At 43.0% G+C, this 144,179-nt stretch overlaps 3 protein-coding genes and 1 long non-coding RNA gene across 4 annotated transcripts in view; 1 reads left to right on the top strand and 3 right to left on the bottom strand.

Moving 5' to 3' along the window:
* The window catches only part of necab3 (N-terminal EF-hand calcium binding protein 3), a 10,691-nt gene extending 1,313 nt beyond the window's left edge, over positions 1–9,378 (bottom strand). Inside the window, exons 1-9 of the mRNA XM_061291717.1 lie at positions 9,210–9,378; positions 7,896–7,920; positions 3,869–3,977; positions 3,361–3,386; positions 2,737–2,834; positions 2,014–2,150; positions 508–584; positions 311–378; positions 174–218 (exon numbers count right to left, since the gene is read on the bottom strand). Coding sequence (XP_061147701.1) covers positions 174–218; positions 311–378; positions 508–584; positions 2,014–2,150; positions 2,737–2,834; positions 3,361–3,386; positions 3,869–3,977; positions 7,896–7,920; positions 9,210–9,329 — 705 coding nt within the window. The 5' untranslated portion in view covers positions 9,330–9,378. The remainder of the gene's footprint in view (positions 1–173; positions 219–310; positions 379–507; positions 585–2,013; positions 2,151–2,736; positions 2,835–3,360; positions 3,387–3,868; positions 3,978–7,895; positions 7,921–9,209) is intronic.
* A 443-nt stretch (positions 9,379–9,821) lies between these two features.
* On the bottom strand, positions 9,822–13,427 carry tbc1d20 (TBC1 domain family, member 20). Its single transcript, XM_061291884.1, has 8 exons — positions 13,284–13,427; positions 12,685–12,861; positions 12,522–12,602; positions 12,258–12,444; positions 12,032–12,133; positions 11,628–11,769; positions 11,283–11,461; positions 9,822–11,135 (listed from the first exon to the last, which is right to left on the bottom strand). Exons 1-8 carry the CDS (start codon positions 13,321–13,323, stop codon positions 10,859–10,861), a joined length of 1,185 nt encoding a protein of 394 aa, XP_061147868.1. The 5' UTR covers positions 13,324–13,427; the 3' UTR covers positions 9,822–10,858.
* An 8,296-nt stretch (positions 13,428–21,723) lies between these two features.
* LOC133162589 (uncharacterized) lies at positions 21,724–26,900 on the bottom strand. Its single transcript, XR_009716245.1, has 4 exons — positions 26,327–26,900; positions 24,486–24,623; positions 22,776–22,824; positions 21,724–22,709 (listed from the first exon to the last, which is right to left on the bottom strand). It is a non-coding gene; the product is annotated as an uncharacterized LOC133162589 (long non-coding RNA).
* Positions 26,901–45,813: 18,913 nt separating this feature from the next.
* LOC133162804 (cadherin-22) lies at positions 45,814–132,217 on the top strand. The gene is made up of 14 exons (XM_061292242.1): positions 45,814–45,977; positions 71,472–71,542; positions 95,541–96,249; positions 100,031–100,325; positions 106,816–106,935; positions 109,596–109,763; positions 110,908–111,089; positions 111,671–111,927; positions 113,754–113,890; positions 118,632–118,753; positions 123,297–123,414; positions 125,551–125,700; positions 125,891–125,992; positions 130,671–132,217. Exons 3-14 carry the CDS (start codon positions 96,043–96,045, stop codon positions 131,198–131,200), a joined length of 2,388 nt encoding a protein of 795 aa, XP_061148226.1. The 5' UTR covers positions 45,814–45,977; positions 71,472–71,542; positions 95,541–96,042; the 3' UTR covers positions 131,201–132,217.
* The last annotated feature ends 11,962 nt before the right edge of the window (positions 132,218–144,179 follow it).

Raw genomic sequence — 144,179 nt, 5'->3', positions numbered from 1 at the left:
TCCTGCGTTCATAAGCGACAGACATCCACTTGTGTATTCCGCTTGTAATTACTTTCTGTCGCCATGGTTACCCATGATGACAACGAACTCACTCATCTGCGTGACTCTTTGCTTATTTCCTTTTCTAATGTTGCTTCTCCAGCGGACTGCAGCCCCGCTGACAGTCGACTTACCTCTGTGGACACGATCGTGTCTTTCAGGGGCTCCAACTTGGGACTCTGATAAAAGAGACAACAATAAATGACAAAAGTACAAGACGAACGGGGCATGTCAAGTCTTGCAACCGGGACACGATCTGAATGTTCCACACCTGACACTCCAGTTTATCGAGCAGCTGCTGGAGCCTGCCAAGCTGAGCGTTCCATTCGGCGTCCTCGTCTACACAAAGACAGTGACTGCAAATCGTTGGATGTTCATGACTAATAATGTTTCTATTTGTGTTCATTTTGAATGTGCATGAATGGAAGATTGATTGTGAAAAGCCCTCCTGAATCAAATTGTGCTTACCCGTGTTTTGGGAGACTGGGGGGACATTGTTGGGGACCAGCAGAGCGGAGCTCCGCCTACTCGCCTCCACCTCTCCTCTGTCACGATGGAAGAAATGTGATGAGAAGGCAATGACCAATGATAAGTTGAAATGTAGAAACCGGAAAAAGTTGGTCTTTCCAAAAATGACTTCTACCCTTATTTTTAAGGAAAACTCTTAATTTGCAATATTCAAATTTTCCCATCTTGACTTCCCATAAAAATGTACCAAATACTTTCCAGAAATGTTTTGAAAATCCGAGTGTGCGGAAAGTCCCAATCGGTATTTGAACTTGGTCACAGTGCGTCAAATAATTGTCAATGCACTGTGACATCCGTAATATCACAATGGCCTCGATGAATCATTAGCAAAGAGATTTTTAATGAGACCTTCCAATGTTAAAACGCAGCAGAAATGACTTATACAAGTCACTCACACACGTACACTATATGCACACACACACATTCATGCAACCTATGTACTGTCGGGCCTATTAGCGAGATATCTGTTTGAACCGGAATTTTCCACCTTCCACCATTAAATTGAAAGAAAAGCAGTCGTAGGTGGCAATCATTAGCCGAGGCTCCTCGCCGCTTGCTCCCAACGTCATCTTCAATGACTTCTTTGGAACAGCAGGGCTAGGTTTCTTTTCTCTTCAGTTTGACACAATTAAACAGGAACCTTTTCGACTGGATACTCTTTGACCTCCGTGTTCATTATTCCGCCTACGTTCTATAGATACTAAAGATATAGACACCAATTGGACGATACATTCAGAATTATATGGGGGGCCGGCAAAATGTAGGAAAGGCACCCAAAATCAAAAAAAGCTGCCCTGTAATGACATTATAAACTTTGTCAATATATATTTTTAGTAGAGACGATTCGCCATGTGTCAATCTTCCACGGGTTTGCGGAAACTCTTACCAAGGATGATGTGGGTTTTTTTGGGTGGCCGGTATTAGCCCAATACCTGGTATGGGTACTCACCCAGCCCTAATGTTTATGATGGGTAGGTTGAACATTGAGGCCACACTGCACATTACAATTGGGTGCAAGGCCATGCCGTTCTCCCATAGCACAGGTGTCAAACTCAAGGCCCGGGGGCCAGATAGGGCCCGCCACATCATTTTATGTGGCCCGAGAAGACAAATTGTGCATCAAATTCGTGTGTCATTACTAGAATTGCAAATTGTCTTCACTTTTATTTATTTTTTTGAAATATTTGACCAGTTTTTACTCGTCTGATATGAAAACGAGTTATTTACCAGTTTGTTTTGTAGCTTTTACTTTGTATAATATGAGGTGCTCATACATCGATTTGGGTTGACAGTCATAATGGCCCTCCGAAAGAAGCTATGACTACAATGCGGCCCGCGAAAAAAATGAGTTTGACACCCCTGTTCTATAGTATGGTAGTTTTGAACAGGTAGAATAAAAATATAACAACAATTGCGATGGCTAAAAGTGTTAGCGCTGGTACTGACAGACTGCAGGTGCTCTCCTCATCCACAGCCTCCATGGCGCATTGCAGCGACCTCAGTAGGGACAGCAGCTGAGCGGACGTCTCTCGCAAAAGTAAACGAGTCACAAACTGGTCCAGGACGCTGGAGTCCTTGTACTCCTGAAAATAGACATGTTGTTGTTTGCACAAAAAGCTTGTGGAATGACTAAAAGTGCATTTAAGTTTCTATTGTTTTATTTCTACTTAAATACAGCAGTTAAAACTACTTTACAAACTATATAAGCACCTCTGCGACGCTACACTTCATTGTCTTGTCACACCAATGACTCATAAACTCCTCCGATGTAGCCGGGCTTTTAATAGACATGATAATTGCCGCTCCTGTCCCTCAACGTAAATGCCCTTGCAGCCTGGTTGCTGACAGGTAGCGCAACAGTGCGGGGGCCCCTTGTCAAAGCACACGCGAGACACGCACCGAGCGGTTTGCAATTTTCTCGCAACTCGGCCCCCTTTAAAAGAAGGAAGGTGAGCTCATTAAAACAGCTTAGGTAATCATGCAGCACATATTCTCCCTCCAGTTGTCTCCTCTAATGAGCACACTTGACTCACGGTTCACGGCTCAAGCTATCCTCAGGTCGTTGTGTGGGGCCATGAATTTGGCGAGGATCTGGATAAAGTTTCCTGAGAAGTGTGTGCTCCAATATGTTAAAGATTGCCCATCGCGACAGCCACAATGAAATCTTACCTCTTTAGTTTTATACATGGCCTTTAAAATAGCCACATTGAGCTTCTCCAGAGCTGAGAGGACGTTCAGGTACTCGCCAAGGTGGTGAGAAAAATAATCTGCGCACAGGAAACAAGTGTTTCACGTGTTTTTGCATTGGAACTCATCAGTATTGTGTCTATTCGACTCTGTCGGAGTATGAGGCAACTAAAGGATGGATTTCGCAATCGACATGACAAGATGAGGTTCAGCCCTTAATCCTAATCTTCTGCATAAAATATGTTCTGATTTAAAAATCCAAGACAGTTTCTAAACCTGCCATCAACAGGGATTGGTTTGTCATTAGAGTCATTTGGAAAAGCTAAATTCCTCTTCCTCGCATATCCGAGGAAAAACTTGACAGACATAAAACGGATGAATTATAGCTGGTGGGAAAAAAAACGTGCACTGCAGTTCCAATGCACATGACACACAACTCTTTGATGGAGCAGTTGGAATGCAGAATTATATGAACAAAACAGTCCGAATAAAATGGCTGCCATGAATAAAGCTACGGATGCTTTCATAGCTCCGCCCTACTTTAGCAGGCTTTATTCAGAACACCGTATATCGCTAATAAATTCTGCCAAAACAAAGAGCACCAACCTGATAGCTTGTCAGTGTCCAGATTGCTACACAGGACAGAGTAGGAAAGGAAATCAGTTACAAAAAATAAATGAACATATATAATATTTATAATTAATTTGAAAGGTTTGGGCCTTAAAAAACGTTGGCATGCTATTAAATACAAAAGCTATAGCCGTACAACACCCTATCGAATTGTAATCCCACTGAATCAAACAAAATGGTTCATTCCTTGAATCATATTGCACACTGTGATCGAGATATATATTGTCTCTTACAATGCGTATACCGTAATTTTCGGACTATAAGTCACAGTTTTTTTTTTCATAGTTTGGGTGGGGGGGCGACTTATACTCAGGAGCGACCTATAGTCCGAAAATTACGGTATATGTGACCTTGTCTAAAGGTATCATTGTTAGAGTGTCTTTTAAGGCTGTATCCTTGTAATATTAGGTCTTCGTTAGAAGACTACTTGACAGGTTGGATCCTGGTGTTCGTACGAGTGCATCAAGGGTCAAATCCGACTCACTTATTCTGCCGCCCGTCGATGGAGTGAAAAAGCTCCTGCAGCTGGGCCGTTGTCAGAACACCATCGGCAAAGTAAGCGCTGAACTCCTCAAATGACAGCTTGCCGTCATCTGACAAGACAACAGACAGCTGCTGTCAAGATTTTAGAACATCATGGCGTATCATCGCGTATCCTGAATTCTGTACTTTTCATGCCTGCTGCCAGCTGGTTGCTGGTTGAGGAATAGCTGATAGGATGAGAATAAACGCAAGATGACAAAATGCCGTATCATTGTTTTTCTGTCCTGCGAGTCCAATATTTTGCCAATAATTGACAAGCCGATGTTGGTTTGCTCGTTGCTGAACAGGAACGCTCCCAATTATCCAGTGATGGTCTGGATGGTGTGACAGAAATTGAGCCAATGCTTCAGAAGTAAAAAAATAAAAAGTCATATTGTCATCTGCAAAGAAGCATCACCAACCACCGGTGTCCGTCCGCACATGAGACATAAGACGCTGACAGTTTCAAGCAATTTCAATTATTTTTAATAAAGGGATGTGATTTCAAAATATATATTTTACAAGTGGTATAGTGAGATATAGATGGAGTGTGTCGGGCGAAAAGCAATGAAAAGCAGTCAGGTGCATCTCCCAACCCGATGAGAGATCCGAAAACGATCCTGTCATGAAGTTCCACTGGGCAGACAGAAGGCTGAAGGGCGCCATCTGTTCAGCTGAAGACGCTTGTAATGACCTCAGCCCTGAAGCGATGCCTCGACGTGCCGCTTTGCCCCCTTAGTTCCTTTAAATCAGCTCCTCCTTACGTAGCTATAGCGATTCCAAGCGGATGAAGAAAGTCAGCGCACACTGCAACATTAGCATTAGCATTGCTAAACAAAGCATGGACCTGTCTGTCCCACCAGATACCAGAGACACTGCAACTGCAGCTGTCTACGTGTCAAGTTCATTTGTCAGTATTATGCCAACTGGTGGCCAAGGCGTGCACGGTAGAGGGAGTAGCACAAGCTCCATTGAACTGAAGCAAAAAAATGTGGCAAAACTGATTTATTCTTTACATTCTACTCTCATAACACGCCAAAAGCTCACACCTTCATGAACACCTTCTATACTGCCATCATCCAGTCTATCCTCTGCACCTCCATCACTGTCTGGTTTGGATCGGCCACTAAACAAGACAAGCACAGACTGCAACCCACTGCAGGAAAGATAATCGGAGCCAACCGCCCATCTATTCAGGACTTGTACCTGTCCAGGACCAGGAAACGTGCAAGTAACATCTCTACGGACCCTTCTCACCCATTCTGCAGGCTGTCGCTCTGATGAACTCACACCACTCATAGAGTCTCCGAGACATTACTGTGCGATAACATCCTGCTCTCGATGCTTTACCTTTGGATTGTCCGTATTATATGTACTATGTGTTCTCTCTGCATCCATTGCAGTCTGGTCATCCTGGAAGAGGGATCCTCCCATCTGTGGTCTCTTCTCAAGGTTTCTCATTTCCCCGAATGTTGTTAGCTACCTAAATGTTGTACAGAGGCCGAGATCTACCGGAATCAAATTCCTTGTGTGGCATGCTCAGACTTAGCAAATAAAAGATTGTTGATTGATTGTTGTTGATGTTAAAATGTGCCTCAGTTCAATTATTTCTAAAGATACATGGAGCTGTTGATTAATGCAAAAAGTGGATTGAGACGACTCTCATTGCAGTACTTTAGAAGCAAGTGTTAATTGTTTTGTTGAGGTCTTCACCAGTTCATGATTGCGACACGACTTTGGGATACTTGCACTTCCGATTTGCATCGGAACGCGCCATGATTCATTACGGCCTGCAAAACATCACACTGGCGTGAAAGAATTATTGCAAAAACACACGCCAGAGGTCACAATGTCATCGCCAGCAGGCTAGAGTGACTCAGCTCTTCGAACCTCTAAATTGCATGCCGAAACACCTTACGTAAGAAAATGGAAAAAAAATGACCATTTTCTGGCAGTTCCTTTTGTAATGCACATTTTTCTGACATTAGAAGCAACGTTGTAATTAATAAAACAACAATTTGCAGCAAAGGACGGGCGCTCTTGATCCCACCGCATGGTGTGACGGACACGGCCAGATGGTATCAGACGCAAGCGGAGGCGACATTCAGATGCACGGCCAGGTGGAGGATTAGCTTGTTTGATAGCAGCTGAGGCACACTTCAATGCTGCGTCTTTCCTTTGTTTGTTCGATTTTCATCGGCTTTCTCGGCTTTCCGGCTGGGGGACGGTGCCGCTTCTCCATTTCATCTCCCAGCTCTGCAGTGCTCACTATGGCTTTTATTTCACCAAGACAAATGGTCTGAGCTCACTCATTACGCTGAGGGAGAATTTGGCACCGAAACATCCCAGTGGTAATCAGAAAAGAAAAAAAAACCTGAACACCAATAACAAAGAAGTAAAGCTCCTCATTGTGTTGCAATCTAGTTCGAAAATGAATCATGCATGAGAAAAGCGCCCGTGCTGAGCGGATGAAGACAGCGCAAATAACTCTTCTTCTTCTTCTCCCTTACGCTAAAAGGAAAGTTTCAAAGGAATCAATATAAACAAGAGTGTGATTGAGCTTTGGAAATAGGATGGACACACTTTGTAAAAGGTTATTCCCTTTGCAGATGTGGCTTATACATTCTCATTATTTCTTTATTGTAAAATTACAACGCAACAGGCAAGAAACCAGCGCAGATTCTTCTCTTTTTTTTTCTTTTAATTATCTTTCTGACAAATAAACACGCTGCGCATGTCAGAAAATAGATCTTTGCAACCATTTGTACTTCACTCAGCGGCCCCCTGACCTCACACAAAGACTGAACAGGAAGTTGGCCGTTTTGGTTGGAAACTGCCATTTTGGAAATCTACTTTGAACAAAACGCGACTACGAAATTTGCCAAATGGGAAGAAAGATGAGATTCTGTTGTTGTAATTTTATTTTGTTTTGTACCATCAACCAATCAGTTTCTTCCAGTCTTGTCTCATCACTTTGTATTTAGTTTCCAGTTTCCTTCAGTCATCTTTGTTTTTGTCATGTGAATAATTAATAATGCTGTGGTTTCTTTTGTTGTGAGTTTATTCCTTGTCTTGGAAGGTGGGGGTTGATTCCGCTTTGCATTTATATCCTTTTGAAATCATGATTCTCCTTTGCATATGATAAAAATCTGGTCCCAATTTGTTTCAGTGTGCAGTTTTCACCCAATACAAAGCTGTTATGTTGCATAAATGGTGACTGGTGAATTGCTCCTTGTATCAAGCAGCTGAAGCACATTTAATTGCTAAGCCTTTCTCTGCACGTCAATGCAGGCAGAGATGGATGAACAAAAAGATTGTTGTTTTGCTTCTGCTACGTCTTTGCATCGACCACAACACGAGGGTGTGGTGACACTCTCCCCGGCCGACCGTATTATAATAAAATCATCTTCACGAGTACACAATGGACTCGATGCTCCCCCTTGTAACAATCCCTTACAGTCGTGGCAGTAATTGCAAATTTGGAAGCATACAGATCACATAGGCTGTAAATGTAACTACGTCCCCGTTGACGCCTGCTGCTTCTTGATTTGTTTTGGCACCTTATTTCAGCCAGACAGAAAATAAATAGAGCAGGGCGTGTGCGGCGGCGCATACGGAAGAGGAAAGCAGGTCGTTTCCAGTTATTACATCACACGCAGGATTATTTTCAACAGTATGTTATGGATGAGGCTGACACAAAACTGGGTTGGTGGAAGCTTGTGGGTCTGCTCATGTCATTTAAAAAGCTGTGTGTTTTCTGGCCGTTTTCACATCAGTGGGTGTCCAAACTGTGGCCTGGGGGCCATTTAGTTTTTGATACTGTAGGAAAGGCCAAGAAAACAAACAACAAAAGACGGTAAAAACATTCTTATGATGGACAGCGGAAACTAGCCTGGCTGTTGGAGGAGTGACCCATAAAAATAAAGCAAAATTGTGGGGGATGAACACAAAACCAGAGCAGATTGTTACAACGCCGACTGTACACTCACCATTTTTGTCCGCTCGACGGAAAATCTAAAGGCGAGACAGAAAACAGAATTACAGGCAAACATCACTTTAGCAGTCGATTGAGTGGGTGAATATTACAAAATCTTTTTTTTTTTTAACCAAAACATTGGTTGAATCACATTAAAAAATTGGCATTAAAAGTTTTTTCCCCCAAGAGAAAGAGGACAACGTCTCCATGACCAAGGTCGGAACAGCTTTGGGTCTTTTGCAGGAAATTTTCTTGGACCTCCGCACACAGCAATGACTCATATTCAGAAAAATATTGTTGCTTTCACTGACTCCTACGTCACAGTCCCCACCAAATTTCATCCATGGATGAATGGCAGCCTTTGGTTTATAAACAACATACAGATAAATTGAGTTCAGAGCACTTTTAACCTTTGTCGAAAACTGCCTACAAAAAGAGACTTGTATGGACACCACGAATGAGCCTTGCGAGGCAACGCTAGCTCATTTTGACTCCAACTGTGGCTTTTGCCTTCTTGGGAGATGTCACGTCTGTCAGGGAATTAATAACACGAGATGCTGCTTTCATTTTCTGTTTCAACAATGTCAAGGTTGGCCTTTCCCGCCCTCTCGTCATCTTGCAAAGGTGCTTCTTGACAGCCGGTATCAAATGAACCCTCCGCTTTTTAGCCGGTGGAACAAAATTCACGTTTCGGATGTTCTGGCTCGTCGGCAACAATGTCAGAGGCTGCTAATGCAGCTTTTTACAGGAGGATACGAAAAGGTCAGCGCTGCACCCCAGAGTGCCGCATGCCCCATCGTATCATGGCGGCAGATGTCGACTGCGGGCGTCGTAGACTTCTTGTTTTGTATTCTGACTGGCTGAGACCATGCATGTCTTTGACACGTCAAACCTTTTCCACTCTCTGGAAAGGATTTTGAAAATTCCGTCGCTATGGACACCAGATGTTAAAAACCCTCAATTGACTCTTCACAAATTCACCTACAGTATTAAGATGCACTTCATTGCACTTTTACAAATGAAATCATCTGGAAACCCTCAGGGCAAAATGAAGACAATAACATAGTCGTGCAATGGTGGCAGCTGCAACTCTTCATGATGCCCTTTTACAGAACCCCCACATACATGCACACACTTACAGCGCACCACATGAGTGGCAGGCATCACACACATAAATTGTCCTCGAGCCTCTTTGTTATTTGCATGATCACAAAAGCAAATCCACTAAGAGCAACACGTCTATTACCACATCACCTAAGCAGGCATCTTGCTTCCCACCCCAGGAGGACCACAAAAAAGTAACAATTGTGATGGATGAAGCACTCACATCATGAAGGATGCTGAGCCCTCGTTCGCTGCTGTGCTGCTTCTGCTGCTGTTGAGGCCGAACATGTTTGCGCTTGGCTGACTGCAGACACATTGTGATCATCTCCGTGCACGCCAACATGTTTTTAAAGAAAGAATCTTCTCGTACTCGGGAGGCTGGGGATGCGGGCGACGTGTTGAGAGGTTTTGTGTCAGGCGTGCAGGTGAGACGCTACTTTTAAAGGCGAGCGGCCCCTGCTGGACGCACTGCGATTGGCCGCTTTGAGTTGTGCGTAAAAGCGCTGCATTAAAAAAAAAAAAAAAAAGTGTGCATTTAAAAAAGAATACCATAAACTACTAATGTAAAACTAATGTGATAAAAATATGAGTACAAGTAAAATAACTAAAAACAAATCGATTATGTATCTTTGTAAGGAGCTGCGTTCACTGGCAGTACGTAACCTGTAAACGCTGTAAAACAAAGGTGGAACAGAATAAAAATATTCGCAAGGATTTGTAGAAAATTTTGGAAAGGTAATCTTATTTCCCTGAGCGACGCATTCACCGTAAGTGAAACGCAGTGAGATAACTTTTGTTTAACACGGCCACCTCCAGGACCAAAAAAGAAGTACAGTCGCACTTTAATGGTTTATTAGTAGTTTCCGGTACAGTACAACATTGCATAAAATTATATGGGTTAAAAAACGCACAAAAAAGTAGTGCAACATGAATGAATGGCAAAAACCTCAGAGCTTTTTAGCAAAAACCATAATGACAAATATTTCCTCCCCCAAATATTAACAATATTTTTAGTTAGGTGGCTGGCGGTGTCAAAAATAAAGCTTTGTGTGAAATCAATTTTAAAAAGCTACAGCAAGTACAGGGTTGGAAAAAAGATGTGTTCATAAGTGAAGGTGAGCAAGAGTTTACTTGCATGCTAACAACCCGTACTTCTTCCAGCAGTGGTGACAAAAAGTGCTTATTCAATTTTAGAACCTACAACATTTGAATGGAGTTGACTGGCTGTGACGTGACACAACAAATTGCACAAAAAAAAAAATACCGTCTCAAAACGGTAGGCATCACCCAGTCTTTTTCTTCTTTGAGGCAGCTTAAACTGACCCAACTTTTAACCATACCAAACTGAAAGCAAATGACCTAGTTACTGCTCGTTGGAGGAATGTGCCAAGTGCAGCTGTAAAGAAGCGGCGGACGGTGGCGTAGTGGGAATAAGTTTGAAATAACTCAAGTGCCATTTCTGTACAGCTTAATACAAGAAATTATTGAATAGACGAGGACTCTAACAATTCTTCGTTTGGTCTTTGTCCTGATATCAAATACCTTACAAATGTAAATATACACACTTCGTGTCGAATTGGCAGCAAAGGCCACATTATATTTCTACTAGAATAACTAGGTCATTGTAACTACCAATAACGAGTACAAAATTGTCAGTTGTGCTGTACAGTAATCCGCAAATATTTGTGGTTTACTATTCACAAACTAATCTAATAAATATATCTGTATGCTCCACAGAAAAAAATCCTTTCTGTAGGACTAACCCTCTGAAAACAAAACTAGACATTTTTGTGCTCTTTGTGAAACACCTTAAAGAGCCACAAGATGGCAGCAGTTCTTCAAGCGGTCCTTCATTTTTTTTCCAGACAAGGCTCATGGAAAGAGGTCCAGCTTGGGGGCCCACTCCAGGGCGGTGTTGACAACAGCAAGCGCCGCAGCCCCCAAGGCTACCGTCAGGCCCATCACCGCCAAGCGGACAAAGCGGCGCGTCACAGAGGGCCGGGCCACCTTCGAGCGCTCTGCCACCTCCCGCTGCTGCTGTTGCTGCTGCTGCTGTTGCAGTTGCCTCCGCCGGCGGTGGTGGAGCACCGAGTCAGGCCGCTGCTGCGTCGAGGCCAAGTCAAAGTCTTTAAACGTGGTGGTCGCCATGCTTGGGAAGGGGAAAAGGTTGCAATTTTAAGCCTGCCTTGTTAGCTTCCCAGTGGTGTCACTCCTTTGTAGTCAATTACACTTCAATTTCTGGACCTGATTGTAAGGCTGACACCACGTCGGGAAACAGTGGGTGACGGTAACTTACCAGTCGCGCCAGGCGGCCTCTCTGGCCAGTTCGGATGGCGGGAACTGGACAAACAGGTCTCCCGCTCGGCTGATGAGCGTCTCGTAGGGCAGATCCTGAGGAATCTGTGACAGCAGGTGATGGACCATGGCCATGTCGCATTCGCACTCCAGCACCTCCTCCTCTCGGTGCAGGACTATCTGTAGCACACGCGCACGTCACCTTTCAAACGGGACTCTTGACGCTTTGGCTCTTGTTCGGTTGTGCAATTGGAGTCACTCTAAATCACACTATGAAATCTCAATCTCTCCTTGAATACAGTATCCGGCATCGTTCGTTGAAGTAACGACAGCGAAACCGACTCACCACGGCCGCAAAGTAGATGGGCATCAGCGGATGGCAGGCGAGGAAGAAGTCGTACAACCGCACCACGTGGCGGAAGTCTGCCAGGACGTGGCCGAACCAGGTGATCAGCCAGCTGAGAGCAAAGACGGTGCCCACCTCCGCCCTGGCAAGGACAGACATGCGTCGCTCGAGTGTCCTTTACCACCACAAAAACACCCACTGTGGGTTGGTTGTTTAATGTTACCGCTATGTCAGATAACACAAATAACAACTGAGCCAATTTTGCCAAGACAACGTTGGTTAACATTACCAGACGTTGTATGGACTTCCTCTCCCTTGTGGAAGCAGCGCCTCATCACCGAGCCGCTCGATTACACTCGGTCAATTTAGCGGGGAAGATTTGAGTGGATGAAAGTTGGCCTTACTGTTGCATGAAATCATGCACCTCGGGCTTGACCCTCTCGATGATGGGCATTAAGTAGTTGAGGATGTGTTTGGTGTTGTCCATGGTGGGGTCCATGAAGTCCCTAGCCAAAATCACAAAGCAGAGAATTCTAATTTTAGAAACAAAAATACAGAGGGACTTTCATAATACCCATACACACACACACACACACATTTGTCAGAGGGACACTGTTGTCAAAACGTTACCTGAGGTGATGCGTGGAGAGTTTTTCCACAAGGGCCGTTGCCAAGCGCTCGCCCACAACCAGGAGGAAGGTGACGACGATATCGTGGTAACCTTGGTAGTAGTGCAATTGAGGATTACGCTTGAGGACTCGGAGGATGATGTCAATCAGCTCCTCCTGGAGACCCTCCCGCTGCTCATCCGGCATACCTGGACACGTAGGCGAGCATCATCCATGTTAACCTTTGGGAACATCACCAAGTACTTTGTGTTTCTGGGGTACTCACCAGGAGGGAACCTCCGTAGTGAGCGTTGAACGTCCAGTAGCACTTGGTTGTAATCCTTGTTGTTGTCCCGCTCCACCGTTTCTACGTGGAAAGAGTGGGCGATAAATGTGGCAAAAAGATCCACCGTTAAGAACGAGCGTGTTATGGAAGACATGCACATTACCTGGCTCCTGCTCCAAGATATTGGGCGGGACGTTGAGGAGTCGCGGCCACACCTGACAGCGCATCTCGTCCGTCAGCAGGCCGCCCTCGCTGATGGCCATCCTCCTGAGGGCCGCTACGTCGGCCGGACTGGCCTGCAGGGCCTGGGCGATGTCGGCCATCTTTCTTTGCCGCCGGTCTGACAAAACAGAGTATGCAATCACTCACTATGACAAAGTCACTGTAAATTCCAGTGACAAAGATTGTCTCCCAGTGGAAGATATACAACTTCAACATACTTTAATTATTTTAATTAATTTAATGTACTACGTTCCTACATAGGCAGCAATTGAGTGTCATCCTGTAACATCTTGGAATGCTTTTGTAAAGTATAAAAACAAAAACTTATTTGCCGGCGCATGATGATGACGTCACATACAATGGCACTGAATGAACATGTCACCTGATCAAAGATACTGATATTATATATATCTTTGATCGTACAAGCGCAATTAGCAATCGGGTACTCACTTAATACTTTCTATATTTGGAGTTAAAAAATAAAGCTAAGCAACAACGCTGCCCACAATGAATGTCGCCGAATGGGTGCAGGGTTGTTACCGTCATTTATCAGTGACGAGCCAGTGCCGGATGTCTTCATGTTTCCTTCGCTTTATGTAACTGTTGCCAGCTTTTTCGTCTTCAGACTGACATATCTGTCCACGGTGACTTTTGAGGCCAAGCGTTAGAATTAATTTCCCACCGATGCCATCAGCGCAGTTAGCACGGCAAGCCTATTAGGCTAGCACGGGCCGGCCCTGGTTCGTCCTTCGCTGGCGCGCTACGCTAGTCTTCTCCGGGGCGCCTCCGACGTGAACGTCTCCCCCAAAGTGGACATCATGAGTCGGAGAGCTGAGCCGAGGTGGCGTCATGAAACCGGTGACGTTACATGTTTGTATGGACGACCGGCGGCGTACTGGAACGTCACAGCCAAACGCGAGGTAAGCGCATGCGCAGTCTGCGGTATAAAAAAAACTTTATTTATACAATACTGTACACGTAGAGAATAAATTCGTTCAGACTTGAATACATAAGAGGTAAAAAAATAAAAACAAACAAACAAAATTATGCTGTCCGTTATATACAAATTTTAAAATCGTGTAGCGCAGTCATGCGATGAAGTGCAAAAACCAGAAGATGGCAATGTTGATCAAATTACAACCACCGGTAGTTGGCTGACACCTTGGGGAATAAATGCAGATTTTTATCAGTCACTGTAATTTCAATGTTTAATTTCAAAATAAAAAAGAAGAGCGAAAAAATAGCACCAATGACTAATCGCCAACCAATCACAGAGCACATAAAGTCAGCCAGCCATTCATGCCTATGGGCAATTTAAATTCTTCAATGTAGTAAGAAGCCTCAACCTGAGATTTGAACCAAGAACTTCAGACGTATTGAGGCAGATGTGCTGAGGACATTTCTAAATTTAGGCATGGATTAATTTGCCAGGTTATTTAACTCACATGCAGCAAGAGTTAGTACAATGCTTTACAATGTTCATCTGCAGTATGTTGCTTATAATAAACGGTGTCCCCAATCACAAAGCAAAATAAACAATGGTGAAATAACCACCTACTCACTGACTTGCATTTTTCCTTCCTTTTTTTCCCTTCCCACTTTACCCTATGATGGATGTGGCCCTGTCATAAAAAGCAGCTTGAATGCAAAAATGGTGGCATTTGCAGAAGGAATGGTGGGGGAAGCACAATTTGCTGTCACAGGACAAGTGTTGAAATTGAGCAAACGTTAAAGGGGGTGTCACTCTCTTCAGTATTTATAGCTTTTAAGCGGCGGCCCGAGAGACGGCAGCATGGAGGGAGCCTGCGTGGAAAAAATGGCAATATCCTACGAGGTGGACGCTCTCGTCGATCATGTCGGATGGCCTTAATGCGTATTATTGGTGGAGCTGCAGGTAGTTATGCAGTAACACAGTCAGTATACCATTATGGGATGGAAATCCTTATCTGGAGTGCGTGACAGCACGCACCGACTGCAAAATGAAAAAAAAAAGTAATTTTTGGCGTCTGCCTATTTCCAAAATGGTAAGGTGTTATGAATTTTGCTAAACTGTGATGTCACAAGTTACCAATCTTTTTATCAATCTTATCCACTATCCATTGTGCTCTTGATGAAATTCCCTGATAGGCCACAGGATGGCACCAAAGTCCCATCTAATTGGAAAGTAATACATTGATGTCAAGGAAGCACGTTGAAGTGATACAACCTCAAACTTTTTGTTTGTCGGGGGAGAGTTCACTTTAGCCTGGCTTGTTAGCGGAAGAAGTTAGGCTGACATCATCCAGTGCATTTTTTTTAAATCATGACATTTGCAGGCTGTTTATTTCAAAGGGTAACATTGTAAAAATAATTTGAAGAGACATTAAACTCTGCCAGATCATAGTTTGTATGCTTTGAGCCATTAATCTAGGAAATTATGGAAATTTTTAGGGCGAACACATTTTTTCCCCCCATAATTCACAGCAGAGCCAAGCCCCTATTTCTATAGGTACACTGAAATTGAAGAACTTTTTTCACAAATTGACTTGGATGTTCCTTGGCTTCGGCCTCTCCTAGATTCCCATCCGTGTAATCTTATTTTCAGCGCTTGACTCTCAGCTCATTTGAATATATGTGTGAAATGTTCTTTTGCTCCCATGAACACCTGCAACTTGATTAGCGGCTGACATTAAGTTGTTTTGGTGCAGTGGGCCGCCAAGCGGTGTTCCTGCTTCATAACTCTGGATTCAGCATCCCGCCCCCTGCGCCCGCCCCTCCAACCCTCAATTTTTTTCTTTCTAATACGACACCATATGCGTTTTTATGCATACTAGGCAACCGGCTTTGGCTCAGAGTGAAATACGGCAAGCAAAGGGGGAAATAACACTCCAGGCTAATCCATTTTACTCTACCCCTGCCTGGTTGCTTTGACAAAGGTGGTTTATTCCCATTAGCATCCAGGTATGATGATAATAAATATGTATTACGGCATCCCTCTATCAAACAAAGCCCAAATGGACTATGGGAGTCGCTTCAAACAAACAACGCTCAGACGCACTAGCAGCCCAATGTGTGCAAGTACCGACCTCAGACAAGGCCTTAGTCGGCCATTTCTTTTGTCGTCTTGTTTTATTTAGGTGTTGCAAAAGTCATCAATCCTTTGACCACGAGGAGGTGGGGCCAGTTTGAGCTGAGTGTCGAGCTTCTGCCTTTCAGAAGCCTTAATTAAAATTACTGTCATACTATTTGGACAGATGATAGCTGATGGCTACATAATTGCACGTCATTTGATAATACATAGCTGCATCTTATCCACGGTAGAATGTTCTCTTGGGAATTAGGCACAGCTGTATTTCCAATGCAAAAGTAAAGTGCTGTTATGAACACAAAGTTATTTGATTGATTAATGAATATTATAAAAACAATGTGGTATAAACATAGAAACCCATCCATCCATTACCTACAATCTATCCATGGATGGACATCCATCCATGAAGCTATCTCACTACACTTTTAGACGTCTACCTAAGGTTATATTATTTAGAGAGTTTTGCTGACCCAGCACATGGTCCCAGCGAGGCATTACAAAAGAGACAGAAAAAGAAAATCCCATGGCTAGCGTCGGTTGAGTGGAACTTTTTCATTTCATTTTTCATTTTCATTATCTGTCAGCTGAAAGTATAAATGCCAGAAGGATTAGAGAAATCAGAAATTACATGGGCTCTCGGCTTTCCCCCGGCTGACCGGGTGCTTATCCTCTCCTCGGTTCCTCTCTCCCTCCCCTGCCTCCCCCTACCTGCTTCCCACGCGGCTCGTCCGCGCGCCATCTTCTACCTATCGCGGAAAGTCTCTTTGGCCCTCTTTTTTTTTTTACTCCAGCTTTTCTCCCACTCCTGAGCCGCATTGTGGCCTTTTCTAATATCCCGCTCTTGCCGTCCCGTCGGCACGGCCCCGGTTCCGCGTGACCGGCACCCCGCTGGTCTTCAGCGATGAGAGGGAAGTGTCTCCAGAAGGGAGCCCTTAATCCCCCATGATCTATTACAGATAGCAAAGCTGGCCCAGGGGACGAAGATTAGGAGAGCCAAGATACTGGCAACATCGATTGTCTCTCTCATCCCGGGGGCGGCCCGCCAGTTTCCTCCTGTAATGACATTCAACCAGCGGAAAATACTTCTAAATGCAGGTGTGTTGCCAACAGGGAAAAAGCCTTATTCGCAGATATACAACTACCGTAATTTTCGGACTATAAGTCGCGTTTTTTTTCATAGTTTGGGTGGGGGGGCGACTTATACTCAGGAGCGACTTCTATACATATACCTATATGTTTTTTTTCACTTTTTTGGGCATTTTATGGCTGGTGCGACTTATACTCCGGTGCGACTTATAGTCCGAAAATTACGGTATATACAATACGGGCGAGATTCTTTGCCGTGCCTGTTGAGAAACTTGACGTCAGTGGCTGCGAACGTGTAGATCTCAAATGACAAATTTAAAAGCACGGCTGTGATTGAGTTGATTAAATACATACAATTAAAGGTAATTTAATTTGTTTCGCAAGTGTGCATCAAGTTTGTAGCCCTTCACAGTATTCAAGTCACACTCACTTTTAAAAAGGTCATTGACCCCTACTGTCTCTCTGCATGTATCTCACGCACAAAGGAAGGAGCAACATTCTCTCTCTCCTGGGCCTACTTGGATCGTACAAGCTACAAAGGATTGCCAACAACAGTCTGCAGCTACAAGGTCTCCGCTAATCACGCTATTGATCCTGTAATTCCGCCCATTTGAAGCTCTTTACCACAGTGGGCGGTATCGATGAATAAAGTCCAAGCCTCTTCTTCTCCTCGCACTTGCAGATGCGAGCGGCGTCTCCAGGGAGGTGACAGAGACCGCCGCTGGCACCTGGCTTTGATTTTAGCCTTCTGCCAGCGTCACGGGAAAGGCTGTCATATCCGCCGAGTGACGCATAGGAAAGAAGGCTCATTTGGAAACCTCCCCTGGCCTCGTGTTGTACAGGACCAAAAGCGAGATAATGGAGGACAATGCTTTTGTTATGTGCACTGATTTTGAGGAATTCATGTGAGTGATATCTAACTTTGGAACTACAAATGCACCTTTAAGAATTTACAGTTGAAATGATGTAATGGTAGGCCAGGAAGTGCAAGGCAGAAACAGGAAGTGAGGGAGGTTTTATATGTGACACGCAGTGATGTGCAAGTGACAGCAAGTGTCATGTCAATTAGTTACATTTAAAACTAAGGAAATGTTTGTTTGGCTTTCTGATTAAAAAGTTAACAGGTAAAACACTTGATTTTTTTTCTTTTGCTGTAACAGTCAAATTCCCTGAAATAGCTCAACACACATGAACACCAAACAGTTTGGGAGCTGGTGGAAAAACTCATCATCTGGTCATGCTTGTAAGTGTTACAACTTTATGCATTTACTGTTTTTTGCTAGGATGAAATTGTCTGTCTAAATTTAAGAGCATCAATTTAAGATCTTGCAGCTATGGCAGCTGTTATGAAAATACGAGATTAATTAACAGCATTTTTAATTGTTGGTCTTTTTTTTTTTTTTTAAACAGATACATGTTGGGTTCATCTTTTCACTCCCATTTAAATACCAAGCACAAGTTGTTGCCTGCTTAAGTGTTAGAATGAGTGCAAACTGTTGATGTAATTAAAAATCAAGCTGTGCATCTCAATGTCCTGATGCTTGTCAGCCATTCCAGTTTTTTTTTTTTTTGGTCTCATTTACAGATAGGGCGCGAGAGGAACTTTAACATGCATCCTTGACAATAATTACGCGGCGCCATGACAGAAATAAACTCTGCAATCAGCTTCTAATTTACGACCCACTGCAAGATGACACGACACCGTTGATTGTATCTTTAATTATTCGCCGCACTTTGCATCGCATAATTGAAGTGCCTGACGTTTCTGACTCCTAACGTGGCTTTGTTTAATGAGACACAAAAAGAGTGAAGGTGCAATGGGAGGAATATAGTGTGAGGCGGCACTTAATGCTCTGATGTTACCTTGACGTTGGGCGAAGGTTGCCCATAAAAGGCAAACAGTGAAGAAAACAATGTTCAACTCTTGAGTCACCACAATAGGCGAATACAGAGATGTCTGAATTGTAATAAGAGTCAGGGCAGCCATTATGATACAATATTGAAGCTGCAGAGAATTCTGAGTGTCACATAGCATTCACCAACCCGATGATATAATTGTTCATTGCATGCTCTTTCACAATGGTTGTGCAAGTTTTTCTTTTTTTTTTTATGGATCTACCTACCTGAAAGACCAGCTTTCTTGACAAAATGAAATTCCACAGCTAGATGTTTAATCGCATTTTCCTATTTTTTTTTTTTTAAGCTTGGTCCTTGTTATCCTGGCGATTAAGCACACGTGGACTTGTAGAGTGGCCGATGCTTGATGAGCGTAATTCTACTCCGTGTGTCCCTGGCCTGAATGATGGCGTGTGGGCCACCAGACCTTTTAAAAGCAACTTGCGCTTAATTGTCCGCTGCCTTTTGTCTGTGGATTTATAATGCACTTTGGAGCCGCTTTGCAATTCTGAGGGCGGTGGCCTTTTGTGGGATGGAGTTTATAGGATGATGTTTTGTTGATGTGGAATTAGGACATGATCCAGTTAAAGGCTAAAGCAGCACGTTCTGTATAAACACTCATGTTTTGCTTTTTAGTTCATCCTTTTTTTTTGAACAATAGTTCAACACCCCCTTGGTTCTTTGAGATTTCAAGTGTAAACAGATGTATTTTTCCCAACACCCACGAGCAATGTCCAATTAGCTTTAGCCTCAATGCAATTAGTTGTACTTGAATGGTTCTTGTTATGCAAACGGTAAATTGATACAACACACGGTGACCCGGTTGCTCGATTTCTTCATGGTTGTCCTGATTACTGCCCGCAGAACCCAGTCAATGCCACCATCTTATGTCCAAATGAAAACGTGCACTGAGAGATAAATAAATAAAAAAGTGAGTCAGGTAGTGAGATGCAGGTGAAAGGTCCAAACTGCTTTTGAATGGAAGTATAATTTATTATTGACGCCTCTACAAGGGTAGGCTTGAGTGAATTTTCATAAGGATGATTTCTCTTTACCTTCTCTGCCTTCCTCTCAACTTGAAGTCATTTTTTTTAGCACTTTGGATGCATTTGAGTGTAATTGACTCATAAAATTAACAAGAGCTTCGCTTCAGAAAGAGTTGACAAAATCGACTTGTTCCCTGGCGCTTTGCAACGTGAAAGATAATACGCCGCTTGCTTATTCCAATTGGGATTTCTTTTGTTTTGTTTATGTCTGTTCTTTGCAGCGCTTGTAAAAAGAGTCCAAAACGGCTATATTTAATGATGTTTATTTTAAGATGTGATGTTGTGAAAGCGAGCTGCACTGAGAGAAACAAAACAAATTGTCAACTCTTCTAGTAAAGCCATCAGCCTTTTTTGGGGGGGAACCAGTGATATATCCAGCAACGATGGATGCCAGAACATGCCATTAACGTCTGACAGTATGTCATCCTTACATACCCAGCATCCTGTCGACGGGCTCCCACGTCATGATAACGTTACACGTCCCAGATGTATTGGAAATGCTTTTTCAGTTCAAGCCCACTAAACTTGCGATTCCATTCTGAAATTAGCCAACAAGGAAACACCGGGGAAAATGTTGGAATGAGGAAAGAAGATATTCAGGCAAGACAGGCTTGTTATCTTTGACTCTGTAAAGTTTCCCAATATTGCTGTGGAGCTGAGGACACGCTTTATCTGGGGGGATGAGAGGAAGAAAGTTCAGCACGGGCCCTTCGGAGCTCCGCGCGAGTCTGCTTCTTATCCTCCCAGGGAGAACTCGGGCAATTTGGATTCTGATTGGAAGCCAAGCGGACCGAAGGGCTCAATGAACGAAAACCCTTTCATCTCCATACCAGATGATTTACATTTGCACATGAGTGAGGCCTAATCTGCACATTTTTAAACAGGCACCAAAAAAAATGTCCAGGAGTCACTGATGACCGATGTCGTTTCGTCCTTATGTAACTTTCTTTCTGTCTTTCTTTTTTTTTTTTTTTTTTTTTGTGTTTGCTCTGCAGGTTCATGAAAAGCCCATTTAGGCGGACGGATGCGGTGAGATGATGTTCATGTAAAAACATTTCTAATTCCGTGGAATTCCTCCCGCACACTTATTATTACAAGACTTGACATCATGACAAAGCTCCATGCTGTCTTTGGATTCGACATCAAACGCTTTTTTTCCGCTTAGCTGAATCTATTCACAACTGCTTAAAAGTATTAGACATCCCCGGTGTATGTGTACCTCAGGAGAGGTTGCATGCTTGTGTAAAAAATCCATTTGGAACTTCTGATGTTCTCTGCATGATTAAAATGGTGGCAGCTAATTTCCTTGGTTTGATTCCCCGCGTATTTACAGTTCGCTATTCGGAAAGTGGCCTTTTTGGTCTGTGGGGCCATTTTCAATTCATGTTCCACAAACGACAATACTGAGAATACCGTGTGCCGTATACTTTTTGGGCTGCATAGAACACATTTATTGTTTGACTTAAAAATGGTGATTGGACTGAATCGTAAACTTCATCAATGGCTCGGCCATCTGGGAAGTGTAACATTACCGTGATGTGGGAGCCTGTCGACAGGATGTTGGGTATGTAAGGATGAGCTACTGTCAGACGTTAATGGCATGTTCTGGCATCCGGCTTTGCTAGATATATCATTGGCTGACTGGCGGGCAAATCTAGTTGTAACTCTGCTCTCACCGTTGAACACGACTGTCGTGACTGACCACATTGCTGACACGGCGTCGTAATGGATGTCTCCTCACGTTCACATCATATTTACTAACTTGAAATTGGATCCTGATTCAAAATCTTTTTTACCGACTCTAAATTCAGATTCACTTCATATATTTCCAATTTGAAAGTAAGTCTTGGTGGGGAAACCTTCGCCAATCCAACTACTTCTCAGTTAAATATTTTTTTGTTTCCAGATTAGCTTAATTGCAAGTTGACAAAGCAGGCTTTTTTTAATTTAAAATTGTGATGGCTTGGATTATATTTGCAATAATGACGATTGTTTCTTTTGACTGTCAGTGTATCAGCGTTTTATGTCGGAATTGTTGCTGATGTGTTGCAACGTTTTTAGTTTTCGTTAGTTGTTCAGGTTTGTTGTTGATTTAAAATGAATAGTCAGAGTGATGGATCCGTTATGGACAAATATGCTTTTAGCCCGAGTCGTGCTCAGAGGCACAAATACAACGCTCGTAATGTTAAGTCAATAACCCGCGCGCCATGGATGGATGGCGAGCTGGTGTGGCTATAAAACAAAGAGTCACTTGTATTGACACAGCCATCCATAGTGCTCTGCTAACTCTCTGCTGACTAGACAGAGAGACTGTTTTTCTACCTTTTTACATTCAGACGGTGTTCCCGCTCCAACGGACTCTTCCTGAAAATAACCGCCTCTCCTTGTTGCGGATCTCCAATGCACATGTCATTCCGCACTGCACCTCAGAGGACATTTGGAGTTCTTATCAAAGTAACACGGAAGCAAATTTGGGTGTTGAAATTGGATGTGACCGGCTCGGCATCCTTGAAAGCCGAGGGCCCGAGGACAGAGTACTGACAGCCTGTCCCCAATTGCCTCATACATCAAGGTGTATCCGCTCAGATAGAATAGTATATAATCACACTTTGATATGATATACTTTCCGCGGCTCATATCCGTTCAGCCTTCCACGGCTTTGTAAACCAGCCCGTGTTGGCATCCTGCCCGCAGCTGTCACGAACAGCAGCGGAAAAAATATAGACGTGGGTCCAAAACAGAGGCAACAACTTTTAATTTGCCACTGATAGGCTGTGGCGTCCTTGGCTGATGGCAGCTGATTTACACTGCGTAACTTTGCGGAGGTGCTTAGCAGGCTTTAGATAGCCTGGTGTTTAACTTGAATACGAGCTGTAAATATAACACACAAATATCACAGGCGAGTTAAAGCCCTGTTAAAATGGTCCTTGAATTTACCTGTTTCGGAAGCGGCAGTGAAAGCCATGCAGCGAGAGAACGTGACGAGCTTGGGAGGGACACCACAAAAGCAAATAAATAAACATCAATGTGCGCATTTAGAATTCAGGCTAAAATTCCATTTACCGTACTTTTCGGACTATAAGTCGCACCGGAGTATAAGTCGCACCAGCCATAAAATGCCCCAAAAAGGGAAAAAAAAACATATACCGTTTTTTTCCGTGTATAGTGCGCCCCCATGTATAGTACGCACCCCTAACAATGGCATGCTGATGCTGGAAAAAAGCTTGTACCCATGTATAATACGCACCCAATTTTTATGATTTTTTTTTAATTTTTTTTTTAATTTTTTTTTTTTTTTTTTTTTTTAAGTCCCAAAGATCGTCACACACGCAGGGAGGCAATGGGTCCCATTTTTAAAGTCTTTGGTATGGTCTTAACTAGGCTGGATGTCATTTTTTTTGTTGGCGTTGATTTCTCCGACTGCCCCTAAACGCACCACCGCGCTCCGTGCGCACACGGCGGCTCTGTATGGGAGAGACGTTGAAGAGGAATAAAAACACCCTTGGAAACCAAAACTTGCCCCTCGTCGTGACTCGGAGCCGCAACAAATGTTTCGGATTTGTGTAGGGTACATTGTGACAGACGGCAAACTAGCAGGTGATCGAGCGAGCGTCTGATACAAGAGCATTGCGGTCGTATGGAGCGTGTTTGAAATGAACAGCAGAGACGAAAGGAACAAGGCAAAGTGTTGTGAAATAAAATATTACCTGTAATACGCATTTTGTTATTTGCTGATTGAAACTGCTAATTAAACTGTGAATTGAAACTAATAGGTGGAGAACTGAACTCTCGCTCTTTATATAGCTGACGTGTCTTGCGCAACCGTTCTGCGCATCTGTAATGGCGGCCTCCGTATGACGTCCGGTCCGCGATGGAGATTAAAAAACAAACAATATTTGACAATAACACACCATCGAGGATTGCACCATCGCATCAAACGATGTGTCGTCAATTATGAATTTTACTAAGTGTGTTGGGCAGGATGGCTGAATGCGATGCGCGATTGACAACAAACAAGAAGAAAGGTGAGTTTTATTTCGGGGGAGATTTGTCATGTCTCGTCCCCAGTTTTGCTATGTGTCTAGGTTGCCATAGTTTCTGTTCGTGTCACCCCGCTCTTCCTGTGTCACCTCAATCGATGTAACGTGTTTTGTATTTAAGTCCTGTCTGCCCCTCGCTCACCGTTGGATCATTGCATGTGTTACTGTCATTCTGTTCCTGTCTTTGGTAATGTCACCCTGTCTTTTTGTTCCACGACTTTGTCGGTCAGTCCTGTTGTTGGTTTTGTTGTACCATGACTTTATTTAAAAAAAAAAAAAAAAAAAAAAAAAATTAAAAAAAAAAAATTTAAAATTTTTTTTCTTTGTACCCATGTATAATACGCACCCCAGATTTTAGGACAATAAATTAGTAAAATATTGCGCACTATACACGGAAAAAAACGGTATATGTATATAAGTCGCTCCTGAGTATAAGTCACCCCCCTAAACTATGAAAAAAATACGCGACTTATAGTCCGAAAATTACGGTATAGGCTGAATTTGTGAGAAAGTATTGGAAGTCATAAGACTGTGCCAGTGTCATTTTGAGGTTCGGTTTTTAAGGTGTCTTTTCTCAACTCAAATATGCCACAAACAGCTTGCTGACCTGCTTTTTGGAATACACAACCCAAAACAATTGCAGGACTTGTTTTTCTCCCATCTTGACCGCACGCTGTTTCTGGAGTAAGAGCTCTGGCGGCGTTGTGGAGACACGCACTCAATCGTCTTTCAAGCCCCACGAGAGCTGTGCAAAGTAGAAAGGATTGACTTTGGCTTCATTCTCTGACAATGGAATAAGAGCGAGCCTGAAGAAAAGGGGGTCCAAAAGACACAAGTTAATCAAAAGCTGACAGCTTGAAAGAACAAGGCGCTTCTTTTTGGCTGGACCTCCTTCCTCTTGGGGATCACGGCTGACTTGAGGAGGTTAATTGTCCGACAGATGACAATAAAACTGATGTCGCTTATCCAAATGCCGCTTGACAACACGGCGTGAGCAAATATTTACTTGCCTGTAAGCTCATGTTTCATTTCATGACTGCAAACTACAACATAATGCGGTTTGGTTTCATTAATTAACATTTTGTGTGTGTGTGTGTTTTTTTTTTTTGCGTGCTGTACTGTCCTCACGGGCGCTATCTGGGGCATGCAGCCATGCTTGATGAATAAAAACCCTTCTGGAAGAGTCTAAAAACTGCAGGCAGCTCTTACTGCAGGCCTCTGAATGAGCCCTGTGTCTTTCAGGAACAGTTAAAGTAAATTATTCTGTACTTGTCAATGACAGCCAAGGGAATGGGTTTAGGCAAGGTCTGATGTGGATGCGTAGCTTGGCAACAGTGTTCCTACACTCATTTATTATTATTTTTTTTAATTCTTCTTTCACCAGTCAGACTTTTTGGATAAACCTGATTTCAAGACATTCATGCTTTCTTTTGACTTTGGTCACCACCATTTCTTTTAAATGTTATCGTAGAAAAAGATGCATGCCCAACCTTATAAATGGGTACATCCTATTGGATATACAGTGATCCCTCGCTACTTCGCGTTTCGTTTATCGCGGCTTCACTTCATCGCGGATTTTTTTTTTCCAAATTAAAAAAACATTTAGAAGTCAAAATAAAACTTCTAAATTGAGGAAACGTGTCTAACCTTTAGGACAATGTAGTTTTGTTCGTTTACATTCCTTGAGAAGTCCGTTTTCGCGAATTAGCATCTTTCCCCTAACTCATTAGCCTCCCCAGTACTTCTTATTGGTGATCGTACTTCGCGGATTTTACTTATCGCGGGTAGTTTTTGGAACCAATTATCCGGGATATACGAGGGATTACTATACTCCTATGGTTGCCTCTTTTCCAATAGACACCCTGCCCCAATTTGCCAACTGAAATCCAACCATTTATTGCCACGGACGTATATATTCGTCAAGATTAGGGGTGATTCTTGGCTTGTCTTGTATTGTCAATATGTATGAATGTATCATGTCAATTGTTGCCTGGAGAAGAAAACAGAATGTCTTATTAAGATTTGCATATCTGTGTGCCATTTGTTTATTTGTCTGGCTTCGAGGTCTCACTCGTGGGGCCAAGAAATATGCATTCAAGAGGGTCCTTAGTGAGCGCACATTTGCGCTAATTAGCTACAGAGGAATAACAGCAAAGTCTTAAACTGCCAATGAGTTTACATTCTAAAAAACAACTTGATAAATAAGGCATATATTATAGACCATGCGTGCAAGTGACTTTGTCAGTTCTAAGACGATAATGAAGACATAGCGTTGCCTTCATAAGCATTTGGACGCCAAATACATCATCCATTATAGCAGATGGTGCTACAGCGTTGCAGTTAAAGGCTGATAGATGTGGAAATGGGCTGTATGACGCTTATGTGCTACGGGAGGCCATCCGTATCTAATCACGAAGTAAAGAACACCAAAGTAAGTAAAAATCTCACCTTGCATCACCACTGCCACTTTTCCTAATAAATGGTTGGCCTGCATGCAAGTCCGAATGGCACTTGCCGATTCCCGTGGCCCATTTTCCTGTGTAGCGGTGAAAAAAAATAAGACTTGACGGATTGGTTTCCAGCACGTTGACAGAGGCAAGAAAATCCCCAAATGGCTGCTCTTCTAGCACTCCAAACCACCATGTACCAATCATCCCCGCAGGCAGTTGGTTGCCATGCCCATGTCATGTTTTGTTGGGGTCAATTTGAGCTGGTTGGGGTTCTTGGCCTACCCTCGCTGAGGGACGGAAATTTATCTGCTGCAGATGAGGCCGATTATAGCCAAAGGAAAAAAGCCAAAGAAGAAGGCAGATAGAGGCAGTCAGGGTGTGTGTGTGTGTGTGTGTGTTAGATAAAAGCTGAAAAAATACGAGCATGAGTGCTCCACTCTCCTGTCTGCCATTTTTATATGCAATCGTATTGCTGCCTCATTTTTAAATAACAGATCTCCCTCCTTCGCTCGCCATTAATGGCTTGAGAAATATTGATTGGCCATCTGGTCTTCTGGAGACTAAGGCTAATATCTGCCGTCTACCACATATAAATCCCCAGTCTCCGCTGCCTAAATAATGCAGAAGCAAACAGGCAAAGTAGCAGCCAGAGTAAAAGAGAGAGAACCAGCAGCAGCAGCACAGATGGCAAAAAAAAAAAAAGTGTTCCAGATCTGCCAGTGATCAAACTAAAGATTTGTCCCTGTTGCTTGCGTCTGGCTGCAGCCCGCTTTGGGACTCTTAAACTCGGGCTGACACGAGGCTGTCCAGGAACAGATGATGGCCCTTTTGTAAGCAATGAGAAGTGATCAGGGTGCGGAGGATCCTGAAGTTGTTTTTGTCATTTTGTTTTTTATGTCCCACATCACTCCAAGTAGGACGCGTTCAAAGCGCGCAGTCACGTCGATATAAAGTATCGGAAGCATCGCATGCTGTACCTTTAATGATTTAAGCGCTCTGTTTTTTAGTTTTATAGCATCAAACGATCTGTGAAGATGCAAAGATTTGCTGCAAAAATACATAAAGACAAGCTGAGCATTCATAGTGAAAAGGAAAACTGACAAGTGCAAGTTGCTCAAATTGCACACTATTGAATTTGTGGCCTGTGGTGCAGACAAAACACATTTGACTAACATGACAAAATATTCTTTAGCGTCTCGCGTTCACAGCCAGCCACAAGGGGGGTCGAAAGTTCACGCCATGCCTCTGCTGTAATCAGAAATTCCACATCCCGCTATATAAACAAACGATATCTAAACTTCCAAGTGTTGCCAGAAGGTCACCTTTGCGTCTCGCTGCGTTTTTGTTAGGGTGACCCATCATGCATCGCAAAAGAACAAAACGGTACAAGAACGAGACACCCGTAGATACAATTGAATTTATTCAATTTATTCTGCGACCAATCTCAGGATCTACAAGTACGTAAGCATATCAAATCTCTCAAGCTAGTTCTCTGGCAGCCTAGCCCCTCACGCACGTCTACACTCTCAAATCGAATATTTATTTTTTTGTTACTGTTAACCCTTTCTAGCCTTCCTAACCAATCATCATTTCTCCCATTTTGAGGGACTTCCAGTTCTTTGTCATTGTATTAGCAGTTGCACCATCACGTCGTTCCATCGGATATGTCTGAACATGGCCACCTGCCCAGTTACAAGAACTTGTGCGACTATTGTTTCCTTCCCGTTTTGAAAATCTTCCCCCACCCCAAAACATATTACAAGTTAAAATTGCCATTAATGTTTTGATTTTTTTGTCAATTCTTTTTATTTTATGTAGAAACCACACCACCAGGGTACAATGAAAGCAAAAGCAAACACAGTTATTAGAAACCTGTTTGTCAAAGACGATGAAAAGCAACTGTGAGCTGCTGCGTGGCCCCCTTGTGCCGTTTGCATAATATGCGGTGTTTAATGGGGTCAAAAGGTGCAAAATGACGCTCCGCCGAGACCTCCACCATCACGCCAGAAAATGACTGTATCTAAACAGCAGCCTCTGGCAAAAGACGCACCTGCTTAGAGCTCCGCTTGCGTGCTCAGAATGCCAATGAAAAGGATTTGAAACTGTGCACTCTGTTCCCGAGCCTAATCTCTCTTAATATTCTCCTCAATCCTTGAGTTGCCTGATACGTCGTCTTCTAGATCCCCCCCTCGAGGTGGGCTAATGAACCCCTTCAATATTGCTCCCCTGTAGGTTCGAACACATCGAATGATGGCGGACATTTACATAGACCCATTACATGAGTGGAAAGTTTAAATATGTTTTCCCAATCGTTGCGTCCATATTGTAGATTTAAAAACGCATTAGGGAATCCTGTTTGAGACGTCACTGGATATGATGGTGGTAAGAAGTAACAGAAGGCAGGCGGCACAAAACAAGCCATTACGTTTTTTGCTCACGCTGTTAAACCTCGGCTGGCTGTGTAGAGCTGAATGATGGCTTTTGAAAACATTACAGAAAAAGCAACAAGGTCCCCTACCTGATGAGGAAAGTGTCAGCTGCTATATTTTGTTGCAATGCAACCACTCTGTCTCTCTGACTACCTCTAATTTTGCTGTCCGGTGGCAGGAACATAGAAAAGATGCAGTTTTAGTTTTGCTTTCTCTTTTTCTTATAAGAAATAATAACACCAAAAAGAAGTAGAATGGTTTGCATGAAAGAAAAAACCCCAATGCAATCGATGCACAAATGTTGATACCTGGACTTTTTACCACCCTTAAACTCCTTTTTGTTTTTTGTGTGTGCCATCCACTCGGCTAACGGTGCATGCAGTGTTATACTTCTTAAGTTGGAGCGAAGAAGAGGAAGGTCGAGTCCAGTGAAGCCGTCAGACTATCAGGCAGGAAGCAGCCCTCCCTGCTGTGCATTGACTGGCATGGCTACACACGGCCAGGGCCGTCAGCCTGTGTGCGTGTCGTGTGGCACGGTCACAGCGCGAAAATTACTTTGGAGTGGCAGTGCGTCGGCCCCTGGAGCCTGCATGTGTATGTGTGTGTGGTGTGTCTGTACATACAAGGACTCTGCAGAGACAAGAGCAAGCAGAAGCAGCTTGCATGTGTTAAACTCTTCTCCAATTGAGTTTTCAGCAGGCGCCATGAATTTCCAGGTCCCTAGGAAGGTTACCGTTCGAAAACCGCTTGAAGCCAACATGACTAATCCCTGTCTAGACAAAACCGTGACATGATAAGAGCATTCTCCCTGTTTTCAATTTGACGAGAGAACTCTCACAGGATCGTCCAACCTTTGAACCCTCCCAACGGCCTCGTGGCCTCCTGAGGGAGTCCCTCAGATCCAGTCTGCTAACTGTAACAAGACCCTCTTGGGACTTTAGTGCGTCTGACGATTGGAGGCTTTTCATGAGGCTGTGTTGGATTACGCCGTCCATCGCTATCCCCCTTCTGGGAGCCCGCTCCGGAATGTCACCTGGAACGGAGAGGATTGCACTTAGTGTGAAATCAATTGCCTTTACAGGCTCGGGTTCATTGGGTTTTGGAGAAATGCTGAGATACGGTACTTGTGTTCCTCTGAGAGAGCATGATGGAAAGTTGCAAGGAAAACATTTCAAGCTGTTGGGTGCACTCACAATACTTTTTCAGTTACATCTGGTGGCATAAGCAAATGACAGTTTTGTCATTTGTAATCACTTTCCACCACCCACGTGTACCCTGGTGCGCATTTTGTTTCTTTTTCACAAGCATTACAAAAAGCCTAAAACTTTCTTCGACGTCAAGCTTCGACATAAGTCCCGCAAATTGTTATTGGCCGAATGGCCCTTCGCGACGGTATGTCGGCTCTTTTGTGGCGCTCGCAGTTGCAGCGTTCAAAGACGTCAATCACCATCACTCCCACGAACATTGAGGGAAAGAAGTAAATTACCGCTGCAAATGAAATGGCTCTGACTAGCTCCCCAACAGGGCTTGAATTCTGATAATACAAAGCCTTTGAAATGTGTCGATTTGAGCCTGCTTGAACAAAAAAAAAAAAAGCCAGTCCTCTCTTTTCGTTCCTTGCACTGATTTTGAGCGTGCAACTACAAGAGAAAAGGTCGCCCAAAGAAAACGAAGCTAAGATAATTCCCCTGTTGAAATATATATCCATCCATTTTCTCTACCGCTTTGTCCCCACGGGAGTCGCGGGTGTGCTAGAGCCAATCCCAGCTGTTATGGAGCAGTAGGTGGGGGACACCCTGAACTGAGACCAACAACCATTCGCACTCACACCAAGGGGCAATTTGGAGTGCTCAATCGGCCTACCAAACAATGTGGGAGGAAACCATAGTGCCCGGAGAAAACCCATGCGGACACAGGGAGAAGATGCAAACTCCACACAGGGAAGGTCGGAGGTGGAATAGAACCCGCGCCCTCCTAACTGTGGGGTGGACGTGCTAACCAGTGCGCCACCGAGCCGCCCTGAACTAATATCTGAAAGAAAAATCAGTGTGCTCTGAGGTCTCAAATGTTTTGCTTTTGAAGGTTTTAACACTTCACTCGAGAAAAGGAACCGTTCAAGGTCAACTGGGCTGTGACACTGTCGTAAAAGATGACAATTACGGCTGTCAATGACGGGAAAATACTCATAAAAAAAAAACTGCGGTGTCCTTGAGCAGACCAGACTGGACTTTATCTGTTAACACGAGAGAATCCACTCTTGGAGAGGGTGGACCGCAATTTGGATTTGTAGAAAATGGAAATGAGATGTTATTCGGGTTGGCTGTCTGACCTTTTCTTCCCCACGATGCCGCGCATGTTTATCAGCCTCGCCTCTGGCAAGCACAACACTCCTGTTGCGGACAAAAGTCATTGAGGCATTCTAAAGATGGAGCTTTGTCCTTAGAGCCAGATGCACTATCATCCTCCATTATGCCACCGGAACATTCTGTACATAGGGTGACCATTTTGTAATCATCCTTCGCCTTTGTAAACACGTACTGTCTTATGTTGCTTTAGCGAGGAAGCTTCTCTTGTTTGGCATCGCTGTTTATTGATCGTCCTCATCTTCCCTTCCTCAGGAGCTTTTGTCAAGAGAATTTCATATCATGGTTATAACAATGGGCTTTAATCGATACCGCATGTTTGACTTCATTGTCAGTGCTAATAGTGGTTGAGAATAACTCTGAGGACTGAGATACTAAAACACCACAAAGAGTGTTTGGAAGGATTGCCTGTGTAAAATAACTCGTTCGGGTTATTTTTCAATTTGCCGTCATGTTCCTCCATGTTCTTGATTGTATGTCTGAAATGAAATATTTTCCAAAGCAGTTTTCTCAGTCTTGTTTCTGCTGTTTTCGAGTTTGAGTCATAGTTCAATGTGAACACTGCAGATATATTTTTAAGAGGTGGAGGTCAATGTTCCTTCCAAAATTGAAAACATTTCTCTCCTTTTATTATGCGTGTGTGTGCGTGTGTGTGTGTGTGTGTGCATATTACGCCACTTGTCGCTGTTGCTGATGATGACAATGCTGAGAGGGCAAACAAACCAGCGACTTGGGTGCCAAAATTTGATTAATGACCTTTAGAAAGTGCTGGCTAGCTAATTTTGTGGCCTTTGGACTGATTTTGATTCAAATTAATTCTGTTTGTATAACCTCAAAAAAAGAGGTGGGGGGTTATCTCAAGTCAGCCATCTTTGTATCTTGTTAAAAAAGTCCAACACAGATACATTCTGAGTTATACAGGAAACAAGTGTGCACACTTACGCGAGCATTTTCCTTCCATTCTTCTTTTATTACTTCCTCCTTCATAGAAGGTTATTTTCTCTGTTAAATCAGTTGAACAGAAGAGAGAGGTCACATCGGTGCAAAAAGTTTTGAAATGATTTATTCTTTAATGTACCAAAATCCTGGAATTGTCACAGAGGTGTGTGTTCATCTTTTCATATCCGCTGTGTCGTCAAAAGCATATTCTCAGAATCTGGCACCAGCAGCCCCCAAAAGGATCAAAAACATCAAGTCATTAACGCTGGACGTCTTTTTGATGATTCGAGCCGAGGCTGGCTGTTTGCCTTGGTGTCGAAAGTTTTATACGGAGTGACTCGCTGCCGCCACGGGGGCAAACGTTGCAGATAATGTACGGTCTTCATTCCCACACTTATGGCGCTGCTTTGAAGAGGGATGGCGGAGAGCGAGAGAGTGGGGGGAAGGATAGGGGGCCCCTCCAAAGTCGTTGGGAAAAGATCTAAATTTAAAAAAAATGCATTTTGGGCTATTTGAAGTGAGCTGACACGACGGCACCCATCTCGACTTGATGGTGGGCGATGAACTACAAAGACAATCTTGTCACTTCAAAAAAACGGACTGACTTTAAATGGATCTTCACCCAGCCTAGCCCTTAGGTCAATGTGGTAGTAGGTATGTAAATTAGCTCTACCTTTATACTACAATCTGGCAAAATTACTAATAGCAAGCTAACAGACACATTTACAATAATGGACAAGAAATATTTTGTTGTTTATGAAGGGCAGGCGTGAGGGGGCATACTAAAGACCAAGCAATCTGTTCAAAAAGTACATTTTTCCATGATGTGTCTCCTTGAAACATGTCCAGTTTCCTTGACTTCCAAATCATCATCACTTATATCAGGGGTGTCAAACTCATTTTTTTCGTAGTCATAGCTTCTTTCGGAGGGCCATTATGACTGTCAACCCCAAAAAAGGTATAAGCACCTCATATTATATACAGTAAAAGCTACAAAAAAACCTGACAAATAACTGGTTTTCAAAGCAGATGAGTAAAAACTGGTCAAATATTAAAAAAAAAATGAAATAAAAGTGAAGACAATTTGCAATTCTAGTAATGACACACGAATTTGATGCACAATTTGTCTTCACGGGCCACATAAAATGATGTGGCGGGCCGTATCTGGCCCCCGGGCCTTGAGTTTGACACCTGTGACTTAAAGACACAAAGAATGCAAAAGTCGGAAGTCCTGGAAGGGCAACGTAAAATGACCATTCTGCTTTTCTAAGTACGATATCAACAAGGCCATCACGGTGGTGTGATCTCGAAGCAATCCTGGTGAACGAGCACTCCGGGCAACGTTGTCCACGCTAGCAATCCTGGCAATTGATTCTCTAGCGTCTCCTGAGAGTCAACCCCGATCTTTGCCGGCTCTGCAACTGCTTGCGCGTATGAGCGATGCGGGAATTTATTAAGCATGTTCACGAGTTGTGTCAAGCGTGCAGGAAAGGTCAAGCAAGGTGACTCAAACAGATGGCCACCACAACGCGATCTATATAATCCCTACACAAGCCGGAGCACATATTATATGATTTAGTGTCGGCTATATTGAAATTGCCTACAGGAGAAGTGTCTCAGGAAATTGGCCATCTGCCGCTATTTGAATTTACGTCGGCGCTCAGTTACGCTTCCTGATGCGCTGTTTAATATCTGTTTATGTTAGACTGGGCGGTAAATGTTGGTTCATATTATGGTTTTACATTCTATTAGTTTTGTGACTCTTATTGCATTACATTTTCTTTGTTATGCTCAGGGAGCCAGTTGCTGGGTGTTTTTATGAATGAAACCCAAGTCGGTGGGAATGTCCACTTTTGGAATTGTTTGAACATTTTTTCCGTGCTAAATCTTTGATTCTCGTTTTGTCTGACCTCTTTTGACCACTTTAAGAAATCCACCCACATCAGGTTTTTGAGAGTTTCTTTTGTTTTCAGTCCGACCAATAAAACCTTGCGCAACACAGATTTTATTCTGTGTTGTAATTTTCAGGTAAGACGTTCACCTGTTGCTCAGCCGAACCCTCCATTTGTAAATATAAAACATATTTCATATTATTATTTCTATGACTGCTATTACTCTTATTATTATTATTATTATTATTATTATTATTATTATTATTATTATTATTATTATTATTATTATTATTATTATTATTATTATTATTATTATTATTATTACTATTATTATTATTATTATTATTATTATTACTATTATTATTATTATTATTATTATTATTATCAACATATCACTATTATAATAATTATTATTTTAATAACATAGAGATTGTACTAGTCTCCACTATTTCATTTATATTCCGATTGGCTAAAATGGCCCTTTGGTGACCACCTGTTGCTTCAACGCACACATTTCAACGGCGCAAATATTTAGAGCACAATGGGCACGATGAGATATTTTGCAGCAGGAAGGACGGTGGGGACAAATATTTAAAAATAGCTGTGCGCATATGGACATAGCCTTCGATGCCGTTCCAGTATGCTGTGCACTGCGTCGGGACGAAGTAGAACACGCTGCTCTGAAGGGCTTGCGAAGGAATTCAACACAACAGATGTGAATAAATTGTAAATCACCACGGTGGTGTTCCAGGAGGCCCCGAGAAATGGATGATGTCGTTAGGGCTGCAACCAGCGCCGGGTCCCGCGGCGGGCTCTCAGGTGGAATCTACTACAGTATTCCCTTGTCGAAAAAGGTAATGTAGAGTCCAATATCTTCTCACGGGGAGGATGAGGATAGGGGGGGGGGGCTGCTTTCTTCTTGAATAATTGAGACCTAGATAAAAGACCTGTGCGTTTGCATGAGACAACAGCACGTTGTTGAAATTTAGCTTCCCCCACTTTTGCTTTCTTTCTGACCGCCCATCTCTGAAAGCGTTGCAGGATCATTTAGCCATCTTCTGATAAAAAGATCCTTGCTCGTTGTCATTGTGGCTTGTAATTTGACCGATTTGGTGCGAAGGACAAAGGTGACGTCCAGGTTGAGGCAAGGGCGAGAGAAAGCGCTGCTATGGCATTAAACGCTCCAATTCCCAGGGCCAGCGGATCTTATCGGTCAGCTAACGTTGACCCCGCCATGTTATGGCTTAATAGTCCCTCGGCTTTCCTTCTCGTAACAGCAAGCGGGTCAATGCCTCGACATCCTGCACAATTCTTCTCTGTCTCGGCCTCAGCCGACGCCTTTAATGTTCTTCGAACCTCCTGATTACGGACAACATATTTCCAGCCAATGCTTATTCAAATTGTCAAAATGTACATTTGGTTTTGGTGATGGTTGGAGTATTGTACTGCAGCACTGGCATCATTTTGGGCTTAGGGAAATCTTTTGGAGCCAACTGTGTTGTGCACAATGGTGCCAAACAGGCTTTCATGTTTTGAAAGAATAAAACCTCTGACAGCATCAATCAAAGAGCCTTCTCCTTTTGTAATGGCAGTTTGTTGTACAGCTCTCTCGAGTATTGAATTTAATCAACCTAAGCCAAAGATGTAAGCAGGCATAGTGTCGAGTGTGCGTCATCGAAGCCGTCGTGCTTTCCCGGTTGGCCGCGGTCTGATCCCAGCTTCCCACTCTGAGCTCCTGCCTGTCAGAGGAGCATAAGGAAGCTTTCTTATGGCTGACTCACTGCCTGAGAAACAGCGTCATGTTGTGGCTTCCAAAGACCATTATTATTATTTTATATATTTTTTTAAAGCTCTGGGGCTTGATGTCAGCGGTGGCAGCAGCAAGACTCCTTTTGTCCACTCAAGTTCACACTGTTGTGGTTGTACTGCAGCCAAACAAAACGACTCTCCGGACCTGCTGTTGGCAAAGTATTTTGGTCTCCCTGCAATAAGTCTTCTAAGTCTAAATCCTCTTATTAATTTATACAAACATAGTTGCTCCATCAGAGCACACACAACTTGGTAACTTTACTCCACATCTTTGTTTTTCTTGCTCAAGGACGGACATCTTGAACAAACGCAACACAAGACAACCAAGTTTTGACTCATGGACATTTGCTGTAGGTGAAATTCCACCTCTTTGAATGAAGAAGACCTCCCACAACCTGGTTGATGTGAATTGAAAGATAAATCCAGTATATGATGGATGATGTGGCTTCTAGCTCTCAGAGGAGCCATGAATGATTAAGCAAGAGTCCAATTATGATAGTCGCCTTTTAAAGTTAAGGCTGGGGGCTTCATGTCCTTTCATCCATCTCCATCACCTTCTTTCTATCTGAACTACTGCTGACTGTTGGACAAATGCCCATGAGAAGGGTGAGATACTACTTTTCTCCATCTGCACGCGTTTACCTTCAGCTTATAACCACCAGTAGATGAAAAGTCTTCCTTTTGAAAATCTTAAATTAATAATATCTACAAGTATGATAGAACTTCATTTGGATCATTTTGATTCTCACCTTTATCAATATGCAGTTGGAGGTTGGGCTTATTCTTTTGAGCGCTTGTACAGGAATGAGCAAGGTTAATATTTCACTCTTGAACATGTCTGTCCTTATGACAGTTATGATTTTTTTTTTCGTGGCTTTCAGAATGTACCTCTTCAGCATCTGTGCCTTGTTCGACTGTATTGAACATGAGGATAACTGCTGCTTTGTTTTTGCTGTACCGAGAATGATATAAATGCAAACTTTTTTGTGTGTTGGTCTTGAACTTTTCTGGCACGAGAATTGTTATCGTTTGTTATCTCCTTTCTATAACGTGCAGTCATGTTGTGAAACGTGCAGAATTTTTCCATTAATGCAACATCTCTGTTGCCTTCCCACTTTTAAAAGCAGCACACCCACGCAATACCGCCTTTACTTGCCAGACGAGCAGCAGCACGGGAGTAGAAAAATTCACCACTGTACAAAGAAAACCGCATGGAATATGAATTCATACGTTGGAAGTCTAAAAAGTGTCACCACAAAAGAGATCGTGTTGAAAATACATTGTTTTTTTAAAAATATTCACTCAAGGACAATCTGATCTTCTCTGAAGATATTGCTTAAAATGATCGGGCTCGATTTCGAATGATGCTGTCAGATAAAAGAAGTGAATTAAATGCGGTTGCAATTTGCCGGACATGTAATACTTTAAACACATTGCGACATAACCAAATGAAATGTGATTTTTTTTTTTCTTTCTGTACATTCGTTTTGATCTGAGACACATAGAAAGGTCACAAATGAATCATGGTCTGCGTTTCTGCCATAAGGTAACCCCCGACATTGACCCCCCCCCCCCCAGCTAGGTTGACATGCTCCTAGCCAAGCTTTTGCTCACACTCCTCCTTCCACCCGGTGTGGATGAGAGATTCTCTATGCTGCTGATTGGCTGAGTTTGACTCCAATTGGCATCCATCCAGTCATTAAGCTTTAATAAGACTTACTCATTAATAGCTGCCGACAGTGTAGACTCAGGATCGGTGCATTAAACAGAAAAGAAAAAGGAGTGACACTTTCATATGGCTCTCTGGGGAAGGAATATTGATAAAGCGTGTTCTCAGAAACAAGCCAGACATATTCAGGCAAAGCAAATTCAAATAAAAACCAATTAGTCCAATTCAACGTGTTGGAGACTTGCGGTCTAAATATTTGAGCTAAGGAAGCGCAAACAAGAGTTCGGGGAGTAAACAACCTCCAAGCACGCTTGAAAATGTCATAGATGTGTCATACTTGCACAGGACTTCCAAACGGCTCCAAACAGAATCAAAGGGATTGCTTCAGATAGTCGCCGACTGCTGAAGTCCGCAAAGCACCAGCGCACCCGCTCTGCTCTGGCAGCAAAATAGTTTTTGGTTGTTTTTACTCAATATTGGTTACTACAAACAAACAAACAAACAGTGGGCCCAAATGCATAAGCGAAATTGAATTAAGTACCGGCAAATCCAACACAGAGTGAACGTAAAAAGGTAAAAACGTTACGACGGTACAGTAATCCTTTGTTTATCGTGGATAATTAATTAAATAAAGGAATGTAAACGAACATTTGGAGCAATACTACATTGTCCCTAAAGGTTAGACACGTTTCCTCAGTTTAGAAGTTTTGTTTTGACTTTTAAATATTTTTTTAATTTGAAAAAAAAGTCCGCGATGTAGTGAAGCCGCGGTAAACAAAACGCAAAGTAGCGAGGGATCACTGTAATTGATAGTGGATGGATGACGTTGATGCTTCCGTTCATGTGTGTTGCGTTGTAACTTTAATTTAAGTCTCTATTATTTTAGTATTTTATTTTTATTGTATTATTTTGTATTTTTCAACAGCATCTTCTCTTCTCCTGGGTTGTTTTTTACATATCGGCTGTGTCTCATGCTTCGTCAGCCAATTGGCTCCGTGCCTGCCACCTGGCTCTTGTTTTGGGATTTAATTCTCTGTCACGTCGGTAAACCTCGCTAGCTGCTTTGTCAGCTATTTTACCCTAGTTTTTTTTTTTTTTTTCCTGTGCTTTATTTGCATCCGGTTATTGACTTTTCTGTTTTTGTTGGCTTTAATAAACGTCATTGTTATCATCTTGTGCTCAGGTCCAACCGCCTGCAATGACCCCTTCGTGAGAGATAAAACAGCATTACATTCAGAAACTAAATATATATTTACAGTGGCTGGAAGTAATGAGGAATAGATTCTTTATTATTCAGGTGTTTGTACCTGACTGGAGTATTTTTTCTTTTTGAAGCGGGGCTTTTTTCAAGACTGGTCGAGTGTGTGGCGTGTCGGCTGTATGACAAAGCACGATGGCGCCTGCCGGGAAATTGTGCCCTCCATCTCGTAGTGCAATCCAGCGCACGGTGCCAGTCCTGCTCTCAACATGCAGGCATCATGTTGCTGTGCGGTAAAATGTCACAGCCATAGTTCAGCACAAAAGGACAACATGGTTTCATTGCCCTTTTGCTTCCATTCATTTAGATCAGACATTGTATTTAGTGTAGCGGACCGAGAGATGTGAAGTGTTTGTCCCGATAATATACTTGAAATATAGGAAAAGTGCAAATCCTATTCAAAGCTGTGATGAATGTAAACCTTTCATGCATCTCCATTATCCTGCATTTTAACGGGGTTCACTCTTGACTAGAGCTTCTTTAACAATCGGGTAGTCACAGAGGTAACCAGAGAGAAGTTTGCGACGGTGTGATCAACTCTGATAACGCATTCAAATCCATCTTTGACCATACAGTGACGAGCCCTCGATCGATATTTTTGTCTCTCCCGGTTCCGGCCGAGCGAGCGAGCGAGGCTGCGGCATATGAGTAGGCTATTACAAAAGCAAATTGGTCAGCAGAATTCATTTTCTTTAAGAATGCGAGTCTGGCTGACGGAGAACTAATAACGCTTGTAGGCTGACGAGCTGTTGAATTTTCATCGTTTTTTTTTTTAACGCGTCGGCTGAAATCCATCCTGCTTTAATGACTTGCTGTTTTTACTTTGGAATGTTTATCTTCTGTGGAAGAGAATCATATGTAGTGGCCATTAGAGCCTTCGTGTTTATCAAGATTGATCAAGATGGTCTTTTTCTGTCCGCTGCAACCTTTAAGACTTGAGAAAGTACAAATCAAACACAGAAAGAACATGAAACCAAACCGTGATCTCTTTCTGGCACGTGCTGTGAGCGCTGCAAGTGACGATTAAGTTCTATCAAAAATCTGCCTTTGAAAATATTTCTAATTTTCAAAGAAGCTGCATCCACTAATTGCAAAGTCAAATAGAGGGGATTCTGGGAAAAAAAAATCAGGAAGGAATAATTGGAAGGTGGCATGGTGAGGCACAGGTTAGCACATCTGCCTCACAGTTCTACGTGTGCGGGTTCAATTCCATCTCCGGCTTTTCCTGTGTGGAGTTTGCATGTTCTCCCCATACCTGCGTGGGTTTTCTTCGGGCACTCCGGTTTCCTCCCACATCCTAAAAACATGCATGGTAGGCCGCCTAATGCCCGCCAACTGTCCAGCATGCCCGCTACCCCCATGAGGACAAGCGGTATAGAAAATGGATGGATGGAGGAATAATTGGGCTTTTTTTTTTTTTTTTGCTGGTGGCCCCTGCCCACAGTTGAGAAGTATTATTTTAAGTTGAAAGAGCCAAACAGTGAACTAACCTACATTTCACTTTGGACATTTTTTTTAACTAACATTTCAAAAGTTGAATCCCCAGTGAATACGGTCGCATGGTGTCCTGAAAACAATTGGCTTGAGTTTTAGAAGCTGCCGCTGCCATCTGCACCATTCAGTCCGCCCACGCGTTCTCCGCCGATTCCAATTTATCGCAGATGAAGATGAGGAGTCGCTAAGAATGCAAAACCGCACTCTTGCCGAAGGTGGAAGAAGGAAAGCTTATATGTGCAGCTTCACTGCGCCACCTCTGCCGACTCATGCAAAAATGAACCTTCAAACGAGCAGAGGTGGCACAAGTATTCACTCTATAAGTAGGGGGAGAAATACTTTAGATTAAAAAAATATATATATACTATATATAGACAATTGTTGCTGCAATTGCAGATCCCAGTCACCAAAGTGGAGCGAGATTTAATGACTGCATTTCCTGACACGACATGCATTCCCTATTGATCTGCACTCTTTCACGCCCAGTCAGCAGGTTCCGAATCACCTCCATCAACATTACCATCGAAGGAGAGGGACCCTTAATGTTGCTACAAACAACGCTAATAACTTGGCTTACAATTCCTAGTCTGCCTAAGCATTTGTATGTATGGTTACTTGTTTACCGTAATTTCTGGACTATAAGTCGCATTTTTTTTCATAGTTAGGGTGTGTGTGTGTGGGGGGGGGGTTGACTTATACTCAGGAGCGACTTATATACATATATATGTTTTTTTTCACTTTTTTGGGCATTTTATGGCTGGTGCGACTTATACTCCGGTGCGACTTATAGTCCGAAAATTACGGTACATGTGCTTGTATTTGTGCTAAAGTGTTTTTTTTTCTTTATCAACTGCGCAAACGCTCTATTCAAACCTGATTCACATGATATTCATATGATATATATGAAAAAGAAAATAAAGAGGCCATTACTTTGCATGCTTCGAGGTCTTTTTTTAAATACGGTATGGAGCCGAGTCTTGTCTTAAAGCTTCCGGAAAATCAAATGAATCACCACGTTGTGAGAATTACAGTTAAGAGCCAAGCCAGAAGAGGCGAGCCATGTCTATAATTGCTCTATAATACAGAAGCAGGATGCATCACCGGTGAGATGTAAAAAGAGCATCGCCATCACTATACAACCCCTCTGGTATGTGATTTAATGCAAATGTTCCAGCGAAAAAGTAATGTCTCACTTTCTATGCTACTTTTTATAGCTGGGATAGGAGCATTGTCAAAGCTAAACAATCTAACAGGCCGAAATTGTGCACGACATTGGGAGTAGATTTGCCAACAGGCCAAAATTGTGCTCTACATTGGGAGTAGATTTGCCAACTCTGATATGTACCAAATGTATTTTTCTCAACTTGACTGCATGTTGTCCACTTGCGCCTCTTCAATTCTCTTTTCCATAGTTACGGCTGTTGACAGGCTCACTCTTAACCCAAGTTGACGAATATAGAAAACGCTGTCGTAGAGCCGGTGGCCGACAAATGGACATGCTTGTTGGAATTTGACTAGGACTGAATTACAGGCAACCATCAGGAGAAAAAGCCCAAGCGCCACCAACGTGTTGCTGCTGACATTTCTGCAGTGTATTGGTTGAGTCGGTACGCTGCATTATTTTTAATAAAAAGCGCTCCATCTCGCCTTCAGTCAATCCATCACTGTTTGCCCGCTTCTGTCAGAACGGGGTGCAGCGGCAAACTTAGGAATGACTGATTGCCGTCTGAGCTGCGTCAAGGTGCAGATCCAGCGGGCTTGACAATCTTGCTCTCTTTGTGACCTTGCGTCCAATCGTTGGCGAGGGGTGTCGCATGGCCGCGCGACATTCAGCGTGAGGTCCGATTATTCCCGGCAGCTGCACTTGCTATTTAAAGAGCAAGAAAAAAAGGATGGCTCCAAAGTTAACGTAGATCTCACTCAATTATCGCGTGCTTATTTTTCACATTCCCGCACACACTGAATGCAAAATTGGTGCTTTTTAAAAGTGTTGGCTGAGCCAATTTAAATTACTGACGTGAACAGAAAAGTATCAGGGTCAACGTGATATGCTAGTTGAGCGCTTCTTTTGTTGGGTTCGACGCAGCAGTGATTCAGCAACATTTTGCAGATTGAAGCCCAAAAGCCGAGACCTTTTGCCGTTGGTAGGTGACCTTGCAAATATACAAAAAAAAAAAGCCAATGATCCCTTCAAGTTCATAGCACTGCTCACCATTGTAATTACACGGTGGATCAAAACATGTTAACTGTGCCCATCTTACTTTTTGAATCACTACTAAGGGTCATAGCTTGGAAATAAGGCACTTTTTGTAATAAAAACCCAGCCTTATTATAATCTATTTTTAAAATGAATTTTTTTTTTTTTTTTTACATTTTGGATGTGGTTGGCATTGCATATCAGAGCCAAGTCTGAGACAGACTATGGCATTAGAATATACAGAAGGACTAAAACAAAGAGATAAAAATATAAATAAACGGTGTATAAATAATAAATAGATGCAATGCTAAATGGCTTAAAAAGGATAAATGAACAAGATAAGTGTTCGGAGTCAGAAATGCAAAGCTAACCACAATCGACCTATTTTGACCTTAGGCTGTTCCACGAAAAAGGGAGGTCAACCTCACTGGTGGACTTTGGTCTGAATGCACTCGGCAGATTACAAAAAAGGACTCAAGGGTCCTCAAGTGTTGTGAATACTGCTCTGTAAGTGGAGCATAGGCAGCAAAGGCTTTAACAAATATCTAAATGAACCATAAAAACAATGCTGAAACAAACAGGAAGCTGACACACGGCCTCCAAAACCTTTTTAGGGAGATGAAAAGGAGTCTTGGGCCTGGAGATAAAGCACACGGATGTGTTCTCGAAACAGATGCGTTGGAGGACAAGAAGGATGGGGATGTGTTGATGGATTTTCTCAGATCGATTGATGGATGGATGCTTGACTTGATAGATGTGCACATGCAGTTTTGGGGGTGAAGCGATTCACAAAATCTGTGCTCACGGTTTTCAGTTTGGATGGATGGATGGATGGATGGATGGATGGATGGATGGGTGGATGGGTGGATGGGTGGATGGGTGGATGGGTGGATGGGTGGATGGGTGGATGGATGGATGGATGGATGGATGGATGGATGGATGGATGGATGGATGGATGGATGGATGGATGGATGGATAGATGGATAGATGGATAGATGGATAGATGGATAGATGGATAGATGGATAGATGGATAGATGGATAGATGGATAGATGGATAGATGGATAGATGGATAGATGGATAGATGGATGGATTGGGGATTGATTTGACGGCTAAGTGGTTAGAAGAATTGATGGGTTGTTAGCCAAGAAGCAAAAAAACTGGTGATAGGTGTGTTGCTGGATAAAATGGCCGTTTTTGGGCTTATCCTCACCAGCCAACAAGTGAGATCTGAGAATCGTGCTGAAAAATCCATTCTCTATTATAGCAAACACCCAATTCCCAAAGTTTGACCAAATGATATTAAATCCATTGAGGCAACTTTGGCTTCGCATCTCTCATTTATGTTATGCCATGTATTTTTTTTTCTTTGTTTTTTTTCTCAAAACAGCTTCACAAGCTCCTCTGATCTCCTCTCGCTAGGAGACCAGACATAGTTTTCGATCCAGGGTGTTGTAATGAATGAATAGATGTGCGGTGGCAGGGAGTCTTTGCCTTCTTTCCACCGACTGCTCGTCTTTGAAGGAGATGGCGAGCGCTTTGAAAGAAGATGGCGTCGCATCAGTGGAGATTAGCAAGTCGCCTACTAGGAGGGGGACTATGATCCAGCTCCAGGCTACGGCACTCCTGTGATATCTTGAAGTTTCTTGCCACCGTGTGCTGCGGCATGATGAACGTGCTGATGCCGAGAGACCGAAAATACTTGAGAAATGAAAACGTGCTGGTTTCATTGATGAGCGGCTGCTACTCTCACTTGAAATCGTCTTTTCCCAAACTTTGTATGCCGTGCAAACCATTCGACATCCTGAAAGTTTTTTATGGAAGAGATTTGATAAAGTTTCGTGATACGTATTGTAGTCAATATAGTAAATGGATTCATGAGCTGCTCCATCTAAAATGTGGGCGGCTCCCTTGGAACGGAGGAAGAAATTACTGGCCCACCGAGAATCTGCCCTGTACACCAGCCCGAGTCCTCTAGTCCAGCCCTGCTTGCCAGTTTTATTTATTTTATCGCACCAATTTCTCTTTTTTTAATGATAAATCTTTGGAATGATCATCAAATCTTGCTGGTTTTTCCGAGAATCAGGCTGAAAATGAGCAACCATTCGCAACTTGCAGTTGCCTGATTTAGCATCTGACATTACCACTTGGCAATTTACAGATAAAACATCCTGGTGGCTGATTGAAGATCAGCTGTTTCTTTTTATGGTCTGGACTTGCTGGGACTGGCTGCGCTTAGCGATTGCGGGCCCCCGGCCACAATACTGTCGCCATCATTAGGCCGCAATCACAAGACGTTGTGACAGTTGGTTTGATGGTCATGCAATTTAGGCTACAATGTTCTCTTTGAGCCAAGGTGGTGCCAAAGGTCTGTGTAAATAGGAAAGTAGTACTGGAAGTATTGATATAGTACGTCTTGATTAGGAGGCAAAAGGGATGGGTCTCATCTGGGTTGACTTTTTTAAATTAGAATCATCAAGCCAATTGGCTCATTTTTATCCATATATGCATTTTCGGAACCTTTCTTTGAATTTCTTTCATGAGAATGCATTTCCAACTTGGGCGAGTTCAAATGTACAGCCAGTTTAAGGTCATGGGGTGCTGGTGCCCTTCCAGAATTTCTGAAGTGATCTTTATTCAAACTGTATTGTACACATAATGCATCACCCTTTGAAATTTTGATTACGACATTACTTTTTTCTGCAGCTTTCAACCATCTGACTGATGCATCAGGAAGATGCTTGTGATGGCGTTGCACAAACCACTCTGTCTTTTGTCATCCTCACCTTCCAACGCTTTGTCCTCCTGTACACAAAGACACACACAGACACACACACAGAGCAACACATTCTGATTAACTTCAAAGCAGCAGGCGCACTCGACACTTTCACCTTCTCCCACACTCAAAGGGGGAAAAAAGAACCATGTGGAATATCAATATTGCATCCAGTTCACTCGTATGTGTGTTACTGAAGAGCCATTGTGGTGCCCGCTGTGCAAATGTCCCTGCCGCTTTGAAAAATGGCCGAGTTGGCTGACTCATACATTTACATTCGCTTTGAGGTAGGACTCAAGTGAAATTGGGAACATAGGGGAATTGGTCTTGAATTTAACTTTCGAATCTAATTAAACAGTCTTAAATTGAAATAATTTGCCTTCAATTGTATGAACCGAGTAGGCCAGCTGAGACAAGAATTTCAATTGTCCCACTTTGTGACATTTTTTGTTTGTTGCTGTGCTATGGCATTTTTCGAACGTAAAATGGATGACTTGGCTCAATAAAGGTTAGGAGACACGTACTGCTGTGTGACACTGCACGCCTGCAAAAATAATAATAATACCCCCCCTCTCTCGCTCTCCTGCTCTCTCGCTCTCTTTTTTGTACCTTCCCTCCATCACCACCAGGGGTTTTCTGTATCATCTCGCTGTGCCGAAAGCAGCTTGCCTCGTCCTGCGCCAGACGCGCGGCGTGGATGCAAGGACAGGAGGGAAGACGCGCGGAGTCTCTGAAGACCACCAACACACGGGATATCGTACACGTTTGCCGCCTCCTGGCAGGAGAGGGACGCACACAGTCCTCGTTTCGAGTCGGACGCATCGGTAAGCGAGCGCTTTTGGCATGCATGTGCGCATCATTTGGTTTGCTTGAGAACGACCCATGCTTAGAACTTGTTGCCACTTGGACTTAACTGCAGATTGTGTGCGTTGAGATGTTGCGAAGTGAGACTTGCAGTGTCAAGGATGACAAATACGCGCACGGCTACACAAGCCTGACATTTGCACTAGAAGGCTGCGCAAAGCTCCCGTCTTGTCGGTTTCTCGCTCACACTCAACGAGAGCGTGCTTTTTGCAGCCACTTGATGCGCCAAGTCGGGCTGCGTTTTGCTCGGGCAACTTGGCCGCTCGCCACCGAGCGCTACTCGGCAGCCAAAAGCCGCGCAACAAATAGCGAGAGAGTGGCAAAGTAGGCGCATTAGCGTGCAACTGGCTGCTGTTTCATCAAAAATCGCCCTTGCGGTAAAATAAACAGGAAAGCTGTCACGTTGCTGGACGTATTAGCAATCCTAATTAGTCACATTTAATGCCTAACGGCATGCTTGATTAGAATGGGAAATGTTTTGGCAGCAGACCTGACTGGATTTCCACATTTTACATGGAGCGCATTCTTGAGTTGTCGCTTCTCTGTGCTGGATGATATCTCCATTGACCCATTCCTTCGGGTGACTTGCTCCTAATGATGACTTGTGACCTTGACAGAGGTTGCAAATGTTCAAATACTCCTTAGTGATGTGTATGTTCTGTATAGTATTGTGGGGGAAAAGCGGGTGTGTGCGTGCGCTCTAGCGCGTCTCTGTGCGTGTGTGCGCGCGTGCGTGCGCGAGCTCTTTACTTAAGCTGAGCTAAGTGCTATTCAGGCAAAAAGTGAGAGAAATATCCCCACATGGAGCCAATCGATGGCTGTGACTCCAATTAGGTGAGGCGAATCTTTCAAAGAAGGCTGATACGGAGAAAAGACCATGACCTTTTATTGAACCTTGCTTCATTGGTGACTTGGAGAGTTAGGCGCAGCAAAAGTGAGCCCCCCCCCCCCCCCCAACCCCCACGCACACACACAAAAACATACCCACATTGAAAAGACAGTAAACTATGCTATTTTATGTGATAGCGTCATTTTTAATACATCAGATCTTCTGTCTCATGTCTCCAACTAAGACCCTCCCTTCGATTTTTCCCCTACTAAATATTAAAGGTGACATTGGTACAAACTGGCGTGAATTATAATCTAATTATTATAATGGCTTACAGTTGCTATTGTTTGCACGCATTGTGTGGTCTGATAGCCTACTACCGTAATTTTCGGACTATAAATCGCATTTTTTTTCATAGTTTGGGTGGGGGGGGGTTTCTGACTTATACTCAGGAGCGACTTATATACATATATATGTTTCTTTTTACTTTTTTGGGCATTTTATGGCTGATGCGACTTATACTCCGGTGCGACTTATAGTCCGAAAATTACGGTAAATGTGGTCTTATCGATGTGGCATTTTTCTGACATTCTTGTAAATGTCTGCATAAAAGGGTCGTTTCAGCTTAGAGAAATAAATGCACTTCCTGACTGAATCTTGTTTTATCGGGCTGCTGGTTTAAATAGTGTGTACATTACAGTGGAGGCCATGGAGCAGTAACCCAAATGGCAAAAAGGGCTGATTGTAATTTATGTCGCGAAAAAAAAAAAAACTGCACAAGACTGCCAATTCTGAGGCTGGCGGTTTCACATTAGCCTACAAATCAAAGACACGCAGCAGGAATCTCACTTTCCTACAGCACTTATGATAGTATTAAGCTACCGGTCCTAAGTTTAAGTCAATGTACTTTGCGAGTCTGCACACAGCAAGCCGACGCATTTACGTCTTCGCCAGTAATACAAGCAGACGCGTGTCTCCTGAGAGAGCAATGGCGGGAGGGAGGGGGAAAAAAAAAATCATTTAAAGCAGCCCACAGTTGTGAAGACATTGATTACCGTTTACCAAGCTGCAACATCAATGCACGTTGAATGAGAGGCGGTGGGGGGTAGAGCCGGAGAGAGCGGACAGGATAGACGGGCGGAATAGACGACAGCGGCGTGGCGATAAAGATGACGGACTCGGCTCTAAAACAGGTGGGACGCCGCAAGACCCCCACCCACCCACACAATTAAGCTGCTAATTGATCCGACGGACTGGCAGTAGGCCGGTTCATGCTCGGGGGAGCACTCTCGTAGAAGTCTTCACGTGGCTTGTTGGCGGTCAGGGATGGTCAGCCCTCAGTCACTTCATTAGCCCCTCAACACCCTCCCTCAGGGTGGCCCTATTAACTCTCAGGCCCTGGGAGATGGACGGCTGAGGGCTGGCTGCCCACTGACGCCAAGCTCCGTCCCCCTCCATTGAATCCAAGAGTCAAGTGGCAGGTGATTCCAGAGCCTCTTTTACGCTGCTCTGTCTGACATTGATTGGGGGGGGATGAAAGGCATCCAGACATTTTTTAATAGCGCTTGTCCGCATTTAGGTCATTGGTGAGCTGGAGCCCACCTAATCTAAGGAAACAAATTTGGAAGACTATCAAAAAAAAATGTCATGAGTTGTGAACAAAAACCTGTTTCAACAACTGAACGTCTTTAAAAAATAGCCCAAATTCTTGCTTCAGGCTGTTTATTGCCATTTGGTTCACTTTCACTTTATAATGAAACATGAAACAAACAGGATTACACTTTTGTATCGCCTATAGGTAAGTAGAACTTAAGATCGTCGAGGCTCTCAGTTATCCCCATCATGTCCGCACGTAGAGATGCTTCAAACACTTTAAGCGACGGGCCTTCACGTCGAGCCGAGGTTACACGCATCAAGCTACCCGTGCAGATTTCCCACCATATGTCTCGTGCTCATCACTGGCACTGCAATAATGCTGTGACATCATGATAATGGCATCATGATACATTAGCGTTTACAAAGCAGCTTTAAGCCATGGCCATAATGCATTTAAAATATTAAAAGACATGCGGGCCACCTGCCCTGGTGGGCACCGTGCGAGCGAGACTTGTCGCGTAATCGCAACTCGTGTGTGCCAACGACAACGAGAAAAGAACAACAAGACGCGGCAGCGGCAAGGATGAGGCAGCTGCTGTGTCCATCTGTCGTACGCGAAATCTGTTGCTAAGCGCTCGCTCATGTCAGGCTTCGAACTTTCCGACACGCCATCCGAGTCCACACTTGGAGCCGTCCATTAAGGCCCACCATCTGATTTCTTCTGTCTTCTTTGTATGACAGAATGACCTGGTGGAGTTCTGTGGGTCGAACCTATCGTCGTTCATGGAGATAAACATCTGAATAATTTCAATCATTTGTCCAAGAGATTTTGAAGAATTACTCAGCAGAGCATCACTTAGCTTATTGATTGCCGCTGTAACTAATTTAAGGCTTGGTTTGGATTTCTTTCCTTCATCTGCATTCCCGCGAATGTACATTTCCTCGAGGCAGGAAGCGCTCTGTCTCTGGGGATGAGCTCCCATATCAGGCCTCTGCTTCTTGGTTGACTTCACTTTCGACCTCTCCGCAATGGACACGGAAGAGCAACTGCTTTGTAAACAGCCACTTGTTCAGCCGGACGTCACGCTTGAGTCTTCTCATCCTCCCGGGAGGAGGTCCGCCGTAACTTTAGCGGAGAGCTCTTGTTGTGGCGCGCCGCCTTTCTGCATGGCTGCCATCTCGGAACGGTGTGGAGGTTGCCAAGTTGGGCCATGTCATCCATTTCCTAAAGCAACAGCCAGGGTTACTTTTTCAAACTGTAATTTCAAATTGACTATTTAATGACGTGTATGCAAAGAGTGGATTCGCTGGACTGCTTGTCAGCTCATCAAATGTGAAATTAAACATAACTTGCATCCTGTAATGATCATTCTGCAGAGTTTTCCAACTATGACGTGTTCAGCCAGGCTGGACAAAGATTTTGAGCCTATTTCCGGCAACTGCCAGGCTCCAGCAACACATAATTTGCTCGGGGAAGTTGTCAACTCAATATTGTTTGGTGAAGTGCTCCCTCCATGAATAAAAATGCTCTTACTATCTTTATGGGCACTTGACTGACAGAGTGACCGACAAACTACCAAGCCCAAGTCATCATGGTAATAGTACAGGGGACGGGGTACCCGCTTGCTCACTTTCACTGGAAGAATTCCCTTGACCTATTTGTTTGAATAATTCTGTGACAAACCCAGTGAACACATACTTTTTAATTGCGCATTAGTGTTTCATTCATGAATTATTTAGTCAATAGCTCAAGCCGGATGAATATGTAACATCAAACTCGCAATAAGATGAAGAACCTGAAAGTGACGAGCACGGCCAGATGCCAGCCATGCGAATTCAGCGATTCATTAATTCAATGCGTGGAATATGATTTGAATGTGTGGCAATGTATTTGCAAATCACGACACACAACTGGGATTGCTAGTCTTGATGCTAATCCAAAACATCACACCGGATATGTCCTGCCTGGTCGGGCTGTATCATAGAGCATCTTATAAGGGGATGTTTATGCTAACAATTGCATCTGGGAATTTTCAATTAACAATTGCGGCGGAAATGTTGTGAGCAGTATGACAAAATCTGTGATATTAAGACTCGAGAAAAACCCCACAACAAACTTTTTAATTCATTTCTGTTATCACTCTTGCTTGCATGTTTCCTAAATAAAATGCCGCATGCCACAAGCAGTTTTTTGGCCCCCCATTTGAAGTTAATCATAACACAGAAAGCGCATTAACCATCGTATATTTGCCGAAGTCATAGGCATGGACTCGCCTTCTTCCGTGATATTTATAAATATTTCGTACTGCAGTCTGCAGCTTGGTAGGGGACCTTCTCTGCCTCTTCATCGTGTTGTTAATTACGCTGCGTATTTCTCCGTAGTCTTCCTCAGTGCTGCCTCTTAGGTTGCGGCACCCGAAATCGAAACCCAAAAGAAATGATCACCTCAAAATCTGCCATCAAGTGTTGGTGCAAATCATCTTTGACAGTCCAATTGTGACGTGTTGGTGCTATAAAACGTGTGAGGGCATTTTGTGTGTGCAAGAGAATGAAATTAAGGGATTAAAGGAAGGTGAGAAGAAGGTGATTATGATATTAGTGCCTGGGCTCTTATCAGATGTTCTGCATGCATCTCAGGAAGCGGGCAGGCTTCCCTTTAATAAGCAAACACTCTGTTTGATCACTGCTCGCCAATGGGGGCTTTAACATCCGAGAATACGAGTTTCACTCAGCTTGACAGCGAAGATGGAGATTTCCCTCTGTCCTCCTCGCCTCATCTCTGATTATCTACTGGCGGCACGAGGTGACATTTTGCCAAGTGAAGAGGCTCGTTCATAAAGAGTGTCCCTGAAATGAGATTTACGATAGGTCCTGTCGCTGTCGCACACTTCCAGAGATGCTCTTGTACGGCCTTAATGGGAAAAAAAAAATCTCACTGTCTGGTTTAGATGTGCGTGCAATTATAATCGCTCCATTCCTGGCTGATCTTATGTTATTGAGTTGACCACATCGGTCTACTGATACCGCTAAATCCTCATATTGGTTCTATCCAAGCGTATTTATTTATTGTCTTGATTTTGTGGCCTTTGGTAGCCCATGTGTACGTCAGATTTGTGTCCAGTCAATCCCAGTCTCTATAAATCGCTAAATCAATCTGATCTGCCGGTCCCATGCGACTCAAACTATATCAACAATGTTTCTGACTTGAAATTGGTCCTGACCGAGCGAGCACGCTAATGTCCTCTGATTGGTTGCTCAGAGCAAAACAACTGTGGCAAGCCAACTAGATCTGCACACATTAATGCATTTTATAATCAGCATTTCTAAAATATATTTCATAATAAGGTTTAAATGAAGCAGTCTGTACAAGTAGTAATATTGATTCGGAAAGAATTTTTTTCTGCCTTGACGCACGTTCAAATTGTTTTTTATATTGTCTCACTTGAGTGCAAGTGTAAATCCAGCCCTAGATGTTACATTACACACTTCCATACATTATATTTCCTGACGTGAAATGTGCGGGTTTTAAATGGTCGATGCTGACTGGTTCGTCCTGGCAACGTGTTGAATTGTTGCATCGAAGTGCGTGCGGTGTCTCCAGCTTTCTTGAGACAAGTTGCTTTGTATGTTTGTCGAAAATTAAGCGTCTGTTTTGCTACTGTAGAATGCAGCCTAGCAACTGACAAGTGCTTGGCTTCTCTTCTGATTTTCTCTCCCTTGCTCGCTCTCTCTGGCAGCGTTTTGACTCTTGAAATTGATGAAGCACTGTGGCAAAACAGCATTGTATGATTCGAGCTCTTAATATTTCCAAATGGCCTTGAAAACTCAACCTCACTCTCTCAGAATCTCCAATTTTGCACCTGAGAGCAAGAGAGAGGAGTGGCAGTGGTGGTTCAACTCAAACTAGCGTGTCTGCACTCAAACATGTACGCTCCCTCTGAGAACCAACGCAATAACTCTAATTAACATTAACAGACTCGACAGGAGTGTCGTCAAACTTGCAATAGACGCACGGGGAAGTTGTCACCGAAAGGTCTCCTTGTAAAATGTAAAATGAGCTCCTTCTTTCTTTTATGCGGCTTTTAATCGAGGTGTGGATGTGAGCGCTTGGCTGTGCAGACAACCCAAAAGGCTTGCTTTTTTTCGGCAGTTTGCTGAATACATAAATAAATACACAAGTTGATACAAATGATAAAATCTGGTAGAAAAAAAATCACATTGTTGAGTCTAGGATTGCTTGTTTACCCCATATTGTATGATTGAATCCTCGAAATAACAAGGAATAAAAAATCATTTTCCACCGGCTAACGGGCCAAAAGTACAATTTATTGTAAACAATCTAAAATCGACGTAGTAAAAAAATAAAGATGACAAATGAAAATGAAATGACAAAATGTGAAGTCAATCAAATCAAAAGTCTCCACAGTTATTAAGTTGCTTTCCATTTGCATTAACACGATTAAATTGGTAGGAGAAAAAAAACGGAATAAAGTGAGAATATAAGTGAGAGCTGTGGCTAACAGCAGCATCGGCCAATATCGCTTTCCTTTGCTACATGTGAGGGCATTGCAGTCAGTTAACTGTTAACAGTTAACTTGGGTACAGAACATCGTTGTACAAATTCAAGCCTATTGATTGATCTGATAAACATTTATAGATCATACGTGATGCATCACACACATGAAAAGAGCACCGAGCAGCACCTCGGTTGTCTTTTTTACGCCGACAGATAAATGCAAAGGTCAGTAGCTTTGAGTAATTGCATCCATCAAGTATTGTCTCTGTGCCGCATAACAATGCCCTCGGCTTCCAAACAAACAAATGGCTGCTCATAATCAAACTCATAATCTTTGCAATAGAGAACAACAATTCAATAATAATAATGAGCTCCAGACACGTATCCAAGAATCTGTGAAAAAAAGTCCTTAGATGACGTGGGACATTGGTGGAATCCTCATTGGCTCGTAAAAAACTAGACGTTTAGCACTCTCTTTGTAGCTTAACTTATTTAGTGGGAAAAAAAAGCCACATTACAAGAGCACAATTTTTTTTTAAAGAAAAATAAATGTAATAAACTCAAGATAGAATCTTGAGTAAAAGAAAATGCCATAGTGATAAAAAGAAAAAACAGTTTGAATGCTAACATATTTATAAATTATTATAAATGAGAAATTATTATTTTCTCCTACAAACTTTGGTCAGAATATTACAAGACTTTATTCTGAGAAAAAAAATTCTATCTCAATCAATTCCGTGAGAACATTTATAAACAAGCCCTGATGCATGAAGAACAATAGTTTTAAAACTAATATAAAAGAAGTTTACTAATTGTTGTTTATTTACAAGGTTATATAATTATTACAAGACTAATTTGCATGAGGTTGGAGAGCACAAGTGGGCAGGCTTCATCGAAAACTGGAACCAATCAAATCCAGATCAACCGTTCCGTGGAGATGAGCATAAACATGGATCTTGTCTGAAATGCTTTTGGGGGAAGAAGCCGACAATCTTGGCATCCCATCCAATCATCAGTGGCATGACGTGCACAAGTGCGTTCAATTCCTCTTTCAATCTTGGAAAGAAAAGGAGAGATTGCAAACCTCGCGTTTAGGAACACAAGACTTGATAAGTGGCAGCACTCTGCTCAAGAAGCTGACATTATTTCCAAACATAGGAACAGAAAATGACTCCGTGTGTTGATAGCTTCTTGACACCAAATTGTGTATAGCTGCAAGACTCGGCCCTCTTCAGTCATTTTCAAGCAGCATGGAATTGCAGTGGATGATCATATTTCCTGAACCGTGAAAAAAAAAAAAAGAAATGAGAAGAAAACATGGCAACACTGGTGTTGTTATCTCTCGTATCTGTTATTCCACTCACCAGTTGTCTAATGTTTGTTATTCATACAAACAATATTATTTACTTCATGTCAAGCAAGGTGATGAAAACTGATTATTTCAACTGGTCCCAAATTGGAAATTCTTAAGAAGACTTTACTTAATGCAAATAATTGTTTCAGTTAAATATTAAAGCTTTTAGTCATCCCGGGTTGCAGACATGCTGGAGCCTGTCCAAGCTGCCGCCTGTCCGTCCGTCCGTCCGTCCGTCCGTCCTTCCGTCCGTCCGTCCGTCCGTCCGTCCGTCCATCCATCCATCCATCCATCCATCCATCCATCCATCCATCCATCCATCCATCCACCCATCCATCCAGCTGTTTTTCTCGAGCGCTTGTCCTCATTTGCGTGAGCTGGAGCCGAGCCGAACTATCATTTGCCAAGCGTGCCAAAGAAAAACAAAAAGCAACAAAAGCGTCATGACTTTGTTTTTCTTTGTTTGCGTACGGCTGAATTTGTTTCCTTCTGTTTCTCCCAAAATGTACGGTCTGAGCTAGCCGCATCACTTTTTAATGGCACACAGCTGCAAGCACACATACTGTATCAGTAATCCGGACATGCTGGGATTTATACTGATAATACATATCTTTACTAAGATTAAACTTCTTTTCATGCATGTGTGTGCGTGAGTACAGTTAGGAGCCCGTACGCGCGTCTCTGTCACTCTCCCTCTGTCTCTCTCTCTCTCTCCTCTTTGTTTCTGTAGCTTAATGGGCTTTGTAAGATAATACCCGGGAGACGCAACAATACGCCTGAGCCGGGGATTGCGAGGCCGTCCCGCTTGGCTCGGAGCTTCCGCCATGATTGGAAAGGCAGTGAAACCTGCAGATATGTCTGTCGAAGATATTAATCACCGGCGGGGGTCTCTCCGGTTTATCTTGTCATATCCCAGTTTTTTTTTCCCTCACTGCGAAGGCCCTCATTGAAATCCTGTTCATAGAATAAGTATTGTTCGTCGGACAAATGAATTGCCCTTCTCGGGTCTCGATATTCTCAACAAAGTGTTTACGTTTTTGTAAAAAAGTTTGGAGCGAGTTTGATACTTGGCGGAGGTCATGCCGAGCATGGGTTCTTTGTGGCTGTCTCAGTCGGTGCCTCCGTGGTATCTCCTGGAGAGTACGCGTGTGTAAAAAGACAAACAAAAGAAGCAACACTTCATCAGTTTTACAGCGGCTGTGACAGGGCGTGTCGGAAGTTTGGATAGTAAAGGCAGAAAAGTCGTTATCATAAAGATTGAATAATAAATGTGCGCGGGGGTTGTGCGTAGCCGTGTGTGGAGCCATTCCGTATTTGAAGATCTCCATCAGAAGAGTCTCTGCAATGCGGGGGAGTTGAAGACACTTGGGCGTTGGGCAGGATATTGCTAGCATCATGCAGTTTGGCCCTTTTTATTTATTTACGTATTAATTTGTTTTGTACATCGGGCCAAATCACAACAAACAAATCCTTGGTGATAAAACCTGGTCGAGACGGGGAGGGGGAGGCATTTTCAATTAGGACTACCCATCAAAGCTTTTTCACTGAGACCAGCATTTTCCTAAGTAACATTTTCTTATTTTTAAACGTTAGGCAGAACAAATCAATAATTTGACACGCCTAACTGTCAGGTGAAGTGAATGAATAGAAATGTGCGTATATGCTTGTTAATGATCTTATCTGTGACTCACCTTTCCTATTGCCATCTTTCTTTTTTAAGTTAAAAGACAAAGCCTGTATTGCAAACTCACGCCATTTGATATTCATTCAAAGAGCTGCAGAGATTCTTTGCCTTTCTCTTTGTCTGGCACGCTGGGGTGTCACAGCTCATTTAGGCTATTGGACAATGACACATATTGGATTTGGCAGCTGACATTTTCACCCTGTCTGTCAAAAGTTGATTGTGACAGTACAAAAAATCTTTACGTCTTCCTGCGGCATTTTCTTCAACTTTTCCACACACACACATTTGAAGATATATACAAGCGTGACTGTTACGATGGATCTGTGGGGTAAAATAATCGGCACTGACACAGATGTGAAATTATTAATATTATTTGGAAAGATCCGCCCACCTCTTACCAACCTTTATTCTGACTTAGAAATTAAATTATACAAGCGTGACTGCTATGATGGATCTGTGGGGTAAAAAAAAATGGCACTGACACAGATGTGAAATTATTAATATTATTTGGAAAGATCCCCCCACCTCTTACCAACATTTATTCTGACTTAAAAAAGAAATCTCACTGGGCTTTTTGTTCAGGCTTCATATTCCCTCCCTTAGTTGTCAGACACGATGCAACGTGTCCCTAATGGCTTCTTCACTCTGTGCAACATTTTGCGATTGTGTGCATGCGTCGCTTCTGTCCACCTGTGTCTTTATGACGGACGGCACGGCACGGCACGGAGGCGTGGGGCTTTGTCATTTTGAATGACAAGCCTGCGTGTGCCTGTCACAGTCTTTTGAATTTGCTTGCTCGTTGCGGGCAAAACGAGGGAGGAGCAGCCGGTGGCTGTGAAGCCGTGTTGGTCTTTCTGTCAGTTCTTCTGAAAATGTCCCTCATGCTGCTCTGACCTGCTGCGTCCCACCCACAACACAACCCCCGTGAACCTGCACACTAACTGCTAACTCGAACGGATCCATCATCATTTAAAATACCAACAAATAAGAGTGACATTCTGAAAATGTGGTCAAACTCCACAAGATTAGAGTATAAGGCTGGAGCTGAAATTTGAACTGAGGGGTGAGCCACCTAAAGCCATGTCATGTGATCCATATAATTACATCTGAATATCGCTGATAATAATTCAACACACCACCTGTAGCTTCAAAGCTCATTGTCGTGATCCATCTCTCCATGTATTTGTGAATACAAAATAAAGGCCATCAAATACCTTATGTTCCACCCCCCCTACTTTCATCTACTTTTTTTCCTCTGGTTAATTTTATCCTGCCAGAGTGGACCCTTATGAATATTAGTTGTTAATGTAGCATTGACTATTCCACTCACAGACGCAGTGAGCGGAGGTGGAGGTGGTGGAGGGGCCAGCTGGGAGTCCAAGGAGGAAGACTTGGGCCTGCTGCGGATCCATTATTCATAGTTCCCTGTAGTCTTGTAGCCAATGCCAACACATGGCCTGCCAGAATCAAACAGGAGCAGAAGTCGAATGCCCCCGGGGACCTGTGATGCTGGGAGGTTGAAAGTCAGATCAGAAAGGAATTGCGTGGAGGGGACGAAGAGCTTGAAAATGAGATAGAATGACCCCTCCACACCCCCACCATCACATCTGCAGGCCCGTGAAACCTGCTTGAAAGTCTGCAGAGTGCTTCTTTCCTTCCGCTTCTTCGGTGCGGGGAGGAGGGTGGCGATAACCAAAGAGTCATATATAGTGACAGAGCTCTCACTAGGTAGTACCGTATTTTCCGGACTATAAGGCGCACCGGACTATAAGGCGCACCTTCAATGAATGGCCCATTTTAAAACTTTGTCCTTATATAAGGCGCACCGGACTACAAGGTGCACCATTAATGCATCATGTCAGATTTCTAATCCAAATCAAATCGTTCTCCATTTTATCTTTTTTTATTTCAACTTCAGACGCAACCAATTACTTTATAATCACAAAATAATGATCCATAGTCTTTTTGATTGATGATTCATAGTCTTCAGCGGGCCACTTATGATTGATTTCATGACACAATGCTTCGGGCCAGTTTAAATTTAGGAATTTGGTCCATATATAAGGCGCACCGGACTATAAGGCGCACTGTCCGCTTTTGAGAAGATTTTAGGTTTTTAGGTGCGCCTTGTAGTCCGGAAAATACGGTAACTTGGGACTTGAAACATAAAGACTTGAGACTTACTCGTGACTTTTGCACGTGTGACTTCTTCCCACCTCTGTAAATAACATTGTTAAAAGGAAGTTAGTGTATGTGAGACATCAGCGAGCCACGAGAGACAACGGAGAGAAAAATCATCCCGGCCGCCGCCGCCGTCTTGTCGTCTGTGTCATTGCTATGCCGCTGGCTTTGTCGCTCAGAAGGTGACATTGTAGCCAAGCCAAGCGCTAAACGGCCAAGGAGGGACGGCTGGCATTCACCATAGTGACATGAAATGGCGCCAAATAAATCTCACGAAGAAGACAGCCGCTCTTTGTTGCACAAACATTCTTCTCGTCTTTTAACAACCTTCGGCAAGTAATTACCCTCAGGATAAAATCCCCTTTGATAACGCCTGGTCAAGTCATTAACTGGCTCCTTTGTGGATATTTATGGAGTGATTGTATAAATCTCCGGAAATGCCACAACTGATGAGTTTCGAAGTTATTCAAACTAAACTCCCAGGACCCGCAGAGAGATGATGCATTTGCACCCCAGACAGACTGCTAAAAAAAAAAAGTCATTTTCTACCCATAACAATGCATAACATTTACCGCCAAAGTACTTTCAAACTGATTTCATATTATTATGTGTTATAATGAAATCCATGAATGTTAATACACTCTCTGCAGTTCCGTCTGACAATTACGTTAATCTTAATTCACTTCCCATTAATATCTGAATTGAACCAGAAGCCGATTGCGTTCTATCCTACCATATCAAGAAATAGGCCTGAACTGTATTAACAGACTTTTAGTGACAATTGGAAATATAATCTTGCCTTGGCTTATATAAAATGCAACTTCTGAGCTCTTTTTGCCACGACCGTCAAGCTAAACATTCTGTGACACAAAGATTTTGCCCAGTCCGCTATCTTAAGGCGGATGGCTCTAGATATGCTAACAAAAGTGTTGCTTTTAAGCAACAGGCATGTGAGCACAAATAGTGAATCAACACATGTAGACGGACAATATAACATTACTCGTAACAGGGCCGGCTCGGCGGACTTTGACAGGTCTGCCGAGCCGGCCAACGGATAAATGACACGTCGGCAGCACGTCGGATGACGGCTCTGAGGAATCAGTCGAAACTGTCAGCAGCAGGTAACACCTAGAAATTCGACTCGTCTGAACAAAAGACTTTGAAATATAGTATATTCTTTATCCTCTGCAAAAAACAAGCAATATTACCATTTTTGCCATTTATTCCGCGTCCTGTATGTCTCTGTGAATTTAAATGTGCTCTGGCGAGCAAGGGACGCACACCTGATGGAGCACAATGAACGCCTTTATGGCATTTCCTTTTATTTCACTGAGGAAATGTGATGTGAGTTTTGAGTTATGAGCATCCTAAAGGAGCAAATTAAAACCATAAGTCAAGACGCTACCGGAGTGAAGTAATCTTACACCCGCTTCCGTACGATTCCCAATGATAATGTGTCACCTGGGCCCAAAGAAATTCAATTCCACGCAGAGATTGCTGCCTGTATGGGGACTGATCAAAGCTTGATTAATTCTGTATGACAAGCATAAAATAATCATATTGACACACATAGTCTCATTTTAGTTGGCCTCTTGTTGCCATCTTTTCTCTCTGCTGCTTCCCATCCATTATTTCCAAGCCCCTGATTAACGCATGTGACAAAGCAACAAGCGGGAAAGGATATTAATAGCTACTCAAAGCCAGAGCGCTGGCAGGGGAGGCCGGCCTCCTTGTGAGTAAATACAGTAATAACGCAAGAAGTTCGGCAACCGAGAGGTGCTGTTTCGTGGATGGGGTGGTCGTTGGTCCGGCCGTCCATCCATCCGTCCATCCATCCTCGAGTGCTTGTCAATCTCAGGGCATCTTTTGACAAGAACTACATGTGTGGGTTCCTAATTTTTTGGTCTCATCATTGGGCTGGATTTTAATTTATTTTTTTATTCTTCTTTTCTGTATCCAATTGGGAAGAGATTCTCATTCTCTAACGTTTCCAAATGTCCAATTTGGATGTAACGTCTTTATCCGATTTAGCCGTTTATTTACTCGTAAATTCCACATGACGCATCTCCCACATGGCTATATTTACACCGTATTTTTGTCAATTTGCATTGACATGAGTCATGACACATATCAAAATCGTGCCACTTGAGAGGAAAAAAATAAAATCTTCATGGACGAGTTTAAGTTTAGCATATCACATCTATGGAAGCGCCAACCACCAGTGAAATTCCACAAAAGGCTGCTAAAATAATTGATCTCATGTCAGACTTTTGCACACTACTGTGTGTGTCCAAATAGAAAGTGGACTCTCCTGTGGTTAATTTGCATCCAAGTGTTTTTGCCCTTTGATGCTATTCTCCTTAATTGCGTTTGACAAGTGGCCACAAAAGTGCCACGGTTTTTCCAAACACATTTTTTTTGTCTCGTTGACAACGGTACGACCTTCATCGCTGTCTCTTCTGGTGTTTTCTGTGATGGTTCTGCCGCTGAAAGACTTCTGACGTGAAAAGAATGCACATTTTGTTCCAAGCCTTTGAACAGAAATAATGACCGAAATGATAAAATATTTTCCCGACGCGTGACACAGTCGAGGGAGCGGCTCGGATACATTTAACTAATTAGCTTTCAAAATAGCAAAACAAAACCCCCGGCAGTGCTGGCGGCTTTCTGAAAAAAACATCCAGGGAGCTTTGCGAGCTTCTCACTTGAAATGCTGAGGGTTACCATTGGATCATCCCTTCCTTTTGCAGGTCCCGGGAACACATGCTTGCAGTTTTTTTATTGGCCAAATTGTTGATTAAATGCACCAATTTGTGATTCTTAAAACAAAAGTCCACTTTAGATTCCCAAATGCCACCAGCAGTATATTATTTTGGCCAACAGATGGCTTTGCTTCTTTTTACCCATTCGAAGCATTCAGCAGGGACTTAAAACTGCAATTTTTGAGCCTGTGTTAACTCACTATCAATTACTGCACCTCATTTATGTTCAGCTTGCAATTTGTACTCGTACTCACTACTTTTACATTAGATGCTAATGATGATCCTAAATGTGTAAAAAATGAAGTTCTTAATATTTAAACATAGACTGTCCAGCAAATGGAGCACCAACATAAACACTACTCCTCAAAAAGACTTTCATGAATCCAACATTTTTCTAAAATGACGCAATGCTGCTCCAACATATTCAGCATGCATGCCTTCCATTTTTTGCCGTTTTTACATGTCAAGCAGACATTTCTTCACCCATTCAAAGCATGCAACAAAATCCCCCCGCCCTCTCGTTCAAAGGTGCAGCAGCAACTAAAGTGTGTCCTGTGTTTTGATGTGCAGTGCGACTGTGAAGCTGGCACAGGAGCGACAACACAAATAGGGCCGCCCGTGTTTCCCTGCACTCCGAACTGCACTTTGTATCAAAGCGATGGCCATCAATTTCTTTTTCGCTGCCCGCCTCTGTTCAAATAAGGTCTTACTACATTGTAAATATCAATTACAGTTACAATTCTGCTGATTTAGTTGAGCAGGCAGATGGATTGAAGTTGCCGAGGGTTAGTGGCAGCCGAGCTGGCCGGACAGGGGACGGCGTCGAGATCATTGCGGGTGTGAGAAGACGACAGTAACACATTAGCTCACCAAAGTGGAGAGTTGTGGGACCTTCCCAAAAATATTCTTTGAGAGGTTTATATCGACAGCAGCACAGAGCTTCCCAAAACCGTGGAGGAAAATACAAAGGCAAATAAATGCACACGACAGCGTGTACACACTTGGGCTCATCATCCCAAGAGTAATCTGACAGGTGAGAAAAGCTTACAGCGAGGTTAAAGGGGAGGGGAGTAGATTACATTAGCAGGTCACCTCTCCGGGGATGAAGCCATTTTTCACCGTGAGACTACAAATGGGGGATGGCACAACATACAACCATATTTCCAAAAATGACTGACTGCTTTTCCAAATTATTTTTTTATTTTGTAATTATGGTCATTTTGAAAATAGCACAGCACACCATCAAACAAAAGACGTCACAACATTAACAGGAAAATGTCAAATTCTCCTTTTTTGGGTGAATTTTGTAAAGGGAGTTGCTTGTTCTGTTTTTTGGCTTCATATAAATTCAGCAAGCAAGTGAGCGTTGAAAAAGATGAAAAGATGGTTTGGACAAAATAATCCTCTATTTATGACAACGATGTGTTAATGTAACATGCGGCTTGTTGGTAGTTTGAGTGGTCGTCATCATTGCCAATTACAGGCAACACAAGATGAGAACAAAGTTGAATGAAAGCTAAAGCCTTTGACAAGATTCGGAAGTAAAAAATTTGTGTTCTGTACAGGTAATAGCAGGCACCGCCACTTACGGTATTTTGTACGTTTGGAGTGCTGCTGAACAATGGCTCAGTTTGAATGGGCGTTTATCAAAGGCTTATAGTTTGTTTACAAAAGTTCCAGCTAGAGCAAAAGTCATAAGACCCGGAAGACTCCTTTCATCATAAAACTGCTTCACAATTTAGGTGAGATGTCTATTGTGAGTGTGGATGGAAGTTTAAAAGCCAAATATTTGCAAAATTCAAATTTCCCAGGCCCCGTAGTAAGAAGACGTAGATTTTGTACCACGATAATGCAGTTTTATTTTGTAGCGTTTGTTCAATTGATTAACTGCTACAATTTGGCAACGTTATTACAATGAGTCTTGTATTTCTTTTACGATGACTCCATAAAATATTTTGTTTGCCGCTTGTCCCGAGTTGTAAACTAATCCAGTTAAAGTGATTGTAAAGCATGAGCTTGTCCTCGTTTAATCAGAGCAAATAGGTGCTTGGGCCAATTACAATCCATCAACAAACATCCCGGCATTCTTTTTTTTTTTTTTTCAAATACCGTATTGGCCCGAATATAAGACGACCCTGATTGTAAGATGACCCTCTCTTTTTCAAGACTCAAGTTTGAAAAAATACGGTACTAATATTTGGCCACTCCCACAGATCAAGCGCCATCTGCAAGGCCTCCAAACTTGTGTCGAAATTAGAAGGAACCTTTTTGCTTGAAATTCATTTTCAGGCAAGAAGATGAAATCGCTGACGTCTGCCAACTCTGCATTTTGGGACCCGAATGACGTGTTCACGCAGCTGCTGTTTTCATGCGCTGCCATTTGCCATCATGCCAATAATCAAGTCGTTTGCACGGAATGTTCTCCGACAGATGCCGGAGACCTTGACTGGAGAACAAAGCTTTTCTTTTTTTTGTGCTCGCCCTTAAGGGGTGTTGCTCTCTCCATTGCCACATAATTAATCAAAGCATCTCATTGTGTTGGATAATTTGTTTACTTTATGGAGCTCCATTATACCACACTCATCACCACCTCGAAAGAACACGATTTTAGATTTACAGCTCAAACCCACTGGATGATTCGCTTTGGAGCGATAACATCAACACCCATAACATCAATTACTACCTTCCAATTCGCCAGGACTTTGGCGCCACCTCGTGTCATCCTAAGACTTTACAGAAAGAGCACAGAATTGAAGAGTAAGTTATCTTAGCAAATAGCTAATGATCGGTCAGTGAATTTATGAACAGTTCTGTAAAACTAGTTTTACGACCCGCAATGTCAAGTGTTTGTCTACAGAGCTGCAGGCAGATGCACCCAGTTTTCTTCCACTGACGATCAATAAACCATTTTTTTTAGTCTCTCTGTGAGGCCCGTTTTCAAATATCTCACAGACGGTTGGTTATCGCTACCAATCGCCAGGGTGAAATCTTGTTTCTGACTGACTTACGATGAGGCGTTTGTCCTCTTCGGGAGACCTCTGTGCGAGGCTGCAATCTTGGTCGTGCTTCGTCTGTGTGTGAGCGTGTGTTTAAATACCGCAGGGCGTGAGCCGCTGTGCTCTGTAACTATTTAAACAGACTTTGCTGACCATCACGAGGTGGTGCTCCTCCCGCTTGGAGGCTTGCTGGCAGAATGGGGAATCAATACAGTCGATAGGAAGGGCATTAGGATGGCCAAGTGTTTTAGCCGCCCCCTCCACTTGTCAGTCACAAAGCAGTTTGCAGCCGCCTTTGCTTGGCAGACTTGAAATTCCACTGGGGAAGATGGACTGCCTGAGACGTTCAGATCAACAAAGGAGAAGCATTTTTCAAGTGCTTGAACCATTGTTGTGTTCTTATCAGCACGTTGCCGGTTATATGTTTGTGTGTGATTGGCTGGTACCCAGTCCGAGGTGTACGCTGTCTCTCCAACAGCTCTGCTTAACCTTTGACCTGACATATGGTGTGACATTTCCATGTGGTTTGTTCATTGCTCGAAGACCACTTATTCATGCCCCGCTCACGACATGGCAAGATAGCAATAGCCTGTCACGAACTTACGCCGTCAAGAAAAGCTGGCATCGCTCTGTCACATTAGTTTGTTGAACTCAATGTCAGCTCGTCTGGATCACTGTAATGTGCCAAGCAGCCTCACCCTCGAGATGCGTCTAAACTACAGAGGTTAAATATTATTCGTCTGAACCCTAAATGCAAGCGTCAGCTGCTTGTCTGCACTCGGCGTTGGTGGCCAACAGAGAACAAATTGTGAATGCCTTGCTAAGAAGAGCGTGAATTTCTATGAGGAGTGAAAGCAACCATTCCCGCGGAAAATGATTTCTACTCCTTCTAATTAATTTCTGTCCGTAAACGCTGGTTGCTTAATTAAAAGGCCGTTTTAGCGCCGGCGGCTCGATACGTCTATTCCTCGCCTTTCATGTGTATTCCGTTCCTAGAATGTAGAGCATTGTGGGTAAAGAGGGGCCGCCGATACGCGTAATGAACTATTCATATTCCAAAGCTACGCTAGACGGCAAAAGATGTGCGGGAGAATAAACGAATGTGACTATTTTTTTTTCCTCATGTATCCGGCTGAGCATGGCAGACACATTGTCACAATTTAAAAAGAATCAAAAGAAAGGTGCAGAGAAAAGTGCCTTTCCATTCACAGGCAGGTACTCAAATGAACATTGGTGGAAAAACACAAAGTACGCAGATGTTTCTTCGCAGGAGACTCGCTTACTCTCAGCTGGAAAGGTAATGAACAACTACAAGTGGACAATTAGACACAAGCTTCATTCGCACACCTGCCGTTCTTTTTGTTTAAAACATCTGTGCAAGTATAAGCTTCGTTCGCTTACCTGCCACCGATTTGTTTAAAAAGAAATTGTAACCTCTTTGTCAGCGTAGAATTAGCCACCCTGCCGATACCTATTTATTCACGCATTGTTCAACTCAAATGGAAATACAGATTGTGTGAATAACACGTCAAAACTTGTTATTGTGAAAATGATCGTTTTAATGGCAACGGTGATCCAGGAGAGTTCTGAATTTTTGACAGTGTGGCATTGCAATTAAAATTATAATACAGTAAAGTATTCTTTTTATACATAGTTTCAAAACAGAAGACCAAAGGTTAAATGCTCTTGATTTAAACCATTCAACCATATTAAACTGTTTAAGTCAGGGGGTGTCAAACTCATTTTTTTCGCGGTCTGCATTATAGCTATAGGTTCTTTTGGAAGCCCCTTATGACTGTCAACCCAAATAAATGTATGAGCACCTCATATTATATACAGTAAAAGCTATTTGAAAACAATTTCAAAATGTGAGCCTAAAATTCTATTTTTCTCTCCTCTAATGTCCACATTTTGGGAGTGATTCAAATATTTGAACTGTTCATCATATCTCTTCCTCAAATGTTTTTGCTTCCATTTTCCCCCCTCACTTATATTTTCCATTTTTCGCACGAAACAATCGAGTGTAGGCTCGGATAGGAGCCAGTGTCACACCATTGCCTGTCATATCTTTCAGCCGATTTCTTTCACTTCCAGCGCACATCCCATGTTTCATTGATTTGCTTTTGCATCGGCATGGAAAGAGCCCTCTGAACTGTAGCACTTTGCCGTTCATTCTCTACGAATTAAATAATGCTTTTTCATTGCATGGATTTTGGAGCTCAGAAGGAATTTGATGAAAAGAACGTGTTGTTTTGAAGCTGATGCATTTCAAACTTCAACCTCGGGGCTCCATCGCCGTCCATGTCGTCATTCTGTTTGATGACGCTGGGAGTACTGTACACACGATCTTTCTTTTCCTTGAAATGAATTTCATCAAAAGTGCCAGTAGGGAAGGAAGAACTGGTGGCTGACAATTACCTCCGGAATCGTTTACTCCTCATGATAAAAAAAAAGTTAGCTCGTTGACAAGGCTTATTTGTTTTTTCCATATTATCGCCGTTTGAATTGTTGTTCAGACACTTGTGTAACCCTGATGCTTGCCAAGTCTGAAGCTTGCGGCATCTTTTCATTGGGTCAAAACCAAACAGAATTAAAAATACAAAGCTCAATGCAAATGGTACTCACTCACTTTTGGACCTCCTATTGCATTTTTGCATTGTTTTTTTTTAGCATTAAGCAAGATTGGCTTCATTAAGGGACAAGCATAAACTGTAATTGTCTTGATTTGTTAAGCTTGACATGAAACTTGTGGATATAGCAGTTTGAAACCTCTTTTTCCAAATTCCTAGTTTTGATTGGACAAACTGGTACTTGTTGTGGTGTGCGTTGAGTTCAAGCAAAAAGTGGCGTCACTGATATCTCAAGGCAACACCGAATGAATACGTGGTACAACTTTGCTAGACACGAAATGACTCCAACAAGTCATTTTTGCACAATTTTGCACACACAAACTTGTCTAACAAGTGAAAGAATAGATTTTTGAAAAGGCACTTTGACTTTCGAGGCGCATATTGAGATGAACAGATCACAACGATGCACACGGAGAAACAAGTGCAGTATCTCAAGGCACACGCACGAACACACGCACGTGTGTCATGACTTGCAGTGTTTTCCGCCACAGGGAAATCCTTTATCCATATAACTAGATTAAGTCACAGTGAGCTCTGATCAGCTTCGTTTGGATTCAGGCCTCTTTTGCCCCTCCCTGATCTGCCTTTCACTCCGTCTCCATGTGCGTCTGTCACTGTCTGCTTAAATGGCAGCCTGCTTTGCTCCTTTTCTTCCAATCACCCCATTTTAGTGCTTCGCCTGTCTCGGGAATGAAAGAAACAAGCAAACAAGGCGAAGCGCCACAGGCTAAAACGTTCTGCTTCCTTCCGTTTTTAGCGTTTTCTTTCCCCAGCTCAATTATTTTTGTTTCATGAATCACATCAAGAATCTTTACTCCAGTAATGAGCACATTTGTATATTTGAAGCTATTTTGCTACCAGAAGCGTGTTTTTCCCTTTTGTAAACACCCTTATTGAAGTCACTCGTTTTATATATAGAACTTGTGTCAGCGCAATATATTGACGTGCACAGTTTGGAATTGCATGCGCTCCTCCGGGGATTGACAGTAAATAATATGCCTATTCCCAGATTTAGCATCTCATCTGTAAAGGGAAATATTTCTTCTATCCATTGACTGAAGAATTGGAATCAATCGCTTTGTATACTCTGGCATCTTAAAGACTTCTAGAGGATTTGCTTGGAATACAAAACAAATTCCCTAACAGACTGTCACCATCATAAATCCTCCATTGGCCATTTTAGCATTCTGTGATGATCTCATCACAATTTATAACTGAAATTAACTCAATTTTTCTTATAAATCAGGAAACCATTTAGAAACAATAATACAAAAACAAAGTTAAAACAATAAAAATAAACAAGACACTGACAAATGCAGAGTCTCAAGCTGTGTAGAATGCCAGGAAATAAAAATGTGTTTTGATTTGGCTGCTAAAAGTGGATCGGGAGCGTACTTGTCGAAACTCGTGCACCAGGAGGTCTTTCGTAGCTGGAGAGAAACAACAAAAAAAAATCTCCATTCACTCCAGGCTTCCTCCATGAAGAAACAGAGGCAGGGATGGAGCAGCTCAGGGCGAGACCATGAACAGATTTAAAGACAAATAGCCAGAACAAGAGTTCTGTGCTCCCTCTTACGTGTTCCAGTTAAGAGGTGTGCAGCAACAGTATTGTCAACCAAATTACACACCAGTTCAAAATAAAACTTATTTGTAGTAAGTAAATGGTAATGTTGGAACCAATTAAGTGAAATCGGAAAAATTTCCACAGCACAGTGTCCCATGTTTTAATTGTAAATATATAATAAATGGATGGTTCTAGTACATGCCAGTGTGTGTGTGTTTTCCTCATCATTTTCCGAGTAGTCAAATTGCCAGTTATATAACGGGCCTCTGACTCTCACTTTCCCAATATGTGGCACACTCTGTCCAAGTGCAGAGACAATGTGTATAGCTGTCATTTTCATCCACTCCAGCCTTGGGAAGACAGGCCGCCAGCCTTATTCATTACTGAAATCCCCCCCCAAAAAAAGAAAGAGACGAAGATGTGAAGACTAAGGGACGGACATGAAGTGGGAGGGGAGCGGGATAAGAAGGCACAGAAAAGCAGAATTATACCAAAGGGCCCGAGGGAAGGAGGGGACGGATAGGACAGAAAGCGGGAGGTGGGGCGGGGGGGCTGAATAATGAGGGATGGGAAGGAAAGTGGGGGTATAAGCAGTGGAGGGGTGCAAAGTGTGAGCCGAGGAGGCGCTCGGCCTGCGGGATTGCGGCGCGTTTATCCTCCTCTGCAGCCGCCTTGTGAAGCGCTACCTCAGGAAAAGACTTCTAAAGCAGGGTGGCCGCCGCTGAGCTCTTAATACCCACAACATACACACGGGGGATTTGGGGAAGGGCGAGGGGGGCTTGTATGTTTCATATCATATCTGTGCAGCAGACCGTATGCACTCGCCGCCGCTAGGTTGCCCCGACTCGGCCGAAGACAGCATTTGGACCCTCGTGTGTCTAGGAGGATGGGTTATATCTGAAAAGTAAACAAGCACAAATGCCTTGTTAAGGAGATTCCTCAGCTTTCCGACTTGAGTAGATGTTGTAGGATTTACCTTTAGTCTTGACATTTGAAAACGAGGATGTGGGCCACCCCACTGAATCATTCCTATTTATGCTCCTTACATTGGTTTATTACTTCTTTCAAGTTCCAGGGATGACGCCATGTTCCCAAAATGATATGCACATATCTTATGCCAGAGTATTTTCTACGCTGGCATCTGCACTTGTACTTCTGAAGAGTGTGTAACTAGTTTTGGCCTTTCTGGCTCCATCCACAAAGTGTTTACCGTAATTTTCGGAGTATAAGTCGCACCGGAGTATAAGTCGCACCAGCCATAAAATGCCCAAAAAAGTGAAAAAATACATAAACATATAAGTCGCTCCTGAGTATAAGTCGCCCCCCCACCCAAACTATGAAAAGAAACGCGACTTATAGTCCGAAAATTACGGTAAATAAAAAAGGCCTTCCCACTGGCAACTGTGCTAAACACCCTAGGAGACCCAGCTGATAAAGAACAGCAGCAGAGACCCCATATGACGTCCTCCAGAGGCTTCTCAATGATTAATACCTTAAGAAATACCTAAAGGGTGATAAAGATGAAAGATGTGAAAGACACTTCTTCTTTTAGATGCACCCTACTGACAGCGTTCGACGGTTGTGCAGACTCCCTCGCCATTATTCCTGCCAAGTTTCCTCCCCGGGCTAATTAAAAGTGACTCTTTTATATGTGACAAACACAAGCCGTAACGCATCCTCATGACATCACATTTGCAGCGGGTGATAGGAGAGATAATGTGCAGCGTAAAGTGCCATGAAGCAACAACATAGTATGTCCTCCATATGATGTAGTGCTCAGTTTGAGAGAAGCTCTCGATGAAATCAAAGCAATCGATTTTAATGGAAGGACCCTTTGTCATCATGAATGGTGAAACTCCATGCCCACATTAGTTAGCGTAGCAAAAAGCTCCAACTGGTGTCAATGTTGATTGGTTTGATTGTTTTTTTCGAGTTTATAGGTGCACATAACTGACTCATGAGCCCCCCCCCCCAAGAAGCGACAGAATAAACACCAGTTTCACCAATCGACACGGAACTAGATTGTCAATTCAATTGCCAAAGTGTCATGTCTCAAGAATCCTTGCCTGAAAATGAACAGGAAACAATTAAATTTTTTTTCTCCCCCCCATATCAATTTGTACGGTCATTGCTGTTGACCATCGAGCGCCTGCGGTAGATTTTTATCGACCCGTGACACTCGATGCAAGATCAAAACCTGAGCAAGACTACACGGTGCGCTATTAGGAGGCTAACCACCCGTGTGATAACATCTTAAGTGCTCCTTAATGGCGGCGTAGGGGGTCGCCGCGGTACGTACGTGCACTGAAGCCTTTGTTGTCTGGCTGTTTACTCGTGCATGAGCCCTTACGATCAAATGCGGTCTCATTAAGCGCCCAAACGGGACACTGGAGAATAGACAGCGTGGAAATACTCTATGTGGAACGGGCCTTGCGAGGCCTTTGAGCGTAGCACGAAAACTATTGAGCTCTTTTCAGATGTTCCATTTTGGTCTGAATAAAGGCAGGGATAATATCTGTCTTTAGATTGAAGCTTGCGATCGTTGCGATGTAACACACTCCGTTCCAAGTCACTGCAAACAGTTGTAATTGAGATTGAAAGATGGCCCGGTTCGAATTTAACCAAATGTTTTGTGGAGTGGTAATAATAGATTGACTGATAAAAGTGGTGTCAATGATTACCTTCATAATTCACGTCATAAACGACTAGTTTAATCGCCAGGCAGTCATTTGTGACAAGAGTGGAAACATCTGCTTCATAAATGTCAGTGCACCAACATTAACTGCGTAGGCCAACAGGGCTAAGTTCTTTACGTTAGCGTGTGCCAACTCCACATCTGCCCTGCCTACATGACCTCCATTCCTGTAAATAATGTTCCGCTGAATTAAGCGGGCTAAATCCAAAAGCTTCGTCTTGCTGACAGAGTCTTTGCTTTGTAATCTGGCTTCACAGCAAGCAATAACATTTTTGGGGAGGTTTTTTTCCCCCTCCCCGGAATTGACATCATCACTGAGGTAGAATGGTAATCACCTATGTTCAGGGCTAATATAGTGCCTCCTCTTCCTTACTGACACGATGAAGATGACAACCATTATGTTGCATGTTTTAAAGCACTTCAGTTTCTGACTTCCATCATTATTTCGTCTGCCCCTCTCCACGCAGAGCAACCAATAGCACTTATTTTCATACAGACAATTTTTCCCATCATGTTCCATTAGCAAATTGCCAAATTCCCTGCCTGACCACTAACTCCTCCATTAGAAAACTAACAGGGGAATGTATTCATTTAAAAAGCAGGAAAAACAATAAACTTTCCTCTGGGGTCTCTTTTTGGCATTGCAGAAGCGAGACGGTCGGCCGCGGACCCGAGTCGTCTCTCGAGCGTGGCAGCGAGGTCATCGGGCTGAGGGTTGGTGAGTCTTTTATTTGTGTAATCCGCCGACCGGGAAGTTTTGCTTGACCAGCACACCGCTGATTTTGTCTGACCGTGTTCTGATGTCATGTGTGTACCGGCCGAGATAAGATAATCCCATCCATCTTCTGGAGACTTGTATTTCGAAAAAAAACATACAAGCTGCTTTACAGGACACAAGCTTTAACCTTGGACCACCGTGTTTCAGGTTAACGCTCTAGCGCTCACATATCTTGAGCAAACGTCTTTGAACTTTACAGGATTTATTTCTCCACGGCCCTAGCAAGGGCATTAAGGATTTTAAATGACATCTGTTACAATATGTTTCCAGACAGCTGGTGACAAAGTTCAAAGTGTTGACTTTATTTCACTTCCAAATATTTGCCGTATTTTCTTTTTCCAATGTCAAGAAAGCAAAAACAACCTGGTAGGCTACTCTAGGGTACAATGAGGCACAATGTGATTTGAACAATGACAGACTTTTTTTTTCCCCCAATCAATCTTATTTTCCCGGGCGTGCGCGAGCATCCGCGTGTTTGTTTACCTCCGAATCTGAAGATTACTGCACATCAAAAAAGTGCTGAGTCGCCAGCTCAGGTCTCCCCGAGTCTTAATAAGTCCCGTCCTGTGCCGCGTCCTCAGATATCAGGGTTAATATGAAACATGGGCAGATCCAACCATTGTGATTATGTGTGTTTACGCCATCTGCTGTGTGATATAATTGAATGCGCTGCATGCTATAATTTGATAGATTTGTGTATGTAATGTGTGTGTTGTGTCGCTCATTCAGCTCAAATCAAAATAGAAGAGTCTTGCAGGGATTAGTCGTGCCCACTGAATTTATTATGACGATAACCTCTGCACTTGATGAAGGTGATCCAACGCCTTCCATCCCAATGAGAGTATTATACCGCATTGAAGCACAACAAGAATGTGCATTATTTTTTAATGAGCAAGACTCCACTAACTAAATATTGTGTAGCAGCATATGTAAAAGCTATCCTTATTTAACATTTACAATATGACATGTTTGTTTTTCCCCTTATGCTGCTCATTGTTTATTTAACCTACTGGAGATGACATCACATTCAGTATATGTGATGTTTTGTCAATTACCGTATTTTCCGCACTATAAGGCACCCCTAAAAACCTCCAATTTTCTCAAAAGAGACCAGTGCGCCTTATAATCAGGTGCACCTCATATATGGACCAATATTGAGCCATTACAGCAGGCGTATCCAAAGTCCGGCCCGCGGGCCAAATGTATATGTCTTATATATGGACAAAGTTTTAAAATGGGCCATTCATTGAAGGTGCGCCTTATAATCCGGTGCGCCTTATAGTGCGGAAAATACAGTATTGGTATGATATAGTAGTATGATGCTGCCTGACCCCAATAGCATCGTCAGAATCATCCATCCATCCATTTTTGACACCACTTAACCTGTTCAGCACTGCGGGGGGTGCTGGAGTTTTACACCAAAAACAAACATTTTCCAAAAAGTCTTGCTAAAACTACCCATCAGCTCCTGCAGTTGGCAGAGGGAGACTCCGGTCACAAGCGTGTCACTGGTATGCAGCCAGGATGAGGCATTACTTGTTTTAAATCCTCCAGCACTGATCAAAAGCAACCTTTGCAACATGCACACATAGACTCCATCACACATATGCTAAATACACATTCAAGCCTTGACGATAAAAAACAAACAACCTTGAGGGATAAAATCAGTCGCTGACCTTTGTGTCGCTACCCACCGTGCAGATGATCGTCGGTATGTCGCGCACTTGTCTCTTTTTGCATCACTCTTTTGATTCAATGGGCCATTTGAACTATAAAAAAAAATCCAGCTTTGCAGGTACTATAAACGTGGTCAATATGCTGTAATTAAAGGATATAAAGTCCGCACCATCCAATAAACGTTTACGTGATGAATAGTAAGTACATTTTTAATCGAGCTTTTATTGTCAAACTATACTCATATTAAAATGTTGCTTGTGTCAACACTCTTTGAATGACTGTGATGAAAGGAGAAGATTTGGATTTAGTTCAAATAATTAAAAAAAAAAAAAGACCCTCATGTCTTTTATGGAGGGTTTTGAGAGGCTTTTACAAATCTCAAATACCCACAGTTAAATCATTTTTTTTTTTTTTTAATGCACTGGCTTAATCAAAACTGTGTCAATATTTCCTCCATGTTTGAATGAGAGAGCGGGTGTAGAATCAAAGCACTAGCCGGACTGCATAGACGTGCACATATGCACGTCACTTTTAATATGTCCATCATAGGGAATGCATTGAACAATCGTTATTACCCTGCCATTAATTTAACCACTATTCTGATTTTTTCAATGATTACGTGTTGTACTTTATTTAAATGATGAGCTATGAAAACAGCAAAAAAATGAATAAAGTCTGTAATTCCAACATAATCTAACAAAGTACTGATGAAACAACCCCATTCCAATACAACTCATCCACTCTTCATTATTGCCTCAGTCGAGCAGCATTTCACTCCAAGTCAAATTTGACAGTGATTAATTGATTAACTAATTTATTGGTTCATTGAATCTGAAATCATAATTTTATCCTACCCAACACAATAGTGGCCACGCATCCATAATATTATCCCAACAAAACGCCGCTAGGTAGATGCGATTGTGCAGGTATGCCTAATTAAATGGAGATAATGATCAAACGTTCAAATCACAGCGTTCCATCAACTAGGCGAGTGCATTAATGTTGTTCTGGCAATTAGCGCTGGCCTAACAAAGTCGCCTTTACAAAGTTGCCATTAGTCACACATCTGCTTATGAGCTTCCCGAGAGTTTGCTGACACTTTTTTTCATGCTTGTGCCGTCACGTGCCTCCATTTGTCCCATAATCCAAACGGGCTGGCTCAGAACTCAGCGAAGCGATCTCGGGGGTGGAGGCATCCTTTCCCTCGTGCGCCAAATTAAGCAAACAGACCATATATATTGAATTTCAAGCTAAATAAAATTCTGCTTGGTTAGTGATTCTTTGGCGTACCACCAGGGGTGCGTCGACCATATTTTGAGCCCCACTGGTTTGGCGTACAGTACGGCAGGCAAAAAAGGGGAGCGGTTGGGGGCACTGAATGTGTTCGCTCCAAATGAGGAGTCAAGTGTGGCGACGATTCAAAGGGGCCAATTTTACACTAGCTTACCAGCAGAGAAGTGAAAGGAGGGATGAGCGCTGCCTAGGGACCGCCAGATGCAACACAAGGGAATCCGTATGCGGTGAGGTTTACCAAGGATGCAATGATTCAAAATTGGCTCGCAAGAAAAAAAAATATGGGACGCTTCCATACAACTACAAATATGGGCCAAAATGGCTGTCACTGTAGCTCATTGTCAGCTCTTTCCTGGTGCGATCCAGATTTCAATCACACGCGCTGGAAAGTTCAGCCCCCGGCCAAAGAAATTGCGATTAGTTTTGGTCCTGGATTTAATCTTTGAAGAACGTATGGCTTTTTTGATCGTTGTCCATCTGTATCAAGTAATCTGCTATTTGAAATCCCTTTGTGGTGTCACGAGTCCAGTATGCAGAGGATGACGTTTCGGTTGAAATGAGTAAGAATGTCCACGATTGCATCCACAGTTATTTTCCTGTTGAAATACGGTAGATGAGCAAAAATCGTCAGTGATTATCCACAGATTGCGCAATGCATCACTTATCTCCCGTGCTTTGAAATTGGCAAATTTCTGTCTCTCTTTATCACAAGAATGCTTCTCGACATTGGACTTTTTTTTTTCTTAATTAGGTCAATAAACCTTTAATATGTATGCTTTGTCTTTTGCATAATCAACTTTTTTACGGTACAGTGTGTCTTCCAAGGTTATTCTATGTCTGCCCTGTAACAGAGTACGGGTATTCAACCATAACAGGATTACCTCTGCTGATATAAATGAGCCAACTTGCCTTGTGACAAAGCGTATCGAGAACATGAAACATCAACAACAACGTGATGGATGCTCCACCAAACCCAATAAAAATAATAAAAGACACTGCGCTCGCACTGCAGATGGGAGAGCATGATACTTCTCGAGAATTGGAGATTGGAGCAAGCGGCGCCCTAATCACTGGCCGTGCGAGGCCTGGCAGGTGGTTGGCGGCCAGACTTTCATGTCCAAGCCAGCAGATGTTGTCTGTATCGATCGAATCGTCAGAAAGTGGCAACGCGTGCTGCCGCCTTGTCTTTGCGAAACACGGATAACGATTTTGGCATCTAATTGAAGATTACAGGTTTCTGTCTGTTTTCTAAATGCGATGCTCAACTTATTTCATTTGATTGTGGGAAAAAAGTAGCATCGTGGCAGAAAACATTTGGATGCAAACTCCAGGAAAGAAGACCGGAGCCAAGATTCAAACCTTGAACCTAAGAAATGTGAGGCAGATACACTAACCACAGATTCACCGTTCTGCTCCAGAAACCGTTCAATGCGCTGCGACGTGTCGAATCGTTAATGCATTTTTCACGTGGCGTATCCTTGAAGATGAACAACCAAGCTCATGTTACTCTCATATTGGCGTTTCTACTGCGCCACGAGTCTATTCACTCCTTTTCAAAAGCTTTTTCCAAATCCTCTATGCTTCTAGTTCCTTTGACTTCTGTCTCTATTGTACACCAGCTGAAAGAAGAAAAAAAAGCAAAGAAACAACCCACAGTCGAAAAATCCAGATTGCAGGCTTTGCCACCGAGGAAGCAAAGGGACTTTTAATGAACAGGGCTTTTATTGATCTGTGAACAAAACAGTTGTTAATTATGTGCGGGTGGGAATTTAATTGAGCAAGGCAAACAAGATCCCCTGCTTGCTAATGCGTGGTCAGGAATGAGGAGAATGCGATTGAGTCCCGTGCCGCCTCCTCCGCTGAAGGATGAGAAGACAACAATGGCTAAAGCCAAGCCTCTGTGCCTTCTTTTCCACGCCCCGGTCCATTTTTCCTGTTTCCAACCGCCTCATCCGCCCCCGCTTGTCTCCAGTCTAATGAAAAATGACCTTCATGTAAGGGCTGTTTTCTCCTGCTTTGTTGAGTTTGAGCAGATTTGGGCCAAATTTAAGAAGCATGCCAACCCAGATGAATGTTAACCTAGCAGCTAACAGTTACTGTGATATAGCAGATGAGATCATACCATCTTCCTCATTTTGGGCCATCGTCAAACATGAGTCAATAGCAATGCTGGTGCTAGTAGCGCTACCACCTATGGTAGTTAAGTCACAGTAGATATTTGCAAACACTCGTACGGCGTAATTATAAAACTGAATCAACTGAAGCGTTGTAAGGTGATAACTGTGCCAAGCATTCTGGTTCTCTGCCCATAAATCGAGGCCCCTGCGATCTGTTTATCTTTAGAAGCAGAATGTGGCCCATTGCCCAAAGTTCTTTCTTGCTGCTCCGCATTGAGTTCACTGGATGTTGTCGGGGTCATGAGGCGTCTCGTGTGCCAGAAGGCCTCGTGAACCGCGTTCTGTATCCACCCCTTGCTATTTCTACATCCACGCTTGGCATTCTCTAATATTTATTACCCAAGTATGAAAAATATTGCCACGGCTGTTATCTTGTCAAGCCTTACGCTGTGATGGATTTGAAGCTAACATTTTAGCCCGGGTCCATCCCTTGTCAGTATTTTTATCCAACCCGGGTAATATGTCTTCAAAACAAGCCGGAGTTGATTCGTGTCCCCCGTGTCAATTCCATGCTACATTTTGTGGCTCCGTAATGGATGTGACAGATGTGATCATTCAGTCAAATTGCTTCGATGAGAACGTGCCTGCCCTTTTCCAAATACTTCCTATCGACTTGTTTAGTGCGCCGAATTGATTCAAAACAAAGGCAAATGTGAGAAACTAAAAATCTTCACCTTTATCTTACACAAAATGGCAGTAGCCCCATGCCCTCGACGCATTACGTTAAACATTTTGCGCAACACTGCTAAATTATACACGATAAGACAAACAGCCTCCTTGGTGTGTTTTTTTTTGTCTCCTAGGGACCCTGAGCTAACAGGACTTGAGCGAGCAGCAGCACTAATGAAGGCCCTCAAGTGAAACTGAACGTTCTGTGTTCAAGTTGGAAAGTGGGCGCTTGTGTTTGTCAGATGGAGCTTGTCTTTGATTCGCGCTTGTCACTTATTATTAAGAATTATAGTTACTCCACTTGGCGAGACTTGTAATGGCGTAATGCTTAGAGGTCAACTCCATCTTTGTCTCTTGACCAACTGTTAAGGTCTCCTCAGGTTGCTCAACTGCAAACAACACAAATGTATTTTCAGTAGAGAAAATACATGATTGCACATGTACAGTCAACGGTCAGGTAACTGAAGATGACAAATCGTTATTTGGTAAGGGACGGGCAATTTGCTTCTCGTATTTTCTGCACTATAAGGCGCACTGGATCATAAGGCGCACCTTCAATGAATGGCCCGTTTTAAAACTTTGTCCATACATAAGATATATACGTTTGGCCCACGGGCCGGACTTTGGACACGCCTGGTGTAGTGGCTCAATATTGGTCCATATATAAGGCGCAATGTCGGCTTTTGAGAAAATTGGAGTTTTTTATGTGCGCCTTATAGTGTGGAAAATACGGTAGTTTCCGTTGTTGTCCGGGAAAATACATGTGTTGTGTCTCGGCTACCTGCTCAGACATTTTCTCCCCTCCTTCCACTCCACTTAAATCGCCTCTGCCATCCTTCCATCAAATCTCCCGCATGTGTGCTGTCTCACTAAGTGACGTGAGGCCAGATGGAAGAAATGCTTGTGTTTGGCTGCGCATGCGGCGCCGTCACTTACCCGCATCATCCACTCAGTTGAGCTTCACAATGCTGCTGTGATGTAGTTGTGCTTGATGTGGGCTGATGTCCAACCTTCTTGGCAATAAACGGGTTGCCGCCGAGTGTGTGCCACGTAGACAGACAGATTTAAAACAAGGGTGGCAAACAAAAGTCATTGCCGTGCGTGTGTGTGTGTATATGGCTTAATTTCTCATTCAGTCTCACTTTTTGGCGGCGTCTTCATTATCATACGGTTCCAATCGGTTTGGAGCACCTGTGTTGTGCCATTAAAAAGACAAATATCACAACTACTACTCCTGCACTAAAGTGGAAGTGTCAATTGCCCCTCTCTAAGATGGACTTTTGTGAGATTTTGTTTATTTCTTGGTCCTAACCCTGCCTCCCCCAAAATGCTAACCTGCAGTGTAAGTTTTATTTTATAAGGTCGTAATTACAGATAAACAAATAGCAAGATTCCAATGTGATGGATGATTCGATTTATATTACTTGACAGATATTTTCCCATTCAATACATTCGACAAAGGTGTCAAAGGAAACTCCTTTTCATTTACATTAGTAATTGAAATGGAACACCAGGTGAAATGAATATACATTATATGCATATTACGCAGGTATAAATACACAAAGTAGGAATACATTTAGAACATGATTTCCTCCTCCCTTGAGTATTTTCTGTGTCATGAATACTAAGGCCTTCCTTCGTGGTGTCATCATGTGATTGTACAAGCTTCCTGCAGTGATTGCAATGTATGGCGCACCACAATATCCCACTGCTGCTTGCGGGGCTATTACTGACAGTGCAGAGTGTCATTATATGGCTAACAGCTGGAGATGTTTATTTTTTTGCCCATTTCCCTACAGCTTTGTCTGTGAGCGTATGTTTGTGGGCAAATGAAAAGTGCATTATGTTGTTTGAGTATTAAATTTTGCCGGTCTCTGACATCCAGTGTGGATGTGTTCAGTTTTGTTGTTATTGTTATACCACAGGAGCATCCCGTGGCTCTTTGATAAATGTGCAGCGTTGAATTGAAATGGCATGCCGGACTCTGTAAAGCAATGTTGTGTTTAGACACTTCATTGCTAGCGATGATGAATTCATGTCACCGGGGAACTCATTGTTTTTTTCTCTTCAATTACCTGCGTGCATTTTAGAAGGAGATGAGACATTTAAGAGGCATATTTTTGTCTACTGACTGTTTGCATGTTGTTTAATCTTTCTGGCAGTAGAAAATTGTTTCAGTAGTCGGAATAAAGACGTAGAGCACAGGTGTCAAACTCAAGGCCCGGGGGCCAGATAGGGCCCGCCACATTGTGTATCGAATTCGTGTGTCATTACTCGAATTGCAAATTGTCTTCACTTTTAATAATATCTTCTTTTTTCAATATTTGACCAGTTTTCAAAACGAGCTATTTAAAAAACAATATATATTTTTTAATCCATTTTAATCTGTGGCTGCAAGAAGCAGCATGTATTTTTTTCATAATCGAAGCCAGTTCCTTGGTGTCTTGATTAGCGTTCTTCAAAACACCCCAACTATCAAGATATGACACAGACCTTTTGTCATTTTTCATAAGGCTAATTGAGCTAAGCCTGTTTTAAGTAGGTCGTCCCGGCTCTTGCAAATACGCCACCGTTCAGACCCGCTTGATCCAGGGCCAGCGCGCACTTTTGTTACCATGACAATGGTCATCGCGGCGTGAGGATGCTGTGACTTGTCGAGCGGCTTCAAACATGTGGAAGCAGAAGCACCCACTGTGAAGTCAAACAAAAAAAGCCTTCATCAAGACAGTAATAGAATCACTGAGACATCACTTAAATCTCAAACCTCTGATCAGATACAAACACAAATGTGTCTGTGTGTTAACACAAAATGCCATGCTTAAAAATTCTCAAAAATCTTGGAAAAGTTGCATAATTCACTGTATTATATAGACATATTTTATGCAACTGTAAAAGGAAACATTTTGTTTCTTTGTACCCGAAGCCAGTATGTGTCCAAGCTTAATTAAAAAAGCATTTCAGGGAAAGTCAATGATCATTATCCCTACCGAATACATTTTTCTTTGTGCTTCTTTCTCCTTCTGTCCTGATTGAGGCTGCAATCTGCACCAACAGAGATCTTTGTGACAAAACCAATAAACAAAGTAAAAAACCAACAACTCTTTATGCAATATCTGTGCAACTTCCTACACACCAGAAAGCAATATTAGGCCAGAGAAATGCAATAAGTCCCACTTTAACAGTAGAATAAAACATCAGCAAAGCAGACAGTAGAGATGAAACATTATTACTCTTTCACACTCACACACGCATGAGCACACACACACACACACACAAGTCAAGTGCACCCCACTCGCTCTCTCAGTTGCAATATTCAAACACACACTGGTAAAACAATGGGTGGCAAGCATCATTGTAGTCATAACAATAAAAGTAACATTCAGCGGCAGTTCAGTCCGTGCCAAAGCAGTAGGTGGCTAACTGTCAGCACAATCAGAAAGTCCTCAAACTCACAAATAATGGCCAATCAAAGAAATGGGCAATAATATACCACATTTCCTGTAAAAGTGTCCATTTCTTTAAGATAGCAATTTATTAGCTGCCAGTTTGTTATTCAATCGAAGCAAATAAACACCACAAATAATCTCAGTTCACAGATGCAGTCCTCTACACAAACACTTTGGGAGTGTATTCATTCTACTGCTAACCAAAACAGCAGCACGTAATAAATAGATCAAATCAGATGATTAAATATCATGTCAATGGAATTTAAGGATTTGTTTCTTTGACAATTACGAGGATAACTGTTGGAAACATGAAAAGACTTCACGGTATACTTTAAATGTGGTTTTCCTGATTTTTGTTTACCCTTCTGTGTGAGCAGTAATGTGTCTAGCGTTTGCCTAGAAGTGGCTAATATATTTATTTGCGGCCTCTCTTAAAAGGTAATTCAGTGACAGCAGATTATTTCTTTGCTCATGTTATTAGGAAAAATTCAATGCTCGTGAGTACTAGAACGGTAATGAGATTCCGCACCCTCGAATTGGGTCCAGTCTCTTGACATTTGCCCAAAACACCTCAAGGGTCCAACTGGCGGTGGCTCGCTATGAATGTTTGCAGCCGTCTTATATTCTTAGATCATTTCCATTTGATTTTTCTTACGCTCTTAACAGCAAACCATTAAGAAAATACCACTCTCATTTGAATAAAACCACAAGAGTTATCCCTGGGTGATCAGCCTCTACTTTACTGCTTATTGCAAAAAGAAAACAAGAGCCCCCTTGAAACCCGAGAGGAGATTTTCAATTTCCAGGAGCCGCTAACAACTTTACCCTTGCAGGATATCAACTTTGTTACCATTCATAGGAACACAACAGAGTGCCAGGCCTTCATCCAGTCATGTTTAAAATATTTAGTCTGGAGGCTTTGCCCCCAATGTTAACATAGTGGGATCGGATGAGACCTAATGCTCCGTTTGGGCACAAGAACATGGCAAACTTAGAGGACACTGATTGCTTGTGTCGTCCACGCTAATGCTCTCGTTAAATCTTCCACGAGTCTGATTGCTGAATTCACATGTGCGACACAGAGGGTGACAGAGTTAAAGTGTTTGCCGTGCCGTGGAGTCGTCCCGCCATTAACCCTTATGGACTGTTGAGTTTTCATGCACGCAAAGTACAGAATGACTTTTGCCGTGGTTCTGTTCCTGTTAAATGTCGATGCGTCTCAATTTTGACCTGAACAGTATGCAATAGTGTTTGCTATATCTCCATGCTTTCCATTCTCTTTCTCTTACCATCGAGTCACACTCCGCTCCGGAAATTTATTTAGGAAAATTCTGAGATCTGTTTATTACCGCTTGGACTTCATTGTAACGCGTCATTAGGGATTAGTAATCCGTGCGAATGGGGCAGGTGAAGCGAGGGCGCCCCATCTGATTGGCCATGCAGTGCAGAGAAGTGGCTGGTGTTTATTAATCTCAAAGTCGAGGAGCAGAACAAACAAGAAGGAGCAGGTAGAGCGGTTTGGACTGCACCCTCCGTGTCGCATTTGAAACGTGACAATGAATTTATTTAGTTTGATTATTTCAAATGCTACTGAAATGGAAACAGATAGTTCTATGACTTCTGCTGTTCCACAAGAGAGGCAATATATTTTAGTCCAGTTCGGGTGATTGACTGAAATCAATCAATCAATCAATGCAACAAAATGTTGACAAAACAGTCTAAATGGAGCTGACTTTTATCAAAATGTTACAAAATGAAAATGCCCATTGCCAGCATTGTATGGCATTATGATTAGGTCACTTGCTTGTAATTTGCAGCAGTCTTGCCTTCACCCTGAGCTTGATAAAAAAAAAAAAAAAAAAAATTACGCACAATATCTGTTATTATGCATTAAGAAAAATAGCTGGCAACAATTTAGGGAACTTGTATGACCTTGATGCGAGGTCCCCTTTTTCCTCATGCTATTAAAATGTCATGTTATATGTATATGAAAGAAATATTAATGATAGTGTGAAGAAGAAAAAAAAAGAGCCAATAAAAATCTAGATCGCTCATTCGATGATAGCACAGTATCAGGGTGTGTGTGTGGTTTTTTTTTTTTTGTTCCCATAGTGCTCCAAAGCACGTCACGTTCACATATATCATCTCATCATGTCCACTCAAGCAAAGTATATTGTCCAAGGAACCGCAGTTTAAATTGTTGGACTTTCATGTTGCATATATTTGTTCACCCTTTGCCTCAAGCATAACTCTATTTTCTAGCACTTTGGTGAACATGTAGCAATTTTGAAAATATGTGAGCGCCTCACAGGACGAGGGAAAATGCTTTTTAATGCTTTTAGTGTGTGGTGTACTTAAGATGACTAACAGCACTTTAAGCACATTTTCTCCATTTTTCCTGGTTATCCTCTCCCGGTTGTCTGTGGGCTAACATCAGAATCTATTCTGGACCACACACAGTCTCAAGGTGATTGGAGCATTTTTTAAACTCCAAGTCCAATCAGCATTCAACTATTCTTTCGAATCTTTTTTGTCTCGCTCATTCTATCTGAAACAATCCCATTTGAACATCGAAAAAGAGAAGGAATCGCTCCTTGCTTTGGGAGTTGTTTCCATGGCAGCTGCCAAGTGAAGTCCCTGACCCATAATTTGGACTCTCGCATAGCCCCTATTAGCCCCTAAAGCTCTCTCTTCATCTCCAAGTCCCCCGTATCTACTTCTAACGCTGTCTGTTTCACAGCTATTTCGTATTTCTCTCTCTGTGTCTACCCCCGCCACGTCTCCCCGCTTCCACTTCACCTCTCCTTATCATGTCTCTTTACCCCGTCTCTCCTTTGGCAGTGGCGCGTGATTGGCAGCAGCGGCTTGACTGCTGCCGAGCTAATGGAGAACAGAGAGGAATACCTTGTGGATTCACAGCTGAGTGGAGACGCACAAATAAGATAATGACTTGAGAATAACTATTGCGCAGAATAGTTTGGGGAAAGTAGGCGGGGGAGTGAGAGGAAAGGAAGTCTTAAAGACAGAGAGGAGATGAGAAAGGCAGACATGGTGAACAATTTCCAGAGGCGTCGGACTTAATGCGCTGTCTCCAAATTGGTGAAAACAGCGAGAGTCTCAGCGGGTTTTGAGATGACAAAGCTTTTTATTTGGGGGGGATGAGAAACTGTGATCAACTAAAATAGTCATTTTTGCCTCCTGACGCATTGTCTTCATATGAGCTCGCTTGATTGCCTTCAATATCTTTTGTCTGCTAATGGGACACCGCAGACAGTGCGCATATTAATGACTTGAAAGACGACGTTTCCGTTCACGCCATGGGGGTGTGCTTCCATTCATCTCTTCGTACTCTTTACATTACTCATCTAAAACAATGGCCGAGCACCAAAATAAAGACATTCCACCACAATGAGAGGAGCATCTGGCGAGGGAAGATAACCCGCCTAACGTTCATAATTCCCGTTAGCAAAGATTGGGTTGCCCGTCAAAAGGCGTAATCTCGAGTCATTTGGCTGTCAGACTTGTTGATCCCAAAGACTCTGTTGATAAGACCGTATTATCCCAGACGCTTCATTGTGGATGTCTTTCCGTCTTCTGCTTGGCATCAATCAGTGCCCCGGCGAATTCTCTAATGGCGCCCAAGCAGGGAGGACACTCTGCGTGCGATTAAGGGAAATCCAAGGAGTCTGTAAGGTGACACGGACGCGCATTGTAATTGTAATTGTCCTCGCTCGGACGAGCCGGAGCTTGCCCCTTATTTCAATTCTCATTAGCCCTTCATTCGGAGGATTGCGGGTCACAGGAAGCAATGGCTTTCCCGCGCTACTGTATTAAGGATGTAGAGCTGGGCAATATGTAGAGAAAAGAAAGTTGATTTGTCCATTTGAAAATGAGTGGAGTTTGAGTTAACGAGCATTTAGTAGAAGCGCTCCGCTGGCATCATAGCGGAGCATTTAATTAGTTGTCGAGATTTATATTGGGTCCTGACTATTATAGCAGCAAACTATGCTAAATGGACTTTGTGATTATAGTAAACATTCAGCTGATACACTTTCTCGCATTGTCTTGAGGGCCTTTATCTTTATTGAGCCATCTTGTTGTCCGATAATTTAGAATGCAAAGCAGTACGAAATATGTAACTACGCTCACACTTGGCTAATAAAAGCCAATTTCTGAGAATTATTTTTTTTTTTTCCTATCTAATATAATGAAGTGGATGTTTTGAAATGACTGTATATGAAAATGAATCTTTGGAAACATCTTTTTGCATATTTGGGTCAAAACGGTCCTCATTTTGTCTAATTGCAAAGCCATTAAATCCTTTTAGAACACTTCAATGTAATTCAAACACTTCTCCACTTATTGTGTGCGCTCACACACTACTAAATGATGTTTGTCCTCCAAATCAGCGGCCTCATGTCAATTGCCATTCTATCCAGCTTGGATGATTATGTTCTTTTTTGTCTTTTTTTTTGGGCGCTTTCGCTCCTCCAAGTAGGATCTCATCCGTTTTGTGGCTGGCTGAAATTTTGGAGAGCTGCTTTAAATTGGATGTTAAAAGGAAGGAACGCGCAATCCTGTGATTCAAAGAGTTTTCCATATAGAATATAACCTCAAGTAGTACAATCTATAAGTTATTTCTGCTACAGCAGTCAAGCCAGATGCATCTGAAACTGCACATGCTGGGATTCTTATGGACTTCTGATGGACTTAATAATTGGCCACACACTTAATGGCGGGGTCCGTAACGCTTGGAACACGCGCTGCCAACGATGTCTTGATTGTTCGTTCAGGGACCCCAGCAGGAAAGCGAAAGGATTGATTGCTAAGGTATGATTTACTTTCCACTGACATCACAAGCAAGAAGACCAACTTCTCTTTTTATTTTTTATGCTGCAGCAGAATAAAAACAAGTCTTCACCATGGACAGGTTTACAACTTGTCTAAATTCAAGGTCTATAAACATTGCAGTGTCGCCAGTCTTGGAACTTTTCTGACGCAAGCTATATATATATATGTAAGTGTAGGAAACTAAATTGGCTCCAACAAAATATATATAGCTTAAATTCTTATTTTTAAGATTCGCTGGCCTTGGGCCATGGACTTTTATTTGACAAAGCCTTTGGTCACCTGATCGGTCACCTGGTCGGTCAGTCACCTGGTCGGTCAGTCACCTGGTCGGTCAGTCACCTGGTCGGTCAGTCACCTGGTCGGTCAGTCACCGGGTCGGTCAGTCACCTGATCAGCGAAATAGGCTGCTCCCACTTGGTAGTCAGTCTCAGTTAGACAAAGAAGGAAGATAGTAGTGACGTAGTTTTTTACCGCTAAAAGGCCGCATCAAGCTACTTCAAGTCTGCTCCAAGCTTGTAATTTTTGAAACATGGAATTTAGAAAACAAACTTTAGTTTACTTCTTGGAACCCTTTATGTTGAAACCTTAGTTGGATTACAAACAATTTGGATTTGTACCTGTGTGCCACCTTTTTGCCTGCTACCCATTCCCCCTCCCCACTTTCCTTGCTTGGCCTACCACCATTGCCTTTCTCCCTCAGCCTGCATGCCTGCTTGCATCCATTTTGGACATTCTACCTCCATCTTCAAAAGGGTATGAGCAACAGCTGTACTCAGTGTTTTAAGATAAGCGTGTGACAAGAAATATACAACATCTAACCTTTGAAATTTAACCTGAACTGAAACTAACACTCACACATATATATATATGTATTTGTAACTCATTTTTGTCTCATCATCAGTCTTTGCTTTACTTGCCACGGTGCACGCTCAGAGTCCTATTGACGTTTGCATCCTAATAGCCAAATGTGTATGCCCGCCGAGGGCTTCCTATGACCTTAGACCTCAGCTACCTGAAGCGTGTTTAATTATACCGGAACGAAAGAGCCTTCTTTTGTAACTAGAGTGGCTCACAGTGTGCAGCGTATTCTCGAATAGACGCCCAAGTGGCTGCAATCAGTCGATCTGAACTGCATGTTCTTTCTATTATGTGTGCCATTTTAATTAACCAGAAGGCGAAGGGTCATCTCACAGCAATATTTTTTTCTGACACAAAATTAATGTACAGCAAATGCTATTTTCTTTGTTGCAATTGTATAAAACATGCTCAATATTTTGCAGCTCTTTTTATTTGGTTGTATAAGACCCATCGAATATTGCTTAACAAAGGGACAAAAACCTTGCTCATCCAAACGGGCTATGCATGCATGATATTTGTTTACAACAACCGGTGCACCTCACCCTGACTGTACATTCACATCTTTTCATGCATCCCATCCATTCCTGAGACGGTTGTTAAGAGTTCTGTAATTGTGTATCATCACAAAGAAGCTCATTTTCATCCAACTATTGATTTGAGCACAAAAAGAAAAAGCATAGGTTAAGATGATGATAAAGTGTGTCTCGCTAAGAGGCTCTTAGAGCCTTTGAAGGAGTTATGCTTTTCTTTTTCTTTCTTTTTTCCAAACCATTCACATCAGTGCAGCTTGGACTCACCTTGCCAAGGCAACAGAATCTAAACAGCGTTTGCAAAGAAATCCTTGGTAGCAAATGCTCCATTTTGTTTTTTCTTGCCCTGTTTCTATCGATTTGTAAAAAGTTGTCTGAGAAAGAAAGTTTCTTTGGCAAGTAGTAGCCGCAATGCTAATTACAAGTTGCAGTGAGAGGTGTTAATCATGCCCGTCTCCTCACAGAAAACAAACGGGTTAGTCAATATGTGCAAAAAGCCCCAAACTTCTTCTAATTACCAAATATCTGCGTGTAAATCCTTCTTCTAAAGCGTGCTAATTAAAATAAAATTTAAAAAAAGGCTATTTATGGTACCCCTTTACTCTTTGGACAACATTTTTGTTCCAGTTGAACTTTCTATTACAAGATACAGAAATTAAATTTTTTTTAAAAATAATGGAAATCAAATTGTCACCACTATAAAACTTGTACAAGCACCTGTATTTTTCTTCAGTGTAATCTTTATTTTAAAATTATTGTACTGCCAAAAACATTGTTTTAAGGCATTTCCCCTTTTCTTCTTGTTAAGTTCTCCATGCGTGCCGTGCAATTGGCAGCCGTAATGAGCACAAGCAATATAGAAAACGACATGTTATGATCCTTTCCCCTGTGACTACAAACAAAATGGTGCGCCACGTCAGCATAAATGCTAAAAGATGCCTCTCGTCCGTAGGTGCTCCGGACGAGCCTCATTTTGGATGCTAACGAAGCATGTCATTAGGGTTGACCTTTATCGTGTCAGTGTCAACAAGAGGACCACGCTTTGTTTTTAACTTGGCAACAAAGAAACCGTTGACTCTTCAAGGGCAGTAATGACAATTGAGAAAATAATTACTTTCCAATCGCCCTCCCTCATCCCCCGTCACTGACATTTCCAACGGACTCACATAGCTTCCCTTCCGTCTGCTGGGTGCTGACACCGGATACGAAGCTCCCTCTAATTCCCGAGTAGCGACATCATAATTACCACACTTATACAAGCTGTCCCCGGGCTTGTAGGCTTGACCTTTCCACAAATATAATGCAGGCTTCCCAAAATGTGAAAATGGGCTTGTATTGTGCACTCCCAACATGGTGGCAGCACTCGTGGCATCGCGTACTGACTGAACGTTACGCAAACTCCGGTCACGTGAAGATGAAGGTCAACTAATTGACCACCGACATTTGTAGGGGCGGATCTTCACGCACAATCAAACCATCACAGTGTTGATGAGGGCGCGGAGAAACAGAGTCAGGGCCGCTTCGCTCTCAGGTTTAATGGGAATCTCACGCCTGAACACATTGGATGGCTCAGAGTCAAGACTACAGCAAAAGTGGACAAAAATGAAGAAGCGAGCTGATTGACTCGGTTCTCGAGGTGGAAAAACATCCAGAAATAACGAACACAAGAAATGTACTGGTAATTAACATTCTTTGTATGGTGACATAATACAGGAAAAAAAAAAAACTACGGAATTACATCATGACTTTAAAGAACGCCTTGATCATTTGAAGATTTCATCCTACCCTGCACGAATTTTAAAACGCAAACATTTATTTTGAAAATTATCTTTTCCGTCAAATCGGCGAAATCTCGAGTTTCTTCGCAATACTGGAGGGTCTCCTTCCCTTGTCTAATACATTTGTTAAGCACTGCACTGAACTGCATCAGCGGCATCTCATAGGGTTGTAATTTGTTACTAAAAAACATTAAAGTGTTAAATGATGTACTATTTGGAAACGCATATTTCATCAGCAGTGCGTTCACAAGTTTGTCCCCACCGCTCCAAAAAAAACAAACATTGCACATTTCATCACCTACCGTGTTTTTCTGCCCACATGCATTTAAAGTTGCGCACCCACATACAAAGTTGGGACCGCTTTCAAAAAGTCACACACATGCACGCACACACACAAAGTTCATGAAAGACACCCAGCTCCATCTTGCATCTGCAAAATCTCCCCATCAGATGGATAAAAGCCGCCATCCAAGCCAGGCTCAAGAGGAGTACACGCAGTCTGTTCATTGGAGTGAACCCGACACCAGAGTCCAAATCCTTCCGCCATCCTTATTAAAGCCCCCCCCTTTTTTTGCTTTTTATGGTTTCCAATCCCAATTTGTCATAGTCACTTGGTTCAGCAAGCCATCACTGAGGGCCGACTGTAAAGACTGTACACGTCTGTCTCCGTGAAGTATCCAAACAGCAGCAGTCCAGTTTATTTGTTAAATTGCTTTTTTATTTACAAATGTTTTGTACCCACAAACATTATCTGGTACATATCACAGCAGTCATTCCTGTAAGTGCCTTTGTTGGCACTCAAGCACGCTGTATGGAGTGTAACAAATGAGCCAAGTTTTAAAATATCATTTGGCCCTGTTGCTTTTCAAACTCCCCATGTTGTATTGTTGAGTATGTCAGGCTCAATCGAAACTCCCTGACGAATGATGACGAGAATTGACAGTGAATGACAGACGCGGGTCCAGGTGGGAACAACAACTCAGCATTGAATCAGCTGCTCCGCACTAAACGTAAAATACCGCCCTGGCTGTCGCTAAAGCCGAGTTTACGGCTCATGCTCGGGCCCCGCTTTTGAATTCTGTTTGGCCGCAGCTTACAATGCTCGACCCAAAGCACCTCTGCAGAAAGATTTGACCCATTTCATCCATCTGAATCACTCCCCACCCCCACACTTTGACAGCCAGCCACGCTCCGTTCTGTTTGCCTGCCAAGAATCCCATTCAGGCCGGTAGCAATTGGACCTCGCCGTTGTTTGGCTCCCTCGCTCTCGAGTAGACTTTGTATTCTGCGTCTGTGTGGTATTGGCGAGTCAATGGCATGTGGCCGAGCGTGACCGAGGAGAGCGAGATGCGCATTGACACCGGGGAGCTGTGCAGGAGAGCCAACGGGCGCTGCCACGCATTAAGGCTCCTGCGTTGGCTTGCGGCCCCTAATGGAAGGTGACATATTGTCGGTGGCTTGCGAACGTCGCTCTTGTGATTACGCTAATTGCAGCCTCACCGCAATTGTCTTTGCTTATCCTCACAAGCAAGCCACACTTATTGGATAATGGCACTCCTGCAAAATCCGGGTTACAAATTGAGATATTTTTCAGTTCGTTCTTTCCGTGATGTTTTTAGACTCATTGCAACATTGTCTACGAGGTATACCTCTTATTCTTTGTTGGACTTGTTCCAGATAAGCGGGGGTGGGCATCCACTCGTGCTGCACCAAAGCGCTCCGCGAGGCTGCAGGCTGCACTTTACCAAATCGCTCATCTCACGGGTCGCCGACGCTCTAGATTCGCAGCCTCAGCTGGCAGAGAGGGAGGTTGGTAGGTGGTATCGAATATGAGGAGATGGTCAGGTTGGAAAAAAAAAAAGGCTTTTCCGCTTGCATGAGTTCGATGGATGATGTCCAGGCTTGCTGACAGCTGTCCATATAGTCGGTTAGATGAGAAGCACCGGTTTCTGTCAACACTTGGCACCGGCCGTGCCCTCTGCATCGCGAGGAGCCCCTGAAACCACCTACATGCTTGAACACGGCCGCGAGCAAGTGTTAAATGCGGCGTGATCCTGGTGGAGGTCTGTCAGAATGTCAACAAGTCAAAGCGTATCTGGCAGGGTTAGGGTTGTTTTATTTTTTATTTTTTTTTTGAATATCAAGGGAGACTTAATGGATAGTTGCATTCTAAACATTTGCAGTTGTGCTCTGAGCATTAGAAAGACATCAGAAAGCTTTCCTTGCACTTGTCCACCCAATTTTATGTTTAGAAACCTTCCTGACAATTCTTCTAATCATCTTTTTTAAAGTGAAAAAATAGACAGCAGAAGTGAAATCATTCTTATTTTGTTTTCCATCTGACAAGATATTGTTTTGTTGTGTACAATGGATAAAGGTAGTTCTGAAAAGACAATCACGGAGCTCCGGCTGAAGATGGGGGCACCTTGACAAATGAATTTCTTTTCTGTTTATTTTAGAGTGTTTCGAGATGCAAGCATAATTCTTTTCAGGTCACTCAATGGATTTCGCTCCTGTCTAGCACTTCTGACTCAGAGGTTTTGAGCAATAGAAGCATATGGGCACCAAATACTGCATTTTGCTCACATTGCACATTCCAATTAGGTTCTATCTAGTTTGTGTAAGTATGCTGTTAATATTTTATGGTTTTACTCGACTAAAAAAAAATCTTAAAGGCACTTTTGAAGTAATCTCTTAATCCGCCTGATAATTTTAGTTTATCCCTCACCTTTTCACTCTCCTGAGAACGAAGCTCTATCTACGTATGTGTTGACTTTCCGCCTGTTCACACTCCCGACGCGTTGTTCGTAATCACGTTACGTACACGGGCTAATCCTTTTAATATATTCGGAGGAACAAACAGTTCGAGAGCACTTTGGAGGCGGTTTTAGTTTACCTTTCCATTAATCGTCGTGTGCGAATGTGCCGGATCAACGCCTCGTTATAGAGACTGATCCCAAATTTCAAAGTCGAGGGTAAATATGTACCCGGTGAAAGGGAGGTTTACACTGCACGCAGCTTTGCCTCCTATGAGACGATGGACCCTCGACATCATTTATTAGAGAAGATATTTAACTAAAAAGTCTGCTAGAAATGCTGTGTGCGTGTGCCTGAATTCTTGATCTTCGGCTTATTTTGACAAACTTCTCTCCCATCCATATTACCAAGAGAACTGAAAAAAAAAACAAGCCGCCAGATGAAAAGGAAATGATTGAAATAATTTTAACGTGAGTGCAAAATTGCAACGTGTCCTCGAACTGAATATTCTTTCAACTTAGCCACACCGTCTTTTTGGGATGCTGGTCGGTGAGGAGGCAAAGTGACGGAAGAAAAATTATGAATGAAAAGAAAGTTGAAAAAAGAAGCCCGGCATACAAAGCAACTCGGATGGAGACAGTGGAAGGCTGGAAAGCAATATGTTTGTAGGAGTGGCTGAGAGGCGCACAGTCGAAGGCCGAGGGCCAAAGAAATGTTTGCAATATTAAAAAAGGGTTACTTGTCTCCTAGAAACGTGCGTGTGTGTGTGTGAGTGTCTATGTGTGTGAATGTATTTGAGAAAAGACTGTTGTGTCTAAAGATTTTTTTTCTATAAATTCAATTGTTGTTCATCTACCTATCCATGCCAGTGACATACAATGACAGGTAAATAAAGAATTGTTTTCGCCACTAGATGGCAGTGATGAAGCAAATAGTCAAACAATTTTTCAGGATTTTGGGCTGGTCGAAGTAGACTTGCATGCAGAATATATTGGCTCCTGTTCTAAGCAGAACATCTCCACATTCTGAGCAAAAAAAAGAACAAGTTGTACTAAGCTGACCTTGACGTAGATCCACATCCGGATTCCAAGCCTCGTCTTACCGACTGATGCGTGATTGGTGGAAAACAAGAAAGTGAGCGATACGAACCAGTTTTGTCTCCTTCACTTCTGCTTGGCCACTCACTGTAGTGTAGAAAGTACGTAGTAAAAAGATGCCAAAGCACACAGGCCATATACATTTTTTATGTAAGTACACGCCGTAGGTTGCAGAAAAAAAAAAAGCTAACCCCTACGAAATGAAGTTTGTGACGAGGGAAGGCCCCCTGCCTCTTGGCCGCCACTCTCGCCTGGCTGTCATGTGCCTGCTGCCAGCTGTCAAAGGGGCCGTTCTGGTCGTGCCCGCTGATGAGACTCCCACGCAAGCTCTCCGATCAATCCGGCACGCCTAATAGGTCACGAATGGCTGCCCGATGCTTGCCAATATCCCTCAGATGGGAGTAAACGAGATGGACAAGTACGGCAGCCGTATTTGCATCATCAAGCGTACATTTTGCTGGCCGCTGCCAGAAAAGGAAAGGGCGCTAATTGACACGCTGCTAATTAGCTTGCGTGGACTGGCGACAAACCGGCGTGGCGGCGGCCAAATCTGAGGGAAAGCCAGGACACGCTAGCGTCTCGCTTCCTCATTAGCGTTTCTTACTTTCAGGCCTAATTATGAGTAAATGTGTACACACTTAATGAAATTCCCTAATGGGGAGGCGGAACGGAATAAGGGAGAGAGCCATTGGATAAGTTTTGTGTTCAGATAGCGAGCACTCGCAACTAACTTGTGTGGCGCTGGTGCATGCGCAAATATGTTTGATACAAATGCTCTCTAATTAAACACATTGAAACTGCCTGAAGCCCCTGTTAAGTCATCTACTGTAAAATAAAAAGAGGGAGGGGGCAGCAGATAGGCAAAATGAATTAATTTCATCCTCCCGACGCCGTTTGCCTCGAAGGCAGCGTGGAATAAACATGACGGCGTGTATTTTATGGCTTTGAAGTTTCCACTTCACGGCCAGAACATTGCTAATTGGAAACTTGAAATGAAGTATTTGGGATCAATTTAAGCAGAGGAAGATAGTGAAAGGAGTCATGTATATTGGATGGTACTTGTTAACATTATCGATGGGGTGGTGTTGACGCTACGGAGCAAGTTGATGATGATGAGGAGGAGGATGAGGAGGAGGATAGTCTGTCATCTCTGTTGTGTGGCGTGGCTGCAGGCATAGCCGTAGCTAAGGGAGCAACACGGGTCACATTCTCCCGGCCTCCGCTGCTGTCCCAGCCAAGATTCATGCGGGCAAGGCTGAGAATGCACATTATATGCGTCTTGGCGCTTCTTTGCATATGTTTCCAGCAGTGTCTGCCAACTTTTACTGAGCCAGGTCACATAGCATGACAATCACATAGCTACTGCTACTTGGTTTAGCATTTTTGGGAATTCTGCACATAACTACTTTTTGAGCTGTGAAAACCTTCCAGTGGCTGAAAGACATCCAAGTATTCAAAAGGAAAATGCATTTTCAGTCAAGGGACTGCAAGCTGGGCAGCTCGCAAGGGCAAATTGCAATTGCACCAGATTATCATTGATGCGTAGTTGAAAGTGCTCATGTTGTTTCAGAAATTAGTGGAAGAGACTTATGCCAGACTTAAAAAATTGAAATAGTATTGCTTCATCTCCACAAGTGGCCACTCCAATCCTCAATCCTTGCATATCAATTTAGCAATTATCTTCAGATATGTATTATGTGTTTCAACACAAATCTTAGTGGGTGCAACAGTTTAAAAGGCGCTTATTTGGAAAAATCCAAGTTCCCTTTCCAGCTTTCATGCGTCATCAAATTGTTGAAGTAAAAATCCAGGCTAGCGCTGACTTGTATCACAAGTCGCACAAGAACACACTTTATGTATCGAGCGCTTTCTGGGTGCTGACTTAACGCTCTGCATCACAACAATGTCTACCAAGCGTCCAAATCCCAGCAAAGTGCATTAATGTTTTGGACGCATCGTCTGGAGCAGGTGAGCAAAGAGAAGCGAGCTGTTTGACTCGCTCTCGAGGTTGTTTGCTCCGGGGGATTTGACGCTGCTTTCCAATAACACGCACATTGCCTCCACCAACAGCTTGAGAAGGAATTATTTCCGCAAGCTACAGGGCCAAGCGGGAAGCCAGTGTGATTGTAGACGTTCCCCGGACAGGACACAAATACAATCGGTAAAACCGTCCGCCGGCAAGCGTTGTCTTCCCTCGGGATATTGAGGCCAACCAAAGAAAACGTTCCTTTTCGTTTGTGATTTCCGAAATATTTCTTTGCCTAACACGTCAGGCTCTCATTTCCGCTGTGAGGCTTCCATTTTGGCTTCCTTTTCCTGATTTCCGTTCCTTCTGCCTTTGGATCTACTGAACCACAGAGATCACCCCCCCCCCCCATCCTTGCCCCAAAGCTGCTCTCCAGTGTTTGTCTGCGGTATTAGGTGCTTGTTGCCTCATTGGATTGAATTAATTGATTAATACTTTCATCCAATCAGTGTTTCCTCATGCAATTAATCGTCTGTCTGAGGTTGAAGGCTCGCTCTGTCAGTCTGAGGCGAACAATGACCTCTGGCTGCAAGCTCATTGTTGAGAACACATTAAATAACCCATAATCCTAAGCACACATTGTAAATTCTTAGGGCAGAGCAAAACAAAATGATGTCACATGAATACACTTTCTTTTAAAATTATTTTTAAATAAGCCAATGGCCTGACTAAATGAAGCTTCTCTGCTCACTTTCACACGGTTTCCGTAGAATGCCGCAATTATTTTGGTTATTTTTATTTACCCATCGTGTAATTGTGTCATATTTTCTGTCTCACAGGTTTGGCCTTTCTCGGGATCACTGTTGGACCAGCGCAAGACATTTGAAGAGCGACCGCTTTAGTCTACAGTTTCACTGTTGATCGAGCAAACAACCTTCCAAGGAAATGTACTTTTTGGACAGCATGCCATGAAACCACCTGGAACACAAGAGATGGACATTTTGAAGACATTTAACTTGATTGGATAGACAGATTGTTGGGAAATTAAAGGTGTCAGAAGAGAGCTCATCTTTATGTTTAGTTCAAAAGATCCTGTTATGTCATGTGAAACTTTACGCGGAAATGGGTCAAAGATGGAATCCCAATGAGTGGCCATGTTACAGTACAAGAATCTAAAACGGCCTGCATTCAACTGACCATCTTTGATCTAATGGATTAATATTCACCTCACTGCAACGTGGACATTATTCCTCTCTTTTTTTCTTTCTTTTTTTGTTTTTAATTACATGTGGACCCACGCTGGACTTTTCTTTTAGTTGTTTGTGTTTCCTATAATTGGACATGGCTCCCTACTGGACAGTTGCCGCTTGGACGTTGCTGGCTGCATCGACTTTCTTTATCCGTTGGTGTGAAGCTGCACGGACTAGTGACTCCAGCAGGGGGGAGCAAGGAGCCTCATCCGTGGAACGAGTGAAGCGGGGATGGGTGTGGAACCAGTTCTTTGTGGTGGAAGAGTACACCGGCACAGAGCCCCTCTATGTTGGAAAGGTAAGACGTCCGTTTTGTCGCACACATTTACAAAAAGTGCTGCTTTGATGTGACAAATGGCTTGCTGAATAATATTTATTGCAATACATTTGATTGGCCTGAATGATCAACATATATTCTTTATCCTCTGCAAAGAACAATAAACAATAGTACGGCTTAATAAGCAGTTTTGACTGCCTCCAAGTGGCCGAGGCATCCCCTCACCACGATTGGAATCAGTTCCGATAATGAAGTTCAAATGGTGACTGAATGATGTCTAGATGGGCGTTAGTATTGGGACATTAGGAGATTGACGCGTGTGCTTGCAAGGCAGTTATCACATTTGTCACACAGAGTATGAAACAAATGACGTGATAATGCGCCTTCTCTCATGAAAATGTATGCACTCAGCTGGATGTCGGCAATCGACGCTTTTAGCGTGGCGGAGGATTAGGCCCGAGCCGACTGGATGATTGCGACATGTTTTTAATGTTTTTTTTTTTCCTCTCCATTAATATGACTTGAGCCAAGTCAGCAGAGTTGCCAAGCTCACTCTGTCTAACACCCCGGCTACTCCGCTAATGAAATCTGATTTACCAATAAAAAGGCCACTCACGTCACATTAAACTGGCAGCTTGGATCAGTACATTTAGATAATGAATCCTCGCCGGGCGAACGATCCAAGAGCCATTAGAATACATTTTTTTTCAAAATGTGCTATTTTAGTGCGAGCGGAGGAGACGAGCATTCCAATGAGTGAAATATGGCTGCTTTTCAAGAGCTGGATATGGAATAAAAACGTCACATCGCCTTTCACTTCAGAAAGGGAGTGTAACTTTAATTGCGTTAAACGGCGTACATGAATTCTGATGTAACATTTACGATTGGCGTTCTTGTTGGTTTTCTGAACGGATTTGGAAAGAACAATCTGTAGTCGGTAATTGAGTTATTCTCCACAAACAAAGCAAGTCACATCTCAGCGAGCGCATTGGCTAACATAGCCACTGGCTGAAAAGTAACACGCTAGCGCAAACTGACGTAACATCACACAAGGACAAATAAAACGTTCTTGCTTTGCCCTTAATCGAGTAAAATGTGTCATTTGCGGCTTGTCATTTTTGATAGGTCACTTTTGGTGCATCAGAGCGGCGATGTTCCCGCTCGACACGTGTAATTTTGTGCGCAGTGACCTTAAAAGTTCCACTGTGAGGTTGAGGATTATGTCAGAACAGCCACTTTTGCCTTCCGATGTTCTTCCTTTCATCCTTAACACTTCTATCCAATCAACTCCGGACGTTCATTTTTTATTTGTCGAGGCGTCTGCTCACTGGGCAACCATTTGCTGACACTTCTCCTCTGCAGCAGCTTCCACCTCTGCCGCGACTGATAGTCACCTTGTTAACACTTTGAAGCGGCCCAGATCTGAGGGACTGACAAGCGGCAGCCAAATGTGGCAGGCCCACCTCCTGATTACGCAGACTTAAATAAGGGACAGCCAATTTGTTACCGCTTTACCGCTCTCCATCAAGCAAGCAGGCGGAGGAGCTCAAGCACCGACCGCCTCCGCTCGGAATTCCTGCAAATATAATTTCAATTATTCTGAAGTCGCTTCAAGCGCGGGTGGGCAAAAAGTGCCGCGGTGAGGTCATTTGGAATAAAAGACGTGTAAAGCAGAATAGGTGTGCAATATTTGCGAGGTGATGTTGACTTGTTGCAGTGCTTCTTCAAGTCCATCTTGAAAGTGTCTGATTTGTGTGAGGTGACGAATATTCAAACATGACTTTAACTGGTTTGACTCAAATTGGGAAGAATACCTCAAAGCTAGCTCGGGTACAATTTTTATGTGAACTTAATGGAACTTAGATGTATTTTCAAGTTAGTCGTGATGGTGGTACTTGGAATGCTAAGAATTCTTTTGGTAATGTAAAAAGATCAGCTTCACAAACGTAAAAGTGGTTGGATTGGGTAGTTGTTGCATCACTTTGCTCACCGGCAAACAATAAAAAGTCAAAGTCTTCTTCCTTTTTTTCTCCCCCATCTCCCTTACTGCTTCATTCCCAGATGCTTCACGTCAGTGTTAAGGACACAGCGAGGTCGTCTCCATGGCAAGAGACCTTGCTTTGGCTTGCCTGTCGATCAAGGACATGGGACTCACATGCACTCACACAATTACGCAATACACAACCCTATTTCCGAGGCCTTTTTCGACGCCCCCCCCCAATTCCGATTCTTTCCCAGTGTGAGTTCAGGTATGCTGAGGAAGTGCGTCCCACCCTGAGTCCTAGCCCCCAACCGATACCCACTCCCCTCCCACCTTTGCAAGTATATATCTCATAGTATTAGTTTGTTTGTCAGTGTTGTTTGCATTGTTCACCTGGCCTCCATTATTATTATCTTGTGCAAGTGCGTGGGCACAAGGCTGGAATGGTGTCTGTGGGCCTCTTTATAAAAGTAAGACAAACTTGCAGAAAAACTATTGTTTCCTTTTGTGGGAATAGTAAACCACTTGGTAACCTGCAAGAGTTTGATGAGCAAAATTTCATTTTGGGATTTCACTCCCCCTTGTCTTTTTTTTTGCTTTCACGTTGCAAACAAATGCGTGCCTGAATCATGCTTTCTATTTTTTTTCTAGGTATAAAAAATAAAGAAGCTTGCTGAAGGTCTGTCTGCACATCCGCTTTTGTTTCTGCTAAATTGTGTCTTGGCTTTGACCTTCAGATTGCCGAATAGAATTTAGCTAACCATGCACGTGTGTGTGTGTGTTTAAGCCGCCAACTCGCATCACTCCAGAGATGATAGACTGACAGACGGATGAGTATATCCAGCCTGAGGGGCAGAATTACATCATGCTAGCAAAATGATGAACTCATTTAGCGTGAATGAAGTGTACGTGCGTGTGTGTGCGATTGTGTGAGGTGTGTAGTTGGTAGAAAAGTTGAATGCGTACATGGTGGCAGCCTTTGTGCAATTGAATTAACGCACAGTGACAACATTTCATGCACATTCTTTTCGGTACAATCTCATTTGGTTATAAAGAAAGATAATGAACACAGATGATCACGTAAAATAAAGTTGACAAAAGAAGTAAAGTGTATATCAAAGGAAGAATAGCTGCTGTCGTTTGGTTCATTAGATGCTGTCTAAAATTCACAATATTACCTTCCTGTGGTTGCAAAATCGCTAGCCACACGAGCATGGCAAGTGGGAGAAGTTCTTGTTAAGTTGGATTTAAGAACCGCACGGCGTATTGCCGTCTGGCGAGCGTCTGAACATCCAATCACATTAGGAAGAACCGTTGGTCTGATTTATATCGACTCTTTTAAGTTCTCATTTCGTCTACCTTTAACAACTACCGGAATGACTTTGAACGCCTCATTTGGGAGAGATGTCTTTTGCAGAAAAGGTGTAAATTACCACTGGAAGAGTGGAGTCTTTTGTCACATCCTAAATGATGACTGGTGTACCGACCCGGTGGATGAAATTGGACTGCGATTACTGTTCGGAGCCAGGATGACAAGAATTGAACTGTCAACTTGATCTGACTTTGAGCTACTGAAGTCAAACACAGATAAAGTTTGATATGGAGCGATGTCAAGAACTTTCATTTGTAAGGCTTGGATGATGTTTGGCCATTTTTTTTGCATCAACCTCTCTTTTACCAGAATTTGTTTTTGGTCCATTTGTACTATTTCAACCGAAACAAAGCAATTTAGAAATGGCAATCCATCCAGTCTTTTATTTCGCTGCCGGCGTTCCTTGAAATCTTCCCAAGCTATTACAAACCGTATTCATTCAATTACAGATTCACACGGACTCGGATGAAGGCGAGGGCGCCATCAAGTACACCATCTCCGGAGAAGGGGCGGGCAGCATCTTCATCATCGACGAGCTGACGGGCGACATCCACGCCATGGAGAGGCTGGACCGCGAAGAGAAAGCCTTCTACACACTGCGAGCGCAGGCCCGCAATCGCCTCAGCAACGACCCGCTGGAGCCGGAGTCCGAGTTTGTCATCAAGGTCCAAGACATCAACGACAGCGAGCCCAAGTTCTCGGAGGGACCGTACATCGGCAGTGTGGCCGAACTGTCTCCTATAGGTAAGACCTAGAATCAATTGCGCCACCTGAATACCTTTTTTGAATGGGTGATTATTTTAGATTCCCCACGGATCAAATTAGGTCAGAGGCAACAAGTGTGTAATAGAAACAAATGCTCAGCGCAATATCTGAAAATAAACTATAGGTGATGGCGACATGGTGCATCCTCACTGGCTTGATGTCGGTTACGACCCACCGCGAGCAATCAAACGTGGAGTAGGGAGGCGTTTATGATTGCATTGCTCCCCAGTGAGCCGTCCGGCTGTGTTCTGGCACAGTGCTAAAGAGGGAAATTATTACAGGTGCCGCACAGGTGGGGCTTGTCAAATGTTTCAATGATAGAGGCACTGATGAAGTCCTTAGACACTGATCAAACACATTATTTATTGGTCGTATCAGTGAGAGGCTGGACGGCAAGATTCACATGGTTTGACTGAAGTGTCAAAGAATTGAAGCAGTTTAGAGGTGGCAAAAGCAGCACACTTTGAACGCAAGGACAAACACTTGTCTATGTAAATAATTAAAGACAATAGAAAGAAAAATGTGTTCCCAGATTTGTAAGAAACTGTAAACTGACCAATAAAAACTGCCGACTTAATCAATTTTTAATTTAGGAGTTTTTCAAGATACGAGCCATCGAGCGGCCATTCTTTTTTTTGCCTTCTGCTCACAAGCCCAATTGTGGTCGGTGACGCAACTCGCGTCACAAAAAGCAATAATTTGACATACTTTGTAAAAAAAAAAAAACTTCCTCAAAACTGGCTTCAAGCTGCTTTCCTGCCACTCTCATATGGCCATTGAAACTAAGCAAAGAGAAATATTCATCCAGCATACAAAAGGAACCACATGATGAGATGTTGCTAGCTTTTTCCCTCCTGAATATCAGCTAAGTTCCATTCACGGTAAGAATACGGTGGAGCCTTGGATGTTGAACACAATTTGTTTCGAGGGAGCACAAACACGACATTATCCGACATCAGTGGCGACGCGGTTATTTCTGCGGCAAGGCATCCTGGGGCAAACGATGAAAGGTGTGAAATATTTGCTACATGCTTGAATGAGAAATCTCTGTGCCCTCAAGTGAAAAAAATATACAAGTTTGAAATTGAAAAGTAGTCGTCTTGATTGTAATCTTTTATGTGGTTTGGCCCTATGTGTACCTTCTTTCCATTTCAAAGTCTGCTTCTCTGCGATCCACATATACTTTACAAGTTTTAAATCACTCCCATGTCAAAGCTTTTGTGCCTAGCTGGTAAGGATAACATGAGCATCTGTTTTTAAGGCGAGAGCAACTAATGTGCATTAAATCGTTTTGGAAAACAAGAGGCTGTAATATTCATATAATAATCAGTGGCTAGCTGCCAGAAATTCTCACCCCGCGACTTCATTCACTTGCTATCAAAGCAAACTAACACTTGTGTACATACTCTTGTTTGTTTTCCAAGGTTGGTTGAATAAAAAAAAAAAAAAAAACATGCAGAGGGCAGATAAAATAGGAGTGGCGACGATGTTGATGAAGTGTGTTGTTTTGTTGAAAAATATGCGGCTAATGAAATTGCAGTCCTAAATCAAATTTGCCATTCATGCTTGGTTGAATGTTGTTGAGAAGGGTGCATGTCTTTATGGTAGGATGAAAAGGGGTGGGAGGGGGAGCAGCACTGGCTGTGTCCTCAGATAAACAGTGAGACAGGTACATCGGGGAGACATTCACCGATTGTTATGTGGCGTTTTAGGACGTGCGGAAAATCGTTCCTGCTCACGTCCCATTGCCCAATAGACATGGTCTACATTTCTGCAGCTTTTCTGTTGTGCAGAGACGGTGGCCAATTAGTTTTTATATTCCTCGAGTTAAATATAGTGAATATTATCCACGGTGAAAGGAGACGGCCTTGGTGGCGTAAAGTGCTTTTTGTTGCCTCAAACACGATGTTTTTTAACGAGTTGAAGGAGACTTTAACATCTCTGTATCAACAGCCCCTTTCAAGCACGACTCACTAGCAGGTGGTTCACATTGGAATTTGGGCTTAATGTTTATGTTTTGGAAAGCCTCGTTAATATTTGAACAGCAGCCAGGCTTTTTCCCCCCTTCGCTCTTCCCCATCAATAGTAAATGCTCAAATATTTATGGAGCTTGAGTGAGGCCTCAGGAGGGTTTAAAAAGCCTGCAGATTTAAGTATAGCCAAACAGATAGATTGGTACATTTCCTCAAGGCCGCTTGGTTACATTTGAAGCATTAGAACGTTTGAGCTTTTCACCTCGACGTCTCGTCGGCATCCTGCAGGGACGCCCGGGAAACTTCTTAGCGGAGGATGTTGTTGCTACGGTTTGATGTCGTTGCAATGGTGGAAGGTTCCTCTCTACCTAACCCACCAAGACAGACTGGTCACACAGAGCGTCATCCTCTAGGACTCATGACAAGCAGTAGAAGTGTCATCATTTTGATTCCAGGCTCCATCCTCAGAGTCAGGGTGAGCGCTGTAACGCATTGCCAATTTTGTACGCCGTCTAAGAATTAAAGAGCTAATTACGCAAGTGTTGCTCTGCCACAACAAGATAACCCCAGGCAAAGTGCTGCAGTCCACATTAGGATGCCTCCAGTCTGTCATGCTAACAATGGATGAGACAGGTGGAGGCAGCAGTGACTTCCAATCGATGGTTCTCCGCCAAGCGTCCTTATACGGACGAGAGGCGACGTCCGAGCTGCAATGCGCTCAACCGGCGGCGCTTTGCTGTAATTGATTGTCGCTGATCTGCACGTGGCTTGAATCAGTGCTCGCGTTTGGGAGGAAGGAGAATCGCTCTTGCAGAACGGCTGAGTTAGTGCCATGGTGGGGGGGTGGTGTGTGTATGTGTGTCTGTTGGGCGGAAGGAGGGGGGGGTAATAGAGCCACCCAATATGTGATGTGATTATTTCTGTGCAATCATGCTAAGAAGTATACTTCATTGTGCATTATTTGCACTATGGCACAGAATAGGAAAGTGCTGTGCTGAAATTCACTATCCCCAACAATTATTTGCTGACTGACAAAAAAATGCTGAAGATCAGTGAATCCCGATTAATTTGGAGTCGTCTTCAGTGAAATTAAAATAACATGAAAAACGATATGAAATGTGATTTACTGGCCCTCGGATCCCATGTTCCGCCCACATTAGATTTTGTAGCCAAAAAAGCTTTACAATTTAGTATGGCCCATTTGTCTACCGTCTCTGCTTCCCGTTGGGGCTCATTTGGACACATTTCCTAGATGGGTTTTGTCAGTATGAGGCCTGGATGCAGAAAACATGCAAATTCAACACAGAAGGGCCTCGTACAGTGCTAACCATTAAACACACAATATTTATTTTAATATAAGATGTAATTCATTTTTTGATCCGATACTATTTTATAGAGTTATTTGATACTCTTAAAAAAGCTAAAGAAGTTTCCCTTTCGGCCAGACATTGGCTTTATCTCAGCACTGCAAAGTATTTTCAGCCAAACAAATACACTATTATAGACGGATCTGCTCTATTTATTATAAGCTGTGAGTTCAAAGGCTAACCAAAATTGGATTTACAACAGCTGTCAGAAGGGATGAAACCTCTCCCTAAATCCTCGTCAACATCTCAAAAAGGATCAATGTACCAACGCACCCCATTGATCTTTATGGCACCCCAGCCCCCCCACACTTCTTTATTCCTCACCCTGTCTCTATCTGACTCCCGAAGCGTTTGTGTGGCCGGGGGAGGAATGAATCATGGTGAAAGTGGTGTTGAAATAACTTTTCATGTGAAAACACCTCAGCTTTTACGATGGCTAAACGATCCATAATGCTAGGTGGGGCGCAGTCAGTTGTCATGGGACTCGCCGCTGTGGCTGTTAAAGCCCCCTCGCCGGCATGGCGAGAGGCGAAGGTGGGGGGCACAAATCTATTTTATGAGGCCACCTCTTAAATAGCTGTCAGTCTTGCATGCTTTCGCAGCAGGCCCCCTTGCTCTAATTGAACCATCGCTCTCACAGAGCAGAAAGGGCCTCCGCTGTTGTTAGCAGTACATCAGCAAGTCAGCAGTCAAACCAATAAACAAAGTACAAATACTTCCTTATTATTTTTCTTTGTTTTTTCTTAATTTAATTTTGGTTTGGAATAAGTATATTCAAACATGTGCCCAACTACAACTATTGTCATGCAGTTTCAAGGATTTCGGAAAACTCCAGAGGCTCGCCTTGAGAATCTTTGATGGGCTGCTTTTTTTATTTGCTTTTTGAATTGAACATTTTTGGAGGGAGATGGGCATTTAACTCTTCCTATATTGAATGTTGAGTGTTGGTATTTTTCAGGGTTGCTTTTTTGCTGTATTTTTTAGCGATCAGGGTCGAGCGGATGAGTATCATTTGTGTTGTTGCTGAGTGAAATATTATTTTTCATTGAATATTTGAAACTTGGTAAAAAAATCTGGCATTTAAACTTGGTAAAAGTCTACTTACAAATATATATTTGTTGAAATTGCATGTTTTATTTAGTTATATTTACACCGATGTCCTCTTGAGGTTGAATAAAATAACTGATTGAAAACATGTACGTTTTAAACGTACATTCAACAGAGAAATTACCAAATGTACCAAAAGGAGCCCAAAAAGTACAGTTCCGGTGTCTTCTGCGATCTGTAAATGGAGCTACTGTATAATCTGCCTTACATGCTGACTCGAGTGCATTCGATGATTTGATTCTCTTTTTTCCAGCAATAGAATCTGCATCAGTGTGACACCAGCAGACACTCCAAGTATGTAAAATATCCAACTTCAATTAGACCTCAAGTCCCCAACCTGCTGCCAGGCTTCTGTGTTTTAATACAAACACAATATAGAATGATTTGCATTTATATAGTTCTTAGAAGCCATCTGACAGCGCCGGTAGCCCGAACCAGCATGGTTACCTGGGGAAAATTAAGATAAGAGACTAATCCACTGGATGGAAATGCTTTTATTGGACTCACTGCAGTTGGGCCAAGCAGGTGGGCAGAATTAACAATAAAAACAAAAAAAAAACACATCTCTCCAGTCTAATGTTTTCAATACGATAAGACAGGTATCTCATTCACTTGGCCCAACTGGGATTGATGATTTTTATCGCCTTCCATTGTGGCTTTGAGCGAGCTAGGTATATGTCAGGCAAAGCAACGGGGTATTTGCCTTCTGGTTGATTTGTCACAGAACTGTATTGAGAAATGCTTGAGATCTGATGGAAAGCCTTTAGGCATTCTTATTCATAGCTATCCTGACGGTTGATGTCGTGTTTAAAGTGGGGGCCTCAACATGCGTGAAAAGGTGTGAGACAAAAAACATGACCACCATCCCTCATGAAAAATGCATAATAGTAGGAAAAGAAAAACAACTCTCCCATGACACCAGTTTCACTGATTGGTTAGATTTTGTCGATCATAGACAAAGCATGAAAAAGTCTCATGCAGCCATATCTAAAATCGAACAGGAAGTCAGCCATTTTGAAAGAGAGATGTATAAAGCCAATGTATTTCTTTACATTTTTGTTGGAAAAGATGAATAACATTTCAATTCATTTCAGTGGGGGAAATTAATTTGATGCACAATTACTAAATTGAGTTGCAAGTTTGGTCGGAATGAATGTAACTCTGGATCCTTCCACCCTCCACCGCGATCAAGTTCCCCCTCGGAGCTCACGACGATGACGTGAAGTGAACAGCGCTCTGACACTCGCTACTAATTAGCATCATTAGCATATAGCCATTCGGTGGCCGAGCTGTGCCGTGACAGGCCTCCGAGAAAGGCTACAGCGGTGACCTTTGGTGGACACCACCAGCTGTCCGTAATTACCCACACAGTGACGGACACAAAGGGCCAACTCTTTGTCCTTGAGGAGCCTTAGCCTCATGTCATTTTTTTGTGAATTTATTCCCAAAATGAAAATGTGCAATATTAAGTACTGTTGCAAAAACCTGGGTTTAGCTTTTGCTTAATGCGACTCAATGATTGGATGTAACTTTGCATCAGTCCAAATGCTGTTGCTGCAAAACTGAACCTTGAAGAAAGATAATCAAACCCTGCTCGAACTCAAAGCCAAAAGTCCTGGTTGAGGAGGCCAGCCCTTTGTCCATTAGGCTACCGAGACTCAAAAGCTTTGCGTCACCACAGATGGGACAAGCTCAGAAACTACCAAATGATTGTCTTGCCGCCAGGCTGTTTGGATGTCGTCATTTTTCATCTGCGTGGCAGTAATCGTCTTTAATCGTTATGCTGCGGCCTTCTGCTGCGTCTTAATTCGATGCAAATGATAATATTGACTTAATGTTCTCTTTCATCCTGAAGAGCTGTGTGTGGGCTAATGAGAGAGCCGAGACAATTGGCATCACCGCACTGCAGATGAAACATGTTTTTTTTTTCTGGGCCTTGGAGTCCTTAAAAATCACTGAGTCTAACCTTTAAACAAAGTTTCTTTCCAAGGTGAAACTGAAATGGTTCATTTGTGTCGATAGGAACGTCTGTTCTCAAGATCACAGCGTCCGACGCTGACGACCCGTCGTATGGCAGCAGTGCCAGAGTGGTCTACAGCGTCCTGGATGGAGAAAAGTTCTTCACTGTGGGCAGGCACACAGGTAAGTAATGACTCCATGTATTTTCTTTTTTTCTTTCTTTCTTTACCTGAAATCATGGAACGGTTAGAGGCCGCAATTCCCTCAACCAATAACTTTTTGTGGGTCGAAACATGAAAGCAATTGAGCAAAACAAGGCACCCTATAAAGTTTCACTCAATGACTTTCATTCATTTGAGCAAACAAGTTGAATCTCATTGATTTCTTGCCCCGGAGCCTTTAACAAGCCAGCGCAAAGCATCACGGGATCTCGGCAGCACAGCCACACTGTGAAGTTACCGCGGTGATGATACCATTTAAGACTCTTTTCATCCCCCATGGATAGTGCATTTGGAAAAAAGACAAATAAGGATAAATCAGGAGTCCATGTAGAATGCTGAATGTATAGATAATCGCCAGAACAGACGCATGTGAGCAGATAATGATTTGTTTATCCGCAGACTCGGTGAAATGCATGCAGCCCATTACCCGAGGCTATTCGTGGTCTCAACGTTCTCTGTAACTGAAAACAAATTCATCTATATGTCAGGATCGCTTGTCTCCTCTCGGCACTGCCATGAAAAACAAACAAAAGTTAAAACACTCATAAAAACGGAAAAAAAGATATAGAATATATATTCTATATCTTCTATATATAGCTGACCGCCTGGGCCAGCTTCGCATTGGCAGTGGGGCCTTGGAGTGCATCTCCCACCTTCCTCAGGGAAAAGCACTAAAGTTTTAATGATTCCCATTTTGGCGGCTACCAGTGTGATTTGGCCAACCTGAGCGCCTGGATGATAAATGGTTCTGACTTGGTGGGAGCGTTCCCCCGACTGGATGCTTCATTCCGGCGCCTGCCTCACAAACTGAGGTCTGTTCATCCGACCCACTCTCGATTTTAGAAGAAGGAAGTCCAGCCTGATAGGTGCAAGTTAATGAGGGAAGGGCAACACAGCAGTTTTGATGGGCTATGAGCATTCACAAGTCAATGCCCTCTGGGATTATGGCAAAATAAAATAATGCTAAGGTTTTGGCATTTAGCTGACAAGAACAATCAAATTGATCTGCCAGTATATGCAAACATATTAGAAAATACATTTGAACGTATTTGCTCATATATACGTAGACAAAGAGCCTCAAATGTCCCGTGGGCCGCATGTTGGACCGCGCTTGCTTCTTTCTGCAGTACTTGAAACAGTAAACAAGTTGGAATGTCAGGCAGATCATTTTCAAAATCACAATCAGACTCACATTTCCTTTGTCTAGTGAGTTGAGAGAGGAAAGACAAAAAAAAAAAAAAGAGATTAGAATGTCTTCTGTGTCTTTTATATGAAATTAATATTATGCATACTGAGGCTTTATTTCACAGTTGGTGTGCGCGGTCACAACCGATAAAATTGGAAGAATATTTCAACGGCGCAGCGCAGCTTGGAATGTGGATCTCACATGCTAAACTGACTGCTTCCATGAATAAAAGCCTCATCTACATGAAGCCTCAGCGCCATTATGTTGATCAGGGTTTCAACTTGGATTCCCCCTGGAGTTGGAGGCAACCACTCTGGCATTAGATGAACGAAGGGGAGGGTGGGCGCACGTCATCTTAACTGCATTGCTGCATGTACTGCATTTCGGCCTGGCCGCTCATCGGACAGTCAAGGGCTAACTGTGACTTGAATCATTGAGTTGTATTCTCAACGCACCGCGGCGGCCCTCGGAGCGAGACGACGGCACACGGAACCGCGGAAATGCATCAATAGATTCTGATGTGACGAGGACAGGAATTAGATTACTAGTGCAAAGTAAAGCAGCTGGACACTCATGCTGCAGGGCCAGACACAAGAAGGTCTTATTCTCTGAACCCCGCTTACACTTTTAAGCCTATGTTTTACGAATGCCTTCGAGTGACTTTTCATAAATACTTCTCAACGACTTTACTGAAACAACTTTTCAGTGCGTTTGACTGACATCCCAGTTAAAAATGTTTAACTGGAGTTTGTGTTGAAAAATATGGCCGCCATTGACCAAAATGACCATGATTTTTTCCCAAAGCGTCAATTTTAAAGGTCACAGCCCTTTTTTATAATGTAGCAGATAAAGCTTTATGCTGTGTGACCAGAAACAAAACATGAAGACCATCTGGAAAAATTCACCAAATGTCATTTAACTTGAGAAACTGACATTTGTTTTCTCGTCCCACGCATCCGTGTTGTCAAAAAGACGACATGTATACTTGTAGGATTTCACACTACTGTGACAACACGTTCCAAAATTTCCTCGGGGATCGGCAAAGTATCACCATTGGCTAACCTGTTCAACTTCTACGATTATTTGATTTCACTACCAGGACATTCCGTATGCTTCCTAACGCTCAAGCTGAGGTTTGATCGCTTTCTCCGTGTCCCTTTATTGCTCTTTGGAAATCCGTGACTTTTTTTTTTTTAAACAGAATGGCTCATGTGCTCCCATGTCCTTCTGGCATACATTATTCCTTTTCATACAGCGGTGTCAAAAAACAAATGTGTGCACTGCCGCAAATGTCACACAATTGTGACCGAGCAGCACATCTCACGAGGTTATGATAATAGCCAGATGTGCTGAACTGTAGCTTTCCAGTCCACTCTTGAATCTTTCCCTTTCTCTGTTTCTTTCTTCTGGCCGGCCGCCCATCCGGCTATCATTAGGGATCATAATGACGGCCGTGGCAGATCTGGACCGCGAGACGCAGGATCGTTACGAGCTGGTCGTCAAGGCGACCGACATGGCAGGGCAAATGGGTGGTCTCTCCGGGTCCACCACGGTGACCATAGTGATCACAGACGTTAATGACAACCCGCCACGCTTCCCGCAGAGTGAGTGGACAACAAATTCTCCTACTGACAGATATTTAAACAAACAAACCAAGTAAATGAATAAATAAATAAACACAGGAGTCCAGTTATTGTGACATTTTGAGATATCAAAATAAATGGCAAGTCACATGCACGATTATTTCTGACCGCCAATCAAAAGTTTTCTGGCGTTGACAAGGAGGTCCGAAGAAGATCACTGAATGACAACAGAACTGAAGTTGTCTCAGAAATATAAATAAATGACCGTGGTCAAGAGAAAATTGTAATTAGAGATGGCTTTATGTCTCCCTAAAAGCATTGTTGCTTGTTAATCATCCGATATTTTGTTCATAAAATAAAACTATGCGGATTAAAATGATGACATATCAACACGGCAGTATTTCTAGCTCTTAAAAATGTCTATTAACCTTAGAAAAGAGGACTTTTGTGAGTGCAAACATTGTGAACAAATAATGAAATAGCAGAGACTTCTATAGATGAGTTTTGTCAATAAGGCGGCCACTCTGGGCTTCTTATTTAGCTCCTGCAGTCAAATGAAATGTCTCTTTAGTCCAAAACAAATGCTCCTCAAAGTAGCTAATCTTCCTGTTTGCTTATTGTGCAACTCCAATATAGGACACGAGGCATCTCCAACAAAAACCTAGCACGTTTTCATTAGGCTCCAAGACTATTGTGACATCTACCAGGGGAATGCCACTGTGAACACGCTGATTCTTTCTTTTTTCCCCCCGAAATATACTTTACTTCTGTTACAGCCCGAGGAGCAGAACCATTCTGACCCGAATTGAACTCGATATGCCTCATTGCACTTCTTTTGTATTCATAACTTTTTCATCTTGCTAGATCATGTTTGCGCTGTCGGAGGGCTAAACCGCACAAAGGTAATGACATTGCTGCTCTGATCGACTCCAAATTGACTCCATCATGGTAAAAAGGGGGCGAAAAGCAAGTCGAGCGCGGGTCCATCAATTCAAAGCTTTCTCATAATCGCCCTCCTCCAAATCATTTTGTTTTTATGAATTGATTGACATTTGACACCAGTTTCAATACATCCAGTGGCAGGTTGCCCTTGCAGTGTGCTACGAGCAAACTGCTGCAAAAAGTCTTTTTTTAATTCTGTACCTGTCTCTGCTCCGGCCACTAGAGATGTACCAGTTCACGGTGTCAGAAGGCGCTGCCATCGGCACCCCAGTGGGGCGTGTCATTGCTACTGATGCAGACATGGGGGAGAACACAGACATGAGGTACCTGATCCAGGAAGGAGGTGAGCTCTTCAGGGTGACCACGGACGCCACCACCCAAGAAGCCGTCGTCTCCATCAAGAAGGTATCAAAGCACCCCAAATATTTTATAATTGGCTGTGGAGGCCACAAGATGGTAGTTTAAATTATGCTCCCCAATTCACTTCAACGTAGTTCCTTGGCACTGAGATTTTCAATGACTAACTGTTGATTTTTACAGTCATGTCCCAGTTTTGGTCCTTGAACTGATCCAAACCAAAACGTTGGGGCGCTTTGGCTTGGTTATTGTGGATTATACCTGTCCCTACTTTTTCTTCCAAATTCAAGTGTTTTTACTTCTGGTTGACTTCCAAGTTGTTATCAAGTTCACATATAAAAATGTAAACGTTGGCGTGGCTGCATTGCAATGTTTGATATCTTGACATTGCTGCAAACCCGTCCAGGAAATGGTGATACTGTTCTTGTAGCCCTATCCAGAGTGATCCAATATTTGTTGTGGGAAATGTGCACAATTATTTGACTTCTTTGTTACTCTATTTATTTAATAAACGTGACAGTGGGGTGAATTAGGTTTCCACTGTTTTGGCTCAATATCTTCCTAATGAGGATGTCTGACAGCCAGAACTAAGACTAAACACGCTTGCTTTTTTTTTTCCCCCCCTACAGCTGTTGGATTTTGAGAGCAAACGCACACACAATGTCGTGGTCGAGGCCGTGAATAAGCACTTGGATCCTCGCTTCGTGGATCTGGGCTCCTTCCGGGATCAGACCATAGTCCGCGTCAGCGTGTCGGACGTGGACGAACCGCCGCTCTTTCAGCCTGCCGACGGCACCGTCATGGAGGTGCAGGAGGATGCCAAAGTGGGAGCGCTGGTTGGCGTAGTCACCGCCCGAGACCCCGACGTGAAGAATAAACCTGTCAGGTATAAAAAGCCGCAAAGTGAGACAAGTGCGGAATGATGGATGCATTTCCTGATGGATTTTGCATCCACTGTCCTTGAAACTTACTTGCACCTTGAACCACGCTTCCCCATTACCTTTTTTAATTAAATGAGCTCAGATGCGTGGCTTTTGCACGTCGTTTTCCAATCAGCTGGTATACAGAACGCTAAGGACTTGCCTCTCAGAGCTGGACAGAGGCTACGGAAATAAGCTTTGATGAAAATAGTAATTTGCCTTGCAAAGAGCTTTGGCAATTTGGAAAAGTATTCATACCAGTGGGACCATGGGAGGCTCCTCCTTGGGGCAGCGGTGCAATGCTTGTTGCCAAAATGTCAAGTTATTCATTCGTATGCAATGCAAAGCGTCTCGCCAAGGCTGAATATGAAAACAGTAGTGTCCATTTTTTGTCTTTCTGCATGCTTAACCGCATGTAAGTACAATTCTTATTGGAACCAAATTTATATTATGAAAAATGGGCTTAAAAATAACCCGCAGTCTACACAGGCAGTCGATTTCATCTCAAACTGCACAATGGATGGCGCTTCATCAACCGTCTGTTTTTTTTTCTTCTTCTATGATCGCAGTGTGTGATAATAGACAGTATCGCTGCGTAATCTCCTGTACCAAGGTCTTGGGCTTACACCTGGAAAGAGCAATTGCGGGCCTCGGGAAGCTGGAGAGTAGATAAGGGCTAAGACAGTGTCGCTGACGGAGTGTAACACTCACACTCACGGGGCCTGTGCAAATTACCTCCATTAAAAATGCATGAGGCGCCCGGGTTCCAGGTGTAATAAAGTACAACACACTGGCAGCGTTGTCGTTCACAGGCAGCCCGAAGCCTCGAGGCTACGTGCGCGCGGGTTACATTTGCGCCCGTGTTTGCGTGTGCATTAGAAAATGAATGGGTGATTAAGTGGATGGGAGAAAAGGGAAAGCTGGCCAGAAGCCACCAACTGGGCTAAGTTGGCAAGCTCATGGCCTCTGGCGCACACAGTCGTGCACACACTCTGTAAGTCCTGCATATTAACGCAGCCCGAGCGCGGGTGGGGTGGGTAAAAGAAACACACACACAACGGCAGAATTTATAGCAATGCTTTGCCACTAGCTTCAAATGGCTGCAGCTAAAAGCATTGCACATATTCCAGCAGGTAAATCAAACAGCTGGCAGACAGCTGCACTTGTCAAAAGATGAACCCGGATCGACAGCAGCTATGGGAGAGAAAGAGATTGCTGTCAAATTTTAAGAAGATAAATCCTTGTTTATGGTTTACGGGTGGGGGGGGGTGCGCTTGTCGGTCAGGTTTTTGGTGCTGCAGCTTGGCGGATCAAAAGAAAGACGCTTTCATCAAAAAGAAGCAATTTGTGTGAGGGTAAGATTGTTGCTTCTATAACGCAAGCCATAAAAAAAAAAAAAAAATCCAGTTTTGGTCCAAAGTAAGACAAAGGAAAGCGAAAAAGCGTGGGTTGGTTGCAAGATATTGCCAGTTCACGTAGCTGACCTTGGCTGGCATTTATCTTTAATGCTCACTCGCCAAATAAGAAGTACCAGAAGAACTACTCAGTTGAAGTATTTTTATTGATACAAAAACTAGATTAAGTACACGTCCATGGAATGAGTATTTTTCTGCCAAATGCAGAAAAAGGTTTCATCTAGCCGGAATGTTGTCTTAGTCATGCCAACGCACAGGTACATACGGAGCACAGTTCCATTTTTCTTTTTTTGTTTCCTGAATGCGAAACGCAGATGCATGTCTTCCTGTACTCTTCCCAAGCCCTCTTATGTATAGGTGATACGTGTCTGCTCCAGGTTCTCCATCGATCACAGCACCGACTGGGACATGATCTTTCAGATTGACCCCGACTCGGGTGCCATCACGCTGGAGAAACTTTTGGACCGCGAGGCAGCCGGCTGGCACAACATCACCGTCAAGGCCGTGGAAGCCGGTATGCCTCCTCAAGCTGCTCATCTAATATTTGCATCCTCGTACATATCAATCGAGACATTTTTAAGAAGAGGGTGATTGCATTCGTCTCTGGCAACCTTTGTGAATGTGTCTTAAATGTCATCTTCCCGTGTCAGCATGATTATCGGTGCAACATTTTACATTCGTAAATGCGCTGTGATTGCCAGAGACATTTTCCATCTCATTACCTAAAGGGTAACCCGTGGCTGCTTAGAGGAGCTCTCTGTCTCAAACTGGCTCTTGGGTCTAAATTATCGATGCGGGTGCTGAAATCAACCCCGAATTTCCCACCATCCGATGTAGTACTAGAGGAGGCAGATTCTCCCCTTTTGCTAACTCGTTTCAGGAGCATATTGCTGCGTAGATTGTCAGTCTATGCTCATTAAAGACTTGTAGACACCATTGTAGTACACTCGGTACATTTCAGCATGACTTGTTTGAGAGGGTGGCCTTGTCTGTAGTCTGAGAAGATTGATTTGGGTGTTGTCAGTATAAAAAAATAGCCCGAATGACAATTCTTAAAATTCCAAAGCAACCACTCACTTTCAGACATGCACTTATTTGTTTACCAGCTATTAAAAAGTCATTTATCTATCATAAGTCCTTTTAAAGGCCACGCACGCTACGAGGTCAACTCGTCTTGAGGACATTGTCAAAGCATGTGTCCCTCGACCTTTAATTACGCCGCACGTCCTTTGGCAACCTTTGAACTGTTGTATTACCGCTATCGAACCAGTGACAGGAGCTTTGCGACCGCGCTGGTCCGCCTGAGCTGCAGGATTAACCCAGACTAGGAAAGTGCAAGATGCGCATTAAATGTCAGTGGGTAGACAAGTGCATGAGGATGTGCTCCTTCTCCTCCAGCACGCACGTACGTACGTCTTCACATTTATCCAATTAAAAGTTCTCCTGGTTGTATTTAGCACTTTCCCAAACACACCCAGCTAAGATAGACTGACATATAATTTTCTGATAGCAAGTATGATATCGCAGATCTGAAATATTCTTTTTCTCGTCTTACCCAGACAGGTTTGGTTCACCCCGGGGATAGATAGCTCGCTAGATAGATGCAGGAGCAGTTGGAAAGTCTTTATCGCTTGCAGTGTTCAAGGGAAAAGTAGATTCAGTACAGCATAAATTGTCTGTCTGGCAAATAAATGTGCGCAGTTGGATTTTTATAACATCAAAACATGATTCTGCCCAGTTAAAGCTTGAGGAGTGCGGGGGTATATCAGGAACATGTGTTTTTACCAGACGCAGAGTAAAAAACAAACAACTCTTTGTCTGACTCATCCGCCTGTGTGGGGCTTTGGTCAAACGATGTCCGTCGGTGAGCCTGTCGGCGCTTTGATGTCGATTTCTATCGACGGCGGGTGGCGGAGCTGCAAAAACGTCAGCCTGCTTACATATCTTGTTTATCCTTATCGCGCAAACACAATATAAGAATGTTTCAACAAGTAGGAGCACAGATAACATTGGCGTGTAGAAAAGATGTGAGTTTGATATGAATTGATTTTTGCAGATGATAAAGAATATATGCCGGCGAGTACTTTCAAATATCTGTTCCTCGATTCATTGCAACAACACCATCTTGATGCTCATGTTGACAAAAAGAGAAACAAAAAACCGACCTAATCATTTAGGGTCATGCGAAATACCCTCGACTATTACTATTCATTGATTTTCCGAGAAGTGCAATGTCACCTGCTTGATGACGGTCAGCTTTCCCATTGGCATCTCCACAAAACATTTACCAAATATCGGATGTCATGGAAGAACAAGAAGAGAAATCAAGGCGGGCGCTCTAGCCACAAAGGTTACCCGCCTAGCGTAATGCTTCACCACTTGTCCCCATGACAAATTCAATCAAGAGGTCGCGGCAGCGGGATGAAATAGACAATTATCCGCTGTGTTGCTCCTCCAAAGGCCAGCAAGTAGTCCATCACGCTGTACTCTTGCCGCACAGGTTTCTACCTAATAGAGATATCTGGAAGAAGAAAGAAAGCCTCTCAACACAGAGTCTAAAAATGTCCGTGATTGTGAGCTGTATCGATTACTGATGTGACATTTGTGTGCTTATATTGTGCACAGTGGTAGAATGACATCATGCAACGGAGAAAATTTCAAGCCTAACTGCTGTATTGTGTACGGATAGGAGCACTTTTGTGAAAATCAGCAGTACTCAATTCCCTCACAAGAGGTGCAAATATCATTCATAGAAGAATTTGCTGAATGCATTGATTGGCATTTTATCCCTCAATATAAATTTAGGCAATAATAAAACACATAGATTCCGACACGCACGTCCAAGACATGCACGTCGTCAAAAATGTTTTATTTTCCTTTCTCCACAATTGTCCAAATAATTTAGTGCCACTGTGCAGCACAGTGACTCCCCCGGAACATGCACAGCAGCTGGTGAGTGCCCAAAAAGATGCCAACAATCCACACAATCCTTTTCTTCTTGTCCAACAGCAGACATATTTAGAGCAGCACCACTTGGGCCACATGAATGAATCTGTCTCCCTTGACATTTTCAACCAACCCCCCCCCCTTGTTCCCATATAAGTGTAGGAAATTCTTAGTGTTTCATCTGTTTTCAATTGTGGAAATTGAAATATTTAATGTGTAACATGGGATGATTGCTGCTTTTCATTGCGGCTCAGCGGGGACAGCGACATAATGAGGAGACAAAATTAGCAGAACAGAAATGATATCTGTTGCCGGCGGAGCTCTTTCCGCCGTTTTGTTCTCACTGATGCTCCGCCACAATGCGGCCTCGTTTCAAAAAAAAAAAAAAAAAAAAAAAGCTGCATTAACATGAGGCTTATACTATTAGTGACGGCCAGGATTCTCATCAATTGCTGGCCCAAACAACCCAACACTGTATGTGCACCAGAGAGCTGCACAATGTCCTTACTGTGTCTATTCTAGTTTTGGCGTAGCCACTGAAGCCATTTTTCTACACCCCCACCCCTCAAAAGATTTAATTGCTCTATTTGTAGGACTAACTTACAATAGTCTTTATTCTCTCGTTTGCATCTTACTAAGTGCAAAGTGTGAACGTCCAAGGCAGGGGCATACGTTTTGTTAGGTAAACAGAAAGTTAGGCGAGATAGATGGCTGACAAGCACTTTTGTTTTGACTGCGTATGCACATTAAAAACCTTGATATCAAATATCTGACTTTTCACCGCGATAGTTTTTTTTTTTTTTCTTCTTCTTTCCCACCTCTTGGAAGACTCTCACTTTGGTGCGCTGATTGAATGCTGTGTTATTTATTACCAATGTCCTCGAATCAAGCCGGATATCAAGACAACACCTGAAGCAAACATGACTCTCATTTAGCTCTCATTTCTTTTTAATTTTCAACCTGGAATTGTTTCACACACACGCACACACTGTATATACATCAGCTTGTTTTTTTATAAGAGAGACTAGGCGTCATGGGAGCCCTCCTGTACGCATTGTGAGGACACTGGACAAATGAAGATACAAGGAGATGTCGCAGTAATTTGCAGCAGTTTTTGATTGTGCTAATTATATCGTCCTCACACCTCCCACGATGACATTTTCTTCCATTACACGCGCCGCCCAAGTGCATGCGTTCTTGCTCCTGTGTGATTTAGCCTAAATGTCCTGATGAATAAAACAAACGCCTTTGTCACAACGTGTTCCTCATACGCTCGGCATATTAGTGAAGCGCCGGATGCATAAATTGAAATAATTGGTTTCCACTTTATATCTAACAAGAAAGCAAAGATAACAGCAGATTTTAAACGATGACAATCACGGCTGACTCGACTTGAAAGAAAACTTCTGAAACAAAAAGGAGAAAAAAAAGGAGAGCAGGATAGTATAGGTATATATATATATATATATATATATATATATATATATATATATATATATATATATATATATATATATATATATATATATATATATATATTTACAATGTTTTCTTCTCTGTTTATACTACACTTTATGCCATTATATTAAGCAAAATTATAATTATAATTATATTATAATAAAAATTATACTTGTTTCGAGTGTAGGCCCGATGAAATATGGGAGCAATAGCCAGTCAAATGAAATTGAGTCATTTTCTGGAGCCACCCTGTTTTCTCAATATTCTGTTTATTACCTTTAAAATGTGACAATGAATAGAATTGCATTCCTCCCAACGCCGCTCACAGATGCCTGAAGGTGTTTAGTGTGCAAATGGAGGAGGCGTCGCATTAAAAACCTAAACGAGTGAGCCGTGCAGACGCTTTCTTCCGTACTGAAGAGGTTTGTCGCATTCCCTATGCCACTTTTCCATCTGCTTTCTTTACAGAACAAAACAGCCAGCGCTGCTACCATGTTGCGTCCCCACTCATGATTTATCTGACAAAAGGCATTTTTGTCGCCACCAGGAGCGCAAAAGCGGCTTCCGTACTCTTAGCAGGTCAAATAGTAACGCATCCTTGTCTGCATCAGGCCCCTGTTGTAAAGTCAGCACGCCGGCACCGCTGCCCTCCTTTGTCAACGTCAGCGTTTTGACAGCGTGCACCGGAAAAGTGCTGCAGCTCCGCGCTCGCTGACTAACTTGTGAAATCAAATAAGCCCTTGCAGACAGCCGCATTGATTCGAGCGGAAGGCCAACAGAGATGTCACTGATGCGAGCTGGGCTCACAAACCGAGAGGAGACTCTCATTGCGCTTTCTGTTCCCCATGTAGATAACCACACCATGGCGTCGCACTCGGCGGTGAGCATTCGGATCCTGGACGTCAACGACAATCCTCCTGAGCTGGCCTCCCCCTACGAAGTCTTCATATGTGAAGATGCAATGCCGGGCCAGGTAATTTCCTTGCCATTCCCAGGAGCACGATGGCATAAATCACATTAGCTGATCACAAATCCATCCAATTACTTCCCAAAAGGATGTTTTGTTCTGTTTCTGCACAAATGCTAATCCAGCAGGACAATTATTTAGCTAATATTTGGATCAAGCACATACCCATTTCTTCTTAAATGACAGAAATACTTTAAAATGTTAACGTGAGCATTTTAGTTCGGGATAAAGCTTTGTTTGTGAAACCCGAGGGTACCTAATCTTGTGGGTGGTGGTGCTCAATATATATGTGCAAAAGAGCTGCATCAAAGTAGGGCAAGAGCCTGCATTAAAAAAAAAAACAGACATATAATGATTCAAAAAGTTGTGTAACCAGCGTGAAAAGTCACAGACACAGGTGAGACCATTTTCCGCTTTGAAGGGTTCTTGCTCTTTTCGCTGATAAGCATTAAAAATTCAAAGAGTTATTCGGGTGTTTTATGTTCCACACACCATGAGGAGAAATGCCTTGGGCTAAGTTGGACCTAATTACATGTCGAAAACAAAGGAGTAATTAAAAAACAAGGCTTAAAAGGAAGCACAGCCTCCTTGCTGGATGCCGTACGTATTTACATGTGTAATGAGGCTCAGGTCTGTCCTCCTCTTGATCCACAGAGCTTTAAACGCTTTTCCAATTCCCACCGTCGCTCGCCACGTTAATTTTTTTCCTCCTTCGCCCACTGGAGGAAGCATGCATTAACCTTCAGCTTCTAATCACAGAGTTGATTAGACGTCCTGCACCAAACACGCTGGCCCGCAAGCGTGGTGCAAGTTAATCATATGAATAGTAGCAAATGCTTCGCTAGCAACCGTGAGCACCTGTGAAAGGCAAAAGGTTATTCGCATCCATTTTTACTTGTCTGTTGTGGCTTTTTATGGTGTTGTGGAGATCGCCGTGGCCGCGGCTGGGATTGAATGAAAATGTGTTTGCCTTTGGCCAAAGGCTTCCCGGCATTCATTTTCAGTCTCTGGGGAATTCTGGGGAAAGATGAGGCCTGAGGGAAAACAATACTTTTTCCGCCTCCCTATTATTTTCATAGGTAACGGGGGTGTGACTGAAATGCCGTATGATTTAGGTCGAGGGATGGTTTGCGTCGGCGGAGCTCGCGGGAGTTCATAGCAGAGGAGATTGGTTGAAAGTGGGGAAGACAGAATGCTGCTCTTCTGTTACATTCAATTCTTTCTTCCAAATTCCAAGATGACATATAGTACAAAATGTCATTTTACTCATCCGCTGGAGGACGTGATGAAAGGTTTAATTATATTTTCTCTTTCGAATGAGTTTCCATACAAATTTCAATGGCCAACATCTCATTGAAAATGGCATAAATGAAGAAAATATTTCCTTCCGCTTCAAGTAAAAGTCAAATCATTTTGAGAAGCTTCTCCTGCTTGCTTCACGCACCCGGAGAATGTTCACTCCTCTCTGTTCCATCTGGCTACTGTGAAAAGCAAAAATAAATAAAGAAATGCACGTTTGAAAGCATTGGCGCCCGCTTTTGTTGAGTGCCAAGCGTCTGAGGCCCGAGACGCTGGCAGAATGCATTGGAGCCCACACAACACCTGCTATATTTCACATCAACGCAAAGCAAATCAACTGTCAAATTGCCGGCGATGAGTTTCCAAACTTTTTTCACAGAAGGCTGCTCCTGGAATCCATGTTGTCGTTGCAAATGGTCCGAGACTCTCCCCTGGAGTGCGGCACATGGCTTCGCCGTGATGCATGGCGCAGGTTCATTGCTCGTCTTCAGCTACGGTATCTTTAGTCTTTCACAGATTCTTTGTTAGTCTACATTATCCTAAAAATATTATATTGAGGGAACTGGATGCCGAAATACTTTGGTTGCTTTAAAAGCCTGGCATCACCCCCCCAAAAAATATGTTCTTATTCCACAGCAAGAGTTGTTTTTGCGGCAATTCAAACAGGTAACCGGTTGTCATGTAGGATGGTCCTCCAATGGGACACGCCCACCACCAGTTTCAGTTGTTATATTACAATTTGAAGCGAATAATTCCAATCAATTGATTGAAAATGCCATCAGCGACAGAGTGCTGACATGGACTTTCTCGGTACTTACCGACGTTAGCATTGACCGCAGCTACCTCGGCTCTCAGAAACACTCAATACCGGCCTTATTAGTTAAGCTCCTCTTAGTCAACCCAATATGAATCCAAAGTGCATTCGAATGATTTTACCAAAGCAGAGAGCCTTGCCACATCAAGAAGACAGTTTAGGGCATGGGTGTCAAACTCATTTTTTTCGCGGGCCGCATTGTGGTCATAGCTTCTTTCGGAGGCCCATTATGAAATCAATGTATGAGCACCTCATATTATATACAGTAAAAGCTACAAAACAAACTGACAAATAACTCATTTTCAAATCAGACGAGTAAAAACTGGTCAAATATATAAAAAATATATATTATCAAAAGTGAAGACAATTTGCAATTCTAGAAATGACACGAATTTGATGCAAAATTTGTCTTCGCGGGCCACATAAAATGATGTGGCGGGCCGTATCTGGCTCCTGGACCTTGAGTTTGTCATCTAGTAGGACAATCAAGAGGAATAATACTCTATTTAAGAACATCACATCCATTTATGAACAGAATGTTCTTATATCTTTGGTAACTTTAGGAAGTGACTAAGAAAAAATGCAGAACTCTCTGAAACTCCAAATTACACCTTCAATATCTAATTTGGTGTGACTTTCGAATTGTTTTTGGTTTTCACCCTGCCACTAGCGATTGTATTGACAAAAGCCGTCAGAGATGAATGTCCCATCTATCATTTCATGTCTGGCTATTTCGTTATTGGCTGCGTCCCGTGGCTCCCCTGAAATGGAAACGCCTTTGCGTCCTCTCGCAACCTTGAGCGGTCACACAGGTCCCGGTAAGGCGGGTTGCTCTTTTGGGAAAGTCTCCCCCTCTAGCTTTCCAACCCAATGAGGAGATTTAAGAGGGTCAGGAAAGGGGAGCGGCGGATAGAAATCCAATTAGATGATTGTGCTTGAGGGAGCTATGCAGGCTGCTCGATAAACTCCCACACAACCAGCGCTCACCTCCTCTTCCGTCTTCCTCCTCCTGTAAAGAGGAGAAAAGACTCATCAAACCCACTGTGTCATCTGCTGTTGTGTTTAGTGGAAATTCTTTCGTGAGATTCTTTAAGATTGGTTGCAACCCTGCTGGTGGCTGGTTTTGCTGGCAGCGAGTTTTGGTTGGCCCGCCCGCAGACGACGCTTTGAGACTAGATCCCCTGGTGAGGACTCTGATGTCGAAAACAGATCAAGGCTCACTTCTAACATTTCTTCAAAAGATATTACAGCATTCATCTCTTGGCTGCAGCCAGATTCCTGCTTATGACACCCATCCCCCCTCACCCACTTTCTGACTTGCATAAACCTGAAAAGGCTGTGGAGAATGATGAGAAGAGGAGACCACGTCTGTTTTGGCAGAGACTTTTTAGCTCGTATGGATCAAAGAGGAGTTTGTTGGTTGTGCGCGACAGATCACATACAAAATATTGGTGTGCACTGAGGGACTGGCGTCTTTATTAAAGGACCGTGTTGCTATTTCTAAACATCTTTATATGGCTGGCCGCGTAGTTGTTCGCAAAACATCAGTCACACGTGCCCTGTAGTTAAATGCCAAACCATTCCGTCTACTGGGACGGGCTTCATGAAATGTCAGTCAGGTATGGTGCAGCAATCAACTAACTTGGCAAGTGCAGATGGCGAAGAAAAAAAAACACCTTTGAGAACAAGAAGAGGCCGGAAATGATGCCGATGGCGTCATTCATCGACGCAATATCAATTCTTCAAAATGATTGTTCCCATTTCGATCAATGCGGGACGAGTTCTTCAATAAATACACACTCCACCAATCTTCTCAAGTGAAGGCACTGCACACCGACCATCGTCTCTCCATTTTGGTCAGGCATTGCGACGAGTGTTTCGTGGCCGACTTTGTCGTGCGCCTGCAGAGAATTGGATGGTAATGTCGTCAGCAGAGAATGAATTGTCACCGAGCCTCTCCGGGGATGTTTTCATGTCTGTGCAGCTCGCTGCAAATGGTATCTCATCTCATTGTGTCCACGCAGAGGTCTCCAAATTGGATCACAGTTGAGTTTTATCTTGGAATGCAGATCACTCTTCTTATAGAAGATTGCTGGACGACACCCCGACCGCGTTTTGTGCCTTTCATTTCCTCCCATCCTTTTATATTGCAGGTGCATTTTGCTTCTTGCTCAAGACGGCAGTTTCCTGTGGCTTTATGTTGCGGGAAGCCTTTTAGCGGCCCGTTTTAAGAGTTTGGCCCCTGCCTATTTGTTATCATGCAAATTTCTTCTGAAATACTTTGCTGACTTTAGCTATTCACTAAAAGCCATTGAAGCTCTTCAATGATGTCTCTAAAATGCAGTGGCATTGTTTATTCAATTTGAATGCAACCGTAGTGATTTTAACCTTTCTCACATAGCGTTTTATCTTTCTTGTACTTGCTCCTCTCCGCAGATAATTCACACCGTCAGTGTGGTGGACAAAGACGAGCCGCAGACCGGACATCACTTTTACTTCACGCTGGCTCCGGAAGCCTCTGGCAATCGACACTTTGACCTTTGGGATGTCCAAGGTGACAATGTGTGAAAGTTTCTGATTGAGAAGAATGGAGAAGGTGAAGCTTAAATCTTCATTGGAAATGACATCAGTCAAAACAACTTTGCACAACGATAGACACATACAATAATATCATCTTTGAATAGAATGTAAAGAGTTAGGAGATGCAACAATGGTGTGATCGGCAGTCGACGATCAAATAGTAGAGGTGGCTTTTTTTTTGTATAAATGGAACTTGTGGCCCCTTGCTGAATTTTTCAACCATTTGTCTCCAAGCCATTCAAAATTCATTTTTACATAACATGTCCCCTTCAAGTTTGTTGTACTTGTTGGAGTCGTACATAATGGCCTAGTTCCCCAAGTTGTTGCGTGTAAAAGTACGCAAAGCACAGCCTAAATGACAACAACCATTCCCCAACAAATATGACTGACAGCCCGAATAAATAAACACCCTGAGCAACAGTGAGTGACTATTTTCCAACTTTAGACGAGACGTCGTTTATCGCCGCGCCACGGATCCTTTCGCCCGTTTCACGTTGTCGCCCCGCCCGCAAAACAAACAACAACACGTGGGCAGATCCTCGATTAAAGTCACGGACTTAAGCCAACGTGACACGCGGCTAAATCAAGATTGATGTGACACCGGGGAAATGTCACGGGAGCAGCCTGAGCGATGGGGAAATGTCACGGCGCTGGCTCAGGTTGCGAGCCGGGCCCGTTGCAGCCCAAGCGTGAACCTGCACGCAGGCACAAATGGCCAGCACGATACATCCCACGAGCTTCTTCAGCTTTGTATACACACGCACGCATGCTAACACACACACACGCATCAATCAGCAAGTGCTTGCAGTGTGCGTGTGTCTGATTAAATACATAAATGTTACACATAGCACCAACCGAACATGTGTTTGTTTACATTTTGTTGAAGGTAGGCCAGGTAGCTCATCAAAAACATTCACACAATAGTGAGCCTTGTATACCCAAGTGAGAATGGAGGGGAGGGAGCGAGCGGGGGTGTACAGACTTTGTAATCCTCCCACCCGTTCTCGTTACTGGCCTCTCCCGTGTCTCCTCTGGTGGACACATTTGTCAACCTGTCACTTTCAATCTGTCGCATCTTCTCCTCCTCGTGCCGTGTGTGGAGCCTCCGCACACACCATGATGAGAGACGAGAGCCCCCATCCTGCCACACACACACTATCCTCCCGCCCCCCACTTACCTATCACCAACACCATTGCCACCATCTCGCTGATAAACACTCTTAATGTTGTCAGGGGTCGTCAGGAAACACAAACGCGGCTGATTCCTGACATGCCACTCAAGGCAAGAAAAAAGACTTGAAGCAGTTCGCTTGATTCGATTAAACCGTTTTTAATTGCGTTCGTGTTAAGAGTTAAGCTTGGGCCTTTATGCGTGCCCACTTTTCATGTTTCATTCTTTTGTCCTCATACGCACTTCCAAAATATTTATGGATCTTCTTTTCTAATTTTTGTATTGAATATTAATGTACTTTCCAAATAATATAGATATTTTAAAATTCCCAAAACAGATAGTATTTGGTAATATATAGCACTACTCTTTTGGGTGGTGCCTTTAAGAGAACGACAAAAGCTGGCATGTCAAAATCCAAAGGAGAACTTCAGGGGCATCATGTTCTCGTGTGCACGAGCGCTAATAGAGAGATCGTTGTCTTTGCGTACCAGAAGTGCGCTGGAGCTGCATGGATAATGGTGATGTACGTTCTGGAAGATGGATTGCTCGATATCTCATATGCAAGTGCGCCCACCAAGCCGCTCAGACTCTATTTGTCAAAGCCTGTGAGGGAATTCTCATCCATCCATCTATGTCTCCAGGATGAGCTTTTCACACATAGCGCTGATGTTTAACTTCTGTTTATTCTGCTCATTTTCTCCCTTACCTTCATGTTTGGTTTAAGGGACCATGATAAATGTTGCCACAATGGAAGCTTTCTCCAGAAAATATCATGTTGAGGGTACTCATTATCTCTGTCGTTGTCATAGCAACCTTTGTCCATCCTCTCTTCCTGCTGGAACAGCGACACGTCTCAAGAGTCTTTGAAAGCTCATCACTGTCCGAAACTGGAACATAAATGCATCATATGTCTCCTTTTACCCCTCCGACGCAACCTAGACACCACCGCCGGTATCCGGACGCAGCGGTCAGGCTTCAACCGGCACGAGCAGAACGTCTACTTCCTGCCCATCCTGGTGGGTGACAGCGGCCCCCCCTCGCTCAGCTCCACGGGCACCCTGACCATTCACATCTGCGGCTGTGACACAGGTGAGCACCCTTAGGAACAATCACCATCACCAGCGGCCGCGCTGAAAGGTCATCTGGGTTGTTTTGCTTTTTGCACACAATTTGTTAGCTGCTCAAGGCGACACCAGGAGGGTCACAATTGTAAATGAACTGATGCCTTTGATGCAATGTGATTATTATTTTATTTATCGTGCATTATGATCTTTTACAGCTGGAACCATCCAGTCCTGCAACGCTACGGCCTATGTGATGAGTGCAGCTCTCAGCCCCGGGGCACTTATCGCGCTGCTGGTGTGCATGCTCATCCTCATCGGTAAGCCAATGGATGAATAGACTGAGGTACTCGTGAATGTATGCCCGAGTACGTAAACGGGTGGGCGACGGATGGCTAAGTACACTTCATTAGGGTGAGCCAGCGGTGGTCAGGTCAACTACTCACCGAGAGCAGTGGATTTCTTAAGGGGGCTGCGCCAGTTAAAGAGTGAAGCCGCGCACACATATTGATTTTCCACCATCTTGATCGAGGCACGATGCAATGGAAAAATGGCATGTGTATGCTCACAGATTTTTATTGTAGTAAATGCCAGAAAAGTTCCAGCAACATTCTTCACAAAAGGATGCTCTTTTCTTTTAAGCGGAACGATGTCAACGGCTTCCTGGCCTTGACGGAGATCGGTCTTCTATTGCGAGCTATTAACTTTCTTTCCTACTGAGATTGAGTGAAAGGAGCAACCCAGTTGACACTGGCAAGACTTTACAAGCACTCGTACTAGCACAAACATGCGGTACACGCCGAGACCTGTACGATTCCGTGGGGTTCTACATGAACTTTTCATGAATAGTCTTATTCTGAATAGTCTTTCCCCCAGAGGCGAGCGCACCTGAATGATGGATGATGCGACGCCCCGCCGTTCGCAAGTGTGACTCAGAGCGCTGTCAGTGTCTTGTAAAGAGCTTGTCCTAATGAGACTTGTTATGAATATGCTTCCATTAAGCAGAACATTTTCTGGGGAGCAGAGCATCACTTATTCATCATCTTTTTAAAGACATCCACAAACACGTTGGCCGTATGTCGAGCGCGGTCTCTGCTTGCTATTCAACTCGGCTGTGTTTGTGTTGTGTTTTGTGGGCCACATGCGCTCCAAGAACCCGAATGAAAATTATTTGCCTTGAGATGCTCGTCTCAAATACGCAATACAAAACCATGTACTATGTTGTACCTGCTTTTTCTGAGAATGCCATTGTACTGTTTAGTGGACATTGTGCACTTACGCATTTAAAAAAAAAATAACCTTCACAGAACCACTATTAGATACTCCCGAACAAATGTAATGTTTCTTTTGTATTGCTTTTCTATAGAATTTTATTTTTTAACCAATGACTAGATACTTCAAAACAAAATGAATGTTTTTTTTTGTATTCGGTTTCAATAAAGGTTTCAGTTAATGTTTAGAAACCCTAAAGATGGGTTTCTGCTTGAGGAGTTCGACCAAAACAAGGCTGAAAGTATTAGATTTGTCTTCAGTATACACTACTTGTGTTGTACTGTTTAGTGGACATTGAGCACTTGCGCATTTAAAAAAAGAACCTTCACAGAACCATTATGAGATACTCCCGAACAAATGTAATGTTTCTTTTGTATTGCTTTTCTATAGAATTTTATTTTTTAACCAACGACTAGATACTTCAAAACAAAATGAATGTTTTTTTTTTGTATTCGGTTTCAATTAATGTTTAGAAACCCTAAAGATGGGTTTCTGCCTGAGGAGTTCGACCAAAACATGGCTGAAAACATTAGATTTGTATTCAGTATACACTACTTGTGTTGGAGTAACAAATTGGGCCATCTGTAAATGAACTCAACTGCGTTAGTATGAAAAAACACTCCGATATTTTACATTACCGCAATGAGCGTAAACATATGAGCAGTTGGATTTTTTTTTTTTTTTGCTCGACTGTTCCATTTAAATGCGTGAGTTGTTCTTGTCACCATTATATCAATGCCACTCGGGCTGACTGATTGGTAGAAAATGGAGTGGAGCGTCTTCTCAAAGCACTTCCGAGCAGCCCAAGTCACAGGAGCGTTAATGTGGCTTAGCAGCAGCAGCAGCAGCAGCAGCAGAGCTTGAGCTCACTTGACTTTTGTGTGGTGAGGTGTCATGTGCTATCAGCACCTGATATACGTATCACATTGATTTTATATTCAAGTAAATGAAGTGACTGAGTTCCGACCCGTACCTGTCTCTTTCTCCAAATCAACCGGGATAGCCCCTAATGAGGATAAGCTCAATAGAAAATGGATGGATGGATTATTCTGAGACTGCACGCTTGATTGCAGTGTGTAACTTGTCTATACACAAACAACAGCTAGAGCAGCAGCTACTTCAAGCGGGCATCTTCCCGCTCCTGCAATGGGACCACCTCACTTGTCGGCTGAAAATTAAAACAAATTTGTCCCTAATTACTTTACAAACACACCGTTCCTCCGGCCGGCGTGAGGAATCGGCGGCGTTGGCGCACCGCAGCATCTGCATGCCTCAGGTCTAATTAACTCACCATCTGCTGGCGATGAACTTCCGGGTAGGGCGGCGCAGAGCAGCCCGGGGGCAAATTAACCGCCTTGTCAAGAGTGCTTATCGCAACAGCTGTACACGTGCTTGGGAGGAATACAGAGATTTGTGTGGACGGGGGCAGAAGGGTCACGTGATTCCTACTTGAGTTGCAAAGGGGTGGAACATTTCTGGTAAATTTCCTTGGGATGTTGGGAAATAAATACAAATAAAATAGGACTGTAAATAACTTGAACACTTAAACCAGTTCAAGTTACTGTGTGGCTAATCGGCAGCGCTACCGTGCTATCGGCGAGGGTTTGTCACAAGGTTAAACTCGCCGCGTCCGGTCTATTTGCACAAGAAGCATCTGCACAAGCCGATGGAGTCGAGAGTGCTTTTCTCGTCCCTGCTAACACTCATTAGGGCTGAACCCAACGTGCCAGCTTTAGTATGCACCGAGGTGAGCGCTACAATTCACCTCACGACCCCCCCACCCCATCAAACCCCCGTGGCAATTAACTCGGTCCATTCACGGCGGAAAACAATAAACACAATTGTTATAGGCAGGGCTTTCCCAGTGGAGCCCAACAAACAATACGAGCTGAATGTGATTGGATGTTATCAGCCAGAAGCGGTGTGCAGCGACCACATTTTAAGTTCAGTAAGGGTGCTTCTCATCTCACAAGACTCCTTAGGTGAGCAGGAAAGGAAACGTTTGCAGCTTTTACCCACGCTGTGGCCATTATCAGTGATGGCTGAGATGATTGTATTCTAAAGTGTGGGAATTTGGTGGAAATCAGACAATGTCTTGGACAAGTTCCTCTTTGCGGGAGTCCTAGAAATGGCCAAAAATGATCCTCAAATGGCCACTTAAACTACAATTCAGGGCATGGGTTCTGGAGACGGGTCATAGCATGTCAGGCAATGTAACTTTGACAAAAAAAATCCTGAGCACCTTTAAAGAAGAAATAGCTAGCGAGAAATAGCAAAACTTATACTAAATTGCAGACATTTAGGTTGTGTTTGACTACAGTGCTTCTTTTTAGGCTAGTGTATATTTTTACTGAAAAATGATTGGCGTCCACCCCTATAGGACAAATGATGGAAAGATTTGAACTTCCGGGGCTACCTTTCCATCCAAGAACGGCACTATGCAGATTCCCCGGACAGCCACAGCTGATGCGCTGGCCGCGCTGGGTGCATGTTCCGTCGTTTGTCTTTGTGTTGGCGGGTTCACGGCATCAAATGCCGGGCAGCCGTCTGGGCCTGAACCCGCTGTGTTATTTATAGTCGTTTTATCTCCGCCAGCATTTCAGGCATTGATTTCCGAAGATGCATAGAGGCGCCCGATGGGTAATGATGTGTTTCTGCTGGCATCCTTTAATTGTTCTAAAGACAACCAGATGCAGGTCAACTCACAGTCAATGTAGCTGTTTTAAACCACATGTTAGGAATAAACAACATGTATTACCAAAGAAAACAGATAGAGTGAAATGGCAATTTTAATGTGGCATTTTGGGACACTGGAATATTGTGAGCGCTAAGTGAGCCTGAGCTGTGCTCTCGCGTTTTATCTTGTGTATGTTTCGTCGTAATCACTTTGTGCTCTTTATGCTTATTTGGCTCATTTAAAGTGCTGATGCATCCTTAGTTTTACTTTCTTCAGGCTTGAATGAGTATTGATATAAAGCTCCTCCCTCCCCCCTTTGAAGTCAATTAAATCATATTTTTGGGCGAGGCTGCAAAATCAATGCTCATGCATTTCAAGAGGAAAAACTTGACAATACACTGAAATGCCCTTACTCTCCCCCTCCCATTTTGCTGTGTCTGTGTGCTCAGAGAAGTCTAACAAATGTGGCGCTCATTGGCAAATCCATCATGCTCAGGGCATGTGTTTTTATACAACACAGACTACTACCTATGTTCCGTCAATGTTCATTCAGTTTGTTTCCAAATCAGAGCTCCCCAAAGTAGACAATCAAAGACCAATTGAACAAAGTTATTGGACTGAGACAACCACGAGAAAATGATGATGATAGAACTTCATTCATCCCACAGCAGGGAAATTTACTTGTCACAGCAGCGCTTACGAGTGCAAGAATACAAGTGCCAACATTTACAAAATACAAAACAACAAGAAGCCTTAAGAAGTGTTCATTTGAAACGTACAGACTGGATAGAAACAAGAGGAGAAAGATGGCGGCAGGAAAACATACCACAACACGGCAAAAAGATAACGAGATCATGTCTCATCATCGTCTTCTTCATTAAATGTGTCTCTTGAGCACAATAGCTTGCCCACCCCTAACCATCGGTTTTCCCTTTGTCCCCTGTAAGGTTTGATTCAGACGGGTTGATGATTAAACCTCCATACTTGAGGCGAGATGTTTTTCGGACCGTCCTTCGACTGAATCTCTCGTAACCCTTTCTCCCCCTCAGTCCTCGTCTTGCTCATCCTGACTCTCAAACGCCACCGGAAAGGCCAGCGGATGGCTGAGGACGAGGAGGACATGCGGGACAACGTCATCAAGTACAATGACGAGGGCGGCGGTGAACAGGACACTCAGGCCTACGACATGAGCGCCCTCAGGAACCTCTACGACTTCCCCGAGTCCAAGAGCGCCGCCGACTCAGTCCCGGAAATCCACACGCTGCCGCAGTGGTTTCAGGCCAACCGTTTAGCGGGCGGGGCGGCGGAATCGTGCTCGGCCGCTGACTTCTCGCTCTTCAAAGGTTACATCCGCAAAAAGGTGGAGCAGGCCGACGCTGATCTGTCGGTGCCGCCGTATGACTCGTTCCAGACGTACGCCTTTGAGGGCACGAGCTCGCCCGCCCTGTCGCTCAGCTCCATCCACACACTGTCCACCACGTCCGATCAGGATTTCTCTTACCTCAGTGACTGGGGGCCGCGATTCCGGCAGCTGGCGGGGTACTACGCGCCGGGAAAACCCGATGAGGACGGGTCCTAGCAGAGCGTCCCGTCCTGCCGAGAGACTTCTTCTTTATTCTCCTCTTTCTTTATCCAGTGTTTTTCCAAACCACGGAAAGACCTCCTTATCTCACTTGGTGTCTCTGACCCGGTTTTAGCTATCCTGAGGGACTTTATTTGGGAATTGAGTGTGACAGGCGTGAGAGAAAAGAGATGTCAGCTTCACGGAATTGCCGTTTTGCAAACGAAAGGAGAAAGCAGCAGGAAATATTCCTGTAAATCTTTGAAAGCAGCAGGAACATCTGTGTCTCGCGCTATGTGGATAAAAGTAGTGGGACACACATTTTCTTCAATGAGTTTATCAATTACGAGTCAGACATTTAAGAAGAAAAAAAAAATCGTGTCCCAATATTTTTTTTTTTTTTTTGTTGTCACACTGGATGCCACAGAAAGACAACCCTTCAAAAAACCGATATTTTTTCGAGGGTCGTTGATATTTATCTATTTATTTTCTTTTGTATTTATTTATTTACACAGACTAAATGGAATTTGGTACCAGAAGGGAAATACAAATACAAAAAAAAAGACAAGAAATGAAGGTCATGTGTAACTTTGGACTATATTTGAATTTTCTTTTTTTTTTCTATGAACTCTTTTGTGAAAAACATAATGCGAGATGGACGGTTTGTAAAAAAAAAAAAAAAAGAAAACAAGGAAGAGAACATTTCTTTGCCTACTTGTGTTTTGGGGATGGGGGTGCAAAACAATTTTTAAGTAGAATTTTTTTGTCGCTGTTCTTTCAGTTGACAAAGCTAATTTGAAACGCAAATATTGCAAACATTTGAATTACAAATTTGATGTTCTATTATTTTGTTCGTGTGTTTTAAAAAAAAAAAAAAGAGTTAATATTGTATCATGAAATGTTTACTTTGCACTTCATTTTATGTACATGAAGAGGCAGCGGTTTAAAGGTACGATGAGTAACTGGTGACATCCTTCTTCTACCTACAACCTGTAATTCATGTTGACCTCAATGTATGAAAAACTGATCAAAAGAGGGAAAAATCCAAATAAATATTTAATTTTTTGATAAAACACATTTGTGTGGACTCAGTTAAATTCACAAACTTGCGTGGTTATTTTCCCTTGCAATACTGTCCTAAAAAATTTACTCGCGTAATGTCACAACTTTGCAGTCAGTAAATTACTTTCATTTTTTTTTTGTTTTTTTTTGTATTGTAAAAATATACTTTATCATTTTACAAATACAAGTTTACACCCGTCATGTGGATTCACATGCATTTAATTATCCATCATCATCCATTTGCGATGAAGTCTCCTGAGTTGCGAGTCTTTGTGCAGCTCCAATGTGTGTCTTGTCAGAGGGGAAGGATTCACAGATGGATCCTGGATGGAAACAAACGGAGCATTTGACATGCACAATCAAACAAAGACCCTTCTGTCATCCCGCCTCGCCCCCCCTAAGGCTACCTTCTGCCAAGCAGCCGCAATTGTCGTGGCCATCGGAGGATGGCGAGGCGCGAGCTGCCTTTCATCTTCCTCATCTGTGTTCATATTCAAAGCACAAGAAGAAAAGAGCTGCTTTTGACAAAAATCGACAGGGAAGCCCAGGCGGCCACGACAAAATGTGTGTGTGGCACTGGGTAACTTAATACCATTCACATTTGTCAGGAGCAACTTGGAACTCAGGTGCCACGAGGCCGCTTGATGGACTTTTGACCTTTGTTGACTTTCATTGAAGCATTCAAAATGTAGAGGTGTGACAACCAAAAGGATTTGAAATATTCTTTGCTGAAAGGATAAGTACTTCATTTCGAACTCAATTGTATCCTTCCACTTTAGAATGTATTGGAGCAATATCTGAAGGAATTGCCACTTTTAAGCCTACTTCAGTGTTTCCCAACCTTTTTTCATTCACGGCACACCTTTTCATTGGAAAAAAATCTCTAGGCACAACACCAACAAAAATCTGTGTTACACCAGCTTCTATATTAAAATCAGTTATATTACAACAAAAGATGTAAAGTTCTATTCCTATATATGTATGGAGAGTCGAATAATTGAATAAAAATAAATACTAAATATTCTTTAGTCTTTATTCTTTAATATGAAAAATCAACCTTGATCTTAAGCTCCCAAGAGGGCAAGGAAAAACTAAAAAATATTTGCTTGTGAGCTGCTCCATAAAACCATAGTGTACATTCCATGCAATGTGAGTGAGGGTTCTATGGTGTAGTGGTCAGTGATCTGGACTTTCCCCTCAACAGCCTGGGTTCAACTCTCAGTGTGACCTAAAATATTTTATCATAGAAATATTTGCAACACGGTTGCTTGTGTGATGCCCCATGTACTTGTCTTTGCAATGTTTACAAGAGTTACATCGTGTAGTGGTTAGTGCTCTGGACTCTCACCCCAGCAACCCAGGTTCAAATCCCAGTGAGACATAAAACATTTTATCATAGAAAGGTTTGCAACACAGTTGCTCGTGTGCTTCCCCATGTAACCATTATAACTATTTGTTTGTGAGCTGCTCCATAAAACCATATATATTCCAAGCAATGTGAGCGAGAGGTGTCAAGTCCTAATAACAGGCCACTTTATTAGGGAAATATCATGGTCGAAGGTCACTGGTGTCAAGCTTTAGTCCTCGGGGCCGCGTTCCAACATGTTTTTCTAGTGACCCTCGTTAAGTGCACCTGCGTGAAAAGTTTTTGGTCACTTTCACGTTCCGCAGGAGCTAAAACTTTTCACGCAGGTGCACTTAACGAGGGAATCACGCGGACACTCTATTAGGTACACCGCCATTTTCAAGTGTACCTAATAACACGTCACTTTATTAGGGAAATATGGTCAAAGGTGTTCATAGGTGTCAAGCTTTAGTCCTCGGGGCCGCGTTCCAACATGTTTTCCAAGTGACCCTCGTTAAGCGCACCTGCGTGAAAAGTTTTTGGTCACTTTCACGTTCCGCCAGAGCTAAAACTTTTCACGCAGGTGCACTTAACGAGGGAATCACACGGACACTCCATTAGGTACACCGCCATTTTCAAGTGTACCTAATAACACGTCACTTTATTAGGGAAATATGGTCAAAGGTGTTCATAGGTGTCAAGCTTTAGTCCTCGGGGCCGCGTTCCAACATGTTTTCCAAGTGACCCTCGTTAAGCGCACCTGCGTGAAAAGTTTTTGGTCACTTTCACGTTCCGCAGGAGCTAAAACTTTTCACGCAGGTGCACTTAACGAGGGAATCACATAGACACTCCATTAGGTACACCGCCATTTTCAAGTGTACCTAATAACAGGCCACTTTATTAAGGAAATATCATGGTCAAAGGTCACAGGTGTCAAGCTTTAGTCCTCGGGGCCGCGTTCCAACATGTTTTTCTAGTGACCCTCGTTAAGTGCACCTGCGTGAAAAGTTTTTGGTCACTTTCACGTTCCGCAGGAGCTAAAACTTTTCACGCAGGTGCACTTAACGAGGGAATCACGCGGACACTCTATTAGGTACACCGCCATTTTCAAGTGTACCTAATAACACGTCACTTTATTAGGGAAATATGGTCAAAGGTGTTCATAGGTGTCAAGCTTTAGTCCTCGGGGCCGCGTTCCAACATGTTTTCCAAGTGACCCTCGTTAAGCGCACCTGCGTGAAAAGTTTTTGGTCACTTTCACGTTCCGCCAGAGCTAAAACTTTTCACGCAGGTGCACTTAACGAGGGAATCACACGGACACTCCATTAGGTACACCGCCATTTTCAAGTGTACCTAATAACACGTCACTTTATTAGGGAAATATGGTCAAAGGTGTTCATAGGTGTCAAGCTTTAGTCCTCGGGGCCGCGTTCCAACATGTTTTCCAAGTGACCCTCGTTAAGCGCACCTGCGTGAAAAGTTTTTGGTCACTTTCACGTTCCGCAGGAGCTAAAACTTTTCACGCAGGTGCACTTAACGAGGGAATCACATAGACACTCCATTAGGTACACCGCCATTTTCAAGTGTACCTAATAACAGGCCACTTTATTAAGGAAATATCATGGTCAAAGGTCACAGGTGTCAAGCTCTAGTCTTCGGGGCCGTATTCTAACATGTTTTCCAAAATTACTTTGTTAAGTCCACCTGCGTGAAAAGTTTTTGGTCATGTTCACGTTCTGCAGGAGCTAAAACCTATATAATATATATATGGTTTTATGGAACAGCACCCAAGCAATTGTGTTGCAAAACTTTCTATGATAAAATACCTGTTTCACTGGGTTTTGAACCCAGGTCACTTGGGTAAGAGTCCAGAGAACTAACCACTACACTATGGAACCCTTGCACACATTGCATGGAATATATATGGTTTTATTGAGCAGCTCACAAGAAATAAACGAGCAACTGTGTTGCAAATTTTCTATAATAAAATATTTTAAGTCTCACAGGGATTTGAACCCAGGTCGCTGGGGTGAGAGTCCAGTGCACTAACATCTACACTATGGAACCTTCACTTACGCTGCATGGAATATATATGGTTTTATCGATCCTAGCTCTAACACTGTCTGGCTAGTGACTTTTATGAATGAGCGTGTTCCTTTCCGTGTCTCTTCCAAACAGCGACAATTAACATGAACTTTTGGCTCAGCACTATGCAACACAACAGCCAAGTAAATGTCACCAGCGGCACGGCCATCGGGAGCCTGTGCACCTCGCAAAAGACAATGTCCTCACATAACCTCCAGTCAAGTGACGTAACCAACGCCAAAGTGGAGAAGTGACCATGAGTCAGCGTGTGCCACGGGCAAGCGACGGGGCCTTTCCTCCCTCACTCGGCCGCATTTAGTCACATTTTGTCTGCAAACAAGCTTCTCATTCATCTTCCATCATTGTCAAAATGAGACAGTTTTGCCCCGTGCCCGATAATGCCGCCGGAGCTCTAATTAGTGAGTGTGTCACTCAGCCTCACCATGATTAGAATTACTTTTCTTACTACGCACTTTAGGTCACCGACAAACACGGAAAACTGACAGCTTTCGGTCAATTTCTCTATTTTATTTGGTATTTAAAAAGAAAAATGCATATTCGTTTTTGATCGTCATTCTTTCCAAGCTAAAGCAAAACTGTCATTGTGTTGTGTGACGAATTTGCAAACTTGCGCTCGAACATATTGTTGGCTAAATGCTAAAAACAAAGCATTTTGTTGCAAAATGTCAACAAACAAAGCATTTTGTTTTTACCTCCCAAAATGTCACAGGGTCTTAACATGCACATATAGCTCCAGCACCCGCAGTCATTATGCCTTTGCAATATTTCAGCACTGTTGCATAAATACATCTGGACATATTATATTTTTTGCATACACAAACAAGCACAATGCACACCATAAATTCGACCCTTGCTCATTTATGCAGCGTGCACAATGATGGAGTGTAGCAGAAGGTAAACACACCTCAAAATGCCTTTGGGGTCGATTTGTATTCTACATGTAAAATTAATGTTTTCTGCACATTGCAAAGGTCACATGAGGACTTGGACCAAACTCAGGTAGAAATTATTTTTTCTCTACAACAGAATTTGTATATGTGTTGTGATGAAACTTCACCAATGCAAGCTTTTGCTAGTCTTTGTTTCTAACCGTGGAAAAAGTGGAAAGCTGTGGACATCTCCAGATTTAAAACCATGCAATGTTTTTATGCCAAAGAGTTGGAGGCCATCATTTTTGGTGTTTTTACCAACACTTTGTTTTTACATCTGGGCAACATTTGGCCGCAATATCCTTGTGAGCAAATAGCATTTATGAGCTTGTTAGCTCAGATCAGGAAAAGACAAATAATGTCAACAGCCAAATAACAGACAGTGGAGCTTGCTGTGTGCAGACTTTAAACCGCACCGACATTCATGTTGCTATGACAGACAATTAATAATAGAACTTTTTTTTTTCTATTGATCCAACAGATCAATATAATGTAAGATTCATTGTGTATAATTTGAGATAGGCATTTGTCTTACACACATCAATAAAACGCTGTGTATGCATACCTCCCATTTTGTACATGAAAGCAATTTGTCAGGCGTGCTATGCATGTATAAAATACACCTGACCTAAACAAAAATGATCATGACCTTCTCTGAAGTGAAGAAAGCATGAGGATCAAGGTTCAAATCTCAGCTCTTCCCTTCCTATGTGGAAATTATGTTGAGTACTTGAATGAAATCGTGTCACTGACTCTTATGATGAAATGATGGGAGAAAAAAACATCTTCAATGGTATGTCTCCTTCAAAAGTAATTTTGGGTCACATTTGTCTTCCAGTTGCTCTTTTTTGGAAGATTTAGAAGTAAACCGATTAGGAAATAGCTGAGAATGCGGAACAAATTCAAGAACAATTATCTGCGCCTTTGTTGACCTTTGTCTTGCGTTGACATTTTAATGGTAATGGCAATGGTAAGAAGAAAAAGAGAGAGCAGTCTGACATACTGAGATTCAACACTTGGCTATTTGAAAAGCTCCCAAATGAGCATGCCTTCATTAAAAGACATAACTTGTGATTCTCCGAATGATGGCTTTGTTGAAGTAATTGCATTTAATTGTTCCTGTCTTCCACCAACTTACCTCATCTCTTCAGAGAAGAATGTCTTCCTTTTTAGACACTTTTATTTTCAACTATCGTCCTATCCAACCCATTTGAGTGTTGTTCATCACGCAAAATCGGAGAGGCCAAATGACTTGACAAGTCAACTCCCGTGACTCATGAGGATGAGCTTTTAGATAATGCATGGGTGGAAGCTTGAAGGGCTCCTGTAGTGGTACGTGAAAGTTTCACTCCCAAAGTGCAGTTCAGTTCTATTTAACTTGGAACTCATTAGCAGCCTTTTTTTTTTTTTTTGCTGTGATGTTGATTTTGTGATCGGCATCGGTTTTACACTAAAACAAGCGTACCCTCGGGCGTAGCGCAGCGGCGTTCCAGACAGATGGCGCTGAAGGTAGAACTTGCCTCCCGGTCATTATCCCTCTCCGTCTCGTGCACTGAGTCAACACTGTAAATCTCAGAGCAAAAACACCCTCAAGGCCAATTACTGCTTCACTGACGAAGTCCCTGTAATATTTACAACTACGCAACACGGCGAATAATCACAATGCGGATGTAATAAAATGAAGAAAAAAAAGATTTATTTTGTTAAATTTCGCTCAGGAATGTGTGCGTTTGCTAAGCTGCTGTGTTCGGAAGGCCTGTGGCAAGAAGGTGGCACTTGTTCTCTACGTGGAACCATCTCATTGTTGCAGGCTGTGTTGTTTTATCGCGGTGTGTTTAGGTGAGCAGTGCGATGGGAGCCCGGCGGAGACACCTGTCACAGCAAGCCAAACACACATTCGCACAAAAAAGCCAGCAACTGGAATATGGTTAGCACACTGCATGTATTTGGCATTTCATTCATTTATATATATATATATATATTGGTCCACGGACAAACAAAACAATATATATATAATATGTCTTGTCACCGTGGGATAGTGGGAAACGCATTTTTGATTTCTTTGTGTGTCTTGACATGTGAAGAAATTGACAATAAAGTAGACTTTGACTTAAATTTCAGCTTTTCTACCCTTAAGAAGCTGCAGATAATGACAATGTCATTGCATTCCCGTCATCCAAAAGCAGGCTGAGTGAAAACTGGACTTTTTTTTTTTTTTTTACACCGCCGACTAAAATGGCGGTGCAGGAGCCGATGTGGCGTGCAATTAATTACCAGTGTTTGTACATCATTAATTTTTATTAGAGTCGGCCCACGAGTGCGGGTGAAATAATTCTCTCCGTGCTCTTATGAGGCAAAGACAAACAGGTCATTAGTCTTTCTTATGTTAAGAGTGGAGTGTTTAAAAAAAAAAAAGCCATTTTGAAAGCAAAACTTTGAACAAACTTGAATTGACATGGTGAACTACTTTGAGGAGGCTTTTTGGAAGCCATCCACGAATTACCATAAACCATCCCATTTATTAGCAGATATCCTCCACATCATTTCATTTCTTTCAAATGCCACAGCTGCTTTATGATGTATTCGGCGCCCGCTTAGTGACTGACCACTTCCGCCTCAGGCAAACATCACCATCTTTACTACGCTTGTAAAATGCATATGAACTGTTGCGTTTGAATGCAAAGTGATTTCTTTACAGCGCCTGAAGATGGATGGACGCTTTGCACTGGGAGTAGCTGCAGAATGGCATCCAAAGTAGAATCCTCGGAATTTAAATACAAGTCACAAGACTTGATTCAAGTCTAACTCAAGGCACTTCAATTTCTAGGTCTGCATTCTGCCTTTGTGTGTGGTGCTGGCAAACCCGACAACCACTGTTTTTTTTTATGCTCCAAATTGTTTGAATCACTTGTTTTTGTTTTTTATTAAATGAAAAAGAGATTCAAGATTGAAGTCTCCCTAACCACTGTGAAGCATGGAGTTCCTGAAATTGTGTGCATGACGTCATCTGCATTGGCTGCAAGCTGAAGTTTGAATGTAAACAAATAACGAGTTTTCCAAAAGCCTTGAGGCAAGGCAAAGGTAGCTTTATTTACAGTATATACCAAATTTCATATTCAACTAACGCGCTGTTCTTTACATAATTACAAAGCGACATGTAATTTGACATAAAATGCTCTTAAAGATCAAATAAGAAAGAGTCGTTTTGAGGACTTGTGGCAGATGTGACCAAGTGCACTTGTGCCTGGGGGACCTTGGTTCAAAAGACATCATATTTTGAGTGTATTTGACAAAAAAAAAAAAAAAAAAGAGGGGGGGGGGCTCTTCATCGCGGGTTGGCGAATAAAACACATACAGACGGAAAATGGTGGTCATTTTTCTGAAACACATCCCCATCGGTGTATTCCATTGCTTATGCAAATTGGGGCTGTTGACAAGTGCAATTAGTAGCACATGCTAATCAACGCTCATTTCTCGTCTCCATCCGTCTTGGCTCGTATTATTGGGAGGAACCGCTCCACATTGCAATATGGACTCACAGGCCAACATCAAAATGACACTTTGAGCGTGTTGAAAAACATTGCGGTACACTGAAGTGACTTGCTCTTTTGCTTCCCTACAAGAAGCCTCTGCTGGTCCCGCAGCATTTTTCTGTGCCTTAAAGAGATTTATAGATGAATAAAAGTCATCTCGAGATTGTGATTTATTGGAACACGGCTCTTTGGCTCGCCCTCTCTCCTCTCCGGGTTTCACCTGGCGCGCGGCCACCGACGAGTCCATCTCATCCCCGGCGGTGCGCTCGCCGGGTCAGAGCTAATTCCAGTCCATTTCTGAAAAGCAATCTGTTAGACTGTGAAATGGGTCCGGGAAGAGGTCAGCGGGACGGAAGTTTCTGCTTGACGGCGTGTTATTGCTGCGTTTCAGCATGTTGGCTATTTGATGTGTTTTCCTGCAAAACATTCCAAATGTCAAGAATAATCATACTTTACACGTTGCTCGGCTCGGCTCCAGCAATCCCGCCTAATGAACTTTGAAGAGACCTGAGGAAATTTCATTCCTGTCCACAGCCGAGAGACACCCAAGAATCGTCTTTTAATGGGACAATGCGTCGTCATTGGCTAAGTATCACAGGCTTTCATTTATTTCTGGAATGCAAATCAATTCCAATTCAGTTCATTTTTCGTTCTGTTGATCGATGTGGCGCTCGCTCAGAAGAAGAGTTTTAATACATACATTTTGGTCTAGAATTTTTGACACATTCTCCTACATCTGTAAGAGAAGAATTGACCCAGATCCAGTCACGGCAGTATTTGGGGTTGTACAGACAAAAGGAGTCTCGAAGGCTCAGTCTCAGATGATGGCGTTTTCCTCATTACTCGCTCGACGTTTGGTTCTTATGTGTTGGTTCTTTTCTTTTGTAAATGAAAAAACTTTCAAGAAGACATCCATCCGGCCAATTCCCAAATCCTTTGACAAAATAACTCAACAAACAGCCATTAAAGTCAAAAAAAGTGAGCAGACCCCCACATGAAAAAGCCAAGAAAATAATATTGAGCATTTCAAACTTATTTTTACCTCTGTTGCCATGGCCATCTAGTATAGACGTCAATTAAAATTAAAATTCCCTTTGTTCCAAAGGGATCTGTGAAAGTTTGATAGCTGAAAGAGAAATTTCACGTAGCTGACAGCGGACAGTTCCAGACACCGATGGGAGTATGATTGGTCATACGTTCATGACATACATCTCATGTCGATCACTGAAAAGCAGGAATTGAAAAAAGACAAGATCTGAATAATTTGGGGCAATTTAAATGGAAGTGGATTATTTCCCAGACCAAATGGTTGGTGATCATTGTACCAACGTGATTTTTCTGAATCTCTCTTTAAAGCACAGAAACATACGACGTTTGTACATTTATCACAATCTGCCATGAATCTGCATGGACATCTGATCAACGATTTTCATTTGAGTTTCGGGCCTTTGTGGTGGTTCTGAACTACCATCCAACTTAATTGATTTGTTGAACAAAGTAGCAATTAATCATACCTTACGCTGGCTACCTGTCACGCCGGCCAGCCGTGAAATGGATGAAGGACACCATTCTATTCTTTCAACCAAAGCATTTTCTTTCTAATTTGCCAACTGCAGACAGTCTTAACACTGAGGGAAGATGTGTGTGGGGAGGGGGGGGGGGGGGGGGGGGGGTACATTTTAGAGTCTGTCAATCTCCATATAGTGATCTTGGGCTATTTCTTCATTCATTCTTGTATAATTGACCATTCAGAGCGAAAGGAAGGTTCTTGAATATGGGAACTAAATTGCATCTATAAGCAACAGCCAAGAAGTAGCGGGAAAATTCTTAATTGTGTCCTATCAATTACAACACATTAAAACCTGAAGGTAGATCCAGAATTCATTATCACTTCATTTCCGGGCTAATCCTTGGTATCACATAGAGTGTCGAAAAGGAAAGAAGAAGGATGGTTTCAGGGAAGAACTTTATCTTTTGATTAATGGTACATTGATATGCATAGCTCATGAAATGAAAGGCTGGGTGGGAAATTGCAATCCTCTCTTGATGGCCTTGATAATGGGAGCGGAAAGGCGGACTTGCTCAGTCAACAGCACTCGTCATTACACCTTTGGTCTCAATCAGCCCAGCGATCGGCTTTCAAGGTAATCTTCAAGCAATCAAGATTTTTCTTTTTCCACCCACAACAGGGAAAAGGCAAATTATAGTGTCCTCCTATTCAACTGGAGGACTGAACTTGGTGCTTGAAATCCTCTTACAATGGAGGTTAAGACTGACCCTTTGCCTTCGTTGGCGGTAACTGAGAGGAAGAGAATAAACATAACCTGAAAAAGGCAGAATTGGGTTTTAACACCAAACAAGGTGAAATCTTTCATCCTTTTATGAATCTTGTCAGCATCTTGTGCAGTGAAGAAAGTACAGTTGCTTGCAAAGGGCAGCACACGTTTGCAAACACTCAAGAAATAGATACGTAGTGACGTTCCATTATGCCCGGCAGCGAGGGAGGGGGGTGGTAATGGGAGCAATCCATCTGGGAAAGGATCAAGGTGCACATCAGAGGCAAGTAAGGAAGGAATTAGGACCGCCGAGCTATGACCCGCTCACCTTGACCAACGTGAAAGATTTACAAGAACCGGCATTCATATCTGCTGGAAGATGAGAGGAAGGAAAAGATGATTGTTTTCGCTTGTCAATTATTTGACTGGTTCTTTTATCACAAACAAGATATTTAGGTTGCATTACCTGACATTTTTCGGCTTTTTTTTTTGCATCCAGGTCGCCTTGTTTAAATCTCATTTTAAATCTCTCACATTGTTGTACATGCCCGAGGGCGAGCGAAAATAGTTCAGTTGCACCTGCAGCCCAGTCAGCCGCTGCTAATAAATCAGGTACGCCACTTATTTACTGTAGTTGTGTTACTATTCGGCTTCCCCCGTGAAACAGATGCCTCCAACTAGAAATTGCAGTCAAGACTGTAGATGGGACAGACAATAAAAATATGTGACCTGAAGGTTATGATTATTCTTATTAATAATAGGAATAGAATGTATGAACACGTGGCATAGCAGCTTTTCTTATATAGGTAACTTCACATTATCAAAAAAATACAAATTTTAAAAAGATTATAAGATTGATTTTTTTGAGGTAAAGAAATAATTAGCATACTAAAACTGAAAGTTACAGAATATCAGACCAAAAGAACGGTGCTTTTTCTTTATGCAGCAAACACCATGCAAACTTCTGCTGTCAATTTACGAACGTTTTATTTACAGGCCAAAGAGAAAATTGACTGATGAGGCCACAGCCTGCTGACCCATGTGTCTCATCACCATCTGGGTTGTTTATAGCAGACATGTCCAATAGAGGCATGTGAGCTCATCTGTATGAGCGTCGGCTAAACAACACTAGCTCAAAATGTTCTCTCCCTCCACCCCACGCTGTCTCTTTAATCTCATTAACCCAAGTATCTAAACTTTGTAATCATACATTTGTGCAACCCACGGAGAGAATAGTGGGGACAAAGTAATCAGATAATGGGCCTGAAATCCCAAGTGGGAACATTAGAGATAGATTAAATGCTGTAAGATTTGAGCCCGGACAATTGGATTTTGATTGGGAGTAATTGGCGATTGCCATTCAGCGGCATGTGCTACGGATGTTGACTCGATGCCACTTGAAACAAACAAACAAGACTGAGCGTAACATCACAATGACAACTTTAGAATTGGCCTTAATGAATGCAATGTAAAATAACAACAAAAAAACGGAATTAGCTTGAGCTTTTTGTAAGCCGCTCAGCAGAGCTGCGGCATTTGCACCACTTTCAAATCATATGGCATGGTATTTACTTTGACAATAGATTGCTGAATTGTGACACAAGTAGAAAAAAGTCATCACGTCTTAAAATCGGAATGCCCGTAACCAGCAATGTTACTTCTCCTGCGCCGAGTCACTATCGGTCATGACCGAGTACCGATGTGCCCTGAGCAGTGTTTGTTTTATAGTGAAATGAACGCACCTTT

The sequence above is a fragment of the Syngnathus typhle genome, linkage group LG11 (genome assembly GCF_033458585.1).
Source record: "Syngnathus typhle isolate RoL2023-S1 ecotype Sweden linkage group LG11, RoL_Styp_1.0, whole genome shotgun sequence".
NCBI classification, from domain to species: domain Eukaryota; kingdom Metazoa; phylum Chordata; class Actinopteri; order Syngnathiformes; family Syngnathidae; genus Syngnathus; species Syngnathus typhle.
This window is presented reverse-complemented; position numbering and strand designations above follow the sequence as displayed.

Excerpts from the sequence above, each read along its gene's own strand:
- LOC133162804 (XM_061292242.1), top strand. The coding sequence starts at position 96,043 with ATGGCTCCCTACTGGACAGTTGCCGCTTGGACGTTGCTGGCTGCATCG. Across the intron at positions 106,936-109,595 it reads CACTGTGGGCAGGCACACAG|GGATCATAATGACGGCCGTG; the intron begins GTAAGTAATGAC and ends GGCTATCATTAG. Across the intron at positions 111,928-113,753 it reads GTGAAGAATAAACCTGTCAG|GTTCTCCATCGATCACAGCA; the intron begins GTATAAAAAGCC and ends TGTCTGCTCCAG.
- tbc1d20 (XM_061291884.1), bottom strand. The coding sequence starts at position 13,323 with ATGAAGACATCCGGCACTGGCTCGTCACTGATAAATGACG. Across the intron at positions 11,770-12,031 it reads GTGCATGATTTCATGCAACA|GGCGGAGGTGGGCACCGTCT; the intron begins GTAAGGCCAACT and ends TGTCCTTGCCAG. Across the intron at positions 11,136-11,282 it reads GAGGCCGCCTGGCGCGACTG|CATGGCGACCACCACGTTTA; the intron begins GTAAGTTACCGT and ends CCCCTTCCCAAG.